This window comes from Haliotis cracherodii, unplaced genomic scaffold (assembly GCF_022045235.1).
Source record: "Haliotis cracherodii isolate W230 unplaced genomic scaffold, xgHalCrac1.p SCAF_5, whole genome shotgun sequence".
NCBI lineage: Eukaryota > Metazoa > Mollusca > Gastropoda > Lepetellida > Haliotidae > Haliotis > Haliotis cracherodii.
In genome coordinates, this window is record NW_027266308.1 from 15,540,783 (window position 1) to 15,684,961 (window position 144,179).

The 144,179-nt window shown below is 39.2% G+C and overlaps 10 protein-coding genes across 15 annotated transcripts; 5 read left to right on the forward strand and 5 right to left on the reverse strand.

Moving 5' to 3' along the window:
• Positions 1–230: 230 nt before the first annotated feature.
• LOC139443215 (RNA-binding protein lark-like) lies at positions 231–11,625 on the reverse strand. 2 transcript variants are annotated; one of them, XM_071224187.1, is made up of 8 exons: positions 11,557–11,625; positions 6,049–6,183; positions 4,960–5,043; positions 4,242–4,321; positions 3,835–3,858; positions 3,002–3,280; positions 2,590–2,625; positions 231–315 (listed from the first exon to the last, which is right to left on the reverse strand). In XM_071224187.1, exons 2-8 carry the CDS (start codon positions 6,181–6,183, stop codon positions 303–305), a joined length of 651 nt encoding a protein of 216 aa, XP_071080288.1. In that variant the 5' UTR covers positions 11,557–11,625; the 3' UTR covers positions 231–302. The 2 variants fall into 2 exon arrangements, with proteins under 2 accessions (XP_071080288.1, XP_071080287.1); XM_071224186.1 differs by lacking the exon at positions 231–315 and adding an exon at positions 324–1,924.
• A 262-nt stretch (positions 11,626–11,887) lies between these two features.
• Positions 11,888–29,190, forward strand: LOC139443066 (RNA-binding protein lark-like). Of its 3 annotated transcripts, XR_011651718.1 has the most exons (10): positions 11,888–11,971; positions 14,551–14,684; positions 16,156–16,239; positions 17,317–17,396; positions 19,908–19,931; positions 20,646–20,909; positions 21,444–21,479; positions 27,386–27,442; positions 27,862–27,986; positions 29,006–29,190. XR_011651718.1 is itself a non-coding variant. In XM_071223994.1 (9 exons), exons 2-9 carry the CDS (start codon positions 14,562–14,564, stop codon positions 24,087–24,089), a joined length of 717 nt encoding a protein of 238 aa, XP_071080095.1. In that variant the 5' UTR covers positions 11,888–11,971; positions 14,551–14,561; the 3' UTR covers positions 24,090–27,371. The 3 variants fall into 3 exon arrangements, 2 of the variants coding, with proteins under 2 accessions (XP_071080095.1, XP_071080096.1); XM_071223994.1 differs by lacking the exons at positions 27,386–27,442; positions 27,862–27,986; positions 29,006–29,190 and adding exons at positions 21,652–21,681; positions 24,014–27,371; XM_071223995.1 differs by lacking the exons at positions 27,386–27,442; positions 27,862–27,986; positions 29,006–29,190 and adding an exon at positions 24,014–27,371.
• A 3,427-nt stretch (positions 29,191–32,617) lies between these two features.
• Positions 32,618–42,743, reverse strand: LOC139442729 (small ribosomal subunit protein uS10m-like). The gene is made up of 7 exons (XM_071223609.1): positions 42,677–42,743; positions 42,470–42,540; positions 40,849–40,921; positions 36,267–36,406; positions 35,647–35,755; positions 33,728–33,817; positions 32,618–33,036 (listed from the first exon to the last, which is right to left on the reverse strand). The coding sequence occupies exons 1-7, from the start codon at positions 42,731–42,733 to the stop codon at positions 32,941–32,943; spliced, it is 636 nt and encodes a 211-aa protein (XP_071079710.1). The 5' UTR covers positions 42,734–42,743; the 3' UTR covers positions 32,618–32,940.
• On the forward strand, positions 37,605–59,068 carry LOC139442730 (dynein axonemal light chain 1-like). Of its 3 annotated transcripts, none has more exons than XM_071223611.1 (10): positions 37,605–37,619; positions 43,329–43,367; positions 50,410–50,519; positions 52,730–52,785; positions 52,989–53,044; positions 53,594–53,683; positions 54,586–54,639; positions 56,275–56,311; positions 57,177–57,263; positions 58,356–59,068. In XM_071223611.1, the coding sequence occupies exons 3-10, from the start codon at positions 50,485–50,487 to the stop codon at positions 58,397–58,399; spliced, it is 459 nt and encodes a 152-aa protein (XP_071079712.1). In that variant the 5' UTR covers positions 37,605–37,619; positions 43,329–43,367; positions 50,410–50,484; the 3' UTR covers positions 58,400–59,068. The 3 variants fall into 3 exon arrangements, with proteins under 3 accessions (XP_071079712.1, XP_071079711.1, XP_071079713.1); XM_071223610.1 differs by lacking the exon at positions 37,605–37,619 and adding an exon at positions 42,939–42,945; XM_071223612.1 differs by lacking the exon at positions 37,605–37,619 and adding an exon at positions 43,037–43,040.
• A 12,647-nt stretch (positions 59,069–71,715) lies between these two features.
• Positions 71,716–72,945, reverse strand: LOC139443549 (cell division control protein 42 homolog). The gene is made up of 2 exons (XM_071224527.1): positions 72,745–72,945; positions 71,716–72,111 (listed from the first exon to the last, which is right to left on the reverse strand). Exons 1-2 carry the CDS (start codon positions 72,943–72,945, stop codon positions 71,716–71,718), a joined length of 597 nt encoding a protein of 198 aa, XP_071080628.1.
• Positions 72,946–92,389: 19,444 nt separating this feature from the next.
• Positions 92,390–93,332, reverse strand: LOC139443550 (cell division control protein 42 homolog). Its single transcript, XM_071224528.1, has 2 exons — positions 93,117–93,332; positions 92,390–92,797 (listed from the first exon to the last, which is right to left on the reverse strand). The coding sequence occupies exons 1-2, from the start codon at positions 93,330–93,332 to the stop codon at positions 92,390–92,392; spliced, it is 624 nt and encodes a 207-aa protein (XP_071080629.1).
• Positions 93,333–96,579: 3,247 nt separating this feature from the next.
• LOC139443551 (cell division control protein 42 homolog) lies at positions 96,580–97,375 on the reverse strand. Its single transcript, XM_071224529.1, has 2 exons — positions 97,160–97,375; positions 96,580–96,987 (listed from the first exon to the last, which is right to left on the reverse strand). The coding sequence occupies exons 1-2, from the start codon at positions 97,373–97,375 to the stop codon at positions 96,580–96,582; spliced, it is 624 nt and encodes a 207-aa protein (XP_071080630.1).
• A 14,256-nt stretch (positions 97,376–111,631) lies between these two features.
• Positions 111,632–112,531, forward strand: LOC139443552 (cell division control protein 42 homolog). Its single transcript, XM_071224530.1, has 2 exons — positions 111,632–111,850; positions 112,124–112,531. The coding sequence occupies exons 1-2, from the start codon at positions 111,632–111,634 to the stop codon at positions 112,529–112,531; spliced, it is 627 nt and encodes a 208-aa protein (XP_071080631.1).
• Positions 112,532–116,580: 4,049 nt separating this feature from the next.
• LOC139443554 (cell division control protein 42 homolog) lies at positions 116,581–117,480 on the forward strand. Its single transcript, XM_071224531.1, has 2 exons — positions 116,581–116,799; positions 117,073–117,480. Exons 1-2 carry the CDS (start codon positions 116,581–116,583, stop codon positions 117,478–117,480), a joined length of 627 nt encoding a protein of 208 aa, XP_071080632.1.
• Positions 117,481–140,481: 23,001 nt separating this feature from the next.
• LOC139444222 (rho-related GTP-binding protein RhoJ-like) lies at positions 140,482–141,354 on the forward strand. The gene is made up of 2 exons (XM_071225143.1): positions 140,482–140,694; positions 140,971–141,354. The coding sequence occupies exons 1-2, from the start codon at positions 140,482–140,484 to the stop codon at positions 141,352–141,354; spliced, it is 597 nt and encodes a 198-aa protein (XP_071081244.1).
• The last annotated feature ends 2,825 nt before the right edge of the window (positions 141,355–144,179 follow it).

The window sequence follows — 144,179 nt, forward strand, 5'->3', positions numbered from 1 at the left end:
CCATATCATTCATAGGCCTTTTGTCGGGTAATTGTAAGGTGTACAATTTACTGCTATGATTAGTAGAGCAACTGGTATCTCAATTCAAAAGCTAAATATAGTATAGATGACCACAAAATACTCAAGCAGAATACTTGCCTGAAGACAATTGAACCTTTTGATTCTGAAATTAATAATCAACTGAGAATGACTGAGCAATGGATCTTTCCTAAATTTACTTACACAGCTTGGATCGGTTTCATCCTGTAAGGAGATATGCAACGCTGTATGAAAGGGCATGTGAGTTTGTTACACATGCTATTTCAGTCCCAAGAACTGAAGAAAGAGAAAACAAATATTTATAACTGCATGATGAAGAACATGATGTAGAATATTCACATGTGATCTTAACTTGGCACTCCTAACCAACAGAAAATCAAACTGTGAAAAAAAGGCATCTTATTTTAGTGCCTCTCACAATGCACATGGTTGAGCAGGTTTTTTTTGCTAGTGCAATTGTTAAAAAGAACAGTTATGTGCAAAATAAAAAAAAAGATTGATGAACTATTTATACCAACCTTCAATACATCTTCTTAAGCATGTTACTAACCTTTTATCCTTCCATTGTTCACAAGGATATTTAGCTTTTAAACTCTTTAGTCACTTAACGAGCTAACCTGATCCTATTCGCAAACGAGCTGAAACACTGCTGATGCGAAATTGAGAATCTTTCATTCCCCTCTTTACTTAATATGTATTATATGTTTGTAGCAAATAAAAGCCCTTCTCCAAAATGTTCAAGAAACAGTTAGTATTAAGATTTCAGTCAGTGGTGGGTTAGTTTGTCTTAAGTGTATTCTAGTTTTGGTTGAATAATATTTCAAACCTTGATACTGTACCAAATTCAGAACATTTGCAACCTTGTACTCTTATGATCAAGGTTACCCAGTCACAATACAAAATGAACAAAGTCTCCAACTTCATTCTTCCTGCCCTCCCAATCGAAAGTTCTGGGAATAGATGCAGAATACTACCAATTGTTGCAAGGTTAACCGTGAAATAAAAAAGGAGCAAATAAAGCAACACCAGGGTGCAATGATGATACGCAACACGACGCATCGCGTTTCCGTTCTCACGATAGGAAACATATTGCTACAACAGTGGTCAAAATAATGGAAAATTTGGAAAACGGATTGAAGTGTTAGGAGAAGTTGACAAAACAAATCCTAAGTTTGGTTTTATTTTCTTCCAAAGTAGCAATGTTACTGTTATCGTGGAAATTAACCATTGCAATCCCCATTGGATACTCAGCGAAAACTGCGGTAAATACTCCAAGAAGCTTAAAGCGGAGGAAAGTCATAAAGATGCCGTTCGCGATTCTATACACAAATGTGTGTCAAATCTACACGGCAATAACATCAAGAAGGAAACAGAATGCTGAATAAATAACAATTATGAACAGTTTTTTAGGCCAAAAGGATTGCCACCAAATTTTCTAACAATCATCATCCTGTTTCCTTTAAAACTTACACTGTCTTCCGTCCTCTAGGAAAGTATTCTACAAAGATGCAATTGTTGTGACGCAACCGATTTATTTATAACAATAATATACTGAGACAATAAAATATGAGAATACAAAGTACATGAATGTAACTTAAAAGACAATGAAGACTGATGACACACTAAAAATCTCTGACACACGAGAATGCTGCAACGCTTCAGGGGTAGACGACGTCAGCGAATTATTTCATAATTTGTAGGACCATGTAGAAACAAAAAGTCTTTAAACTCTTGTATGACAACAAAAAAGCTGTGTTAAGCTCGATTCCATGACGAAACCATCCCCCTCGCACGTCATTTATCCTCGCACTCGATTCAGTAGGGCGCAGGCACGCGGGCAACCGCTGGCGAAGCACGATTTGCCTTTGGGGGCGGCGGCGGGTAGCTGTATATGCAAATAAAAACATGACTTATACTTCCATTGTATATTACAGCACACCCATAAAGCTCTAAAAGCAATATGGCTTTTGGACAATATTTTTGGACAGCGAGAATTTCGTAACCGGTCATAAACTTCCAAATTGCTGAACAATTTGCCTCTTCAACAACTTCTATACAAGCTGAAGTGGTTGATTTCAGTAACACGATGCCCCATGTTTCTCTTGCTGTTAATGTCACAGTAACCGAAAATTGTTTGATGCAGTTCATAAAAATAGTTTTCAAAATCTCAAACATATTTTACAGTATATTGTACAATTCTCTACATTATATTGAATAACATCAAAAATGTATTATATGCAGTTGCCAAAAAAAATACTACTTGTTTTATCTTTCACATTAACACAAATGGGAAGCAAGCTGAGACTAGTCACATTAGTCGCTAACAATAACAAGTGAAAATGCTTCGTATCATCTGCAATAGCTATCAGGATCTTGTTAAAATAATTTTCTACTTCTTGCTGTATATCATCTACCCATGGACACATATTTGTTTAGTAAACACTTATACAATACTGTCATTCATTCAATTGGTGTAGTTGTTAAATGTAAGATTCCTTTAAAAGTTGCATTAGTTGCATTAGGAACATTAAAGACTAGAAATCTTCTCACGGTCTCTCTCTTGCATAGTAGTCATAGTAAGGATCTCTGAAAAAGAAATTTCACATTCATAGTCTAAACACACAAAACTAAACAAACATATATTTGATTTGACTTGAGCAAAGACAATGTGTGATTTGGCAGTTAACATGTTTAAAAAGATAATGGGTCATTGTCACCAGAGGATAATCATGTGACCATAACTGAATGACGCTTCTGTTTTTAAAAACATGACAACAAAAGAGATATGATCATAAAGGCAATACTGGAACAGACAATAAAAAAGTACCTTTAAAGCCATGACCTTTCTTTGTTTCTGAAAGTCTCGATCTTTTGTTTAACTGACGAATATGACCTCATTAAGTCCCTACCCACATGAAACAGTTTCTTGCAGTTTTGACCAGCAATATGTATAGAGGCTTACCTTGGGGGTGGTGACCTTCTGCCATAGTACTCCGGTGGGGGCCTGGCATAGGGGTCTCTCTCTCTGTAGTATGGATCCCTTGGGGGTGGGGGAAGGGGGCGTCGATCATAGGGGTCAGCATATGGCCTGTATCTGTCCATAGGGGGAGGAGGAAGGTAACGGTCTCTGTAGTAGGGATCATCATATGGGTCTCTGTAGTAAGGATCTCTAAGATCTCTGGGATCCCTGTATGGAGACTTGTACAGATCATCGCGACCAGGTTTGCGAGGAGGTCGGGACCTGAAAAGACATCCAGAAAATGATGCCAGTAATATTATCAAAAGAGACATGACAGTTACTGAATATTATCTAGGTTTTATTCACTATGTTTACCAAGTTTCGTTTACTGCTCCATTGAACAATGCTTTGATATGTTGAGTCAGCATACTCTAGGAGGAAAGCCTGTCTTGATGCATATCAGTCATATCAGTTTGGTGGGACTCATGATGACGGGGTTAGTCCCAACAAACTGAGAATCATAATCAGGATGATTGTAGGATATAAACCTACGATCATAGGATTGAGGCACATCCAAGAAACTTGATTCTGCACAGCTAATTGTAGCGTTATCAATTTATCATAAACAAAGTTCAATTGAATCACATGAAGGGAGTAAGCAAGTGAATGTTGTTTTACATTCCAGTCAGCTATATTACAACTATATCTGTAAATTACAGAATGTTTGTTCCGAATGCAAATAATAGTATAGTTGGTTCCTGAGTAAATGAATATACATCTTCCCGCAAAGGACAAATTTACGTCAACAATTAGCTGTAACAAAACATTCTACTTACGGTCCTTTGGGGCAATCTTTTGACCTGAAACAAATATGAACAGGATTTTTAATACATTATCAATATGACAGATGGATGGATGGATGGATGGATGGATGGATGGATAAAATACAAAAGTCCAATGATGAGCTGTATAATTTACTCAACATGTTTCACGCATGTGATTTTCAAGAGGACAGTTATACCGTTACGCTGTTTTTCTTCAGATAATTCATGATTATATATATATATATATATATTAGTCTGAATCAAACAGACAAATAGCTGAGAGCACAAAAGTATGAGAAATAGCGACAGGACGATTCTGAAACATTGATGCATCATGATATAGAATAACTAGGTGCAACACAATTAAGTGAAGCTACTGTTACACATGGAAATCATGAATACTGAAATAATTCACACACCAGTGTCCTTCCTTCCCACATCTGTAGCAGTCTCCTTTCCTGCCCATCCCTGGCTTCTGTCTGACCTTGCTATGTGACAGCTGAAATATGTACAGTCATTGTCTGTGTTTATACATACTTAATCAAACAACTAATATGACAAAAAGTAAGAACACATGGTAACTCTTTTACACATAAACATATTTAAGTATTCTGATGGCAGTCTGAAACGTTTGCCACTGGTCCAAAACCTGAGTCAGGTATGGTCAACACATCAACACCAAAATTTACTAAATATGATGCCAAGTGACAAGATCATGCTACCTGACACAAACTTGTTTCGCATAGTGAGTGAGTGAGTATGGTTTTACGCCGCTTTTAGCATTATTCCAGCAATATCACGGCGGGGGACACCACAAATGGGCTTCATGTTTCGCATAGACTCTGATGGGCTAATTATTGTATAAATTCATCTAAAAAACTTTGAACTTGGTGTCAAACTTGTGTCACGTGTCAGTTTGCAATATCCCAACCCAATCATCACAGTCATGGTGGATCACAAAAAGCTGTTCGGACATGACACTCAGCATGCTCAGGTTGTGATATGTCATACATTGTAACCACCTGATCTCAACTCTTTTGACAAGCAGCAGATAGTGGAGTACCTTTCTGCCTCAGACATTCCAGCAGGATGGAAGAATATGGTAGTCAAATTACTTTTCAAGAACAATGAACTTACCTCAACCTTAATGTTAGATCCTTCAAAGTTTGATCCATCTAGGTTGTCAACAGCAGTTTTAGCTTCATCTGCATCAGCAAAGTGCTACAAAAGACACACAAGTGCTACATACAAGGAACACTTACAAAACGTATCCTAATCAGAAAGTGTTTACATGGAAGTGCTCAACCACATGGCCAGGGAGCAGCAGAAATTAATTCATATTTGTAGGTAATTGGTAGTCCCTTAAGATATACCGTATTCAACGTAATAAGCGCCCACAGCGATATTTGCTAATATATTGGCAAGTGAAGAATCCGAATTAGCACCCCTTCCAATTGCACACAAGACTTAACAGGGGTAGAAACCAACCTTTTTGGTCCAATGGTCCTTATAACGCAAACATATAGCAAAACCCTTAAAAATAGCAAATTTCTCCTAGTCCTTATGTTACCTTAACAATTGGGCAGTTTGGCAAGGACTACAGGACTAGTGCCAATTTCAATAGGCACTCTTGTGTTATATGCACACTTATATGGGAAAATATAGCTGTCGTATATAAACATTTCAGTCTGTCAGCATCAACACCGAAATTAACGATTTTTCAACTTTTTTTTTTTTCACCAAAATAATATCCTAATAAGAGCCCCCTATTTCTAATTTTGAGAGCACCCTGGGCTTATTAGGTAGAATATGGTATGTGTACAGCAATATACACTGTACAAATTGTCAAATGTACATAATACAGTAAAACCACAGGAAAGCTGGCATATTGTATCATCAGTTGTAAATCTGTGGTGCATTGATGAATCAAGACACTATTGACTTAAGAAATTTCTACTAATCCTATGGATACCTACAAACAAGGGATGAAACTATAGCAGTAGCACCAGTTCCTGATTTAGCAAGTTTAATTGTTTCAGAATTGACTTCAATATTGTTGAGTTAATGGAGGTAAATAAACATACAAACCTGTGTGTACACTGAGTAAAACTGCAGATAAATCAGTTAACAATAATAACTCTTCAAACTGTAACTTTAATCATTAGACAAAAGTATGATATCAGTTATTCAAGTGATTCTGTAAATGCTGTGAATCAAAATACTTACAATAAATGCATAATTTCTGATGATATCACACTCCACAATACTTCCATATGCCTCGAACATTCTCTGTAAATGGATTTTGGAGCATGATTCTGTAAGGTTACCCACAAACACTTTTGTGGGTACTTTGCTCGACATCTGAAATAAAATTAAAATTAACAACTTAAATCTTAATTTATGTGTTTTGTTTGTTTGTGTTAATGCCACATTCAAAAAGATTCCAGCTGTATGACAGCAGCATGTTAACAATCGAGTCTGGACTAAATAATCCGGTTATTGATATTCACGTATTATTGGGAACGATTTAGGCTGTAGGGCTATGATGACATGCTATCAACAAGTAACCACCATATCCATTTGATCACCCCTTGCATCCAGCATAAGTTGCTGGAGACCCTACCTAACCAGGAATCCCCATGGGGTACCTAAAATATGAATGACATTAATAATATATAGGATATAGCAATGAACATAATGAAGAGACTGTAGAGTGCTCATTTCTACTGATCATGTAATGTTTTTTAAGTTTCCTTATGCTTATAGTAAAGAACAGTAGCCAGACCTAAAGGATAAAAGAACATTTTTCTTTGGGATCAACACTCCACTTAACATGCTTAAAATTCAGCACTTTAGTCATTGTTGACAAACAAATATTTTAAAATTTCTCGCATCATATGAAACAGACTATGTAATATATGCTTGACAACAGACATGTATTAAAGACACAAGTTCAATATGTGCCCACTTGCGTTTGTTGGCATTCTTGATTGGGAAAACATAAAGAGTGTTCCTCCCTTATTTAGTTTTTTATAATAACAAGAACAAAACTGAGCGTGGCTCACTAATACCCACGACCCGCCTAGTGTGTCAGTAGTTTCAAATTAACATAGCTACGATAGGGTTAGGATTTGAAAAATTCATTAAAAATTGGAAAATTGATAGAAACAATTTTTACTTTTGACTGCACACCTCAATATAACACAGATTATATGTAGTAAGTTTGAGATGAATCCACTGAATAGTTTAAGAGAAATCACGAGGACAAAGTTTTCCGACGGACAGACGGACAGAGCCTTGGTATAACTATATAACCCTGACCTTTTAGGTCGGGGGTACAATAATCTTTCAGAAAAATGCACCTGAGAAACATGTTTTATACAGTCTTAAACATGTTAAGTAATATTAATAAGAAACAAGGAAGGTCCAGTGATCATAAGGCATACACCCAAGGTATAACAAGTCAACTGGCCAAAAATTCAAATGCAAATGTAACCCAAAAGATCTACAGGTATCGGCTACTGGTAATTAGTCAGCGATAAAAACTAACAGTTTTAGTCCACTAGTCCAGATAATGATAACATATAGCAAAACCTTTAAAAAGGGTAAATTACTACTACAGTCCGTTTGGCTCCAAATGAGAACGATGAATTGCAAAATAACTCGAAATCCAGAAAAGTGTATGAAACATCAATACGGTACTTGACCATGAATACCCTTTACCCAACAAAATCTGAATTTTGTTTATTTTAAGACCCATGACGGATGAAGTTCTTTAAGAAACTATCATGTAATTTTGTATAGAAATGTGTACATGACACGTAGGGGGACAAACCGTGGACGGAACAGCGCAAGCACAGTCTGCACAGTGACCATGTTCATTCAATGACAAGATGCGCTACTCAGCAGATGTTAAACAGTTGATGTTGAATGTGTATGATTTCTTTAGAAGTGAAGCAGAAAGAGCAAAGCCTTTTTAGGCAATTAATACATTCTTGAAATGAGCTTCAAAAGCTCTTGGTATGTCCCCTCAGAAACTTAAAAATGTTGTTTGTCGACGAGATACAAATAGTCAGGCCAAGGAGGTAGGGAACATGTCAAAACCATGCAAGGTTGATAAAATTGTTAAACTGCACTCAGAAAATAAGTACCTGTCCCTAAGAATTTTGAAGAAACACATTGAAACTGACCATGATTTACGTGTTACAAAGTACAAACTATGGCAGCTGTTGCATACATTTGGTTACAAATACAAAAAGATAACTGGAGAAAATAGGGCTGTTTTGTGTGAACGGTCTGACATTAATCGTTCCCAAAAATCATTACCTTCGTACCATCAAGCAGAAACGTGAAGAAGGATATGAGCCTGTCTACTTAGATGAGACATGGGTAAATGCGTCACACACAGCCAGCAGTCAGTGGGTACCCAGTGGTGTCTGTAAGGAGTCTGGTAGAAAGTTACCAATGGGAAAGGGTGAAAGACTCATAGTTCTCCACGCTGGTTCTGCTAGTCAGGGTTTTCTCCCAGACTGTGACCTCGTCTTTGGAGCCAAGGCCAAAGACAACAGGGACTACCACACAGAAATGAACGGCAATATATTTCTGGAGTGGGTGAAAGATAAATTAGTCCCTGCTTTGCCTACCAAGTCTCTCATTGTCATGGACAATGCACCGTATCATAGTGTGCAGGATCCAGAAAGCAAGACTCCAACCTCTTATAACCGTAAAGGAGACATGGTTACTTGGCTGTAAAGGGGGAACACATTACCTTTCCTTCTCGAGCGACGAAACCACAGCTCTATGAAATTATCAAAACTATGAAACCTGGCCCCGTGTATAAAGTTGACAGTTACATCAAGGGTCAGGGTCACGCTGTCTTACGACTGCCACCTTATCACTGCGACCTGAATCCAATCGAGTTGGTATGGGGCATCGTCAAGGGTGACGTTGGGCGATCATACACAACGTTCAAATTACAAGACGTTGAACAACGCATAAAGGAATCCCTTGGTCGGGTAACAGTAGAAACATGGAGGCGTTGTGTGGCCACAGTCGTTGACGAGATAGAGACATGTTATTGGTCACGAGATGGAGATGGACGGCCAGCAACAGTCCAACCTATAATAGTGGCAGTCGGTTTGGGCACCAGCAGTTCCGACGACGAGATCTATGGCATCAGCAAGTCAGATTGCGACTGAAATTATCATGAGACGGCCCCTCTGTCATTTCCCCTGTGCCTTCCACGGTTTGTCCCCCTACGTGTCATGTACACATTTCGATACAAAATTACATGATAGTTTCTTAAAGAACTTCATCCATCATGGGTCTTAAAATAAACAAAATTCAGATTTTGTTGGGTACAGGGTATTCATGGTCAAGTACCGTATTGATGTTTCATACACTTTTCTGGATTTCGAGTTATTTTGCAATTCATCGTTCTCATTTAGAGTCAAACGGACTGTAATGAAGGATGAAAAAAGCTGTATTGAACAGATTAATGGTGCTGATTAAGGGTGAAACAATACACCGATATTCCGATGCATCGCGATACTTGACCCACGATAGGATATACGATACACGTGGGTCCATTTATCGATACGCCACGATACGGAACGCAAATCTCAAGTAAAGCGTTTCCTCGCTATTGTGCCTTTCAATAAACCGCTAACTTGGTTATAGCGAGCGGTAACGCATGGCTCCCCAAAACGTACTTACATTTTTAATAAGCTCAGGTTTTACACCAACATGTTTTTCCCCATCTCAAAAAACATTATTAGCTGATCCCCGCAAGCACATAACACCGGAAATACCTGTCAGCAAATCCGAACTGAAGTACGCAATTAAATACCATTACTATACTATCTTGTTATTAAAACGTGTTCATTATATTTCTGGACTTGTGTTTGTAATATATTTTATTAATTTTATTCAAAATTTCATTTAATATTGTTTTCATTAAGTTATGTGAAATCATGTGTGAAGAGATACTGCAACCTCGGTCAGATTACCGCTTTTGACGTATTGAAAAGAACTTTAGTTGCTAGAGAATGGATACATATATTGAAAATGCCATACTTTGACTCCTTAAAAGTCATGTGTGTGGCAATTTGGCGAATATATGTCAACATAAGGTTTTCGCAATCGAAATACATGTAGCACGGGAAGTCCCTAGGGTGACTGATCAAATTGTTCCATACGTAAAAATATCCTGCAACAGCAATCACCAGTACCAATATGCTACACTTGTGGTTCTTATAATTTGAAATATTATATATATTTAATATATATATATAGTAAAAGCTGCAACTAAGCTAAGGTAACACGATATTGGAATATATTATTCCTGATAAAATTCTTTGAAGTTGTATCACCGGTGGAGTACATTAATTATTTTCTGGTGTTTGAACTTTGAATTGCTTTTAAGGAAAGTTGGAGAAAGTTCCAACTTCAGTAGTCTGGTTATTATAAAATAATTTTGACTGTTACAAAATCATGAAAGGTTCAATCTTGACATGCTTTAAGTCTTGTTTTATTTATCATTGCGTATCGAGATACGTATCGTATCGTGACCTTCCTGTATCGTTGCAGCCCTAATGCTGATGCACTCTAGAATCAGTGAGCCTGGCCCATATCTGCATGTACAATCTTCTACTCAGTTTCAGCTTCTCTTTGCGAAATAACAAGGGTTCCTTGAATTCTTTTTCCTTATTTACGTCTAAAATAACGTGTACATATACGGTCTGTATACAGAAAGGTATCCTAGCCAAAATCAAAATACAGAAAGGTACCCTTGAACAAGTCCATTCCGCCACAGGGTGCAATGAGCATAACCGGTTCTATTTGTCACTTCCTGTATGCCAAACTGGGGTCAAATTCAACATGGCAGTATGTGTTCGTCTGGAGGAACTTTTGGATTATCTTCTAAAGTAAAATACCTTGTGATGTATGTATATTAATCTTATATTCCGGCAATATTCTGGGATGCAAGCATGCACTCATAATCAGGCGAACTGGAACTACAACATGAACCGTTTTTGGGTTGGGCATATGGACTCATCTGCTGTTTAGGGTAAGTTTCTGTATCCTGATTTCGGCTAGGGTACATTTCTGTACATAGAAACATACCTGGGGGTAGTACCTGTGCTGACAACAACCGCTTTGGCCTCATTTACTGGTTTTGTTCCATGACTCCTTAAATATTTCTCCTTACATAGAGATCATGAATAAAGACCACTTGACTACCATCCCTTATGGATCATGAGTATTGCTTGATGCACTCTTTGAGGAGGATTTCTACATTTCCTGAATATTATTGGACAGCTGGATGAAAAATAAAGCACCGTTGGTGGCTTTCTTCATTGGAGTTCTGCAACGCTTTGGGCGCAAAATTTACCAGTTCTGCATATATGCGTGCTCTTCCGTGTTTACAAGCCATGTTATTACCACAAGTCGAGGTTTGGAACTTTCATCGACATGCGTTCTTTTCCTAGTTGTCCCTCAACATTCGCTAGTATTGATAATATTATTTCGCTCCGCAGACTCCTGCTTCCGCAACACATTGAACAAGCCACCATTTTGAAATCTGAATGTGGCCAACTTCTGATAGTTCATAGATTAACGAGCATTTACCCTTTCATATGTATTGTCGAACCGCTCAAATAAGTACCGTGCATGTTACAATAAAACAAATAAAGCATTTGTTAATGAAAGGAGTTGAAAAACCACAATATTTACATTAGGTCTTGGTTTTCACGATGTACTGACGCTTTGTTTCTGTTTCGTAGCGCCCACTGTTGGCAGCAGATGCTCGCAAGGGAGCTAACTAATGTAACGAAATTTAACACATAACCTTACTAAATGTTATGAAAATATTGTTTGGTTTGCCGATTTTATTTTTGAAAAGTCATATGATTACAGTAGACAATCGGGGCGACAATCTCGTGTACACATGTTGCTATTGCTAGCAAATCGTCTGCCCGCTGAACATTGCCGAACGATAGTTGTAAATCGACGCTACCCACAAAGCTGGAGTTCTTTCCCTTGAAGACGATAGGTGGCGCTAAAAGTTAATTTCAGCGTGGTTTCAGTATGAAAGAAGAATAAAGGAAAGAGGCCGAAAACCGAATACGCAGCAACAGACGTTTTTCATGTAGGTTTGGTATGATAGAGGCTGAACAAATCATATTTCGAATATTTTCGATGCAATGTTGTCTCAATGTTAATTAGAAGACCATGTAACTTACAAACTCGCAGACAATGCAGAAGGCGAACGAGACTCGCAGATGAATCCAAACAAAAATATCACAAGCCAGTGTGAATGATCATTCTTACTTTTTCTGACCTTTCATGAAAATTGTGAGATGACCAGGGACAACTTCAGTTTTTTTAGAATTGGTCTTGTGCATGAGAGCAAATCCTAGAACAAATAAAGATACTGTACAGGCTTTACAATAGGGCAAGGGTCTCTATGATTTTGGTAAAAAGTAAGGAACAGTCTACCAACAAACCCTATCTGTGACGAAACGTTTGATTCTTCTTGCTCGAAATTTGGCTCTTAGCATTAGGCCTATTTGCAGTAGATTTTAGTGTTGTTATATGGACTGAGCTCACAAGACTAAACATAATCTTATTAGATTCGGGTTTGGAGTTGTGGATTAAAGGGGCACTGATCAAACGCAATTCCCCGGGACTGGTTATTGCCTTTGTTATTGTTTTTTCCCAGTGAGTACTCGGATGTATAGCAGAAATCTAGACTAGTTCGCGACCTTTGCTGCGCCATTCTTAAGCGCATTAGTCACTTTTATGGGTAGTAATAAGGGTGTATGGTCACATTGACGAAGTTTTGATAAGTCACTTGCTTGGTTATTTTGCAATTTTCATTTACACTATTTCGTCTTGTAACTCAAAGTAAATATTTCACCTGAGCATTGCTTTTTATATAGTGTGTATATTTTATTACTGTCAAAAAGTGTATCAAATTTATTAAACGTCTAAATATTCAGTTATTTTACAAAGTGACTGAAAAAAATTTCCATCTGTATTATTATGATAACGAATTCCAAACATTTTGATGTTTAATGTCATCACCAAGAGACTGAAAATGATACGTTGAAAAGTACATTTCTATGTTGTTTGGCTTCTAATCCTACATAATAATCTTTTGTGATGTTTGTAGGCCCTTTTGATCGTCTTAATCAATCTGGACAGATTATTTAGTCAAAATGACTGAAATATATACACATTTTATAAATTGCCTCTGAGAATCACATTTTACAAATTGACGGTGATATATACACCCTTACAAAGGAAAAGACTTGTGAAAACAAAGTCTATCCCGCATTGAAGAATTTCCCAACCAAGACGTAGAGAAACAAGAACAAATCGGTTCAAATGAAGGAAAACAAAATGCAAATACCATAATTACAACCTACGAAATTTATGTGTATAAAGTTATGGCAGCTTCCTTGTTCGAGGAATGTATCCGTGAATATCCACACAAAGGAACAATATCCCACTCGTCTGCAGCTGTACAAAGAAACATATTTGATGTCACATGTCTCTGTAACAATCAAATATTTTAAAAGATATATATCGTTTCGGGATATTATAACCCGTGTTCGTTTCTCAACTGATCACTTGGATTGTTTCAGGTGTTTCACATAGGTGTCAAGTCTCAAGGGTCGGCTGAGAAAGCCCATGTGACAACTATTTTCATAACGTCCCACGGTTCCTAAAAAATCCATTGAGTGATTGATAAAAACGATCAACCAATCAACGTATTATCAGTTAACCCTTTGAACACTTCACGCCATGATATGAGTGTATTCCCTTTGTTTTAGTAAACCTAGACATGTAAACACTCACTTTTGACATATCCACTGTGCAAGATAACAGTGATTCATCAATCAACATATTTTCTGTTAATCCTCTGATGATTAGGAACGATCCGTTGATTTACAAAAACAAGTAAATCAACTGATCATTCATCTCTTGGGCTGCCACGTACATATTACATAACACACATTTCACCTCACTTCAAACCTGGATTTAGATCGAATAATTACCACAGACACAATAAATGCCAAATTGGAACCTTTGTCAGGTAATCTAACTGGTGCTACTACTAATTGTACCTGTAATAAATTCATTAACTGAGCATCAAGTGAATGACGACAAATACACAAGTGTAGGGTTATACGAGAAAACGTGAATGACAACAAGGGAGTAGTAATCGTATTATCGACGCAATCCAAAAATGCTTTCACTGCATGGATACCTTTTTAGTATTAAACTATAACCATCTGGGGTATTTCCAAATGACGCTTCCGATGAGCTCCGATGTTCTTTCTGTCTGTTTGTTTAGGCTGAAGAAATTAATTAACATGCGCCCTTTGTCGAAATCTTTATAGATCACAGTTAACCAATCAGTGTTTATGCAAAAATGCGTCAAACACATATTGCCTCCAGCCTCCAAGTTTATTTAGCTGTCCTTGCAGACGGTAGCCCAGTCTCTGGTCACGCTCAGTTGCGTTGCGTATTATCCGGGTACTCATGGGGAAAAACAATAACAAAGGCAACAACCAGTCCGGGGAATTGCGTTAGATCAGTGCCCCTTTAAGTTGCAGATTAAGAGTAACTGGAACATTATTTTTTTTAAGCAAAAATATAAATTTATGTTCCTTCATCATGTTCATGAATCTGAATTTTGCCTTTTAAACTTTTTTCCAGACCTGTTGAAAATGAGTACAAAGCTGTATGTTGGCAATCTGCCAGAGACCTGTCGTAAGATAGATCTGGAGACTGTGTTTGCAAAGTATGGAACCGTTGTGGAGTGTGACATTGTACAGAACTTTGCCTTTGTGGTAAGATCTTCTATTTTCAAAGTGGTAGACATTATCCCAAAATGTTGACTGTTTACCAGCCCAAATACTGATAAGATACAACGGACCTGTGACTTGTAATTTTCTCAGGATAAATTTAGCATTAGACGAACTGACTTGATCTAGTGAAAATTTCTGTCCCTACCTTTAGAACACGACAAAGTACATCTAGGTCGTAGTATCCCATGCTTGTTGTAAAGGCAGATTAAAGAGGACTGCATGGTCAACTTTAGGTTATTTGCATGTCATCATGGTCATGCCAGGTCCAGAGTCATTATTACATGATGCAGGCTGCCATGACAAAGCTGGAATTAAACAGAATTTACAGTCACTTCTACTTTTATCAGTTAGTGGCCTCCTCTGTGGTCAAGCGGATAGATTGTCTCCCCGGAGAGCAGAATATAAAAAAATATATAACAAAGATGGTACTTGTGATTACTAGGGCTGTTACGATTCACTCGGGTATTCGGTGAATTGAACTGTATCCATTCATGAATTGAATACATTATTCATGGCCACTAGAATCGAATATTTATGATCATGCAATCATGCAATCATGCTCATTTACATAAAAAATATCCATAAGAACATATATGCATAGATTTCTTCAAAAGACAACACTCTTATACTATTTAATTTGACAGTATTGTGGTCACTGGTCATTGTCGCATTTGAGCAGATACTAGCACCTGAATAAGTGCAGTATAGAAATTTATAATATATTAATGATCAAATATATTGTTGTTATTGCTTCACTGAACATAACAAACAATACATCAACTGCTGACTTGTTATTATATTCGTGAATTAATATTCGTATTCGGTTCCCAATATTAGTGATACGATTTGTATTTGCCTCATAGTGTATTCGTTGCAGCCCTACTAATCACTCTGCTTGTATATTTTTCTATGGGTAGGGTTCCTTTGTTGACCCTGCTTATTTGTTGGAACTTGTACTGTACCAGCCAAACAGGGGTGTTGGGCACGACATAGAATCTGTACTGCAAATACAAAAATCGAAGACATCTAACAACAAAAATCTGGAACAATCGGTAATTAGCAGGCCCACTCCCTTCTTCCAAGACGAATCCTTCCACATGAAACATCTAGGTCATCTTGGGGTTTATTGTAGAACATGGATGTTTAATTCATTACCAACACTTATATTTGTACAATCCTAAAACTAGGGTAAATGATCATGTTGATGGATCTTACCCTAAGTTAAACATGTTAAGAAGTTGTCCTTGGGGTTAAGGGATCTGGATGTAAGGTATTTGGACTGTGAGTTCACAACATGTTCAGATTTTGGAAGCTTTCAGGATATGTTGGATATGTTGGATATGTTGGATTGCTTCATTTTGGCAGTGCAAACACCTCTAGTTTAGAATTAAGAAGATTAAGTCTAAAGGCTTTGTATTTGACATGCTACAAGTAGTATGTGCATTGGTTTCAGCATTATGAAAAGGCAGATGATGCAAAAGTGGCCGTGGAGATGACCAATGGTATTGATTTAAGTGGCAGTGCCCTAAAAGTTGAGGTAGGTTATATATTCTTCCTGCCACAGATTGTGGAACATTTGAAATGCTCCCCATCACACATTCCTTTGTGTCATCTGGCATAATTTAGTTGTGACCTCTTTGTCATCAAAATTCCATTCTTGTCGTAACCATCTCTCATAAGGCAAGGGAAATAACTGACTATAAAAGTCCAGTTTCAACCCTTGCCGAACAACATTGAAATTATATATTGTTTGTTTGTTGTTTAACACTGCATTCAGCAATATTCCAGCTAAATGATGACAGTCTTTAAATAATTGAGTCTTGACCAGACAAATGACCAGTGATTGACATCATAAGCATTGATCCATGCAAATCTGGATACAATGACATGCATCAACCAAGTCAGTGAACCTGACCTTACGATCCCATTATTTGCCTTTTACGGTAAGTATGGGTTGCTTTAGACCTATTCTACCCCGGATCTTCATGGGTCGTTATGTTTTGGAACGACTAACAAGTCTATGCACAGTCCAATCAAAATCGCTTAATGAAATCGACATCCAGTGCTGAAACTGTCGTCCAGATTTCAGTCGATTGCAGGATTTGCAAGGCATGTGTGCCACCAACTCGGTGTCAACAGATATTTTTCAAATCTTTTCTTGTTTTTTTATGAATCTGCTCGCAGGATTTGATGCACTTTGCAAAGTAAGACCTGTATCATGTCAATAATAGATTATCAATCAGATCTCCTTGACAGGGCCCAGCCATTTGCTTGAAGCAAGTACAAGAGATATGAGAGTGGAATCTGATTGCTCAATAGGCGGGACATAGAAAGGACATAACTCGTAATAGCCACTGGTGGCGCTACGATCAAGCCAAGAAATTCCATCCTAGTTCGGCAGTTGTTGAAACTGGACCATACTGTCAGTTAACTCCCTTCCTTTGGGAAGATGTGTCATAACTAGCTATATGTTGAGTTCTTTGTACCGAGGACACAATGGGTTTTTTTATGTATTCTACCACAGGGATATTTGTTCATGCAATCCACCTGTAATCCAGGATAATTTGAGCACCCCATAAACTTAAAGTGACGGATTCATTCCTCCTTGTTTCAGCTGTCACATAGCAAGGTCCGACAGAGACCTGGGATGGGAGGGAAAGGAGACTGCTACAGATGTGGGAAGGAAGGACACTGGTGAGGACATTTCTCATGTTTTGGACAATGTATGATGAAACCTTGTTACCGTACGGCAAACTGTTTCCTTGTCATGTGCATTAAGACAAGGCAACAATATTGTCCTGCACAATGGGCTCTCTCTTTGTGCCAAAGGTAATAGCTCTCCTTTTCAAAGAAATAAGTGATGGTCCAACTTGTCGCTTCCTGTCTGGTTCCCAGGTCAATATGTGCTGTGACAACTAGAGGCATGTAAAGATGGAGGCAAACTGAAACGTTATCCTATTGCACATTCATTCAAAAACAGTCATTTACTACTGTATATTTTAAGCAAATATTATGTAGTAATTATTAGTTTACAAAATTAAAATTTGTGCAGTCTTTAAAGCACAAATTGACACAGCAGCATAATTCCACGTCATTTTCCATGTCAGGAAACAGCAATGGATTCTGTCAGGGTAAGATTGCATCAATGAAAAATTCAAATATTGCACACAAAAATTATATCAGCCTTTGTGTTATTTCCCACGAGAAGTTCTTAACCATCGCTGCATTAAGGTTTTAACAAATAATTTTCATATTAACATGGGCTTCAATGTAATCACTCAACAGCTCACAGACATCTTTGACAGACCTTTACAGACCTTTACCTATGATCTATGATTATTATACCACTGTGACTTTACTTGTAATTAAAGAAGAAATAATGTTCAAAATTAGCAACTGATTTTAAATGCCACTTCATGCAAACATTTCCTCTACCATCTGATTTCTTCTTTTTTGACAATATTGTTGAGAAATATACCAAAAGAAAATCTACCATGCATCTATCAATCAGTAGAACACGGATATAACGAACACAGATATAGCAAACAAACGGATACAACGAACTGTTAAAAAGTCCCGGACTTATCTCCTATATAATATCATTTAAATTTACGTATATAACAAACTCTCTACAGCAAACTGATATCTGATCACCAACAAGCCCATCTACCACTTATTAGTGACGTGTAAAGCAAACTAAGACATCTCACTCAATGTCAAGTGTCACTGACAATTGCCTGTCAGGCCTCAAAGTTGCGACTGAAATGGTTGCCAATGCAGACTTAATATCAATTTGTCTACTGACTAAAATGCAGAGGTTGCCAAATGGCTACCTTGAAAAATATCTAAATTATATTGCTTCACATACATAGACACAAACATAAATATTCTCTTTCAGATTAAATCCTCCTTGGGGCACTTATTGCATTTTCCTTGCTCAAGAAAATCTACATGACATAGTTGTAACCATTTTTCCTTAATAAAAAATGTTACCACACAAAAAACTTTGCTTTTGTGTGATGTATGACCACCTTTACAGTGCCTCACCCTCCACGACGCCCCGCACCAAGGGGAGTAACTCTAACCCAAATCACTTTCCTTGTGTAATTCGACTACACAAGACGTCTGATTTTTCAAGAAAGTTTTCAAAGAACCCAATCGTTCACTAAGAATTCAACCATTTGCACAGCGTATACGCTTAAAGGCAGGGACCCCCCTACCAGGTTGAAGGCCCATTCGGTTAGAGCAGTGGCTACGTCACAAGCGTACGTCGCAGCTCTGCCCATTGAGGAGATCTGCTCCGCGGCTATTTGGAGCCAGTCGAGCATGTTTATCAAACAAACTCGACAAACACTTCACATTTAGCGCACCTCGTCACCAAGCCGCTGTACTGAAATGCATCCATCTAAAACATTATTTCATTGTTTTTTAAATCTTAAAATGTTCACTAATTTGGAGAAAAACTCAATAGATTGTTGAATGGATGAGTGAAAAGATTTTGGTTACACAATGAAAAATCTGATAACCCAATTAAAATAGAAACCCTAGAGTAAAAACTCAATTGCTCAAAAAGTTATCTGGAGCAGTATACAATTACAATATTCTTTATATATAAAAATGTGACATTCAAACATCAAGGACAATACTTTTAGTACTGATTGCAAAACGTCAACAAAGCTACCTGGAATGAACGATCAGCTGATCGCACCACCCTGCTTCAAACGTCTATCAAGGAGTTATCTATACAATATAAGCAGTCATGGTCATTCCTGTTGTATCATTGAATCACGGAACATATAAGTCAGGACATGACAATAGACAGTCCATTGTTTAGGCGAAAAAAAGATATACTGTCCATACACCAGTGTGAAGGCTTGTATGTCACATAACACATGCACTGTCAGCTTAAGGTTGGGCTGTCCGGGTCACCCCACCTTGTGGGTGAGTGAAGAAGAGAAAATTGAGAAAGATTGTCCATGAAGGGGTCAGAGGTCTTGGTGCCATAGTTTGCTGTGCAGAGTTTCCTCCCATGGTCCTGCCAGAATAATTGGATGGTGATGGTGATCATGATAATCATAATCATAATCATATAACCTGGTTATTAATTTTCAGTTTCTATGGGATATATGTGTAGTTTTAATATTCCATTGGTCAAAGTGGTAAATCTAACATCAAATTATGCCTCTGAATTCTTTTGCTTCTCAGGTCCAAAGACTGTCCAAGGGGACCGTAAGTACTAACAGATACTTTTATTGATATTGTTTGGAAATTATAGTCTTCTAAATGTCCAAACACGAAATTGTAAATATTTTTTGTTATTTGATATTCTATCCATTGATAAAGTCCCTGTTCTGTTTAGTTCTGCAACAAAGACCATTAATAGTCTTTAAATGATCTTGCCTCCATGGGCTCTGTTATTCCAAGTTACTTCACCTCAGCTATCTTAGGATCAGCAGGTTGAGGGTAGAATTCCAGAAGTTGTTACCCTGCTTATGGGTTTCACCAAAGTAGTATCTAGTTAAAACAATCTGTTACCATTCGGGATGTCATTGTTTCTCGCGATATTGATGTATTGATAAATGTTTGTTTTCGATACTGTATCAATACAAATTATGAATATTGATACTAAATTCATACTTCACTTCCACCAAAGTTTAAGATTACCATGGTTAAGATGGGTAATTAGAAGGCAAAAAATTACTTTTGAAACATTTAGCGAATCAACCTAGATCCTTTTTAACACTAAGGCGATCAATTGCAGGTCAAGATAGGAATTTTATCTACACACGTACAAAATAACTAATTTTGTTATTAATCGATATATATTGTTATATCAGTGATATATCATAATACTTCAGAGTCAGTATATCAATACTAATCTTTCCAATCAATGACAGCCCTAATTACCAGCTGTGTGGCCATTCCCCTCTGAACTGGTTTCAGTGTTCGAGGTCGTGGAAGAAGTCCTGGTGGACCAAGGAGAGGATATGACCCCTATGACAGGCCCTACAGGGATCCCTATGCTGATCCTTACTATCGTGACCGTTACCTACCGCCACCTCCACCCATAGACAGATACAGGCCTTATGCTGACCCCTACGATCGACGCCCCCTTCCCCCACCACCAAGGGATCCATACTACAGAGAGAGGGACCCGTACGAGAGACCGCCTCCGGAGTACTATGGCAGAAGGTCACCACCCCCAAGGTAAGCCTCGATACATCTTGGTGATAAAGATGGCAGAATCAATGATGTTGTTAAGTTCTGCCTTATGCATGTTAAAGAGGTTATCTTGGCAGTTTAGAACATCAAGCTTGGGCCTTGCCCCACGCTGAAGCACATGTGGTGTTGCCTCAGGCAAGTGACTGTTCAAAATATGCCTCTGTTCACCCAGCAGTTAATGGTTAGCTCAGTAGGAGGAGATGATGAAGAGACACACATGCAGGTACAAGGCATGCAGGCATGCATGCACATTGCTATGTATATAAGTGCAACGCGACATTAAACCCCATTTCACCTCACTCCTTTTGCCACCTTAGCTTTGTGGGATATGATTATGTTCAACAACAAAGATGATGCATCATTTTTCTTGTATATTTTAGTTGAGTATATATCAACATAGGTGAGAGAGGCTTCCCACATCATTGTTTTTAGTGTAAAACTGTTTCTATCTCTCTCCCTCCCCTACCTCCTTCACTCCTGTTCACCAAAGTTCTGTATGTCATCATTGTTATGTTTCAGGGATGCTTATTACGACAGCTACTATGCCCGTAGTCGGTAAGTCCTTACTGGATTGTTCCTGGAGCCGTTAAGTTCCTTTGTGTTAATTGGAGCAGATGTGTACCAACATTCAAAGTATTGCCTGTCCAGCCAGAATCGGATGCTGACTCGCAACAAATTAATTATTCCTGTGTCGTATCCTCAATAATGTGTTTTGATATTTTGGTAGGAATGTTTCCAAAATTGGTAAATCTCGTAAGTAAGTGTGACTTTTTCAAGGTGTTTGTTATGCTTGAGACATTTTTGTTGAGTTGTTGCTTCAGTTTGAGTCTTCTGAAGTCTTGCTTCACCTGCTCTGGTAGTCGTGGAATTGCTGTTCATGGTTTCCAAGTCAGGGAATTAGGAAGGATGAAATTAGGGAAGTTCTGGTTTCTGCCGAAACTGTCCTGCAAACGTATGAGTAGGTTGTGTCACCTGGAGAATATAAGAAATAGAATAGGGCATTTGCCCAGGCAATGTGGGAAAATAAGCACTCTCTTATGAATTTTGGCAGCTGAAAAGTTGCCTTGGCTCTGGTTAATGTGAATTTTCATAAATGATAAAGAAATATCAATATTTGAAGTTTCTGTAAAATGCTGGAATTATGTATCATAGAGATAGAAATTAGAGCTAGTCTGAGTTAGTAAGTCATATGTTTAACGGTATCCTGAGATATATTTTAATGTCCGGCTTGGACCTGGGGATGTCACTACACAGGCTAGTTAACATGTTAGGTAAATGTCCAAGGCTACTTGTATGTGACTTTATAACAGGAACAAAAATGAGAAAAAAGGCTTTCTCTTCGGTTTGACATTAGTGCGATGTTATCATACCCCTGAATTCAAGAAAAATTGGACTTTTTTTAAACAACTAAAAGACTACAATAGAATATTATGACATGATGAAAACATGATATGCATTTGTTACTTTCTGGTTTGTTAATTTCATTTTTTATATTTTATTTTATTTTGCCTTGAATTATTTTATGACAGTTACAATTTCTGAAATTTCTTCAAAGTGTGCTTTTTTCATGTTATTTTATGCAAGCAATTGTTTGCCAAAGTAAATGAACCTTGAACCTTTGGCAGAGCTGCCAACCTTTCTGAATTTGCCAAGAGGTCTTCCAAAGATAGACACTAACACTTTCAAGTTTCTGGACCTTAGAAATAAATATTGCGATAGGTCCAAAGATCACTGATTCTAAATCGATAGTAAACTTGGTCAAATTTTGTCAATGTGAACCAATCTTGTATATTATTAATAAAAACAGTCTAAAACTTCACAATACACATGCTTATCGGGTATGTTGGACTTTTGGGGGCACAATGGTTTAAGATGCTGCAGTTTGCTGTTCAGGGTTGTGTCCCTTAGCCTTGCCAGAATCTGCTGATTCAAAATCCAGATCCCCCAATTTATTTTACATAGTCTGGCAGCCAACCTGTGCTGGGGTTCTGCCAAGTTGCATATGTGTCTAGAACCTGTATCACTCTTTCCCTAACATCAAGCTGACATGTCGCGATATACCTGAGATACTGTTCAAAGCTGCGTTAAGCCAGACTGACTTAATCTTTGATTTGGCTTAGGCTGCCATATTTAATAGTTTCTTTATTCACTGAATTGTTGAAATGACAAACTTGCTTTGGTTAAAAATTGAAGGTAGGCATCTCTAGACTGTTTGTTCGGTATGCATGCAAGTTCTTCAAATGCTTACTATTTGTTGATGATTGATTTGCAAATTTGTTTCTAAGTTGGCATCCTAACCAGTGTGTCAATGAACCCAGATTATCTGAGTCATTACCAGCATACTGTTCACTGAAACATAGGTAAGGACAAATCCAAAGATAGAATATAAAGGTAAGAAATCATAAGATGACATTTGATGGCTTACAAAGATTTATAAAATTCAAATCCGAAAGTCTCTATATTGTCGAAAAATATATTCACATCATATGAAATCACACCTGTGCAAGGTATGTCAAGTGTGTATAAATTTCGGAATATCTACTACTGATGGTGATAGATTTGCCTACGATTTTGCATTAAGATAAATGAAACAGGGTGCACACAGGGCTTGAAAACACCCTTCAGTTTTACTGGGGATATTTAAGTGTCAAGTTTAGGCTTGGACATACAAAAAATGGTCCTTGAATTTTTAATTTGAAAAGATGCTTGAAAGTCATGCTTAGAAATACAAAAAATGGCCCTTGACTTTTACTTTGAAGAACATTTAAATGTCACATTTAGGCTTGGAAATAAAAAAAACCTCCGTGTTGCAAAGTTGAGTGGTCATTGATGATTAATTGTCTTCAACATTGAAGATGTTTGGTAAATTTGTGGCACTGGTCCAATTTCAAGTTTTATAATTCTACTTACCTTGAGGAATAGAATGAAAACAACTGAGCAGTTAACCAATGTAGAAGTTGTGTTAATATTGTTGTTAAAAGAAAATTTGCTTTAAAAGGTCCTTGAAATTCTTGGGCCCATATCTGTATGAAGCCTTTGATACTATCATACGAGCGTTCCAATTGTCTTTTCTTGGTTTGCACGAACAGTTACCCTCCACCACATCATCTGTCAGAAGCGAGTCGGTCGTCTCCTCCGAGAAGTCGCGTGCCTGGTCCATACTGACATAATCGGGCGCAAAGATTTAACGTGAGGAAGAATTTGCGATGAATACACCAGGAGTTTGCGGAAAGGAGCACCGAGTGTTTAAATACATGAACTCTTCATAACGGACTTATTGCGTCTCGCACAGCTAGCCCATCTCACCAGTATCCATGAACAATTATTATTATTCATGCTTTTTACAGTGGCGGCCGTGGTAACAATTTCGATGGATTCCTTAACTCGCCTTTCATTACTGAATTTAAATGTGAATCATGTTGTTACAAATCGCCAGTCTTTTCCTCATTATAATTATATATTTCATATCAATCGTGTTAATTTCTGTTAATAGTTATGTGTTAATCACGCTGCGTTTTTTCTGTAATAAATCGGTCATCAGTGATGTTTAATAATATTGCGATTGTTGTGTGTGTGATCTGTAATATTTAAGCATACGTTTGCTTCTTGCACGGACCTATTTCAAGGGCACGTTTCAAATCGCTATGCAATGCCGTCCGAATTAGTAGTAAATGTGTACATATTCCTTTCGAGTCAAATGTGGTACTTCATTACATTCTAAAAGACAGAAATAATCGTCATCATTCAACACTGTCTATGTCTAGATTGATGAGAGGAGAAAAGATTGCATCATTTTGCTGACGAAAGAATAAAATCTGTTTAAAAAATTGCTGCCATGCTTTACTTTGATTCCGAGTCAGCCTCATTAAAATTTTCTGTGGCTTGATAAAGTAAATGTGGTTATTACTTTTTGACAATCTTGTTCAAGTTTCTATCAGCTTCTATATACTCAAACTTATTTACTAATTAAAACTCCTTTTTTCGGGATAGAAGTAGCCTTGATGTTTTGGGGGCTTTTTTTGTAGTAGATGTAAGATTGCCAACGTAAAATAGTCAAATCTGTTTAAACTATTGCTTAAAGGGCAACAGAAGGCTAGTAGTAGGACATTTTCTTTGTCAAACCAAGTGTCTAAATGACCAAAAGTCTTTGTTTAGCGATATAGATTTTTCTCTCACCTGGACCAAAGGTCCAAATGAGTTTCCATGTTGGTGTGTTTCCAGACAAGTCATCCATTACAATGTTTGTCTGTCACTAGATTAACTCCTCCCTACAGGTGTGAGTTCGAAATAATGCAGAGAATGTTATCAAGGGGACTCTGTCTAAACAGGCATCTGAGTACACCGGCAGTCTCTATACACCAGCATCTATTCCCAGTCCCGGCCTAGCTTAGTCAAAACATCTTTACTTAAAGTCTTGAGTTTCCCACCATCTGTCTGTTTCAGATGTCAGATTTCAATCTCCAAATTCCTCTCTATATACAGGCATTGTTTTCTGACGGATCATCTTGGCCCAGAGGATTACTGTAACAAGCTCTAAACAGTGTTTGTGTTTACCTAGCAAGTCCATTAGCACTGTTAATTTGGAAACAAGTTAACAACAACATGTACAACTTTATGGATAACAACATCTAATTTATTGCATATAGCAACTTTTCAATGTAGATTCTTACACCATTATCAAGCTAGAGTGAATCTCTTCACTTGGTTGTCGCCCTAATTTGATGACATTGTAAAAGTCCACATCAAAACATTGCTCTATGCAAAAAAACAGAAGTTGTTATCCATAAAGTTGTACGTTAGGTTATTTACTCTCCAACTTCTAGAATGCCAATCAAACAGGAAACAAGTTATTTGGTGTGTCAATCTGAAATAATCTGTTGGAAGAGTTGAACCGTCAAATAAACTGACAGTTTTATCTCTTTAGTTGTTTTCTTTGGAAACTGATAAACTCTGAGTAATTTTGGTCATGGTTCAGATAGTCTACTGTAGTGTAAATGAAATTTATCAATGAAGTAAAAATTAGAATTGTAGTTTTATTTGAGAAAATTAAGAAAATCAAGTCATAAAAATGGGTAGGAATATAGGTCCCCAGCAACCTGTGCTTGTCTCCACGTGGGGATTTTGGCTAGGAATATAGGTCCCCAGTGACCTGTGCTTTTCTCCATGTGGGGATTTTGACTAGGAATATAGGTCCTCAGTAACCTGTGCTTGTCACAAGAAGCGACTACAAGGATTGGTTAGTGTTGATTGATGCTCATGATGTCAATCACTGGATTATCTGGTCCTGACACAGTTATTTACAGACTACCGTCATTTAGCTGGAATATTGCTGAGTTTGGCGTTAAACAGCAAACAAAGCACATCGGACTAGAAGATAGATTTCAGCAACATTGGTAAGTCCTATTGACCTAAGGAGATGTTATTGTTCGAAGATGACAAGCTTTACATTCCTAGGTGGGTACCAATTTTTACTGTGAAGGACTAGCAAGTGATCCATTGGCACTTCTTTGTTGTTTCTTATTGTTTCCATGCTTTGAAAGGGTTTCTAACAGTGATGAGAAATGCAGGTTGTACAGAAAACTGTTCAGGGCAATCTTTGAAGATTTTGGCATCATTTTTTAATTGGGTATTTAATGGTTTTCAGAGTTTGAGATCACCTTGACCTTGTCATGGTATCGGTCAGATGTTGCCAGCTGACAAGCATAACATTTCTCTCAGATATGAGCATTGAAACAGGAGGCGATTCAGATATAGTTGAATAGTTGCTTATGGTCTTTTGATCTTGTGTTGATCTATACCTGTTTGAAATATTACCACTCAAGCTTCAGTGGGAAAGTTGTTTGACCAACCCAGTTTTTCAACAAACTCACCTTTGTCAAAATTAGACAAAAGAGGAGGATAAGGGTCCTTTTTGGCCCAATGGAAATGTGACATTTTCAAGTTATGAAAATCAGTGCCATATTGGTGTGACACTTATCAGTAATGTGTAAATGTTTGATAACTAGCCTTTTTTCTCTGTCTTGACGATATGATTGAACCATAAGAAAGCCTGTGATCCATTTATATATTTCCTTATGATTGTGCTGTATTTATGTACATTTCAATAGAAAATCAACTTGGGTCAAATATTAGCAAAATGTACCACCTGAAAACCTAAACAATCATTTGAATCATCTGAAAACTTGCACAACAATTTCTGAAGATTTTTATCTATTATTAAATGGTGCTCATTCTGTAGACCAAAAAGGACATTTTCATACTTTGTCCTTCGACTGATATTACTGGAAATAGAACCACCCTGAGTAAGATGGTTTCACTGTACCAGTTTAATTTTCCTAAACAATAACATAGATGTATAAATGAATGTAAATTTGTTTTAGATCACTAAATTATATTTGCATAATGGAAAGTGGGGAGTCAGAAATGCTTAATTGTTACAAAACTATGACTTTGTTTTGTAGCTGAAAACAACTGAATTCCTGAAGAATAAAACGGACTTTACACATAGAAGATGAATGGTATGGCAAGTTTAAGTTATTTTGTTTTGAGATTCTTTTCTTCCACACACTTTATTGTTTGTTGATGTACAGCAACATTCCAGCTGTCACAGCTGCCTGTAGATACTGGTAAGCAAGTTCAGGACAGACATACAGTGATCTGTGTGAGTAACGTTCCATGCTGTTGGTCTAGAAAGACAGACAAGTCAGACTACATGATCCAATTTAATGCTTCACTGCTGGCAACTTTTTTAGTTGATGGTTTCCTCTTGTTGAAAGTGAAAACACATTGGATTTTCCTCCAAAATTAATTTGCTCACTAATTATAACTCTACAGATAGCGAAAATGGCCAAGAAACTTTGTGCTTTTAATTCAAGGCTGACTCAGATTGGTCCACAATGCATGAAGCCTAACAATGTGTTGTTGAATTGTGCTTCAGCTGTTGAGGATGCCGTGGAATAAATGAACACGAACACAGAAGATGATGAACCGGACATTCCATGAAGTTCCCGACAGGAGGCAATCCTGTGACTCCAGTTTAGTTCCATACATTGTCCTGAGATGGTAATTTCCCCTTAATACAGAATATTTTACACTGTCATCAGTGAGAATCATTGAAAACTTCTGATTGTACAATGCAAATGTTTAAAACTTGTTCTTTCTATGCAGTACTGTAATATAGGAAGTCCCCATCACTCAATAAAATGAAACATATGGAATATCCTATTTATTATACACTTTTTCTGTAGATATCTACCGGAAAATGAATTACTTCATTACAAATGTAAAAGCTTGAAACGTAGATTCTTCCTACCTAACACACACGGACTGTTCACCACCAGTTGTATTTGCAACTTAAAAAGTAATTTCGTGTTTGCAAAAGCATCCAAAAATATTTAGGGTCCCAAAATCTATTTATCATACATTAAGATATGATAATATACAAAAACAACTTTAACAAAAACTCGAAAACTAGGAGACCGCTGTTGGAATCGAAAGAATCCACGCTGGTCAAGTAACAAAAATGGCAAATAGTCTTGATTGACGAGTTAAATGAGAACTTTACAGTTTATAACGAAACATTATCGAGAGAATTACAAACATCAAGAAGTGATATTAACTCCATAAATGCTCATTTGTCATTATTTTGCCTTGTCAATGTGGAACTAATTTAAAATGGACGTTAACAGTCATATAGGGTACGGGCTAGACACTTCGATAAAGGGAGACAATTTAAGGGTAGGTAACTCTTGTATGTGATATGTCCATCAAAGTTAAGTTCACTTATATCATTATACACCAGATTCTTTAATGTGACTAGTTAATCTTACATGACAATTTCTTCTGAAAAGTATATATGCATCTTTGGTCAATAGTTACACTTTCCGAAGTTGTTTCATATTTACCGCGGTAGACACCAACTGGAGAACAGCTCATTTCAGACTTCTGGCTTATGTACAGTAACTAGATTTTAAGATACAGCAACTAGTCCCTCTAGATTGTCAGTAGTCTCGGACTACTAAACCAGTGGCTGTGTCTATCCTAGGTGACGAATCTTCATTACCGATACTTGTACATTGCAGACGGATCAGTTAGGAGCATCACAGACACTCATCCAGGCCACAGAACGATGAACCAGTCTTCTATTTGAATACCTTCTTGAATGAAGAATTGGAAACTACTGGACATTTGATGCCACTGAATTTCCAGTGTAAATAATAAATTTATCAATTACATTATGCAAACGAAACTCTCTCTGAATTAAAGTTGCTGGTATAAGAAATAGAAATATTCTTGGTTTTTAATATCCGACAGATGCAAGTCTCTTTGGGACCCCAAGCCTCAACAAAGTCAGTCTACACTTGTTGAAAAATTGAAACTAAATGGTCATGTCCAACAGCTGAGTGCGAGAGAGAGTGCGAGTGAGTGAGGTTTACACAGCTTTTAGCAATACGGGCTTCACTCAATGTACTCATGCATGGAATGGAACCTGGGCCTTCAGCCTGACAAGCATACCCTTTGACCACTAGGATACTCCACCACCATAGCGTTGAATTATCAAGTATGTGACATGGGGAGTGTATGTTAAGTATGTCCAGATAATTTGAGAATTTTACAAATGAAGATACATACTTAAAACAATTCTGCTTAATCTGTTCATGTGCAGCCCCAAGTGTGTCACCCATCACAAAGCGCAACAGCAATAGAGTTTATTAATAGGTGATGCCTGCATTCATTCAGTTAATAAAGTTGTGCCAAGATATTATAGGTATGCAATTTGAGGCCATTTTGGGAAAGTGTTGTACCGGTACTATTTGGGTTTTGACGTTTTTTCATGTGTATTTGTACGCAAGCAACTTATCATAGCTCAGCCAATAAGAATGATGAGATCTAGATCTGTCCTACATCTGGAGGTCCACACCATTACATTTGTAAAGTCAAGGAGGAACCTTCGGATTTATCTAGGATTCCAAACTAAGTGTTCTTGACTGGCAATTTCTGTATTTTCTTCATTGGAATTTAGCTTAAAAAGATATAAACAATTCATTGTATGCTATATTATCGTGGGAGTTAATTACCGTATATGACCACACATAAGCCGACCCGTTAGATAAACCGAGGTATTAACTTGGCCACTGAAATATGACAGAACATGATATGACCCGTAGATAAGCCGAACCAGGAAGTGAACAGGTAGTCGTGGCAACTTCCAAACTTTCGGGAAGTTGTAATCTATTGGACCGTCATTTGGGTGATGTTTCTGACAGATCAAGATCTGAAAATTCTATCATGAAAGTGTATCTTGGAATAGCCGACCCCTTTCTACAGACTCTTTTTTCTGGTATCCCCCGTCACGAAGTGGGCTGAGTTTCTGTCCATCCTTCCGTCTTTCTGTCCGCTTCTCAAAAGGGACGGGGTGGTCAGGTAGTCTAGTGGTTAAAGCGTTAGCTCGTCACGCCGAAGACCCGGGTTCGATTCCCAACTTGGGTACAATGTGTGAAGCCCATTTCTGGTGTCCCCCCAACGTGATATCGCTGGAATATTGCTAAAAGCGGCGTAAAACCTCACTCACTCACTCTCAAAGGGGACAAACTTTAACAGAAAGTACTTAAGTTCGAGAAATGATATTACTGGTCATGATCTTAAATGAGTTCAAAAATTGGTGTCTTAAATTAATTCACTTTTACCCTTGCTCCATGCAATAAAATATGGTGAGATTTGCTTACCGGGTAAGCAAAGAGCTGCCAGTGGGTGTGGATAATGAGATTTTCTGGTACAACGATTGTGTATGTGGGTGCGTGCGTGCATGTGAACAGCCGCCAGTGGGTGTGGATAACGAAATTGTCTGGTACCACTATAATGTAGTGTGAGATGTGTGTGTGTCTCACACTACATTATCTGACACAAGAAATGCCAAGATTAACAGCAGAGGAACGTGAACGTGCCTTGGGCATGCTTCAAGTTGGTACGTCAAGTAGCGTTGTTGCACAACGGTTTCAATGCCATCATTCAACAGTTCTCAGGCTACTGAGCAGATACCAGCAGACAAGAACCACCAGAGATTGTGTCATGAGGGAGTGTCATGGTGTGGGGCGGCAGTCATAACCATTGAACAGAGCTCCATGTTTGTCGTGGAAGAGTTAATGCCCTTTGCTACAGGAATAACATATTGGCAAATCGCGTCATCCCATTCTTTCATCAGCACCAGGATATGCACACCTTCCAGCAAGATAATGCAAGAGCCCACACAGCACATGTTTCAACACAGTACCTAGTGAACAATAATGTGCCTCTGCTTCCATGGCCAGCCCTGTCACCCGATCTATCGCCAATTGAACATCTTATGGGATCACCTTGGTCAACACCTTGGTCAACACCTCTCACGTCATCCGCAAGTACAGAACCTGAGAGAACTTGAAGATACACTACGTCAAGAGTGGAATGCCCCAGAACACTATTCGCAGACTTAATCGATCAATGAGAAGACGTTGCATGGCCTGTGTTGCTGTCAATGGCGGACATACCAGATATTGACTATTTATTTTAACCCTATGTGTCTTCCTTACACCGATGACGTAATTGTAATTACTGAGTGGTATTCCTGTTTCCTTTGTCGTCTTTCTTAATAATCCGCCTATGTCTGTTCTAATCGGTCATTGCTGTGGTTGTTTTTGTAATATTTCAAGATTTATTGCTGGTGCGTTTTCAATGCTGTTCAGTATATAAATATTTTTGGTCGATCAGAGGCTATTAAATCACAATAAACCCCCTCTGACTGAAACAGACGGTTTGACGGCTGCATCACCGCTGAAGCTAATATTCATAGTACTATTTTCAGTCATTGTCGGTAGGCATATTTCAATATTTTTATCTACAATTACAGGTTACAAAATGCACATGTGGATACTACAATATTCAAACGATTTGTGGCAATACATTTCCTGCAGAAAACACGATAGAAATCTACAAAGGGAAAGTATTTACATTTTGGAGACAGATCTTGGAATTTTGGCGCTTTTCTATATACGACTGTGACATCATATGTTTTGCGTCACAATGGGCGATATGACGTCATAATGGTGACATGCGATGTGGAGCGAAAGCCTTGCAGTACTTATTTTCGAGAAATAAATGAAAGGCGAAAGCCTTGCAAAGCTTGCTTTGTTTTTTCTTTAGGGATGCCCACCTCATGTTAGCTTACCAAGTTGCCGTGCTTATATGCTATGAATGCCTGTCATATGTTCGGTGTAAACAAACTGCTTGAGTATATACAGCACCATATTTTGTTCGGCAATTCCGTAGTTCTGATCGATAACCCACTCAAAACACTGAACTCAACCCATGCCGCTTCACTCAGTATATTTGCTAACACCAAAGAGTTCAGGTTTATTTAGTCATGGCAGAATGGAGGTAAATGTACTGTGTTTTCAATGTAAAGCTAGGTTACTTGTAGATTTAAACGCGCTAAATTTAACATTTGCGCGTTCAGTTCCAAATTCAATTTAGCCGGGTTAAATCTACAGGTAACCTTCTTCATTGAAAACACAGTATGTTTATCTCCTAAATAACACCCACGTACATGCACAAACACACAGTAATCATACCATGATCCAACAGGTGAAAATGTGAGGAAATCCAGCTGCTGTATTGTACCACTTGGGTGAAACCCACAAGCATTTTATTTGCCAACAAGCAGTGAAATTGTGTCACATGGTAACTCACTCAGATAACACAAACATGTTTCTCATCAAACCTTCTGCCTATCAAAAGCATCACACTTTATTTCCTTTTCTCACTTGCTCAAAGCACAGGACATTTACAAATTACAGCTTCAGTTGTCTGGTGTACAATGGGAACATTGCGATGATATCAGTGCTTCTAGCTGTTTGCTCCAGGATTTCCTTCCTTTCTAGACAGCCCATCATTCATTGTGGGCACTGTCTACGGCTCTATCCTAAAGAACAAGACTGAATAATAAATGCATTTTATTCCCTAGTTTATCACACACTATCACACATCAACTTGCTTCTGGTGGTAAGTCTGTACTTTCTGTTGATGATGTGGAACCTTCTATTGGGCGTTGAAGATGATCAGGCAACCTCTCAAGGCGTTCCTGCAAACCAAGGACAAATGTATGCAGACATTGTAACTGCAGCTGATGACAGTGATGTTCACCACTTTGAACTGTCACATGGGGAGTGGGAGGATGGCCAAAGTGATGGCTTGATTCCTGACAACCAGGTACAGGCACGGTGCTGACAGAGCAAGGTTCTTAATCAGGAAAATCATAATACGGGAGTCAAATGGCCAGATCCTTTGACAAGGGAGGCAACTTTTAAAGATCTATTCTGCACTGACTAACTCGCGATCAACACGATAGTTTGCCATATAATGACAGGCCTGTTCCCGACTATATGTAACATATGACTATTCTTCATCACCTCCAGTGTATTTAAATTAAATGATGGTGTTTACTACAAAGCAAGAGCCTCATAAATGAAAGTTTGAGGGGGAAGGTGGGGAGAGTCTTTGTTTTACTGTGTTCCAAGTTGTAACCATGGTTACAAGACATGTCCAATACCAGCGACAGTATAGCTTGTTTCCTCAAAGATGGAACTGTAATCATGATTAAATTGATGGAACAGCTATTTTAGGCACTAAATCATTCACATCAAATATAACATGAAGCAGGAGCAGCGATGTTTTACAATGGAGGCATAATGCACTGGATGATGAAGTACAGATTAAACCAAGAATTGATGTGAACTTGAAATTGGAACACGGCCAAAGTATGCGATGCTTACTTTGGTGACTTTCATGGCCATTCCTTCTGGAAGGTTCCTCTGAGTGTATTCCAGGAGAGTGTCAGCAGTGGAACCAGTCAGCTTCAGAAGCTGTTTAGTAAAGAATAGGACATCTTTATTAAAACCCTGTGGCCTGACAATGGTCTTTAAGGGCAACCACATGGATCAGGTGATCAGGCACTGTGACTTGGTTGTGTTAAACAACAATGAAACAAATAAAAAAACAAGTGCAATTCACAGTGAAATCGTCCTAAATTGACAAGAAAAGATTAAAACCACAATTCTGTGAAAAGAGGGATTTCAAGATTACTGTTTGCTTGTTTGTTGATTAAAGCCGGCCCCATGGGTTGCTGAAGACCTATATTAACCCAGACTAATTTGGTTTCACTGTAGAATAATTATTTTTGTTTTGTTCAAAGTTTACAACTCACTCAGTAGAAATGCCTGATTCAAAATAACCAAGTGTGAGCCAGACAATCCATTGATTTATATTATGAGCAACATTCCACACCATCAGGCTACAATGAGTCTGACCACCGATTTAGTCACCTCTTACAGCCAGCATAGGTTGCTGGGGATCTATTCCATCCTAGAATATCACTAAATCATACATAAACATATTATCTTCATCTGCCAACAATGATTTTCATGGTTCATATCATTACACACCTTGCTGACACAATTATATCACTCAATACAGTATACTGAAATGGTAAAAATTAACATTACTGCAGAGCTCCAGATAAGCTTTGGGTGTTGTGGGTAGTTTACTCATGCATTTTAAAATCAATGGGTATCAGTAATTCTATCTGGGTATTCAAATTTCTGTTACCCACTAGTTTTTACATGTAGTTTTTACACATGTGGGTATTTAAGTTAAATATTTAAAAACACTATTCATCTAGTCCCTGCAAACTGGTTTCGTGTGAGTTCGAGAGCTTTATAGGACTCAAAAATACCACAATACTTCCACAAGAAAGTGTGATGGCAAATGATCATGATGTAAGTGTCATCGTGGAGTTTGGCAAGGTTGACGGAATGCCTGTTTATAATTTCAAAATAAGTTGCTGATTTGCTAATCGAATACACAGGGTTAATTCACAATATTTTAATGCTATGTACAAGTTTTATTTTTGTAGCGTATCTGTAATGTTCGTTGCATATTTGATACGCTTGGATTTTTATTTTCCTGCGTTTCCAGGAATATAGCCAAACAACAGCAGGACGCAAAGAGAGACCGAGCCAGGCAAACTGGTGTAACGAACCACACACCATCAGTGTACAAGGAAGCAATAAGCCAGTTCACACATTGGAACCCTCAAAACTCAAAACTCTTTGACAAATAGATCTTTAATGAACTTAATAAACTTGCAGTTACATCATTACAGCCTGTATAGTTAAGAGTGCAACTGGCCAACCAGTGATTGGGAGCAGTCGCATGGCCTTGAGGCACAACAACATGCAATCAGTCTTGTCACAGAGACTGACTACCTGATCAAGTTTATCTTTTCAGTCTTGCCATAAAGCCAGAAGTGTGGACCTCTTCTAACCTTGTACCCCACTTGGGCCGACTGTTTCAAGTGTTGAACTGAATCTACTTGTATATTGTGATTGATTACCCGGTACTAGGTTTTGGAAAGTAATTTCAGATGATTTTGGCATTAAACAACGTTCACTCACTCAGACCAGATTATTTTGGTTCTTTTCTTTTCACAGGTTTCTTTTGTGAAAATTCTGGTCAGTAAGTGGGAAACTTTTGTTTGTTCTTTCAAAAATGATATGAATATGTTGACATGTGTACAGTGTTAAGCTGTCTCTTTGTACACTTATCTTGATGTTCAGTCAATTGTAACGGACACAATTTTATATTGTTTCCTAAGAAGATGTTGAACCCAGTGACCTGCACACTGAGCACTTACCTCAAACTGTTTGTAGTGTGTTCTTGCTTCATACTGTACTCGGTGTTTCTTGTAAATATGGACCGACTTGAGTAGAGTTAGCCTCTCAATGTCTTTATCAGGTGTGTGTCTGAAGACGAACAGTCTACATATGATCTCCAATGTCACGAGCCTTATGGCAATATATTTAGGCTCCATCCTTAAGACGCCAAATGTGGAACGGAACTAGTTTAATGATAAATGCATTAACATGATGAATACCTCAGGAGAAAATGTAACCACAATGTTTCTGCAACTGTTTTCCATCTTGTGACCTTGACCTTTGATCTTTTAACAACATCTACCAAAAGAATTCCCATTTGGAAGAAGTTCAGAGAAAAGAACTTATGGGCATTGATCTAATGTCAATAATCTTTGCGTTGTAGGAATTTGAAAAATCACCAGCATTGGTCACATAAAAAAACACACTTAAAACAGTTCCATTTTACATGCCTCACAATGAGCACACAACATTCACGTTTTTCCACTTGAATATGATCATGATAATTAGTAAATTGATTTTTAACTTCACTTCTTGGTTGGAAACAAATAATCCTACCTCAACAAAACAGTATGATCAGACCATCACTGTGTATACTCACACATTGTGAATGGGTATATCGAGTTCCCTTGCAGTCATCGCAAAAAAATTGGTGTAACTTTTGATGATCTCAGGATCGTGGCCTTTGACCTCAATGATGATTCGCTTGTATAGATCATCAATCTCATCTGCATCCTCAGCCTTGTAAAATAAACATGTCTCAGGTTAGTTTCAGTATTTGACATTTTTTGCACCAATTGGCAAACATATATATGTAAATGAGTCGTGCAGAAATATAACCATGTTTTCTTCTGCCGTCAGTAATTAGGAATGTTTGTCTATAAGCTATAACTGACAATAATATTTTATATATGCATTTTCCCTGAATCCTAATAAATCACTTGCTTCGGATCTTTAATCAATTTATATGAAAATTTAAGTAAAATCCTAGATATCTTTTATACTTGGATACTTATCCTGCATTACTCCTTAATGCATTTACTGCTTTTTCTTGACAGAGAGAAAGAGCTGTGTGAGGTCTTGCTGAAGAAGAAGTTGTTTCAACAAGATGACACAGCTCCTATGTGACCACAGAAGGGGTGACATCACAGACCAGCATATTTCTGCTAAACCGGAACATCTGAAGGCATCGTGGGGTGGCAGCTCTGCAACAGGTGGGCCACTTTAAATGCAGGATAAGTATACAAATATAAAAAATATCTAGGATTTTACTAGATTTTTCAACTTATCCTGCATTACTTATAATGCATCTTTATCATCTTCAGAAGTGACCTTCAATAATATTCTCCAAAACTTCAGCCAATCAGCAAAGGCGATGTCCAGCATCAAGCGACCATTCCTGCTAACAAGGAGGGAGAAAGTTAGGTGTGCAGGTAAATAAGAAAGTAAGAAAGTCCAGGTATGGATACAGTCATAGAAGTTAAATGAAATTAAAGTCTAGAACTGATGTACCGAGCCTCATGCAACTAGCATGTAGCCTCTTAGTCTGGGGTGACACGCAGCAGCGAGGAAGCATCAATGGCATCTAGGCGCAGTGACCCACTATGCAACCAACAAAGGGCCAAAGCTGTGTACGCCTTCTACATCTTCTAAGGTGACATCTCACAGGTAGTGGCTGACAAAGACGTTGTCTGAAAGCCAGAAACAGCCGAATGGAGCAGTTGCCATGGTGGAGTGGACTGCCCGGATCTCGGAGAATCCAGTCCTGCAGCCTCGTTGGCCTGAAGAATGATGGCTGACTTCAACCTGTGATGTCGTCGATACCAGTGTGAAGAGGCAGTGGTGTTGTCCACAGTGATCCTTGGCCCCCACTATCAAAGATAGATGCAGAAGTAGGAAGGGCTGTCTTGGAGTTGATTCTTTGCTGTGAAGTCCCAGCACAGTCCGAAGTGAGGTGAGGTGAAATTGGGTTTATCGTCGTGTCCAAAATTATTGCACTTATATAGCGATGTGCATGCATGTGTGTGTGTGTGTGTGTGTGTGTGTGTGTGTGTGTGGCTGCTTGTACTAGACCGAACTGATGCCGATTTATAGTGCTAGGCCACTGAGATACCATGTTGCAGTTTAACATGAATATCCCAATCAGACAGAGTATACTGACTCCGAGCCGACCAGTCCTTGCTTTATCCCCTTAATGCCGAGCGCCAGACAGGGTAACAACAAGTACCATCTTTTAATGTCTTTTGGTATGACGCGGCCGGGAATTGAACCCCGGACCTTCCGCTCTCCAGGTGGACGGTTCTACCACTAGACCACTGAGGTGGTCCTAGCACAGTCCGAGATGAACAGATCCATGCATTCCTTGCCCAAACCTAACACGCGTAACGCCTAGTACGGGTGGCTCACTTACATGTGCAGCTGTAAGCCAGTAGGAAGACCGCCTTTTAAGTGAGGTTATAATATGATGCCGAACGGAGTAGGACAAAAGGCGTGTCTCTTAGTAGTGTAAGGACCACATTCAGGTCACATTCTGGGTGTTGAAACTTGGTCTTCTGGTCTTCTAGCCGGAACAAGCGAAGTAAAGCTTGGAGTTCCGGGACCTTCATCATTTTCCGATCTTCCGAAACATCCAAAACAGAGTTGAGGGACACAAGGTAGGTCGTGATTGTGCTGCCCTTCAGACGATGCTTGTGGTGCAAGAATAGTAGAAATTCAGCCAAGAATTGGGGAGACGCAGAGACACAGAGGTGAGGTCTTGGTGTTTCGCCTTGCAAAAACCTTTGAAGGAGCGCCACTTGTCGTCATACAGACCCCTGGTAGATGATCTATGTGTGAGGGTAATGGCCCTTGCCGCACTAATCGAATGGCCCTTGGCACTTTGTAAATGAGCCAGATGTGCAGATGTAACCTGTCTGGAGCCTGATTTGGCCTTTTGCCAGATTCAGCCAGTCAGGGAGTTCAAGAGGGTCGGTGGCAGATATCTCCCTTAGACTGACAAACCAACCTCTCGCTAGCCATCAGGGGGCAATCAAAGTCAGATTGAGGCTCTGTGTTGATCTGATCTTCTGAAGAACCCTGGGAAAGAGTACTGGCAGCAGAAAAGTATACGCTTTTAGTCATTTTCATGGGACGCTGACAGCGTTGACTGCCTAAGCCTATGGGTCCGGTATTGGCGATATGACAGTTCAGACCTGGTAGTTCTGGCTGGTGGCAAACAAGTCTTTGTTGAGGAGGCCGAAGGTGTCTGTATGGAGTTTCCAATCCGTGGGAGCTACCATGTCCAGTCTGGAAAGGGCGTCTGCAAGGACAGCGCGGGATGTGTTGGACCCAAAACTGGAGTTCAAATTGATCGACTAGGTGGAAGAATAAAAATGTTTGTTTTAGGAGTGAGTTGTTTCCTGATTGCGGAGGCACCATACAAACAGTAATGTTGTCCCTCGATATGGTGATCCAAGTGTGCGCTGGAGTGTCTGTTTCCAGTGAGAGAGAGCCAGTATGAGTCCATCTAGTTCTAGGTTGTTGAGGTGCCACTGTTGAGCGGCGGACCACAGCCCCGAGGCGACTTGACCCCATCCGTGACTAATAGGTGTAACATAAGCTCTGTCAAGGAGACACTGCCTAAGTGAACGATTCCACCATCCACCATCAGAGGTGGATCTTGGCACCTGGTGTAGGGAGCAAGAAACATCTTTATGGGGTGCAGTTGGAGCCTGCCTCTGGAGGTCAGGTCCTGAGCTGGTGTGAGGAGCCCTGAGAGCACCTGCCACTGGTGCAGGGTTGGTAGAGTGCAGGAAGTCTTGGAAGAAGGAGAGGAGGTCTTGGTTGGTTTGAAATAGGCCTCTGATGAAAGAGCACTCTGACTTCCACATTTGGAGGATACATCCTAGTTGATGAAGTCGAGTGAAGTCCCTGTGACGAAGGAGCGTGGGCGTGTCTTGATGGTTCAGAAGGCAGTCGTCTATATACGCCTCGAAATGGACACCCCTCGGGTGGAGGAAGGTGGATATCGATGATGCGTGTTAAAAGCCACAAGGCAAAGGAAATTCCAAATGGGAGCACCACCCATTGATAGTGGATTCCATCGAAGATGAAACGGAGAAATTTCCTGTTGCTTAGATGGATCGGCACATGTAAATATTAGTCCTGGATATCCAGGCTGATCAGAGAGTCATGGACCTGTAACATGAAAATGAGTAGCTTGAGCCAGAAGTATGGTGGATGTGCCAGGAAGCGACAAAGGTGACACTGGCTACAACATGTCATGTAAACACTAGAGTTTATCAACATGTGAAGGATTCTATGAAAAACATTAAAAATTCAACACAAAGGTCTTCCTTCTTTGGGTGACAACAGTAATGTGCTGATCTGTGACATCACCCCTTCCGTGGTCACATGGGAGCTGTGTCAAAGGGTTGGTTAGCCACTCAGCTAGTTGAAACAACTTCTTCTTCATCAAGACCTCACACAGATCTTTCTCTCTTTCAAGAACAAGCAGTAGATGCATTAAGGAGTAATGCAGGATAAGTATACAAGTATAAAAGATGTCTAAGATTTTACTTAAATTTTCATATAATTATAGATCCGAAGCAAGTGATTTATTAGGTAATGCAGGATAATGCATGATTATGCAGGATAAGTTAAAATATTTAATAAATGTACGCCATGCTAACTTATATCATCACTTGCTGTTACACTACAAAACTGTTATGATGTAATGAGATAATTATTGATATGGGGAAGAATGTAACATTCATTATTTGTAATTAAAAGCGTTCAACATTTAAAAAAAAAGATTAAAGCAAAATTTAAAAAAATAATAAACTAATACCCTACTGACAATAATCATGATATTGGTCACATTTTGTATTATATTTTCAGAATAGACCCCATGGTTATGAAACACTGCAATATAATATCATTATACAATACATTATTATTATTAATTATCAATTATTATTATTAGTATTATCATTATTTACTGTACACTAGGTGAAGTGACAACACTGTAAAGACCTGTAAAATATTGTTGGTCCCAAGGCTGAATAACAACCCAGTCACTAGCGGAATACGATCTCAGCACCTGGTACTCACTAGCCTGTCGCTTTTGACCCCTTGTCCACTCCGCCCCCAAATCCTGGCACCATAAAAAAAAATAGTGAAATATATTGCAATAAATATGTCACCTCTGTTATTTTGGTCTTGAAGTTGTTCACCTCTGAGCTGAAGTGTTTCACTGATAATGATACATGAGGCATTCTGAAAGTGAAAAAAAAAACATTACATAAGGGTAAAGGCATTTCTTATTACCAGGAATGTACCCGAGTCTATCTAGTCTAGAGCTACATCTACATGGGGACCTCAGGCTGGAAACATGTGCCACATTCCGCACATTTTACTGATGCTTTATCATTGCACTTGCTTGAAAAAGCCCTAGCGGAGCCCAGGTGGCCCAGTCAACTAATGTTCCGCACTGCAGAAACGTATGACTGTTGGATCGAATCCTGTTTAACATGCTTGAAGATAAATGGTTTGGGAAAAAGGGGACATAAACATTTCCACAATATTCTGCAATGTGCATTCTGACAGACCTTGTGAGAACTGTTGCATCAGAATCATACCTATGTCATAGGGACCAGCAATCTAATTAAAATCAGATCTTCGATCTTGCTATTGCTTAACAAATATCTGATAATATCTGCTCGTCCCTGTCCCACTTTATTTTAGATTTAAACCTGTATGATTTTGCTCTTCAACTTGTATTTATTTGTAGATTAATTTAATGATAACCGAAAGACAAAATAAGTTAACTGACACAAATGTGACCCAAAAGAAATATAGTGGCAGTTCAGCGATTCTATAACATTAATACACTGGGTAAGGTAGATTGTACTCTACGGGCTTATACAAACATGACAAAAGGAAACCACTCCCATCTTGAGTATAAACCAAGGTTAGCTGCCCTTGATTTATCCAAAAGGGCACGAACGTTACAAATCTCTTTTAATCCTTCCCTTGATTAGCGAAAAGGTATGTTGTTTTACACTTCTTTCAGCATTGAGTCGGTAGGGAATGGTACTATCGACTCAATAGTTATGTGGTTAACTATCGCAATTAACAATATTTCTGACGTTAAATCTGTGGTGCGTTCTTCATGTTGTTGAAGTCTTGATTCGAATCATAAAGTTTAACAAAATAAAGAGGCAATGTTTGAACCTTGTGAAAAAGAACAAGTCTTGCATGCTATTTTGTCATGTTTTCAGGGAATACAATGATCTTAGCTACATAACAGTGGTCCGGACCAATTGTAAGTTTTAATTGTAGCTTACACTGAGCTTAGTCTACAATCATCTTGTGCAAGTGGATGGCGATTGTAGTAGCGCTAACATTGTTCTGTGCAAGTGGATCCTGGATCACTCATACGTGTCCACAAACTAAAGTCATGAGATACCGTGCCCACTCGTAATCTTTGTAAGTGTCCATGACCTAATCAACCCTTTTGTTCAGTTCCATAACCAACTGGTAAAGTCATAGGCATGACTAGGTAAATTTCCACTTAGTTTTACAGTGTGGACGTAGCTCAGTGGAGAACTCAGTAATGATGCATTCAGCAATATTTCAGTATGTCAAGTAGTGTGTCAATAATCCACTCTGGACCAGAAACCGTGCCGACAACACTCCGAGTATTTTCAAATTCAATGAGTCGAGGGCGCTCTTTTGCGATCAAAAACAACTTATTAGTATGGTAGCTGGTAGAACATTACTCATCAGAGTGTTTTTTCTCTTTACAAACAATACTGACTGTACCTTATAACACGAAGTAGAGTGTTGAACTGTGTGACTCTCTGTGCACATCGAATACAGAAACTTGGTAACATCTGAAACCAGAATACAGTCAATGACACCTGTGTCAAGACATGATTACCAAATCATCTACTTGACATCATACAACTATGCCCGTATAAAAATGCGTCGACGATATACTAATTGTTACAGCATTAACGATGTGCTTACATGATTATTTAAAAGTTGGGCCATCACATTCACACTTCCTATGACTTTGGCAGCCATTTTGTTGAATGTTGAGTTGCTGCGAATGTGTTTTCTGAATAGAAATGAAGATTTAAATTTTTTGGCGGCAGGACTTCCCAAATTACGGAATTATCAACCGCAAAATATGCTGCAGACACATATAATAGTCAAATATTAAGTTTGTCGCCCCATCTTCTAAAATATAGTCTCGCAGACATTGTTGCTTAGCAACTTGACTCGCAGCAATGGCGGTAGGTGGATGTGTATACATTTGGCTCTCAATTTTATCCTTAAATATAGGGTCACTTATGAATATTTGTCTTTCATTTATATCAAAGCAATGGCGGTAGGTGGACGTGTGGATCTCAGCTCCCACTTTTATCCTTAAATATGTAGTCACTTTAGAATATTTGTCCTTTTATATCACAGTTGCGCAAAGAGTATTTTTCGTTTTTAATCACATTTGATTTACTTATTTCTAAATATATGTCCCAAACAAGTGACTTGATGTTACATAAAGAGTTTGAAACTAATTGTAAGGGGATGCAATTCATGCAGTGATTATCAACCTTGCGATCTCCCTAACGATGTAAACATTATACATATCTGTATGGATGTGTATTTCATTATTCAGGCTAAAGGCACAACAATCAAGGAGGCTCTTGGTAAATGGGTGAGTGAAACTTTTTCATTTCATTGGTTAAACTTTCAAACCAACAGCTGTATACATTTGATGTTGCAGTGTGATTATTATTATATCAAGGTACGCCTTCAGAATATTGAATACCTCTACACCACGTTTGTTTGATGCTACACAAATAATAGCACTTGACATCAGGCCTCAAAGTTGCCACTAAAACGGTAGCCAATGCGACCTAAACTTCAGATTGTCTACTGTCTAAAATTCAGAGGTAGCCAAATGACAACCTTGACAAATATCTTGTGGTGACTAAATTCTATTTGCTGATATTGGAAAACACGTCTGCTAATAATTGTACTCATAATTAATTCCTTCTAAAGTCGACAATGAACCAACATACATAAAAATCAATGCAATTAGTACTTTATTTTAGCTGACAATGCTCATTGGATAAGCGAGGATATACCTATATAATCTAGTAACATAAATTGCATCATTGTTTCAAGTCACAGGTAACCAAATTTAAGTACAATTTCCATTAAGATACAAATTCAAGACTAGTGCTGTAACTTGTACATACATGTATTATAATAGTTATTTGATAAAGATAATTTCAAATGCTTTTGGCTACCTACAATATTGGCTTGACGTCTTGATTTTACCACTGGCTACCTGGAAAAAAATACTCGTAGCCATATGGCTACTTGGTGAAAAATTTAAACTTTGAGACCTGAGCATGACTCTTTGTGAAATAGGGCAATTAGAATTAAGCTCAGAATATGCATTTGTAATGTTTAATGTGATTAAACATAGAAATTGGACGCCAACATCCAAATACTACTTACTAACAATGCCTAAAGCAGTTGTTCCAGAATGGTGTGTAGCAACTTCATCAGAGACATCCTTTAGCGACACATTTGAATGAACACCTTTTCTTAGTTATTAATTTTGGGCACTGAAACAACATTTAATTACAATAGCATTTGTTTTAAGTCATTGTGTAGGGACTAGGCCCTCTAATCAGTGTCAGAAATTGGCACTAGTCCTGTAGTCCTTGCCAAACTGCCCAATAGTTAAGGTATCATAAGGGCTATCAGAAATTGGCCATTTTTGAGAGTTTTGCTATATGTTATCATTATAAGGACTAGTAGAGTAAAACCGTTAATTTCTACCTCTGCTAATTCTCCTGTTACTTTTGCGTGACAGCTGAAAAGCTTGGAGCTTTTACTGAGTAAGGAGCAGCCTACCTCTAAAATACAGTACCACAAACTTCTCAAACACATCACAATACCCTATGCCGTAATTTGTAGTATCTCGTTTCCAGTCACACCGGCGAAACAAAGCCCTGTGATGTCAGGGGTCATCCACAGTGCATAAGCTCCTCTCAGTGATCTACACCTCCACATGCAATGTCGTTGAATAAACCAAGCGATTCTGAGTGTTTGAATATTTGTTTACTAAATATAGCCTGCGGCGGCGCATTTTACAGCAAGTGCTAGTTTATGAATGCACTTATAGCTTAGATATATTTTATATTTCGTTTTTTTTCTAAATTCAAATGGCTAAAATGATTGTGAAAAGGAACTAATATACATAATTTTTTACTTATCCTGCATTACTCTTTAATGCATTCACTGCCTACCTTGCGACAAAAAACAGGACAGCTTAACGGCAATGGTCCTGGGTGAAGAAATATAATTGCTGTAGTTCGTAGTCCCACTTTTCAAGACCATCGCTGCTGTCCTGTGACCTTGATGGCCTGTGGTTACCTCCGCACATCACTGCCTGTCGCGCTACAGCACGGCTCGTGTACCAGCTGAGCTCTCGTTTTGGATTACTGTTTGTTTGTTTGTTCACCGCCATTTTGAATTGCATTACAATTGTTTGCCTACCAGGGTAGTCAATTTGTTTACAATTCTAAGCTATGTATGTATAACATATTTATATGTTCTTAAACACTACTAGCTTTGGCGTTACATTGAGTTGTGTGTATACAAATTATTGAATACACTTTCAAATTGCTACAATATTTTTGCCAATAGATTAATTTAATTGTACGGCACCCTTCCAGTCCCGCATCATCAAAAAAGTTTTTATTTGCGTAAATTTGTGCACCAAACTCTAAATGTGTGAGTAAATCTCTCTCAAACGATCTTTACAACTAATAGGCCGGTCACTCACAAACGTATTTTGGAGCAATCCCATCGTAAGACCAGGAAGATGTCACAATCGCTGATTAGCGAGGGGCATGGTTCTGTCATTACTAAGAAGCCATTATCTTCAGCGGGTAATATATCGGCCGTTACGGTCGCTGCTGAAGTGTTCACTTCCCCGAAAACATCAAATCCAGAGGACTGTGTGAGTATTATAACTGACCCTAATTTGCAGCCATCTGAGACATCTACATTTGTGATGCCTGCCCCAGCGTCTCAAGATGCTTTGATGGGGGCAGCGCAAACCCAAGCTACATTCCAGCCAACACCATTGAGCATTGCATCTCAGTTACCTGCGTTGAGCGCAGCTCTTGCCTACTACCAAAGCGCATCTACAATGATATCAGCACCAGGGCTATCAGCGTACAATGCCATGCAGGCAGCACATCATCAGCTTAGCGCTGTACCAACATATCCAGCGCAGCAGATACACGCTCAGGCGTCAACACCGTTACAGAACACTAATTGGAATCAAAATTTCTGCAGTCCATGACTCAGTTGTATCAGATGCCTGCGTCAGTTACTTCTATGGCACAGGTCTTAACACCTACATCGGTACCTAACGTATATAATGCACCTATTGTACATCATAATACAGTGCATTCATCTTTGGGTAGTGCCTGAGCGTAGTTGGACATCAACGCATGATTTCTATTCACCAGGCGGAACATCTAAGCCCTTGGTCAGAGGTTGCACTACACATAGGAGTACAAGTCGTTCACCATCTAGACGTTCACGTCAACATTGTTCTGATTTGTCAGACTATTCTATTAGTGAAGTGAGAGATTCTTCCACAGAACGGAATACACATGTACCTGATTGGGTAGTGGATCGGCTCATTTCAGTGTCTTGCCCGGGATGGATAAAAAGGACACAATATGGACACATCCAACGTTGATTCCGTTCGACCCGATGATGACAGTAATGATTAGATCTTTGGATGAGGACTTTTCCACTCTGATGCTTACGCCTTCGTTTAAGCCACCCAAGTTTAGGCAAATAGTTTGGATGAGGATATACAGGAATGACTGACTCGTCAAGGCTACTACTCTTAAAGTTCAGGATACCAGTGTTGCGTTTATTGAAAAAGAAATTCGATGGGTATTAAAACCTTTATCAGCACTAGCATCATCTACACGAGCGGTAGAGCAGGATCTGTCTGAGGAGAACCCTAACAGACTAGATTATCTCCAAACTAAAGTCGTTTTCAACAGCATGAGATTGGCCATATGAGAAATCACCTTAATGCTACGTTGTCAGAAATAACTGTCACACGGAGGCTTGGGTATTTAGCCCTATCCACCTGGGACTCACTGTCTAAGCGCAGACTGCTACATCAACCTTGGTCTTCCACGTCTCTGTTTAATGAACAGATTACAGACATAGACTTCAAAGTTTCCAGTTACACTAGGGATGAGACGGCACTCAAAGCTTTGGAGCACGTTTCTCACAGTTTATTCCAGCGCTCAGGCAATTAAATACAGCGTTAGAAATTGGCGCTAGTCCTGTAGTTCTTGCCAAACTGCCGAATAGTAAAGGTATCATAAGGACTAGTAGAAATTTGCCATTTTAGGGGTTTTGCTATATGTTATCATAATAAGGACTAGTGGACTGAAACTGTTAGTTTCTACCACTGAATTATAAGCCTAGACGCGAGTCTCTCAAGGAAGGCCAGGTGCAGGAATCCTTTTGTGGAAAAGGGTGTGGCAGAGGGAAACCTCAAGGTTCTTATCAGTCCCAGCATGGAAAATACCACAGTAAGGGAGGCGATAAGAAGGGTAAACACTGAGATGTTGGACTAGGATCACGACTGGGATCTCCCACCCCCAGTCGTCGCAATTGTCGATACCCCCGTAGGCGGGAGACTGAATCGATTTTGGAAGAGCTGGAGCATCCTTAAGGACGATTACCTTGGTGGTTCCACTGTTGACCATGGCTCCACTTCCTTGAAGTTATCCAAGAAAGCAACATCTGCTATTAAAGGCCAACATAGACATTCTTTTGGTAATGAGAGCCGTAGAGATTGTACACACACCAGCTCTAACACCAGGCTTTTATTCTCACATCTACCTGGTACCCAAGAAGGACAGGATGAGAATGATGCACAATCTCTCTGTATTCAACGAACGTTACCTGAAGCATCCACCCTACTTCCGCCTCACCACATTGAGACTACTCGGAACCAGCATAAAGGTGTTAGATTCCTTGATCAGTCTTGATCTGCGGGATGCCCACCTGCATATACCTATCCATCCCTCCGACTGCAGGTTCCTCAGATTCCAGTTCAATGGGGTTCAGTACCAGTGGGCAGTGCTCCCATTTGGCATTTCAGTGGCCCTGTGGCTATTTACATGAGTGATAAAGCCCATAACTGCATTTCTACACTTGAGGAGCATTTGGAGCATATCACATTGACAGAATCAACTACAGTCAGCCCAACTCGCAATATCCACAGACAACAGCACTTTGGTGTGGTGTCTGCACAATTAGGGAACAACGCACTCCCACTCCCTGCTTCAACAGACATTCAGGTTTTTCCATCTAGTGGAAAGGTTGCAACTACAGTTCATAGTTCAACACATCCCCAGATGTCGAAACATTCTGGCCAATGCATTATCACCTCCGGGCAGGGTGGCCCCCACTGAGTGGAAACTCCACTCAGAAGCATTCCAATTACCAGTTCAGAAGTTCAGGCAACCAATCATCGACCTGTTTTCAACTTGGCAAAATTACCAACTCATGACGTATGTCTCCCCGTTACCAGATCCACAGTCTTCAGCATTTCTTGGGAAGGGCTTAAGGCGTATGTTTTTCCACCACCACTCTAACTTCCCAGGGTAATACAGAAGATCAAGGAGACAAGGAGCCTGGCTCTTACTTTGGTCGTGCCCTTGTGGCCGGAGAGAGGGTGGTTCGTCGAGCTCAGAAATCTAACAGTAGACAATCCACTACCCCTCCCACAGTGGTCCAACCTACTTATTCACCCTCACAGCAAATTGCCTCATCCAACGCCAGACAGGTTTCGTCGTAAAAGGGCGTTAAGTGCAAAGGGCTATTCGGCACGGGCAGCAAAAGCTTTAAAGTTAGCTCATCGTCCCTCTACTAAAGGTTTATACTCTCACAAGTGGAGATCCTTTGAAACTTTTTGCAAGGCGAAAAGTCAAGACCCTGCAACTGCGTCACCACAATTCCTAGCTGAATACCTCCTACATCTGCGTACCCAAAGACACTTGAAAGGTTGCACCATTACTACGTACTTGGCTGCAATTAACTCAGTGTTGGCCGTTCCGGAAAATCGCAAGATGACTAAGGTCCCGAAACTACAGTCCCTATTAGGCACTTTCAGGCTTGAGGCTCAGAAATCCTTGCCAAACTGCCCAATAGTTAAGGTATCATAAGAACTAGTAGAAATTTGCCATTATATAGGGTTTTGCTGTTATCATTATAAAGACTAGTGGACTAAAACAGTAAGTTTCTTCCACTGCTATTTAGTAGGTAGGTTTGCTCTCCACATTTTTTGCTGTTGATTAATTAAGTAAATACAGGCATTTCAAAGGATAATTAATTTCAAATGCAATAACTATGCAGCTGATACGTATTACTTTCCATCAACAGTTAAGATTATATAAATGAAATGTTTTCTAAGCTCTGTTAAACCCTAGCAGTACTTACTTACTTAAATTAGGAATTTAACGTGCGCTTTCCGACATATGCGTTTTTCGCGCACAGGCCCGCCAGGTCATTTAGTGTTTGGTTGAAAAGGGTACGTCCGAAAAGGTTAGACAACCTAGGCTTTTAGGGTTGCTTTCTTAATTTGGAGAACAAATTTGGAATTTGGAATTATACCAAAATTCCAAATTTGTTCTCCAGTGACACACCCTAGCAGTGACTCGTCTTGCTTTATGTACTGTAAATCTTGAAATTAAGGCGAGTGTGAATTAAATGCGAATAATGCAAGTGGTCTTTGCTCGCATTATTAAACATCACATTTATATCAACACATTTTGACATTTTGGATAGCAGAAATACCAACTGAGACGTACACTGAAAACATACAACTATGTATTCCACACCACTGTTTATTGAGTGAGTGAGTTTGGTTTTACACCGCTTTTAGCAATATTCCAGCAATATCACGGCGGGGGACACCAGAAATGGGCTTTACACATTGTACCCGTGTCAGGATTCGAATCCGTGTCTTCGGCGTGACAAGCGAACGCTTTAACCACTAGGCTACCAGACCGCCCCTCCACTGTTTATTGAGCAGCACTTGTTACAAGTATATAAACAATGTCATTCAAACACTAATTACATCCTGTGAATTGTCACTGCTAGGGTCAAGACATGCATTCTACTCACTTATGTCATCACTGATCACACCTGCAAATCCAGACAGACGCCACCCACGCAACACAGTGTCTTTGTTCTTTGCGACTGCGTCAAAGGCAGACACGAGCCAGCACGCATGTATTGTTTTAGCGGAAGTACTCTACTCAGTGCTTATAAGCGGGGCTATTTGGTGTGTGATTGGATTAATGTAAGGTTGGATTAAGGTGAGGATTCCCCTGTAAATCCTGACGGAGGACATTTTCTGTAGATAAAAATCCACTTATGCTTGAGAGGAGGGGATGTCACATTCATATTGAGTTACATTTTTTGGGCTAGGAGCCAGTGGTCGCATTCTTTTGGAGATGCATTAATTTCATGATTTACAGTCTATATTCTACAATATATGCATGATCTCTTTTCAGTTTTGTCATAATGCTGAAATATTTTTTTTCAAATATTTTAATGGTCATTTTAGGTTTTCAATATCAGTACACATCCTTGTGGTTATCAAAGTTTGCTTTTGGTTCTTTTAGGAGGAGAAGACTGAGAGCAAGGCTTCAGAGTCAAAGGAGGTGAAGCTGTATGGACAGCTACCTCCCATTGAGAAGATGGATGCCTCCCTGTCAACTCTTTCCTGTTGCGAGTAAGTAGCAAACAGTGTTCACAATAGCTGCCTGTCCGTTATGCTGTGCCCTGGTATATTAAAGGTTATGGGCCGGAAGAGCGAAACCTAGCCATAATCAACTCTAAAATCTAATCGCTTACGTGAAGCTACAGTAAGACTGGTCATGCTACAGTAAACATGGGATATTGCTGTACCGGGACTCTCAAATTACAAGAAAAATACAGAAATGTGTATACCGTAATTACAGTAGTAATTTATTAGATGCTGAAGTATAGTATAGTTGCACAAAAGTACTTTACATTTAACAAATTTAATAACTCTAATACTTTAATATTTCATAGATGTACATTATAATTTCTACAAAAACAACAATAACTTATATCTTAAAATATAATGGTAAATACATAAATACATGCTATAATAAATTTGCGGTTGCACTGGCATACACGTTGTGTTCAAGTCATTCACTCCAAGTGGATAAGGTCACCAATGTGATCTGTGTACTCAACGTCACCGATGACGTTGTTGACGAGATTGTCTTTCAGAGCCTGAAGACAGTTGTCAATCAGCCGGTATCTTCTCTTTCTGGGTGGTGCTGACCAGTGGGCTCCATTTCGTTGAATGGCGACCTCTACGTTGGATTGTTCTCTTTGAAATAGTGTAACAACTTCAAAAAATACCTGTGGTATCTAAAATAAGTAATAATAATAAGTAAAATATATAACTGAATAGTTTGTTAAGCAAAGTCTTTTGAGTCTATGTCTTTAAGATTATTATCATCATTATAATGTGCATTATTTTCTTACCTGCAAAGCCGCTTGAAGAATGCCGTTTTCAGTGATCACCGCCCCCCTGCAGGCAGCAAAAACGCAGTTCCAATACTTCTTCTCACGGACCGTTTTCTTACAACAACGAAACTTGAATCCCTCATAAAACAAGTGCTGACCACCTCGCACGGTATCAACCATGGTCACTCGAACTTGTGCATTAGCCATTTTGGACATAGATAAATAAGTTGCACTCTTTGTATATACCATCAAATACATACTGTATGTATTCTTAAGAAACGAACTCTCCTCTAAACCCATCGGTATCATAACCCATATCAACTAAGAAACTAATTGTTTGTTCAATTAAGAAACTGATCATCTCTTCATCCAACTGTATTATTTTTTTACGAAACGACTCTCTAGTAAATCTCCGCTCCTCTCCTCTCCTATCCTATCGTCTGTTTGTAACAGCAATGGCGCTAATCTGAACTACGGTAATCCGGTGTTTTTTATAGCAATTACCCATTTTCGCCTTCGCAGGACAAATACCCCAACTTGGGTTTTCGCTTTACTGATACTAGGGAAAATTGGATTTTCGCTAACCCGGCACGACACCATATTAAAGGTGGCAAGGAATGTCTTGTGTGTTGTTAAACAGCCTCACTCAGCTTTATGACGGCAGAATATCTACAATCGAGCCTGGACCAGACAGTCCAGTGATTGACACCCTGAGCATCCGATCCTGTCAGTTGCCTTCATAGCAAGCGTGTGCAAGCGTGTGCAAGCGTGTGTGTGTGACAGAATAGAGTTTTACTTATGAATCCGGGCAGATGCACTGATCTGACCGTCCTGATAGGTGTCAGATGAGCCTTGTCGTCCCACTGGTTATATATATGAAAAGGTGGCAGAGGATAATCTAAGACTTATATTATACCCCAGTGATGATTCCCGGTTTGAATAGGTCACAGATCCAATGTTATTTGTACAGCATCATGATGTCAGTACATTATGATGTAACTCAAAAAGTTTACTTTTTCCCAGGTGTCAGAAGCATATTAGAATAATCCTTTTACCACTGGTGTACTAAACCCAGCTATGTACATAGTGTAGATAAAGGCTGCTGGAAGAGTGAAAAATTGAAAAACCTAAGGACTGACTTCTTGGTTTAGTTGATAGAGCGTCTGCCCAGAGAGTGCATGGTGTGGATGGTTGGTGGTTCCATCCCCGGCCTCGTTAAACCAAAAGATGGCACCTGTTGCTACCCTCTCAAGCACTCAGCATTAAGAGAATAAAAGAGCTCTGTATGCTGTGTCTGAGTGGGGTATCCATGGGAAACTGCGACATGGTATCTCAGTGGATTAGCACCATAAATCCAACATCAGTCCAGAATAATTCATGTTTTTTAGTTCAGTTGAAGATGAACATGTTTTTTTTACAATGACATTTCATGTTTTGCAGGAAACTCAGCCTGTCGACGAATTGCATTGAGAAGATTGCAAATCTTAATGGACTGAGTAAGTTGACAATGCCTATGAGATATACAATGTCACTGCAGTGTAAAATAACAAATGAATAACACGAAAAGCCTTGAAAAACATTGCATTCTGTGACATTGTTGTCAGAGGAGCTGGTATGCTGTGTATGGGATAGTACGTTAGACTTTGTTGGCACAGATTGCTCTTACATATTTTCAACAATTTTCTTCTTTTTCTTTTAGAACACCTGAGGATTTTATCACTTGGGAGAAATAATATCAAAAGCTTGACAGGTTTGGTATGTGTATGATTGATGGCTTTCAATCTCATCAAATTGTTAACATGTCTACTCTCCCTAACTTGTATTGTGACAGTATTTTCAGTAGATTTTATGCGTAGTATATGGAAAATGGTAAGCTGATCTTACTGGACTAGTTTAGTAGACACAGGCTTCTGAGAAGTGGCTGAAGTCACAGATTTTATGTCATTTCACATAAAGGGGTGTGTGTGGGAGGGGGGATTTTTGGGTCAGTCAGAATATGAGTTGTCTCTGAAATGTTTAATTTAGTGTTGTATAATGAATAGGTGTGCATCCTTCAATCAGAATAACATTAAATGTGATTGGATTTGGATCCCCTGGAAATCTTCTGGACTTTTCACTGCATTTTTTTCTCAATCCAAAATTTGAATAAATGTCGTATTTGGTTTGACGGAATTGATTCTGCATCATTTTTCAATATTTAATTTTGCATTTCACAATGTCATATGAAGTCATCAAACCCTGGGTTTCTGGGATACCATCAGCTGCTACTATGTCAGTAAAGTGATGCTTATTTCCCACCAACAGGAGGCTGTGGGAGACACGCTTGAAGAGCTCTGGATATCTTACAACCTCATTGAGAAACTCAAGGGCATCAATGTTTTGAAAAAATTGAAGGTTTGTAAAGCACTCTATCCACCCGTTATGAGAAATACATCTCGACATGATTAATGACTGTTGGTGCTGTATGTTAGTTTGTTTTTATAGGATTTTTTTATGCTGCATGCAACTTTTTCATGTCATTTAACTTGGTCTAACAGATTATGTGGTTAAATATATTGAAGCCCCACCTTCCAAACAATTAGTTCTTCTTGATTTAAATATAGGATTGAAGTCAAGGGCCAACTGAAGGTAGCCCTTTAGGTACTGGGGGTAGACAGAAATTAACCAAGAAAATGTTCCAGCCCTAGTAGTGATAACTTAACATTAACAAACCTGGCCAGGGCTAGCTGGCTAGTGCTAATTTCTATCCCTGTATTCCCTATAAATAAATAACAAGATTCCCTTAGCTAAAAATGTTAATATGAGTCAATGTAATCACCACCAAAATTGAAGGTAGCTGTTAACCTAAGGGACAATGAATTTATCTGTTGTGTCCTTAAAATACTTGTTGGGGGCACGGGTGGCCCATTCGTTTAAGGCGAGGCGATTTGCTGTGCAGAGTTGCGTCCCGTAGAATAAGGACTCTTATGACTGGAACCAAGTTATGTCTCTTGAATAAAATGGGGAATAGGTGGTCCAGGTGGTATAAGGGAACTGCAAATCACTGTGTAGAGTTGTGTCCCTTTGGCATGCCAGAAAGTTATGATTGTGGGTTCGATTCCTGTTTCTCCCCTAATGTTTCTAGGTTTGTCTGCACCATACCTGTGCTCGTAAATGTCTGAGACCTGCATCACTTCGGGGTTTCGTCCCACATTAAGCTGACACGCCAAGATATAACTGTAATACTGTTAAAAGAGTCCTTAAACCCAACTCACTCACTCACTATAATGCTGGTTATTGTTTTCTTTCGATTTCAGGTTTTGTATCTTTCCAACAATTATGTGAAAGATTGGGGTGAATTTGGAAAATTGGTAAGTATGAATAATGTTTGAGTGCTTACAGAGGCAATCAGGAGAATTAAACTTGTTCATTAATCATCTGTTTTCAGTCAGTTGTGATCTTGATTATTTTTTAGATAAACATACTGTTTTCAATGTTACGCTAAGTTACCTGTAGATTGAAAAACACTCTATTGGTATTATTTGGAACTGACTTTATAAAACACAGACTCTTTGGTAAATATATTGATTGAAGTGGCATGGGTTGAGTCCATTGTTTTCAGTACCTAGGTTGTCGATTTCGGAATCACTGACTACAGCCTTTGAACAAAATATGGTGTTATAAAATGTAAAGCCTTTTCTTTACACTGTAATACTTAACTTGAACATACGACAGGCATTGAAACCACTTAGCATAGTAACTTGGGCACCCTTTAAGAAAACTAAGCAAGCCTTGCAAGGTTTCATTCTTCATCGCACTTCACCATGATAATGCCACACTGCTTATTATGATGCAAAATATATGATGTCAACATTAAAAAATTGCCAAATTTTAAAGCTGACTATTGACACCAAAACTAGAAATACCTTCTCTTTGGGGATTTCTCTCATGTTTTCTGCACAAAATGTGTTGCATCTCATACTTGGTATATAATTGTAACCACTACACTGCATTTTTGGACCTATATTTGTACATATAATTATTTAGAAATACCTATCAACAATGACTGAGAATGAAGTACTTTTTCATAAACATTAGCTTCAGCGGTGATGCGTCTATCAAATCAGCTGTTATAGAGGTGGATGTTGTGATTTGATGTCTCTGATTGACAAATCAACATCGAGTAATTTCCAAATTCAGGATAAAATATATTTGCTTGTCTTACACCTGAGACTGCCAGAATTGACAGAATTCATATTGACAGAAAGTTATGGCCTATGGCTGAGTCATCTCAGTATTGATCTGTATTGATTGTGACTATGCTTGTTGTGGGAGGCGACTAACAGGATCGGGTGGTCAGGCTCGCTGACTTGGTTTGATGCATGTCATCGATCCCAATAGCTTGGATCGATGCGCATGATATCAATCACTGTATTGTCTGGTCCAGACTCATTTATTTACAGACCACCGTCATATAGCTGGAATATTGCTGAGTGTGGCGTTAAACAACAAACCAACCAACCAACTGTATTGATTGTTTGCGTCAATACAACACCACCACATGAAAACATCATATTACATACAATGGTTGAAAGGCCGAGTGTCAGAACTGGTACTTGCTTATGGGCATGATAATGATTTTCAAAGTTGAAGATGAATCTGAAAAGATCATAGGACGTCACCAAAACTTTTAAGAGATCATCTTCCCCTTATCAACACATGTAGTTACAGTAATAGATAATTGACGATGCTTTAAAGCTTGTAGCTGGTTAATCTTTATGATGATGATGATGATGATGATGTTGGAGATTTATGAACACGTCCTATGAAGGAGTGTTTATTTAAGAAATAACCTGGGAACTTTGGAATAGTTGGGGTCTGAGGAGTTCCAGCTGTTGTGATATGTGAGCAGTGGGTTGTTGGAGTTAAAAAGACTAGGTGTTTCTAAGTCCTGCTGTTTATTTTTGTTTGATTATGTAATTGCAGAGTGATTATATTTATTTCAGGGTGACCTCCCTTGTCTCGAGGATCTCTTGATGGTTGGTGAGTAAAACATTTTATATGCCCAGGGGTCATCACATACGCTGGACAACTAGACCAATGCTGGTACAATTTGATCCTTGCTACAATATATTTCTAATGTCCCACAAGACTGGGGACTTTACATATATCTGATACCTAATTTAATACATTTACTGGATAGAATAAGTTGATAAGTAGTCAAGATGTTAACTGGTTACTTCTTTGTAAATCTTTTGAAATATCTGAACATGATAAATAGTTCTTCAATAGTGCTAGGGGCGGTAGGGTAGCTAAGTGGTTAGAGCATTCAGTCGTCAAAAGCCTGGGTTCTAGTCTCATGTGGGTACAATGTGTGAAGCCATTTCTAGTATCCCCTGCTGTGATATTGCTGGAATATTGCTAAAAGCGGCATTGTACCATACTCACTCAAGAATGCCAAGTAGAGCTTACCATGCCATGTACGACAACGTTGATGCTTAGTGCGCTGGGCTTGTGGTTCTCAATCTTGGCTGATTTGTATGAATGTTAAGCCTTTAAATTGCCTCTCAGAATTGGGGTATTATTTGAATTACATATGAAATTGTTAAAACTGTTGTGTTGGTCATATCTATATTAATGTAAAAAATTCTCTTTTCTTTTTTTTTATTGAATTTCTTTCTATATATGCAAAGGTGTGGGAAGCAAACTGAACAAAAAATGTCATAGGTGTTTCATCTCTTTAGATGCGCTTTTGTAATAAACATTTGACCAATCCTACATTTTCTTAAACAGAAATCTGTATAAAGGGTCAGTCATCCATTTACTGAATAAATCTCTCCATCTCTCCATCTTAGAGGGCTAGCATACTTACTGTCAAGTTCTAACTTGAGAATCTTTACCATTTTAGGGAATCCACTGGAAGAGAAACATACTGCTGAGGGAGACTGGAGAGACCAAGCATCAAAGAGACTGCCCAAGCTGAGGAAACTGGATGGTTAGTAGTCCTTGCTTTTTAGGGGCAACGGAATTTACTGTGCAGAGTTGCATCCTAATATGTGCCATGATGATCATAACTCCCATACTTTGGTATTGACTTTTGACAGTCGTGGTGCTGAGATCACTTTGTGGAACACGTTCAAGGATCACTTACCTCCCACACTAACTGAAACACTGATAACAATGGCGTTGACGCCAACTCACGCACAAAGTGCGGATACAGATGCTGGGAAAGAGTATTTTGCAGAGTTGGGCTGCACTTAGAATATAACAGAAATAGCTCATCAAACAATTTGCAAACATGTCACTAAATATTAAGATGTATGTTTTTTAAGTATATATCAACATTAATGTGTATCAAATAGCATCACACTGCCATGCATGCTCACTCTCTCTTCGGACCCAGCGGGGAGGGCGGGTTAGAATTTGTTGGTTACAACCTATGCTGGTCACAAGAGGTGACTTAATGGGTTGGGTGGTCTGACTCAGTGACAATATCAATCACTCGATTGTCTAGGCCAGACTTGATTATTTACAGCTCACCATCATATGGCCAGAATATTGCTGAGTGTGGCGTTAAACAACAAACAAACAAAATAATAGTTGACGCACTTAAGTTCCAAAGGACACAAGTTTGTTTCTTTTGTTTGTTGTTTAACGCTGCACTCAGCGATATTCCAGCTATATGATGGCGGTCTGTAAATAATCGAGTCTGGACCAGACAATCCAGGGATACATATCATGAGCATCGATCCACACAATTGGGATCGATGACATGCATCAACCAAGTCAGCGAGTCTGACTACCCGATCCCTTTAGTCGCTTCTTACGGCAAGCATTGGTTGCTGAAGACCTTTTCTACCCAGGATCTTCATGAGTACAAAGGACACAAGTGGACATCCTTGTGAGTGCACTGTGACACACTTGACAAAAACTATGTTTGGACAAAAACAAATGTCATGATTTGCTGTCAAAGTCAGATGATGTTTGAGTTATTTTCCTTGCACCATAACATGATGGCCCTGCCCTAATATGTAGTTAATCTTGGATGTGGGGTAATCAAAACTATATTTGGAACCATCTGTTGTAGGTGTTCCTGTGATCCGGAACGAGGAGGGAGGAGAGGAGGATTGATGAACACAACCTGGATCATGACGCCTCTCCAACACCCCTACAACAGACTGTGATAGATGCTCAGTATTTTGTCCAAGCTATCCATTGTGTCAGCAACTTCTGCAAATTGTTTAAATGCACAGCCTAAAGTATTGTTCCTCGATGCATTGTTTGCAAATTCCATATTTATGAATTATCAGTCTTTTCCTGTATTCTACATTAAGTCACCAGTTTCATTCTTCAGAAATACATACTTGATGCCTTACAGCTGGGTAATATACACCCTGATATTACATACAGCTGAGGACCAGCACTGTGAGGAGAAAATTGAGTGACGTTTTAACCCGAGGTTTCCATTTGCTTTAGTTTGTATTCTGTACAAAACATTTGTAAATATCAACAATTCATATGGATATTTGTTCGTTTAAGACCAATGTTGTGTTACAATAAGTTAGTACAAATCTGTCCATTAAATAGTTACTGATACTTTGTAAATTTCACATCTAAGTTACAAATGTTGTGAAAAAAGAAAATGTAATTGTTGGGTATTTCTACCTGCACTGAAAAACATTGGTATTAACAGTAGGGTGCCAGTATAACTTGTCAACCCTGATTATTCATTTGAGAATGTTTGAATCTATGTGTAACTGGAACATGTATTTTTGAACCCAAGTCATGTTCTTCATTGATGTCGCTATTTCATTCTAATAAATCATATTATGTTCTTTGGTCATTCAGTTATTGATTAGATGTCGGAGACCTGCATCACTTTGGGCTTTCCTCCTACATGAAGCTGATACGCCGTCTTATTGCTGGAATTCTGTTCAAAGTAGCACTAACCCCACTTGCTTGCTGTCGTGTGTTGTATATTGTTACCTTGGCAGTGAAAGTACTATTTCAGCTGCAAAATTTCTGTTTAGTACTGATAGATATATTTATTGAAATTGTCGATGTTTTTCTCAAATACCTTTTGCCTCAAAGTTCGTTCTTGATGACAATCCAGATGGTTCTGTAGACTGTTTGTTTACCTTATATCACATAGATGTATATAGATGTATTGTTATGAAATAGGAATCGGGTGGCCAGGGTAGTGTGAATATGACTGAAATAGGAATCGGGTTGGCAGGGTAGGGTGAATATGACTGAAATAGGAATCGGGTGGTCAGGGTAGGCTGAATATGACTGAAATAGGAATCATGTGGTCAGGGTTGCCTGACTAACTGAAATAGGAATCAGGTGGCCAGGGTAGGCTGAATATGACTGAAATAGGAATCGGGTGGTCAGGGTAGGGTGAATGTGACTGAAATAGGAATCGAGTGGCCAGGGTAGACTGAATATAACTGAAATAGGAATCGTGTGGTCAGGGTAGGCTGAATATAACTGAAATAGGAATCGGGTGGTCAGGGTAGGCTGAATATGACTGAAATAGGAATCGGGTGGTCAGGGTAGGGTGAATGTGACTGAAATAGGAATCGGGTGGTCAGGGTTGCCTGACTGTAACTGAAATAGGAATCAGGTGGTCAGGGTAGTGTGAATATGATTGAAATAGGAATTGGGTGGCGAGGGTAGGGTGAATGTGACTGAAATAGGAATCGGGTGGTCAGGGTTGCCTGACTAACTGAAATGGGAATCGGGTGGCCAGGGTAGGCTGAATATAACTGAAATAGGAATTGTGTGGTCAGGGTAGGCTGAATATGACTGAATTAGGAATCGGGTGGTCAGGGTAGGCTGAAATGACTGAAATAGGAATCGGGTGGCCAGCGTAGGCTGAATATGACTGAAATAGGAATCAGGTGGCCAGGGTAGTGTGAATATGACTGAAATAGGAATCGGGTGGTCAGGGTAGTGTGAATATGACTGAAATAGGAATCAGGTGGTCAGGGTAGGCTGAATATGACTGAAATAGGAATCGGGTGGTCAGGGTAGGGTGAATGTGACTGAAATAGGAATCGGGTGGTCAGGGTTGCCTGACTGTAACTGAAATAGGAATCAGGTGGTCAGGGTAGTGTGAATATGATTGAAATAGGAATTGGGTGGCGAGGGTAGGGTGAATGTGACTGAAATAGGAATCGGGTGGTCAGGGTTGCCTGACTAACTGAAATGGGAATCGGGTGGCCAGGGTAGGCTGAATATAACTGAAATAGGAATTGTGTGGTCAGGGTAGGGTGAATATGACTGAAAAAGGAATCGGGTGGTCAGGGTAGGCTGAAATGACTGAAATAGGAATCGGGTGGCCAGCGTAGGCTGAATATGACTGAAATAGGAATCAGGTGGCCAGGGTAGTGTGAATATGACTGAAATAGGAATCGGGTGGTCAGGGTAGTGTGAATATGACTGAAATAGGAATCGGGTGGTCAGCGTAGGCTGAATATGACTGAAATAGGAATCGGGTGGTCAGGGTAGTGTGAATATGACTGAAATAGGAATCGGGTGGTGCGCAGGTTTAACACCAAAAGCCATCAATGAAGATACAGTAGTGCAATGCGAATCTGTGATTCCAGTGATCTGTGATCTGGCTTACAGAAGAAGAGTTAAATCTTAAATCACAACAGTGATACAGAGAAAGGTGTACACTAGTTGCAGGCTTCTGGCGGAGCATGCGCATACCCTTTTTAACATAGTTTGTCTGTTTAATTAACTAGTATGGGTTTGAAATCACATGACATTAAAAAAGAAACCTAACCAGTGATAGGACATTTACAGTAGTTATCTTAATTGGGGCATTCCAATCAAAAATGCATCTCATTACCGATTCCATTTCCACTAAGACAGAGAGCCTGACCACCCGATCCCGTTGGCAACGGGACAGGCAAAGTCGTTGAGAAGTTCTAAAGCGAGTAAAACAACTACGAAGGCTGGCTCCAGGGAAGGTAATTCTTACATATTATACATTATAATATCATATATTATAATATTGATGAATTTGCTTTGGAATATCTCCAATGAGGAACAATACTGAGCCAGGACTTTTAACCTTTCAACCAAGTCAAATTCAATAACATTAATGAGATTGTGAAATTAAACAACCTGGACCACAACAAAAGGAACTTAAGCTCGTATCTGGCAGATCAGTTTGGATTTCATTCAGAAGTGGAAACTTGTGGTCTTGATTTACATTGGTTGGTTGGTTTCGTGTTTAACGCCGCACTCAGCAATATTCCAGCTAAATGACGGCGGTCTGTAAATAATCGAGTCTGGACCAGTCCAGTGATTGATATCATGATAATGGATCCACGCAGTTGGGATCGATGACATGCATCAACCAAGTCAGCGAGCCTGACTACCCGATCCCGTTAGTCGCCTCTTACGACTGACTGACTGACTGATATAGAAGAGTTAACGTGCGCTTTCCGACTGTAGCGTATTTCGCACACGGGCCTGGCCGGACCATTTAGTGTATTCCGAAAAGGGTGAAAGTGGCGTGTGCAACCCATACCAAGCATAGTCGCCTTTTATGGCAAGCATGGGTTGCTGAAGACCTATTCTACCACAGATCTTCACAGGTCTGATTTACATTGAATAAATGAATCAGTTTGTAAGCAATACTCGAGAGTATTCTCAGACAATTAATAATATTCACACCAATATAATAGATATGTTCAAAGTTGCCAATGGTAAAGCAACTAGAAACCCATTCAGTCAGGATTTGGCAAACGTATGACGTGACCCAGTTATGCGATTAAAAGGCAGCGATCGTAACAGGTTACTGCATCTCATATAGCCCCATGACTTGCCCAAGTTTTATTCAACTTCTTTATTTACTAATTAGAAACGGCATCTCTGCTAATTGCGCCCCAACCCCCTCAAAGCCCGTATCCCTCTCCATCCCCCCTTTACCACCACCACCACCCCCCCCCCCCCCCCCCCCCCCCCCCCATCCATAACTGTTAAAACATCAACATGACTGAACATATATGGACATACATTAGTTAAATAAATGTTGAAAGTCTTTTGTCAATTGCATGTTAGTGGCCGAATTGAACAAAGCCTACTAGTCACTGCTTACAACGTGGTACCTTGGCAACTCCAGGCACTGGCAAAATTACTCCAGACAAACCCAGGGGCAGACGCTGTACCTGGTTACGAGAACCCAACAGACAATACGTTATTTTGTAGGCTGGATACACCCATGGAAGACCGTGTGTGATAGACAGACAGTTTTATTCAGCAAATGGCCACTGGCTCAAAATACACACACACACACACACACACACACACACACACACACACACACACACACCCATGAGCATGCATGCATGCATATTTTACATCAGATTTACAATTTGGTGTTTCTTTTTTCTTGTTCTCTTTAGATGATGTAGAAATACAGAGACATTTCTGATTATATCAGTTCTCTGCGTGATAGAAATATAATTATTCATTGTGGGATATTTACTAAAATATGTTCCTCGATTCAGAGTAAGAGTCACATACATAGAAGATGCGCAATTCATCCTTAACGGAAAACTAGCTTCAGCCTGCATCACACACAATATATTTCATTATAAATATTTCATATCTGCCAGTGCCAACAGCAAGCTATCTAATTACCTCCGTGTGTAGTGTAATAAAGTCTAGTTTTGCCTGAACTACTATTGTTAAAGCACGAGGACGCTTGCTTATAAACGTCTAGTGCTTTGACGGACTGACAGACAGCAGACAGGCGCTCTACCCATTAAACCACCAAGGCGGTTTATGGAACTTCAAGCTGCCTTTGAGTCCGGTAGAAATAAAAACCCACCAAGCAAGCTAATTCCCTGACGAATGTGAAATCCTTAATTGCAAAATCGATATTATTCTGTGTTAATAAAAGACCCAATATTATCAACTTTAATAAAAAAAAAACACTTGACGAGAATCGCAAAAACCTCAGTCACGATTTGGCTAACGCATGACGTGACCCATTTACACAATTTATGGTAGTTGCCTAATAGCTTACAGAATCTCATATAGCCCCATGCCTTGCCCAAGTTCTTTCTTTACTAATTATTAACGACATCTCTGCTCTTGTAAACAGTAAGCGTAATTCAAAATTAAAAAACAGAATGGTTTTCATAATAATGATATGAAAAACTTCTACATATTATCTCCAATCAAACTTTATCTTTTAGTTGATACACACACAAGAAGAACAACACACTATACATATAATACATCAAAGCATAGCATAAATACAAATAACATCATCCGGTCTTTGTTCAATATGAAACACGATCCACACATATATAATGTACTGCTCCAAATGTTCATAAACCATCATTGTTCATGTTCAAGGTACACATTTATAAGTTGTTTATGAATTAAAACCTCTGGAAAGGGCGTCGGCGATGACGTTTTGTGCCCCCTTGATAAGTTTGATGTTCAAGTTGAATTCTTCCAAAAATTCTACCCTATGAAGAGGAACGTTAATCACACCACACTCAATACCTTGCATGAGGACAATTGTACCAGTGTAAGTTTTCTCTGACAGAGGGACTATGCCTTCCAATATAAGTGTCTGCAAAGCACCTGTATCTCTAAGAATAGTAATTGGATTTTGCTCATCATAGCTCAATGAAACCTCGCCCTTAGATATGAAAGGATCATAAGATGCTTTATGCCTGTCTAGTTCAACATCACACTTCGACTCAATAACAGGGCTTTCTTTAGCAAGAAAACTGCTTGGTGACTTTTCAAACAATGCAGCACAACCACTACCCTGGACACTTCTTTCTTGAGTTGGATTTCTACCACCCCCTGTATAAGTGTTTGTTCTGCCTTGTTGATTGCCTGGATGATTATCTGCCCCTTGACCTCCACGATTGCCTTGAGGATCACGACCCTGACCACCATTAACATTGGAATAGCCATAAGGTTGACCACGACCCTGACCACCATCACCATTGGAATAGTAATTCGACTGACCACGACCTTGACCACCATTACCATTGGAATAGTAGTTAGACTGACCACGCCCCTGACCAACATTACTATTTGAGTAGTAATAAGACTGACCCTGGGATGGATTGCCCTGGAATGACTGACTTTGGGATGAATTACTACTGCCACGACCATAATACCTAGATGACTGAGAATTGTGACCTAAGGTATGGTTGGCACTACTACGTCCTTGACCTCCGCTAGATTGAAAATTTCGTGTAAACGAACTCTTATGAGTAAGTGCATACTCATCTGCCAATCTAGCTGCTTCACTCAAAGTGTTTACACTGTGTTCATCCAAATATACTTTAATCTCAGTAGAACTACACCTTTTAAACTCTTCAACCAGGATTAACTGTTTCAAATTAACATACAGTCTATCAACCTTCTCAGATGTACACCATCTTTCAAATGCAGTCTGTTTGACCCTGGCCAAATCAACATACGTTTGGTTATCATATTTTTTGTAGATCCTGAACTTTTGTCTGTACGCTTCTGGCACCAACTCATATGTCTTCAAAATAGTGTCCTTGACCAACTCATAACTTGCACTATCACTCAAAGATAAAGCTGCATAAGCCTCACGAGTCTTACCCACTAGCACACTTGGTAACAAAGTAGTCCAACACTCTATAGGCAAAATATGTATCTATTTCACTTTCACGAAAAACGAGGCACAAACCTAATGAATTTAGAAACATCCACATGCTGATGAGCAGCTCCGATCTTGTCTAACTCATTCCGTCTCTCACGATCTAACTGAAATTGTCTCTCACGCTCTCTCTCCTCCCAATCCAATCTCTGCTTCTCTAATTCAAACTCCCGTTCTCGTTCTTTCTCTAAACTTTGAAATTTTAACAACTCAATTTCTCGGTCAAATTGTGTCTGATGAGTTCTCCCATCATCATACCCCTCCGAAGTACTATCCATTCTAATCAATTCCTTGTTGGCTAAATCACCCAATATCACATTTTGAATAATACCTTTCTTAGCTGCCTTATCAACATCAATGCTGAAATAATCAGCTAATACAAACAAATCTGCTTTTGGGAGGTTGAGAATTTTAGCTCTGGTCATAGATTTCACAAACTCAATAATTACAAAACTCATGTTGCACTATCATACACATGTGATATTGAAGTACCTATGATATACAAAACAACATTGTTGTGCTCTCCCAAAGATGTTTGCCAATATATAGCAAATACTTTACCTTTCTTTTTTGTATTGCTTTTAACACACAAATGCAAATTTGCTTCCCGCTTAATTATAGTTCCCTTTAAAGAAATGGACGAGCCCCCAATTTGTGACGAGTGGAAGTGGAACGAAGGGATACACTCCAAATCCATTCGCATAATTAAAGGATCGCACAACAATTAAGACAGATATTTATTAACAATGCATGATAGATTACCAATACAGCTAAGTTTACTGTACAATAATATCACCATCAAAGGGCTACAGCAAATTGTATACTTATATAGTCACCCTGTTTTCCATGTTTGATTGTTCACTCCACTCCTTGGTCCACGAAAACACATATATCCATAGTTCCACATAAGCTCACAATGTAAGTTTTCCAAGGCACACATTTGCAAATATCAGCATGATTTCTAGTTCAGTTTCACAAGCCCCGACATGGGATACAATCTATCACACAGTGTTCTGAACTTTAACATTAAAAATGAGGCGGTTAAAATACAGGTCTTGCCAACACCCAAGAAGCAGAAAAAAACTAACTGTTTTTGAATCACCCCAACCTTATACTATGATGCTGATTAGCTACGAGCTTCACTTGTGACATAATTACTTAACCCGCTCAGGCAGCCAGCTCCCCAGATGTACTATTCAAGCAAAATTACGCAACCCAAGCCTTCTTCTTTCAATTCAAATCTAAATGCATCTGATATACTAACAAACATATAAAAGCATACATCCATACACATAACAAGAGGTGTATTGTAAATGTTTTGGTCCCCTGCACCACGTGCTTGTCTTAAAAACCTAATGATGAGGATCATGTGATCACACTGTGTTGATAGGCTGGAGGTGTGCCCCGACCAGATGTTGACGTTGATGTTGAGGTTTGGCCTATACTATACGACATGCCCATACGTTTTGAAAATATATCTTTTCCTCAAAGCATCTTCTCTCAAACAACTAGACTTATGAAACTGAGATATTACATGCTTGGTTTTTTTTAAAATGATAAAATCATATTCGGGCTGTCGAACGAGTAATGTTTTTTTTCTAACACTTATCTCTTTGTATAATTAGCGCTTCTAATTTTACAGCATAAAGCAAATAACAAATAGCATGTTGATTGCATCGAGTGACATGACCTGGTATCATTACTTTTAATAGTGATTCATAAACACCTGCTTGTGATAGAAGAGGATTCGTATAATCGATTGTGCTTACAGCAGATAACTATTTTGAAAATGGAAAGTGTTTTTTTGTTTTTTATTACAGAGAAGGCCCATTAAATCAGGACGGAAACGTGCTCGTGTTGTGCCGCCCTTGACAAATCGTTCTACTGGGATGTCAACTGGGGTAATCGGGGTAGTCAAGGTATTGATGTTTTTAAGGGGATGAAAGTAAGGACTAAACGGGTTGAGTAATAAATAAAACTATAGATGTAGACTTTCACCACCAAGAAACAAAGAGAATTTCGACCGTCGGCGTTTACTGGTACTTCAGTTCAAGTACAAAGCGTACACTACGCACCAAAACTAACTCCCCCTCGATCACAATGCTAACGGAACACATGACAATGCCAGGTCGCAATGCTAAACGCAGACAAATAACAGTGCTAACGCTAACTGATCGCACAGGTAATCGGAATGCGGTTTGGATCCAAACGAAACACGAACCCCATTACTCGATAGTTGGTTATGGGACGTTAGTTTTGAATAATGAGGTGAGGGGAAATGAAGTTTACTGTCGCGTTCAAGATTATTGCACTTACACATGTATGTGGCGACGTGCATGCCCGTGCCTCTTATTGTGGCTGCTTGTCAGACCTAATGTCGGTTGTATAGTGCTTGCCCACTGAGACAACCATGCCCCATGTTTGACACAGACAGCTCACTCTGATACAGTATACTGACCCGGCTAGATATTGTCTTAGCCCCTTAATGTCGAACGTTAGGCATTGTAACAACAAGTACCATCTTTTAACGTATTTGCTATGACGCGGCTGGGGTTGGAACCGCCGACCTGCCGTCCTACGGGAAGACTTTCCATCGACTAGACCACGGAGGCAGGTGGTCAGTTCTGAATAGTAGTGTACCCTCTGTTGTAAGAAAGGTTACCTCCAGCCTCGGGGAACTGTGCCCACGGAGAAAAGCGGCGAGTGCAGTACCGAAAACATCATACATGAATGTCGGTCTTAATGTCAAACATGGTAAACTAAATGATAATCGACTTGTCGAAACACGTTTATCGCGCTGTCTTTTATATTTTCAATTTTAACTCATTTCTTTCCTGGATATTTCATGCAGAATCGAGAGTAGATAAAAGTTCTTTTCGACAGTAAGCCAACAAAATGCCTCGTTAACCACACTGAAGCGCAAGGTATATGAAACATTTACATTGTCTTTGTATTCTAAAGGCTACTACTTGGGAATATCTTTTCGTAAAATATTAAATGTGTGCATCCTACATTGATAAAATTGACAACACGTGTCTGCTAGAAATGCCACTCCGCTTGGTGGTTTCTCCTTGGTTTGGCTACTTACATTTTCAAACTTGGACTATTACGGTTGAGAAATAATGAAGGTGGATGACAAAGAGGCGAAGCATATGCGATATACTGTCCTTTACATGACCGAAAATAGAAAACGGCTAATAACACCGATAAACATTCTCATGTTCAAAATATGATTTATTAAACATTGAAATCCCAAATACCATTTCTATGTCAAGTATTTGGTCCTCCTTCCTCCGTGGATAGCCTGGCAGTGAAGAGTCCTCGAGAACCAGTAGAGCTCCCTGGAATCCCTGCGGCAGTGTCTGTGATGCCAGCTCAAGGGTCTGCGAAGACCTACATCTCAGTGCTCGTGTGACCTCTTTTCTCCGTGGTCTTGGGTCATCGCCATTCAGTGCAATGCTATGGATGCTGCACCTTAATTATTGTAAAACTATTCATTGAGGAACATTACAACTACCGATACAATTACTACGGAAAATCAGCTGACAATTTCATTAGCGACACAACATAATTGTGTGAGAGGCATTTGATTGAAGGGGTCTAGGTGTACCGAGATTTCTACTTTGTTTATGTAGGTCATGGAGGCTTTTTTAAGGACTGTAATTTAGAACAGTAAACACAGCATTCTTTTATGACTTCCCTACTTTCTGTGTACTGATCAGAAGCAGACGGGCAGAGGATGTATTTGTTGTGATATATTTGGCCCCAAATACAACTGTTTTTATATTTTATTATCGTGAAATAAAAAAAGGATGAAATAGTTTCCCTCTATTCAGTGTGGTCGCGACTGGCATTCATGTCGACTAATGCTCGAGGTAACAGCGTGACTATGCAATAGTTGTAATAAACATGTTGCAAAACTATTGGAATTATTATACAACTATTGCGATGATCATAAACAAACAATTGCAGTGGTATTTCCACCGTGTGCTGAAGTACCGTAAAATTCAAATGATAGTTTAATCATCCGGTTGCCACGGAGTGTCTCTAGGGGATAGCTATGATATACAAGTATATACAATGGAATGCATGCCCCTACGCCTATTCAAATGACATGATAAAAGTAAATGATGTCATTACCATTATTTATTTCTCGAACGCCTGGTGTCATAACCGATTTTCCGTGATCCATATTTTTGGAATAATTTGCATCAGTGTTTTGCCTTGTACGCCCAGTGGAATGTTCCACCAGTCGTAGGTGATTACCATCTGTCGGATCTGTCGACAGTGTAGTGTGATAACTTGTGCTGATTGTACTTGTCATAACTGTGTTGCTATGGGAACATGGACAGATGAGATGCATCCACAGATCTGTGTACATCTAACTGAAATGACAGAAAGCAAATTGTAGACTCGAATACTTGTCACCCCAGAGAATGTTTGTTTTGACAAGCTAGTCTCTAAATATATTTTAATGAGAAATGTCATATATATATTGTCTACAATCCTTGTATGTGCCATATACAGTTTATCATAAAATCAAGAGACTGCACCTTCTGTTACACCTGATCCAGAGCGTGGTACTGTCCAGGCAGCGTGGCGCCAGCGGCGGAATGGCACGTGCTTCTGAGGCACAGTTGGATGAAATGCCTCAAACAATTTGTGACGCCACAAGCTGTCGAATGACGTCATTGTAAATTGTGACTGTGCCCAAGGGGACATATGGACATACTGTCGGTGGGTCACGGACTTCTCCAAGGACGACTGTTTGTCATTAATGGTTGTTGTCGTCCCGTGCACGGGCTTTGACATTAGAACACAAGAGGCGAGCCAAAATTAAACTTTATTTGTTTGTTCCTAACGGGTCATAAATAGAAACTGTGAAAATGCCAGTGTGACATCTACGTCACATAATCAGCTGTAAAGCGAGGAATGAACTTTGTTTCCTTGACTGTGTACCTTAAGAAGTCATACAGATTGAAATAGCAGGGCCTGTTATTGCAAACAAATATGCTTAAGATCGATTGTTCCCCTCATTCTATTTTTATCCGGAAGCAAATTAAGTTGGCTGAAAGAAACAGAACAGTTCACGAAAGCTATTGCCCTTGTTATGCGAACAAATTAAAGCGTATTTATTTCTTCTCAAATCATTACAAGGAATCACTAGATTACTCTTTGTTGGTTTCCGGGAAAGCAGTTTGATTTATTTAAGTATTGCGCTACTTGTGGCAAAAAGTAGCACGGAAACGTCGTTACATAAGTTGTCCATAAACATTCCATGCCTTCAAGCCCCTCCAACTCCCAGAGAGAGGCCACGGTTGGCCGCTGAAATTCGCTGTGCAGAGTTGCGAACCTTGGATGCGCAAGAAACCTATGATCGTGGGTTTGAATCCCGGATCGCACCGATTCTTCTTGTTTGTCAGCACCATACCCCTGTTCGTGCTACCAAAGTGGTAGACGTAAGACATGCATCACTTTGGGCTTTTCTAACATTTAAGCTGACATAACTGGACTACTGTGAAAAGCGGTGTTCAACCCAACTCACTCACTCGAAGACGTATGCGCAAAGGTTTTCGTCATGGTTGAGAGAAATGTCAGTTACTCGTCAAATGCAATATTTTGAAATAAGCTCTTGCTCTGTCGGAGTCAATTTTACTCATACACAATGAAACGTAGGGTTAATCACGCCACACACCAGGGGTCGAACCCCTCCTTCATATGACGGTACAGTACCCAACCTTTTTAACAAATACTTCTCAATGCAAACGTGAACTAGCCATCGAAACGTACGCAAAATAAAAAAGTTTAGTGGGAATTTCTATGGCAGTGCTGTGGTTTGCATGTGTCGCAATTCGATATAAGCACTGAAGGGCATTCGTGATTCAACAAGTGTATCCGGCGGATGCGACAAATGTACCAGCCAAGACGTTTGCACACTTCAACCCCTTAAAAACGGTCACAGGGCAACTCGGTTAAAACATTCGTCTTAGACTGATTTCACAAGGTATAGTGTCGCTATGAATGTTGTAACTAGTTTAACATAGACAGTCCTGGGATTAAGTCCAGGGCCCGATCCACATAGGGATCAATGTTAAAGTATGGGAGTTACGATTAACTTAACGCTAAGATCATAAAGATATGCTCTAGTACAGTTAAATATTTCTGTGTCTTTTTCATGTCCCATATAGAAACACCGTGATCATCGCATACGGCATCCAGCCACAGTTGTTACTCACACTTGCCCCAAAATAACTATTTTGAATTCCATTTTTTATTCAACAATGTAAATAAACTCTTATTGCACACAACTGTAAAACTTCACATAAAAATCTCAACAGTGATTGGCCTCGCTGAGCAAGCATTTTGAAGCACTTATTACATGTGACAGTAATACGCCAATATTACTTGAGTCGTATTTCCAAAACGGTCTGGAGCGTTTTACATCAATGAAATGTTCTTGGCCAGTGAGACGCGGTGCGGACGGTGTCGAGTAAAATAGTCTACTATGATTAACAAATCATCTGTAAGGAAAATGTCACTATGAATCTGTATGAATACTTTCCTAAAAGTAACTTTCAAGAAGACGCGTATCCAGTTTAGCGGAATCCTGGTACTCTGGATACAAACAAGTCATCACGCACGCTACGGTAGCACTTATCTCAAAACCAGTCCTTCGACGATTTTCTTTGCATGCATATATTCACAACAAAGCTGAATATTGTGACAAACAGTTCCTACGTATTCTGGAGATAAGCTAGTGGTACATTTAAATCGTGCTTCTGCGTCTGAAGATCTTCTTGATAATGTTGGTTTTCTTTTTCCTGAACTTGAGAGCGGAGAAGACGACATGCTGAAAGACCTCCTTCAAACCCTTGTGGTCGCGAGCCGAGCACTCCACATAGCAGTCAGCACCAATGTCCTTGGCCATCTGGACACCCTCGTCCGTGGAGACCTCGCTGTCTTCATTCCCAACTCGGAGGTCTATCTTGGTGCCCACGAGGATGACCGGTCTCTTCTGTTTGGTGTGTTTGGAGTGTCTCTTCAGTTCAGGCATCCACACGTCATTGATGCTGGCCAACGTTTCCCGGTCACAGGTGGAGAAACACAGAAGCAGGACTTCACTCTCACGGTATGTGAAGGAACGGAGATTCTCAAAGTTTTTCTGAAAAATAAACATTAATGTCAGCGATGCCTTCAAATCGTTAACGTGTCACGGAAATAGTTGACATTGAGATGATATCGACGTTCTAGTTCTAGTTCTAGTTAAGTTTCCAAAGAAAGTGTACATGGAACATTTATCGAAATATTACTTGGTCGCCGCAACACTGCAAATCTAAGGTCCAAAACTAGCATTTCGTGTCGAATACATCATTTCTGAATGTTTAACGTCCATCACACGTGGGTGTACCCTTCCTTTTGCCCGTCAGTTTAGCGTGTTAGGGGAAATAGGGTTTAATCTCCACATGGATACACAGTGGAACAGTGGATACGGTGCCGTATAAATGAATATTTTCCCTGCAGTTCATTTTTATCAGGTTTTTATCGTTTTAATCATGTGTAATAGTTATCGTGTACATAAAATTCACCATGATAATAATAATAATGGCCAAGCGCTGATCGTGGGTTAGAATGTGAGATTGTCCCTCAGTTTGTCTTGTCGGCACTATATTCGTACTTATGCGTTTTCTAGAAGTGATAGACATATACAACATGCTTACACATATAAAATATGACCGACACATTCTTTGAAGTGTCTCCTTCTCTCACTCATGAAACAATTCAAACTGTTAGTTACCTGCGCGGCAGTGTCAAACATGCTGATGAGGAATTCCCTCTCAACCATGTTATGGCGTACAACGTAATTCTCAAACAATGTCGACTGATGCTGAGCATCAATGGATCCTCTTTCGTAACTGCGAGATATGCTACTCTTTCCGATGTGACTGTCCCCCATAACGGCACAATAAACATGTTTGTCAATTACATCATGCTTCATGCTTGTTTTCTGATCCAGTGAGATTCAACTGCAAAGATTGGTGTTGGAAGATGTATTGTAGGTACTAACGTTGATTTGCGCCCCTCCTTATAAAGAGGTAAGCGGAGACAGACCAATCAGCTGTGAGCTGGTGGGGTCAAGGTTGGGTGATAGCTGTCATGGTCAGTTGATTGTGACACGGTGTGAGTTGTTTGTTTTTCTCACTCTATCATAGCAATTACCCACAGATTAAGTAGTCATGAGATCTAATTATAATGTTATAACACGCGATGTCGCTGCCAGGACGAAATCAAATTAATGTTTATTATTCTTGCGCGTTTACACAGACAATTGAATCAACTTCTTTGGATAGTCATGTGTGTCAGACACCCTGGTCACGGCGTCGGCTCTAGGGAAAGCGCTTGTTAAAATTGAAACTTAAGACGAAGAAATAACAGTATTTTCAATTTGGTGCTATTATCTTTGCCAAAACATGACTATAGCAGATAATACAGCACCTCGGCTGTCACATAACGGCAACAAAAGAAGTAAGAAGCAATAACATAGATAGCCGCTTTCTCGTTTAAGCTTTAGCTATGTTTGCGATACTGAAATTGATGAAGAGCAAAACCAGGTTAGATAGTAACCAAACTTTCCTGACGTTTACTTTACGAAACGTGTATATGTATCATATATGATTCATTATTGTGGAATACCAATGTTAATCGTTAATCATGTTAATCAGGACGATATCAATGTTACTGTCCGGTTTGCAAGGAGAGGAAAGATTGTTATTTGATCCTTTTGGATTTTACTTTATATACTGTATATATGTCTAAAATGTCTATATATATATGACTAATGCGGGTTTCATAGTGCTAGCCCACCGACCTACCGGTATTTAGACACAGTATATTGCCTCCGAACCGACCAGTCCTTATTTTATCACCATCGAGCCGAGGGCCAACAATACGTACCATATTTGAACGTCTAAAAGCATATAACAATAGCATATTACTGTTCCCATATGTACAGGAATCATTTTTCATTAACGCTTATTTCGAGTTTGTAGTCTGAGGCAGGGTATCGCCCCCGATCACATTATTTTCAAAGTATTATGAACAATAATGCGTGTTGTTGATCGGATCAATATTGAATGTAAAGGGGATGTGACCTTATAACTAAATCTTTAGTTTATATATTTCCACATCACAACCAAACAAAAACTGCCTCGATGGTTATTTCATTTCATCCAGCATTTGGTTATCAGTTTGTGGTCATAAAATGATGTACCTCTCCTTTTGGATAAAATGCCCCAAGACAACAAATAAGACGGCACGGAGAGGTTTGTGCTCCACACGTACCAAGCCGGTCAGAAATTGACACTGTATAGCGTAATTAGCTTGAATTGCCCGCCTATCACGTAGATTATGTTCCTTAACAAAGCGACAATCACCGATCAGTGAGACAGATGATCTGTACATAGCTGTCAATCAACTGACAGATACTGAAATACACATCTGTCTCCTGTTGTTACCCGTATTTGTCTGAATTTCGGGTTCGAAATAGAAAATATCGGCGGTTTATTTTGTTATGTCACGAAGTTTATGGCCATCTATGGGTAAAGTCCGAGATATTCCTTTTAAATTCCTCTTTCCTTGCATGTGCATTGTGTTTATAGCCGAAATGTATATAAATAAACAGTGCACCATGTCCACATGTCCACATAGTTGCAGATCCCCACATCCGTTCAACGTCTATCACTTCCTGTGGGTCAGTGGACTACGGGAACTACGAATCAGCCTGTAATACAAGCGGGTTGAATTGTTTGGTAGACATTAATTAGAAGTTGACGGATGACAAAGTAGACACAATGTGTGGATAACAACTTCTGTAATACTGTAGAGGCGGCGTTTTGGTAGAGATCCTTATACCGTTGTCAAGACAAAGAAAAAGATGGAAAAAAAAGATATAGTGTCGTAAAAGACGTATGTGAAAGTAGACATTCCTATAAGGAATTATGGAAGAAAGAGTTTAGTTAAAGCATCCACTTATACACCTAACATGATGTAAACATATTTATTTCCATAAAGTGAGGGGATTGGCAAACAAGCAAATTTTGCTTATCTGAATGCCTCTCCCAAATATGATACATACGAGTCCAAATTACAATGTATTGAAAGTGACATGAGAAATAGCAGACATTATATAATTTATATTCAAGTAACTTGATAATTATTGTTACTTTCGTAACTACAGTCACGTTATTATTTACATCCAGCACAACAACTTCCTAGTATCACATGGCTGGGCCAACATTGTTTTTGAAAAAAATCTCAGACAAAATATCTAAATCGGCAAGAAGACAGAATATAACTAAGCACTGATTTTTAAAATTTGTTATAGTCGTTAAATGTGAATTACCATTAAAGTATGAATTTAAATCGTAGCCTTTTACGAAATAATACATATTTTGCCCTGATATACTGTTTATGGGACAGGTAAGATAGAAATGAACTGAATCTTCCGTGTGATAGCCACAACAATATCTCCGGCTGTCGGATATAAATCTGGCAAATTTGTCGGCGTTAATATGGCTGCAGCCAAGTCTGAGACGGGAGTGTATAATCTGACAGAATCTTGATCCATAATTTACATCAAAGTATATATATATATATATATATATTCTTATCATAGCTTTTTATAAAACATTTAAAACTCCATAAACTACTTGCAGTAGTGTAATCAGTAGGTAGTGAGTTCCAAATATTAGCTGTATCTGAAATAAATGATTTCACATCATTATTTGTTTTACATCTTTTGTTTTGCAGCTGTGAGCAGTTTCTCAAATTATGATCACTTGCATCCGACACTCTGTTTAGAACTAAGGATGGGAGATAATCCGGTACCAGATTGTTAACCATTTTATAAAAGATATTTAACTCTTGAAAATGCCTTCTTTCTTCTCATGAGGTAAGATTTGTTTCTTTATAAAGTTTGCCGTGCCACGTACAAACCCACAAATAGTTCTGAGTGTATCTAGACTCAGTGTTTCAAGTAGTAACGCCCGTTCTTTTGCTGCACTTGTCCCATGTATGGCAACAATCATCAAATGTCGGTAGTATGAAAGATTTATGCATAAGTTCCCATGTTTTTCTATTTAACCATGCTTAAAACTCCCGAGACAGTGAATCATTGGACTGACTTTCTTAACTGGGCTACCAATGTGATCGTTTTGACAATCGTGCTGGAGAAGAAGAATAACATACAATCAGTGACACGGGTTTAACATTTGCAGGAAATATCAGTTAGCAGCCAACAAGACCTAGATGAAGATATTCAAAGATTTGTAAAACATGAAATAGAGGAGCAGGATATGGCAAATGTGGAGGAACTTGATTCAGTGGTCACTAAAGAAGAGATCCTATCAGCACTTCTAGATTTCAAGATCCAGAAAGCACCAGGACCTGATGGGATTGTTAGTGAAATACTGAAACACTCCATGAAGAATTTATCCTTTGTTTTACAGCAAATTACCTGAAGAACAAGAAGGTTGCAGAAGTGGGTATTCCAAGGCCGATAATATATTTATGCTACAGTCAGTTATCCAGAAATATTTATCGAAGCGTAACGGAAGAATGTATGCAGTATTAATATATTTTGCCGAAACGTTTGACTCTGTCTAGCATTTTCTTGAATTGTATGTGCTTACGAAGAATGCGTTAACAGAAAGAACGTTTAATGTACTTATATCTATGTATTCCAAACTTAGATCGGTGGTGGATACATACAGTTGGCTATGCGAGTACTTTAATTGTACAGTTGGTGCCAGACATGGCTGCACGATCAGCGCAACATCATTTGTTTTATTTTGGAATGAATATATTGACATGATGAAGAAATCTGAGTGCAGTTGAATCTTTGATGGGGAATTATTGGAAACCTTTACAACTTTGCTATTTGCCGATAATATGGTTAATGCGGTCTCACCCCATTTGTCAGACACCTTATAATCACAAATGCTACAGCTGAGTTCACCCACTATCCAATGCTTGTTGCAGGAGCGGTGGGGTAGCCTCGTGGCTCGTCACGCCGAAGACCCGGGTTCGATTCGTCACATAGGTGAAGCCCATTTCTGGTGTCCCTCGCCGTAATATTGCTGGAACATTGCTAATAGCGACGTAAAACCCTACTTACTCAGTCAGTCCTGTGCTTGTCACCCAAGTGGTAATCTGGATTAGTCCCGATCATACCCCATTTGTCAGAACAAAACAGAACTTTTTTTCGCCAAGGCCGAAACCTTCGGCATACACACATATAGTTAGTGATGGCGGATATGAGTTAAGCCGGGAGATTGTACAACTTTCATTATTAGGCAACATAATTTACATAGATTCTTCATTACCGATGACTTTGTACATGACAAAAGGGGCTTGAAATTGTCAAATATTCGGTCTCAATAAATATGAATTTGGTATATACAATTTTTCTTTCTTATGTAAAATATGTACATTTAAAAATATAATGAAATTCATCCCCAATACCATCTGTACAACACAATTTATATTTTCTATCATATAAAGGGACATATTCATCTTCCCTTTTCAATAGGTAAACGATAGCTTACGGTAACGGAGTAATTGTATTGCTATCTTTAATGACAAGGACTTCAGATAGTTTTCAGGTTTAAACTTTGGTTTCATAAGGGAATAGGTTATACCCTTACTTGAATTTGCAACATCTAAACTTCAATTTTGTCAGCATTATCAGTTAGGGTGCGACGAGCATTGTTGTAAGGTTAAGCCAGGAAGATGTTGTAGGAGACTGCGTAAGCCATTAAAAGCTTTACATAGATGATTCAACACGTTATGAATAAAGGAAAACCAGGATTTGTACAGTGAAGTCTATACACAATGCTATACATCATTGCAGACGTGCATGAACATTTTGAATTTGTTGTAAATGAACAAACTCCCGGATTTCCCACCAATGTGACAAGGTAGGCTTCACCATTGCTTCAAACAAGATATAATGTAAATGTATGGAAACATTACAACTACGGGTTTTCAGTAAGACAAAAAACATACATTATACGAGATTATCAAATAACAAAATATACCACGATATTTATATCTTACATATTGTAGGGGATGTTATTCGGGACTACTCTCTTCAAAAACAAGATACGCACAGGTAGACGTTTAGCAAATTAATTGTACCTAATAAAGTCGATATATTTGATGTAATATCATTGATACAAATATGAAAGTTTGGAGCTCGATAGTCACATATTGTCGCTGTACAAGGCATTGAAAACTGTTCATTGTCATGTCACATAAGGCCACAAGGTGGCGCTGAACTCTCGTGTGACCGCCCCGGGCAGAATCACGGCTCTGCATCTCCTCGGCACTGACTGGATAAGTGTACGAATTCTGTCCTGCGGAATTCTGCGCCAGTCTGCTTGTAAGGCGTTGGCCAGTTGTTTGAGTGTCTGCGGCGTGTTCTGACGTTGGCGTAAACGTCGATCGAGTTCATCCCAGAGGTGTTCGATTGGGTTGAGATCTGGAGATCTCGACGGTCAGGGCAAGCCGTTGATGTTGGCATTATGAAGGTAGTCTACCGTGCATCGAGTTGTGTGCGGCGGAGCGTTATCCTGTTGAAACAGCTCCCTCTGGCGGTCAATGATTGGAAGAAGGTGAGGTTGAAGAATTTCCTTCATGTAGCGATTTGCAATCAAATTTCCTTGAACCACAACCAAGTCAGATCTCGTGGTGTAGGATATGGCCCCCCCACACCATGACACTACTGCCACCATTCATTTCGACAACGATAAACACGTTGTCCTCCCGCCGGTGAAGAAGAAATCGTGATTCATCGCTTAACCACACTCGTCTTCAGTTTCTCAAATTTCAAGGCTGTAAGGTATGGCACCAACCCCAGCGTTGCTGTCGATGGATCTGTTGCAAAACAGGGACGATAACTGGTCTTCAGGGTTTGATTCAAGCCTCGCGAAAATGGTTCCTAACAGTCTGGCCCGATATCCTCCTCAAACCAGGGATGCGTCCTGCAGTCTCCGTAGCTGTGGCATTACGATGACGTAGGTGGAATAGTCGAATGTAGCGATCCTGTATGTATGGAAACTCTTGGTCGGACGGTCTGCAGTGGAATTGAACTGTGTGTATCGGTCACAAAGGCGGCAAATGGTGCTGTGGTGGACGTTGAGGTGGCGTGCAACAGAAGATTGGCAATGTTGCGATCGGCAGCGCTGAGTCTCGGCATTTTCGAACTTGAAAATGTTGACAATTGAATGACAAATTATTGGCCTATGCTTGCCTCTTTATAGCCACTACCACGAGTAACGAATGTCATAACCTGCACTTGCATATTGCATTACTGTTTTCCTCCATGACATTTTTGAACAAGTGTGAAAACTATGCTGTTTTGGACATTGCAAATCGACAACGACTGCGTTTTGACGCACCGTTTGTCGAATAATGGCCGCCAACATTTTCAAATAACATATATCCATTTGATATACCGGATGTTTTGTATAGTCTGCTTCAATGAACAACATACTACCTGTGCGTTTCTTTTTTTTGAAGAGTGTATATCTTTTCTCCTATCATTTTTATTACCACCAAATACAAGTACATGTCCTATTTTTTTGTAGTTTATAGATACCAACAGATTTGTTATTGCTTTTTGGAGATTTAAACTTGATTTGGCTAATAAGACAGTGTCATCGGTATGCAAGAGACCAAACCGTGATATTGAAAGTTCTGGCATAGAGTCGAGTGTATTGGAATTAATTGATAGTCTTGGACAATCTTTAGATATTAAGAAGCTTTCAAATCATTTTTAAATAGAGAAAATAAAACTGGTGATACATTCTCTACTTGACGGACACCGACAAGGCATGGGAAGAATTCTGAGTCAATTCCCCGTACAGTGAAACTCAAATTTTATATCTGTATACATTAATGTGTTTGAAAGGCATTTAGAAGTGATACACGTGAAGAAGAGAATATATGGATGTCAACTTCTTTATTATAAGGAACACAACATTTCGGAGGACATGCTTTCTCCTTCATCAGGTGAATGAATGCCATGAGTCAGGGAGCATATATATGTTCATGTTAGGGCAACAAAATAATGACATAACAAAAGGTGGAAAATAGCAAAGGGTAGAAACTAACAAAGGACGCCAACAGATGATTGGCGCTGATAGGTGATTAACAAAAGACAATGGAAGCCAACATGTGCTAAAAAAACTTTGAATTCTGTTGCTAAGAATTTTGGTAAATCACTTTCAAAAACAGCTCATCAAACGTATTGTCCTAAAATATTCTGGATTGTGTTAATCCCCTTTATCCTTGTATATAGGACGAATAATACCATTAAGCCACTACTCTGGGTATATACCATCATCTAAAATTTGGTTAAATAACTTAACATAATGTCCCTAGTGGTTGTGATGTATTCATTAATTATAAGATCAGGGCCGCGAGCCTTACAGTTTTTCAGATTTAGAAATACATGTTTTTCCCCTAGTGTAATTACACTGTTAAAAATGTCTATGTCGGACTGATCAGTGAGATCATAACGGTCTTCATAAAGAGCAGTATTATTTAAGGACGTGAAGTGTGAAAATAGTTCTTCAAGTGAGGGAACATCCAAATCTTTGGTATCTTTTATAACAATGTCCAAAATGATTTTGCATCACCAATCCGTAATTTAGATAGCTTGTTTTGTAGAGTATATAGTCATACGTCATGAAAAAATAGGACTTATAATTATTGTCAGTGACTAAAACATGATGTCAATATGATATATTTAACCACAAAAACACATTTTTCTTCATGTTAACCCTGCTTCTAATTTTGGATGTTATCAGTTCGATGTTCATTTTTGGATTAAACACATTTTAAATTATATTTTATATAAAACAAAACACTTTAGATATCTGTACTTAACACATTTTGTAACGTAATCACCTTGGTGTGCCCTTTGGCATTAAATATATACACAATAACAAAAGTTTCTGTGATCCAATATTTTAGTGTATTTTTCAAACAAGTAAAGTTTGGTTTTCAATATTGTAGTACATGTATTGAATCAAGTCACAAAAACGCAACTGCTACAGTAAAGTATGCATTCCATGCAAAAGTTGACTTTTATGCAAGCCCCATGCATTTCACTACCCAGTAATGGTTATAAAAACATGTGCGTTAACGGGATTCCATATGCATTGTTTAGCATCGTGCCGACAACAACTACTCAGGAAAACAAAAAAATTACGCAATTAGTCAACATTACGAAATGCCACGCCTGTCCGAAATTGTGCGTCTGCGAGCCATTGGTATGCTTGAAGCAGGATCGAGTCAACGTGATGTTACAAGACAATTTAACGTCCACAGAAACACCATTTGTTGTTTATTGGCAACGTTGGCAACAGACGAATGCAGTCAGAGACCATCCTCGGAGTGGCAGGCCACGCGTAACCAATAATCGACAAGAAAACTGGATTCGAACAACACACCTACGAAATCGATTCCAGCCAGCAACAGTGACTGCAAGAAGCATCCCTGGCCTTCGACGAATATCTTCACAAACTGTACTTCGTCGCCTCAGATGTGCGGGGATTGTCGCCAGAAGACCCGCCAGACGTCCCATTTTGACAGGAAACCACCGCCGACCACGTCTACAGTGGTGCAGACGGCCATGCAGTGGGGACAAGTTCTATTCACTGACGAGTCTCGTTTTCACCTCAGCCACAGCGATGGACGGATTCATTGTGTCATGGAAGAAGATCGGTTCGGGGGCGGCAGCGTTATGGTATGGGGTGGGATTACAGCAAGACAATGGACCCGTTTGATAGTGGTAGAGGGAAATCTCAATGGACATCGCTACCTCGACGAGATCATCGGCTCTGCTGTTCTACCGTTTGGCCCAGGCAATACCTTTCAACATGACAACGCCCGGCTTCATATTGCTCGACTTGTTCAGGATTTTCTTCAACAAAACAACGTGAATGTCATCCCTTCGCCAGCTCGCACCCCAGACCTCTCACCAATCGAGCACATGTGGGATGAGATGGATCGGCGCCTTCGACGTCAACCACGTGTTACACGTGACACTCCATGAACTTCGAAACATGCTCCAGCAAATATGGACAGATATACCACAGGACTTTGTGCGACGCCTGGTCCATTCCATGAGACGAAGATGTGTTGCTTGCATCGCAGCCAGAGGTGGACACACACGCTATTGATTTGTAAACTGACATTTTGGCATATTCATGTTTTTTTTTATGAAAACACGCATTTTCTGAAGCCAGTATGGCAAATTCAACAATTTGAACACTTACAGGAGTCTTTATCTGTTGCAAACCGAAATTGTTTCAGATTTGGTAAAAAAACATAACTTTGCATTAAACCTTATTCAATGTCACAGGAACTTTTGTTGTTCAGTATATAATCAAACTCTAAATCAGCAAATGTTAAATAACCAGACTGCAACTTACAGGTGAACTAATTATGAGATTAATTGTAACTAATTAAGATAATGTATGTGCTGATGACAATTGATGTGGGTTTTTCTAAGTTTTTCACACTTTTTTATTCATTAATATCGTGCAAACTTCGTGGCTGAGCATTTTTTTAAATATACGTTAAGAAAGGTAGGTTACAACAACTATGCCAAAAGAAATAAATATATTTACTCGCTTTGTGATGTAAGCATGTGTCAATATTGCCACTTTTGTTGGCGCCACCAATCGTGTTCCTGCTATAGAGGTGATGTTGAACGTGTACTGGGGCGTACGTCTCTCTGTAACAAAGTCAAATCTCTGCAAACCGGCCATGTTTTGGACAAATCCAGATATCACAATATTGTTAAAACAAATCTGAACTGAGAAGAAGCTAGGCGAGAACGTAATTTAAGTTGTTTTCATGACGGTTCGTTGGTCAAAGGGACAGTACGTGACGGTAAGGGACGGTTCTGTGTGTTTTTAAAACATGCATGAAATAATTTCCGAGTGTGACGTCACACCTTTGGTTCATGCACGATTCAATTCTGAAACCAAAACGGGGGCACGGGTGGCCCAGTCGTCTAAGGCGCAGAGATTCGATGTGCAGAATTGTGTCACTTGGGCACGCCAGAAACCTATTATTGTGGGTTCGAATCCATGGTCGCCTCGATTATGTTTCTAGGTTTGTCAGCACCATACCCGTGCTCGTGGGTTTCACCGAAGTGGTACACGTCTCAGACCTGCATCACTTCAGGCTTTCCTTCCACATTAAGCTGACACGCCGCGATATAAATGTAATACAGTTATAAGCGGCGTTACACCCAACTCAATCACTCACTGAAACCAAAACAATAGAGCTCCGCACAGCAAGTTCGACAACCCAAGCCCTGCGCATATCTCGCTTCGGTTATGTTTTCATTTGAGGCAAACTGAAAAAAGCCGTGATTTTTTCATACGGAAGGGTTACAAAATGCTAATTGCCAGCTTTATTGGATTGGAAGGCAGTGTTTATCAAAGCAAGGATTACAATATAAATGCCTCGGTCGTATGTAGCCATGGAATCATTCAGCTACCCAGAGTTCCTTTTGGTCAGCCGTGTACCTCTCTGCCACATTTTTTTTACACAGTCCATTCAAGATAATGCATGTTTGTCATCTACATATTTAGATAAACATATGTCATGAAATGTATAACTTTCATTGAAAATATTTGCACTGGCGTACTTATCCTTTGTTTTCATTGGGTGTACTGCTCCACGTGCTGTGTAGCGCTGTATTGTCATGCGCGTAACTGTCGCCGTGGTAGGAGAAAATCTACATGATTAAGCTAAACAGTATGAATAGTGCACCGAGAGGCTTAAATTGGATTCGTATCTTCTTATTTCAGAATAGGTGCGTTTGTTTACAAAAGTGACATGAGGTGCAATGGGGTTTAAATTCGCGTTCAAGATTATTGCATGCACGTGAGTGTGTGGCAGCGTATACTACTCGCTTACTATTGGGGATTTAGCGTGCGCTTACCGACATAATGCGTATTTCTCACACGGTTTTACTACTCGGGACTAATGACGATTTTATAGTTTTATAGGCCACTGAGATACCATGTCACAGTTTAACATGAATACCCCACTCAGACACAGTATACTGACTACGAGCCGACCAGTCCTTGTTTTAGTCCCTTAATACCAAGCGCCAGGCAGGGTAACAATCGCCAGGCAGGGAAACAATACATATCATCTCTTAAAATCTTTTGCGTATGACGCGGGCGGGGATCGAACCACCGACATTTCGCTCTCCGGGCAGACGCTCGAGCCACTAGGCCACGAAGATGGACCCCTTGGATCAAGGATCCAGGCCATCTGGTCTGGACCCTTAAAGATCCAGCGTAGAATAGGTCTTCAGCAACTCATACTTGCCGTAAAGGGCGACTATGCTTGTCGTAAGAGGTGACAAACGGAATCAGGTGGTCAGGCTCGCTAACTTGGTTGATGCATGACATCGATCCCAATTGCGTGGATTTATGCTCATGAAATCAATCAGTGGATTTTCTGGTCCAGACTCGATTATTTACAGGCCGTCGTCATATATCTGGAATATCGCTGAGTGCGGCGTTAAACAACAAACCAACTAACCAACCATCTGGTCTGATAATACTTCTATCCTCGTCATATAAACCGAGGAGCTTATACCTCTCAGTTGATTTTATCATATGTTTGATTTTGTTAAAAATATCTTAACCCAACGATATTATATCCTAAAACTTAACTGTACTGTCTCTGAGACAGCACTCAAAGTATGAAAATTAATAAAGTTGCTTTTTTCGGTGCAGAGTTTCATTTCAAACATGGTAGGATTCATGTGTAAGCAAATTCAATTTTTATCCCAGTCTTCATTGAACCAGTTTAATTTTACATCAACTTACCCAGCCACAGATTAATTTTCACTAACTGTTGCAGGAATGAGGGAAGGTTAAATTACACTAAATTATTTAGTTTAAAATCGGCTCCAAACTCCAACCAGAGTATTAGAATGTAAGATAAAAGGTTCCTCACCAACGCGGGCTAGTAGTCGCATGTATACTCACACGCAAAAGAAACGCAAGTCGAGTATGCAGTGTACATGTTATTTATTTTCAACAGTAAAGACAAGAAATACTAATAGGGCAAGATTGACAAAAAATTGATTGAAGACAGTTTAATGGATTAAAAGGCAGATGACATAATTGTTTTTTTTTCAAATGTTACACAGTTTCGGGTCAATACCCAAAATGTCAGTCAATACCTGGTGTGACCACCATTAGCATTGATCACTGCCCCACATCTCATGTACATTGAGTGGGTCAGACGATTTGTGAAGGCCCTAGGGATCCTCCTGCACACATCCAGAGCAGCTGTGCGTAGTTCATCGGCAGTTGTAGGGACTGGGCGCACATTGTGCAGACGCCTTTTAACCTCATCCCACAAGTGTTCGATGGGGTTCAGATCAGGGCCGAGGGCTGGCCACGGTAGAACACGGATGTTGTGTTGTTGCAGAAAGGCCATGGTAGTTCTGGCAACATGGGAACGAGCGTTGTCCTGTTGGAAAATGTGTTGTTGATGTTGTACAATAAATGGAACAACGTTGGGGTATGATCACTTGGTCGATATACCGCTTAGCAGTGACGCCATGTCCCCGACCTTGACCAACATTAGAGAGCACATGGGTCCAAGTCTCGCATTAAGTCCAATCCCTGCCCATATCATGACGCTAGGTCCACCCCATGGATCCCTTTCCACAACGTTTTTGTCAGTGAAACGATCACCTCGACGCCGCCAAATTCTGACTCTTCCGTCAGCATGGGAGACACAAGAGCGACTTTCATCAGAGAAGATGACACGCCTCCACTCACGATGACGCCAATTGTGATGACCCTGTGCCCACTGAAGTCGTGCTTGTCGATGCCGTGGTTGAAGAACAGGACGACGTGCTGGTCGGCGACATCTGAGGTTGTTGGAACGGAGACGTCGGATCACAGTGTCCCTGCCAATGTGTCGATTATGTGTTCCTATGGTCTGTCGAGCACTTTCACTTCCAGTTAGGAACGGATGTCGCTGGTGTTGACGGGTAATCAGCCGATCTTGTCGAGGTGTGGTGACCCTAGGACGACCGCTTCGAGGAAGGTCATCTGTGGTCTGTGTAGCATTCTATCGATGCAGGAGACGGTAAATTGTGGTTATGTTAACGTTGAAATGACGGGCGACATCTTGGACAGACTCTCCAGTTTCCAAACGTCCGATAGCCTGGTTTCTCTGAATTTGAGTTAGGCGTGGCATTGTTGACGAATGAATGGTAGGTCCAAGAATCGGCCACAGTTTTATACCCACTACAGTTCGTGACAGAAATGGGTGCATGATACCCACATAGTCATTGAAATGGTGCGTTTTGGCGATTCGTTTTTTATGTTGCGTTTTTACTCGGGGCTTCTAAAATGCAACCAAAAATATTGATAACACCATCAGGCTTCACAACATGCTAAAACTCGTATCAATTTATGGTTCCGTGTTTGTGACATATTCATTGAAATGGTGCGTTTTGGCGATTCGTTTTTTATGTTGCGTTTTTACTCGGGGCTTCTAAAATGCAAACAAAAATACTGATAACACCATCAGGCTTCACAACATGCTAAAACTCGTATCAATTTATGGTTCCGTGTTTTTTACCTATTTGCTTAAAAACACTTGCGTTTCTTTTGCGTGTGAGTATATTTACTAGGGGTGACTATTGGTCTGGAAATCACTATTGCGATAACTATTGATATTGAAAGCCACTGTTGCGATAAATTTAGATAGTTTTCAGTGTATCGTTTTAGATTTTTTAGTTGAATTAAACCTTGGAACTGAAGTTTCCTTTGAATGTGATAACCAACACAACAAATACAAAGTAAAGTTGAGGTATTACTATTCTGTTTTTTCTTTACCCTAATAATTTAAGAATTTAGTTTTTCTGCTGTGAGCGTGACTCAATCGTATGATATGGTAAATACAATCGAAACTATCGATATTTCTAACTGAAATCGATACTATTGATCAGAAACTCATTTAACAATCGATTTATTGACTTTAAGTGCTTACTAATAGCAATATATCAATATTTCGACACCCCTAGTATTTACTGTCGCTAATGAAGGGGACTTTGACTTTATAACACTCTTCCGTAAGTGATGTTGTTTGCGTCTCCATGTGTATATATGAAGAGAGCCTTTAACAGTATTTCTGTTATATCACGGCCTGTCAGCTTCATGTGGGAGTTAATCCCAAAGTGATGCAGGTCTGAGAGGTTTACCCCTTTTGATGAAACCTTGAAACATAATCAGGGCGAACTGGATCCTGACGCGTCCGAGGGACGCAACTCTGCACAACGGGCTAGCGGAAATTTTACTGCAGTCACTCACCCGCTCATCCACTGACCGACTCACACCCAGGCAATGCTGACATGTATAACGACGAGGCATCATCGCCTGGGGTTCGTCTGACCAGACGCACTCGTTCTAGTCGTGGCCGCATAATTGGATGTCCGTTTCAAAAGGTTATATTTGCACAATATCAACATTTCCACATTACACGTATTATGTTTTTGTCATGTATAATGTTAGATATTTTAAAAGAGAAATGAGTGTAATCAATGGAATACATCAATCCGATACACTTCGTCCCACGATCCGATATGCAAATATGGCCACCAAGCAAAACTATGTTTTATCTCCATATATCGAAGACATCGTAAGAATATAGTAAGAATAACATATTATGATACAGAGATTATTACCGTCGTGTGTTTCCGAATGGTACATAAGAAATAGTAGAATACAAGTATATAGGTTCGAGTTAGCCAGATATTACTATGTTTTACCAAGATGTCTGTATTGAAATCTGATTGAAACTGTTTACCCGTTCATGAGTAATACCGTACACAGTCACCTGGTGAATGCACCGTGTTCGTGATGTATGTGTCATGTACAGTATAACCTTAAAATATCAAGTCCCGGGGATCATCAGAAATAGGTGACGTTAATTTCAGACGATGACATATGGTTTTATGTGTCAGACATGTAACACTTGAGAGGGAAGACAATACAAACTGTTAGAAATATGTGAGTCAGATTCATTGTGCGTGAAATTTTGGAAACAGTTTTCAGTAAGGCGATAACAGGTGAATTAAGCGAGAAGATGACACACACTGCACAGGCAATACAAATTGTACTCAGTTGTACTCCGACGACCAGTATCAAGCAAGTGATATACATAGTACTTACTTACTTACTTACTTTGGAGATTTAACGTGCGCTTTCCGACTGATGCGTATTTCGCACACGGGCCCGGTCAGGCCATTTAATGGTTTCCGAAAGGGGCGAAATTGGTGTGCGCAACCCAAGAGGGGGCTTTAGAGGTTGCTTATATAGAATTTGGGAATTTTCAGATTTGGAATAGACGCCGATGGGGTTGGGGAGGTATATATAGTGTGGTTGACTTATAAACACTACCCTTGTGTATACATAACAAGCTTCTCTTCTCTACTCCAGTATAACAATATCTACTCTACTGTATAAACATTACCTCCTACTTGTATATATACTTGTCAACCACACTATGTATATCACTTGCTTGATATCGGTGTCAGAGCCTACACCGAAACGTCGCTCTTAATTGTAAAATAGAAGTTGTTCATCCATAAATTCGTATCCTTTCTTAGTACTCCAACTAATCAAAGAAGTTAGGGCTAGAGTACCTTTCCTTTGACAAAGGGCAGTTACTCTAGCGGACAGACCGATGGATTGCCGCGAGAGGCATGTAAAAACGATTGTTGTTTTGCGTATATATTGCTTCGCCACTGTATTAGAAACAGATTTCAATTGGAACTATATTGACCACTGTCCGACTGACACATCACTTACCCTGTGACATAATAAATATTTATCTTACATATTGTAAAAACAAAGGTCATAGGTCACTTTTCTCGAAACTTCGTTTAAGTTATCACAAACTAAAAATTGAAAATTGATAGATATACAAAAACACCAATCCCATTGGAACAACGTCTCTATGAAACGTGATGTCTCAGAAGATGAACAACATCACGCCCTGTCTTACGTTATACAACCGAGAAAGAGAATCACAAATAATCCTCAATCATGGTAAAAGAAATTGGTAGACTCTGTTAATCGGAACAGTTCTTAATAAGTTTACCAACAGTTATCCAGAAACAACTTCCAAGATCTCTTATCATATCAATAATTACAAACAAATTCCTTTATGTACAACATTACCATAGTTTTGCTCTATTCTCATATTGTTTCAGTATCATTATAATACACTTGTCTTGAAAAAAATTGTTATAATGTACCTCCTTTGTATGTTGAAAGTTCCTGTGTTTTTTAATTTTCGTTTATTGTGCATGTATTTTGTCGTTTGTGATCGTGTAATATTGCCACTGTTTCTTCATGGAATGTTCCGCAATACATATCTCATCTAAAACATCTTTGTTGGATTATAGTTTCTTACAGTTGTGTACGGGGGTACGGTTGGCCCAGTCGTCTAAGGTGCCGCAATTCGCTATGCAGAGTTGTGTCTCTTGGGCACGCCAGAAACCTATGACAGTGTGTTTGAATCTCGGTTTTGTTGTCAGCAAAAAACCCGTGCTCGTTGGTTTCACCAAAGTGGTGAACGTCTAAGACCTGCATTACTTCGGGCTTTCCTCCCACATCAAGCTGCTAACACGGAATGCTATTCAAAACGGCGTTAAACCCAACTCACTCACTCACTCTTGAGTACGGTTTCGTTTGGTTAACTGGGTTTGTGTTATGATTGCTTCCGGTTCAGATTTGAAGTATGTTTAGAAGAATGTTACTTTGTTCAACCCAAACATCGTTAAGATATCATGCAACCGTATTATCTTTTTGGAAAATAATTGCCAACTACAGACCAACCTGTTGATTTCCTATGTATCCAGAAGCAAAGAACATATACGGGTGTATAATCTCTGCCGGAAATTAAAAAAACCCTGTCAAGACAAAAAAACCCATGCAGAACCGTAAACTGCCACATGAAACTGTATGAATCATACATTACATACAGTGGACTATTTGAAACAATACTGTGCACAGCAAGCGCCATACATGTGATTATGAAGACAATTCATTACAAATTTCTGAAATCAAACCCGCTGTTTTACATATGTTATTTATTGAACATACTTTATAGAAGCCCGGTATTTAATCGTGTTGAATAAAATGTTGCAATAGCAGTGTGCAAGTCGAAAGATTGAGAGCGCGTGACAGGCTTGACCTGAATTCCTGGAACCTTTCTCGATGGCTGCCTGAATAACATACGATACATTGCAATGGTAGTGTGCAATAGAGCTGTTCGGGTAATCACTCACTCTCAGTGATACAGCTTGGATAAGATACGATGTACAGCATTGCAGGTCAGTGCGTGATAAAGGTATATACAACGCCTATAGCTAAAGGAGATAATCGCTCAATGCGCAATAATTTATTCTGACAAAAATATAGACCGGTTAATATATACCGGATATATATTTCCCCTATATTTTCCTTAAAGATCCAGGGTAGAATAGGTCTTCAGCAACTCATTCGTGCCGTAAAGGGCGACTATGCTTGTCGTAAGAGGTGACAAACGGAATCAAACGGAATCGGGTGGTCAGGCTCGCTAACTTGGTTGATGCATGTCATCGTAACCCAATTGCGTGGATCGATGCTCATGATATTAATCACTGGATTGTCTGGTCCAGACTCGATTATTTACAGACCGCCGTCAAACAACAAACAAACAAACAAACAAACAGAAAAGCAAGACAATTTTGAAGTATCTCTTATTGGTGGAAAAGTTTATCATCAACATTTCACGCACATGATTTGCAAATTTTGTTTTGGTAACCGTGTGGCTTGAAATTTCAAAGAAACAAACATGTCGACATACGTGCTATAAAATTAACCTCTCCCGTATAACAAAGTAAACTTGTTAATGTAGTACATTGCTGCCCCCCACCCCCCGACACACACACACACCCCATCGTATATTCCGTGTCGTCTGCTCACTGATACAATCTGCTCTGCTATAACTAGTTACAATAAGCAGCATCAATAAGTATGAGATTCTAAGTATCTAAACATATTAGACATTATGATGAGCTGAAGTGAGGGAGTTGGTTTAACGCCGCTTTATTACATTATTTCCAGTATATCCTCCTGTGGGAGGAAAGCCCGGACATATGGTGCTGACAAACCTAGAAAACATCATCAGGGCGAATCTGGGATTCAAACTCACGATCATAGGTTTCTGGTGCACCCAGGGGATGTAACTCTGCACAGCGAATTGTGGCGCCTTAGCCGACTAATGAGAATCAGGATGTTACTATGTGTGACCGGGCTGATTGCGTGTCATTGCACCCTGACAACGTGGATGGTTGTTAATGCTATCGACCACCTTTGTCTAACGACTTTAGAGACGGTAAAAGAGGCGTTATCCATACAAATGTCATGCCCTTATCATTTACTAGTTTCTAAGTACCTATGTAGAATTCGGAGTCATAGTCATCCCATATATAAATGTTAGCTCTCCAATACCGGGAACAACCTCACAATACCTATGTGAATTATAGAATGGATAAATGCTATATTCATATATGGTCGTCATGTGTTGGGGTCATCTTCAAGGATCCCTTGCAACGCTTAAACTCTGCTGCTTGCCTCGTTACGCTGACATAAGAAGAGGGCATCCTTCCCAAATGTTGCACTCAAATCTTCATCGGTGTTGTTTTGTTTTACGCCATTTTTCTCCAAGTTCTTGGTCTAGTTCTATGTGTGTCCCAGAACTTAATCAACCCTCGTATGTGTTGATGCATGTGTTTATGAATCACTATCAAATAGTGATGATACCAGATGTTCGCGAAAAGGTGGGCATATATTGCCCCACCGGCAGCACACGTCACAAACACCTGTAAAGGCAAATCAGTTGTTCTCCTACAGAAACACGGGAACATATTGTACAAGCCAAAAACTCATGACAAACGTTAAAATGACAGTCACCATATTTATTCAAACCTCAACAAGAACAAAATCACAATAGAAAACACATAACAAATAAGGAACTTTTGCCACAGAAGTATGTTCCGTAAAGACAGATCGAAGCATACATTCGATGCATAGGGATACATGAGGTAAACCAAAGTCATTTCTCGGTTTATCTCAGCTGAAATAAATCATAGATAAAATTTATAAAGGCACGAGCTCGGAAGTTAAACACTTCTTATAGCACTAAGGGTAACAGCTGCAAGCAGTATCACAGTTTGGGGAATTGCAATTCATGCAATTTCAATTTTGTCCCTTTGTCACTTTGCATTGAATGGAAATTGAATTCATCTAGTGTTGACTCATGAACAGTTAATAATTTGAAAATGAGCCACTTCTGCGTCTGAAAATCTTCTTGATAATGTTTGTGTTCTTTTTCCTGAACTTGAGAGCGGAGAAGACGACATGCTGAAAGACCTCCTTCAAACCCTTGTGGTCGCGAGCGGAGCACTCCACATAGCAGTCAGCACCAATGTCCTTGGCCAACTGGAAACCCTCGTCCGTGGAGACCTCGCTGTCTTCATTCCCGACTCGGAGGTCTATCTTGGTGCCCACGAGGATGACCGGTCTCTTCTGTTTGGTGTGTTTGGAGTGTCTCTTCAGTTCAGGCATCCACACGTCATTGATGCTGGCCAACGTTTCCCGGTCACAGGTGGAGAAACAGAGGACCAGGACTTCACTTTCCTGATAGGAGAATGCTCTTAGACTCTCAAAACGTTTCTGGAAAGGGAAAGAAGGAACCATAAGTACTTTGTAATGTAGAACAATGCAGAAAAAATGTAAATCTTAAAATTGTTCATAAACAATGCAGAAAATATAGACAATCAAAATGATTAATAGAAACTGTTAGAGATCTAACTATGGATATAGAAAGAGGAAAATATCAGTTCTATGAAAGGGTAGTTAATCACAAGCCTATTTTTGCATTAAGAAAAAGTATAATTCAAACAGGAAATAGATGGAAATCTATAAAAATTAATAAACATTTTGTAAATCGGGTGTCTCATCCCGTTACGCTAAAATCTAACTTGCTACATACCTCGGCTGAGTTGTCGAACATGCTGATGACAAACTCCTCTCCAGCGACATTCAGAGGAACGACATAGTTGTCAAACACTGTGGCTTCATAATTATCCTTGAAGGACTTCTCAGCATAGCTCTCGGAGATGCTGGTCTTTCCGACCATCCCATCTCCCATGATGGCACAGTACAGGAATTTCTTATCGAGGTTCTTCATAGTAATTCCTCCCTTCATCGTGAGTTGTTAGTTTGCAAAGCTCGGATCGATTGTACTGTCGCGAAGTGATGTCTTGTTATATACTCTGATTCTACCAATCAGAAGCTAGAACAAGATGACTCGTGGCTAGACGGCCACGTGATGGATGGCACACACTGAGTGGCATGTCTTGAGTTGTGTGTACAGAAAAATATGCAGGACAGCCTTAGAAAATTAGTAGATTTGTCCAGATGTTGTTTTAAAGTTAGTCTAATTAAGGAATGATGGATAAACATTGTTGATTGGCTTAATCACGTTGTTTATTCAGTGATGGTTATGACCCTGAACGCTGCACATTAAAACACCTTCCTGTCTGCGGGCCGAGCTTGGATTGAGTAACTTCATGGGTTTTGCGTCCGGGTGTTAAACTGCGGGGCAAAAGACAGCATACCGAATATATTTTTTTTATAATTGAAAATTGAAAGAACTGTTAAATTTGATTATATCTATTTAACCGCCCTCCTTCTTGCAAAAGTTTGTAAAAATGTAATCTGCGGCTGGGTAATTTTGTATAAAAATAAATTGGTTCAATGAAGACTGGGTAAGAAATGAATTTGCAATCACATGACCCCTTCCATGTTTGAAATGTTATAAGTTAGTGCAAATAGCAAATTGGTTGATTTTCATAGATAAAATGTATAAAATACACACCAGCAGTTGTATATTATGCAAATTGTTTTTGTTTGTTTGTTTTTAAAAAAGTTTTAAATCAAATTATATTTTTAAAAATAGTACCATGCAAAAGTATGATTTGAGTGCTGCCTCAGCGCCGGTGCAGTTAAGTCTTTGGACATAATACTGCTGAAGTAAGATATTTTCCATTGAAAATCAACTGTATAATAAAATCAATTTAGAAGAATTGTTTCTTTTGCTCCTCACTTTAGTTTATTGCAAATACAACTTGGTAATATTCAATGAATGTGGACCTTGGCACAGACAGCAGGCGTTTAGTTTGTTGTCAATACAATGAAACACATCTGTAACGTCACTTCAATGTTTAATCGATCCATTATTTTCCACAAAAGAACTACGTCGTTGTCAGTTATTAACGCCTACATTATGTTGAAACCATATTTCAATGAGGTAAACTTGGAATAGACGGAACTGTTTTTTTTATTTTGACACTCAAGTGACGGATTTCACAATTTGTCGGAAGACAAGTATCACCCGTTGGGCTTTAACCCACATCATATATGATTTGTAGACGTGTAATAGTCAATCACGGCTACAGCGACACAATTGCGAACGGTTGTTAAAAAAATGAAATGTATTAAAATAGCTATTATAATCCTGTAAAGCTTAGAAAATACATATTATATGTATAATGTTCTTACATTATTTTGCCTATAACGATACTCATTTTAAAGTAATTATATAAACCTTTGACGAGAAAAACTAAGAAACATACAAACAAATATATCCTTGTTAAGGGCTCTCGAAATTCTGTTTTCAAAACGTGCATTAATAAATACCCGGTTATGACCCCACGAATTTGTAAAGAGCCTTGCACCAAGCATTGTAAAGATCAACTTTCGATGGAGCTTGGTGTACGTTCAAAAGCTGCTTCACGCACATACGATTCACGCAGTATGAGTACAAAACTATTTTCCACTAAAGAAGGTTTAGTAATAGTTAAAAATTAAGGATGTATTTCAAGTTTGAGAATGTAGGAATCTGTTTCAATACTTGTGGTGTAAACCTGACTTGCCTTTGTATGTGTTTGTGATGGGTGCAACTTGTGAGGCAGGATACTCTCACTATTTTGAACACCTGGTGTCATACGTTATTGATAGTGATTCATAGACACATGCGTGTGATATAGTCGGAATTTTACAATGGACTCTGCTTGAAGAAGATATTTGTTATGGTAATGAAAAAGAGTTTGTCGCTTATATCATCATATTGAAATGATATGCGTGAGTCCGAAAAACAATTCGACAGTTTCATTCTTGTCTATGAACTTGACATCAAGCCGATACCATGTGAGGATTACAGAAATATCCCTTCCATTGTTACACATTCACCGCCAACACTCTGCCCAAAATCCGATATACTGATTGAAATTCAATATATTTGTTATTCGCCCTTCCATCCTAAATCAAATATGTTTTTCTTCTACTATTAAGCCAATAATAGCACTGTCCTTTAGCAGAGCTTTCTTATGATCATGGAAAGAGTGTTATCGCTTTTAACTAATTCTAAACATATTATATTATACTCCGTAATTCAAGAAGACGGTGTTTCCGGACTAGCGACGTTCACTATGTGTCTAGTGTATTTATATTGTATAAGGTGAGACTAAGATCTGCAACTTATCTGTCAGTAAATGTAATATAGTAACTAATGCATATAGTCAGTACAGAGTCGTTACAGTGGCCAACTGGCACATGACTACAGTACACGATGTATTTGAAATCCATTATGTGACGGGTGCCACCGGTAGGTCAGGATACGCTCACTTATTCGCAAACCCCTGTGTCATCACCATTGGATATTGATGCATAAGCACATGCTTCTAGTCCGAATCCCACAATTGACTCTGTTTTCAGTAGAGATCGCTGGTGATTATGGCGATGTTTTTTTTTAATCGGAACAGCGTGAAACTAACTCTCCAGTTGATAATCTACAGCGAAACCTTGTTACTTCGAGAACTATCGAACATTCATCGTGTTGCCGTAGTTCCTGACAAACATGTGACGATGTAAGACGATGTTTTCAATAAAGAATGATTTTGACGGGATCGTCTTAAACGATATATGGGTCAAAATTATTTGTAATAAACAAGGTTTCACTGTGCATTAAAATTCGTCATCACTAAAAAGTCATAAGATGACAAAAGTAAATTTGAAACTCATAATATTTATTAAAATTCAACAAGAACAAATGACAATAACAAAACATACAAAACAATGCACTTTTGTGATTAAAATCTGTTTGGGATGCATCTTTATATTATATTCGACATGAATAAGTTATCACGAATATCACAGTTCCTTCTCAGGCTATCACAGCTGAAATATATCACAGATAAAATCGATAAAGGCACGAGCTCAGAAGTAAAACACTTCTTATAGCACTGAGGATATCAGCTGCAAGCAGTATCACAGTTTGCACAGGCATCCACACAGAAAATGTCATTTGCCGCTCATGTGTTTTCCATTTGTCCCTTTGTCACTTTGCATTGAATGGAAACTGAATTCACCTATAATTGTTGACTCGCGAACAGTTAATAATTTGAAAATGAGCCACTTTTGCGTCTGAATATCTTCTTGATAATGTTTGTGTTCTTTTTCCTGAACTTGAGAGCGGAGAAGACGACATGCTGAAAGACCTCCTTCAAACCCTTGTGGTCGCGAGCGGAGCACTCCACATAGCAGTCAGCACCAATGTCCTTGGCCAACTGGAAACCCTCGTCCGTGGAGACCTCGCTGTCTGCAGTCCCGACTCGGAGGTCTATCTTGGTGCCCACGAGGATGACCGGTCTCTTCTGTTTGGTGTGTTTGGAGTGTCTCTTCAGTTCAGGCATCCACACGTCATTGATGCTGGCCAACGTTTCCCGGTCACAGGTGGAGAAACAGAGGACCAGGACTTCACTTTCCCGATAGGAGAATGCTCTTAGACTCTCAAAACGTTTCTGGAAAGGGAAAGAAGGAACCATAAGTACTTTGTAATGTAGAACAATGCAGAAAAAATGTAAGTCTTAATCAAAACAAGAAAATATCCAAATTAGTAGATATCGGTAACCATTGATTAAATGTGATGTCTCATCCCGTTACATGTACACTGATATGGATCTTGCTACATACCTCGGCTGAGTTGTCGAACATGCTGATAACAAACTCCTCTCCGGCAACTTGCAGTGGAACGACATAGTTGTCAAACACTGTGGCTTCATAATTCTCCTTGAAGGACTTCTCAGCATAGCTCTCGGAGATGCTGGTCTTTCCGACCATCCCATCTCCCATGATGGCACAGTACACGAATTTCTTATCGAGATTCTTCATAGTATTTCCTCCCTTCATCGTGAGTTGTTAGTTTGCAAAGCTCGGATCGATTGTACTGTCGCGAAGTGATGTCTTGTTATATACTCTGATTCTACCAATCAGAAGCTAGAACCAGATGCTCCCGGGCTAGACGGCATATGTTGAGTGGCATGTCTTGAGTTGTTGATAGAGAGAGAAATGCGGGACAGCCTTAGAAAATTAGTGGATTGTCCCTCCTTCACGCTCAGTTAATCTTGTTGTTTTAAGGTCAGTCTTATTAGAGGAGTGGTAGATAAACATTAGTGATTGTCTAAATCACGTTGTGTACTCAGCGATACGTTTGTTGACGGGCCATTGTTAATTCCTAATATATCTGACCACTAACCTTCCTTCACATATGGACGCCCTTGTAAAACGGAACCATGAGACATTATGACATTATGTGATACAGACATATTTATTCAGCACCATCAAGAAGAAAAATAAAAATAGAAAAAAGGTAACCCTCGTGTATCCGCACCCATACTCACATGCATACATCCGCACCCTTCGACTCATTCCCCACCATACCCCAATATCCGTCTCACTATATCCAAGCCAGCCCTCATGTATCCATACTTTTGCTCACATGCAAACACTCCCCTCCCACCACTCCCGCAATAGAAAGAGCGGCGGCTAGAGATTTTACAAGCGCGCCGGAACGAATTAAGCTCAACTGGTCAACAGGTGATGATTGCATAAAATTACAATAAACTTCAGTCACAGATTTCCATATGGACCATACAATCCAGTGACTGACATCATGAGCATCAATCTATGCAATTGGGACACGACGACGTGCATCAACCAAGTCGAGTCTGACCACTTGATCCCGTTAGTCGCCTCTTACGACAAGCATAGTCACTTCTTACGACAACCATAGGTTGCTGAAGACCTCTTTTAACCCGGATCTTCACGGGTACATACATGTATAGCCCATATGGGCCTATGGGACCTAGATGTCTCTGTAGTTGTGTCTGTGAATGTGAATGTGTATAGTGCGTACTTAAGGCTCCACACAGCGAGTAGTTTTAAACTCTTATTTCCAAAGCATATTTACTAAGCCTCTTTCATCCCACATTTCGTCGATAGTCGTAATTAATTTATCAATTTTAAGTTTATTTCTAACAATTTGATAACAATATTCTCTCAAGATTTACAATAGAACATAGAAACTATTATGTGTTACAGCCCATTTTACCGACTAACTTTATTTGGTTCAGCAACTTAATAATGGCAACATTATAGACTTATATGGCTTTACACATTGTACCCATTGTACCAATTGAGGAGCAGCATACTACAAGGCTACCCCACCAGCCCATTCAATGCATAACTCTACAATAAAACATGTATTTCTATGCCATCTTTTATGTGTCGCCAATAATCTGTAAAAGTAAGAAAGGTTCAGAGTTTGTGCTTTTGTCTGTCACTGAAACAACGGAAGTTGGCCTACCTTCCATACAAGAACATAGTCAACTTCCTCACATTAAAAGAGACATCGCATCAACTTTTTCGAGGATGTGGTTCCAGGCTACAAAGGTTATATGCAAATACAAACAGTCATCTTCTGAGAACCACCAGTCTCGACCATGCGCCGAATCAGACCCCGTTTGTCGCTATAGCCAAAATAGCGGGGAAAACTGCCTGAATGAATAATTGAAAACCAGACATGACACCATGGGTCCGCGAACAGGGTAAACGTGTCCTGCCCTACCCATTTAGCTCCCGCCACTCACACAATTTGCAAAATAAATAAGTGTTTGTTTCCTGACGCCGGACAGCTGTACCCCTGTCATGTGAATGCAGCCTGTGAACAAACAAGACAATCAAATGGTAGACTAGAAAATCCTGCTTTACGAAAGCATACTCAGAGCACTCAAGTTATATCACGAATTTGAGTTGTTTGAAAGGCATTACTTAAAGGTTGACGGATTTGCATATGATTGTAAGATTGGACACGTTTTGAACGACCCTCATCCTCATCATACAACACATATCAAGTATATGACCATGTTTATGATATGCCATTTCCATAAATATAAAAGCGACAAAACGCTTTCAATTAACACAAGAGTCCATTGTACGATTCCGACTATATCCTAAGCATGTATTTATATTTACGAATCACCATCAAATACTGATGAAACCAGGTGTTATCAAAATGGTGAGTGTATCCTGTGAAGAACGGCATTTGAATTGGTAGATTAACTTTAAAACTACATTATTTCAAGCGTTCGAAAATGAACAGTTGTTGTTTTCTAGGATACAGACAAATCGGAATAGCAAATTATTTTTGATAGTATCTTTCTGATCAAATGACCTATTTTGTCTGGCATTATATGTCAGTATTAACAGTTGTAACAGGAAACACTAATTAACAGACGCCATGCGATAAGAGCTCACGTTTTGCGAAGCAATGTGTCTTTGACAATGAATCATTAATCATTTTTTTGTATTACGTGTTACCACAAAAAACTGCAATAAACAATAGTTTATGGGAATGATAATTGATAACGACAGAAAACAAATTATCCCGACACGTGAGGATGCGAGAGTCGATGTACCCTTGTCTGAGGTGAGGTGAAATTGCGTTTAACGTCGCGTCCAAGATTATTACACTTATATAGCGACGTGCATGTACGTGTATGCGTTTGTGTGGCTGCTTGTACTAGTCCGGACTGATGCCGATTTATAGTGCTAGCTCACTGAGATACCATGCCGCAGTTTAACATGGATACCCAACTCAGACACAGTATACTGACTCCGAGCCGACCAGTCCTTGTTTTAGCCACTTAATGCCGAGCGCCAGACAGGATAACAACAAGTACCATCTTTTAACGTCTTTTGGTAAGACGCGGCAGGGGATCGAACCCCGGACCTTCCGCTCTCCGGGCGGACGCTCTACCACTAAACCACGGAGGCGGTCCCTTGTCTGAGCAAAGACTGAGATCTCGTGTCATTATCCGGTGTAAGTGGAGCAGGATATCAGACGGGTGTACGTATGTCATCCGCACACTTTCGCGATGTTTTATCTTATTTCCAAATTTTTGATTTAAACATAAGTTATTCACAAAAAATGAATGGGATTTGGTACAAGTTATCCAACTTAGGACACCTTCTCCCAAATGTATAGACAATTGGTTTACAATTTGTACTAAATATGAACGGAACAGAACGAAAGAAAGGAATAGGAAAGATAAGTGAACAGTGGGAAAAATATAGTTTACATAAATCTCTTAATATAACGTATATAACTCTCTAATAATTGAAAATGTCTATGTTATCTTGCTCTGGTAAATCCCCCATGTCCATTGAATATCAAATTGAGATCAGTTGGTGTATCTTCGGCTATGCTGCTTATGTTTCTATGTAAAATGGCTCTTTCTTCATTAAACAAGTCACATTCAAAGAAAATGTAAAAGCATTTTCAAATTTACTACCACATAAACATTCTGCTGTGTCTTAAGTTCCTAGTCTACGTAAATCATTATTTAACTGACTAACCTTATGTCTTAGCTTTGTGTGTATAATATTATGTTTCTATGTCCAAAGGAGAAGTGCGGTGGGGCCTTGGGCTGATTTTGACTTATAAGTGTCTGAAAATGTTGAGTTGAACTACAAGTTCTTCCATTTAATGGAATGTCATTCCACAGATAGTAGATGTGGAAAAATCATGTGAGGGTTTTAGTCTCGTGAGGGGAATTTGGATATTTTCCGAATCACATAGGGAATATGTATTTTGGGAAGAGACCGAATTGGGTAAACTATTCTTCAAGTAACGTCGTTACATATGTTCTGATTTTGAGTTTTAGTAAAAAGTAGGTTTTATACTGCCCAGCCCAGGATTGATTTTTACTACTGCCAAGACCTGCAAGAATATACTCTTCAAAAATGACACGCAATACGGATATGTTTGGCCATAAAAGCAAAATAAGCGGACCAAGAGGTGCAAAAAGAAGAGGCTTAATGTGTTATAGTGTCAGTGACAAATTTCCCGGATCAAAATGATCACAACAAGGACATGCAAACCATTCGTCGGGAAACACGTACGATTCGGAAAAAAACGCATCCAGTGCATTAAGAAAAGGGCCATGGAGCTGCACGTACTGCACGTGCAGCAGCACTATGAACGGTATTAAAGATCAGGGTTTTTGATTGCCTGGCATCTGCGTCAATCGAACAGTGACAGTTCAACAACATGCCAATATTTACAGAAGTGCAAAGAAACATCGTTATAGGCCGCTTGCAGGCAGGGTAATCCCGATCGGCTGTAGCCAGGGTTTTCAGTGACAGCGCCCAGCACTATTACAGGGCTATGGGATCGGTTTCAACCGCATTGGTCAACGCGTGATCGGCCAAGGTCGGGACGACCATGTGTAACCACTCCCGTCTAAGATCGCAACATCCGACTGCGCTACCTACGTGAAAGGACGACCACAGCCACCTCAACCGCATCCAATACTCGGATTTCGGACTTCGCAGAATCTCCGACCAGACAGCACGTAACCGTTTAAGAGCAGCAGTTCTACGACCAACACGTCCTGTTCGACGCGTCATATTGAGTCGACAACATCCAACAACGACTGTATTGGTCAACACAGGGTATGGCCTCAACTGCGATGGAAGGGATATCAATGTGGCAATATGGCGGACCGAGCAAGTCGGGTGTTGCAATAGCTCCGTGTGTTGTTTAAAATAGCTGAATAATCTGGACAGTGACTAGACTATATATACAATGTAGCACAATGGGAATATGTACGGAACAGTTTCGGGTGAAAATCGGGTGATTTGTACCTGTTCAGTGGTGGATTTTGAACAAAATGTGTAGCAGGGCATTGGCGTCCCGAATACCTCGTAAACATGCAATGACGAACATGGTGTTGAACTTGTGATGTTATTGTTTGTGCTGGTGTCGAATTAAATCCAGGACCAATTGATAAGCCATGTGAGGATCAACGTATGCTTCGGAGCTGCAGTGGTGTCAGCAAACAAATCCTTTTGACTGATCCAAAACAAAGCAAAAGTGACCCAGTTTTCGAGGCCATTCAAGGACTGACTGCTAAAATGGACTACATCATGGAATCCAACAAGGCCCTTCACAGTAAGTTGGACAATGTTAATGCATCTATTGAGAGCCTTACAGATCAGTTGTGTATTGTGGAAGAGAGATGTGAACTTTTGGAGTCGGAAAATAAGGGTATAGAGTACTTAGACAAAAGCTTGTCTGCTGTGTTATATGAACATCCAGACTGCTAAATTATTCTTCCTGATGACTATAATGCACGGTGTGGTAATTTGAAAGATTTTATTATCGACGACAACATCAGATTTATTACATGTTTAGAAGACATGGAGTATGTATCGGACGTATTTGACGTGCACCGCAGTACCAGAGATGATGTGTGTGATGAATACGGGAGGATCTAGTAGACTTTTGTTGTACGTTTTCTGTCCATATTGTAAATGGACGATTTGCTGGGGATAAGGAAGGATCATATACTTGTTTTAAGGAGGGTGTCGCTAGTTTGGTTGATTATGTACTTGTTTATTTGACAACATTTCCGACTTAATCATACATACTCGCTGTGAATCAGATCATTTTTGCTATCTTACTTACCCTACATGGATGTGATAGACAGGTCGACAATGTTGTTGAAATGCATGTAAATAATATTCCTAGATATACATGGAGAAATGGAATATGTGATGCCTATAATCATATGTTTCTGAGTCATTGTCTGCACTTCACATGGATGAGTTTATGCATTTATTGTCTTTAATGTTGATTTAGCTGTTGAAGCTTTGACCAATGCAGTACATAATGGTTCTATTTCATGCGGATTACTTTCTAGAGCTAGAAAGTCGAAACGTAAATCTGGAGAAAAATGGTACGATAAAGACTGTGAGGATATGAAGGCTAAAAAGATTAGATAAGTTTAGAGTTACTGTTGATAAAGATGATTCTTTCTAAATATTCTACATTAAGAAATAGTTACAGGTCTTTATGCAGGAAGAAAAGATTAGAATACGAAGAGACTTCTGTTCTTGAACGTTTAGACAGTAGTGGAGATAGTAAAACATTCTGGAAAAAAGATAATTGCATTGACAAAGAAGACAAGTTGTAGTCAAGATTTGCCAAGAAGGTTGGTTTGATTATTTTAAGAATATTTTAAACCATACTGATATACTCGTGGACTCGGATATTATTGAGCATGTAGATGATGTTATAAATAATCATAATGAACAATTGTGTGATTTCTGTTCTGATGATGATGTAAATAATATTCTTAATGGTGATATTACACAGGAAGAGATCGAATCATCCATAAGAGATCTGAAGCAGGGTAAGGCTGCGGGACCAGATGGTATTAAGGCTGAGATGATCAAATGTTGCAGTACTGTTTTAATTCCATATTTGTTAGTTATGTATAATAATATTTTGTCAACGGGTAATTTTCCATCCGAATGGGCTAAGAGTGTTATTGTACCACTCCATAAAAAAAGAAGCTTTGACTGTGTCAACAATTATAGAGGCATATCTTTGATGGATATATTTGGGAAGTTATTCTCCTCTATTCAAAATGCGCGTTTTAAACGGTTTGTTTCTGATCACTCTAACGGTATACCTGATCCCCAGGCAGGATTTAGGAAAGGTTATTGCACAACGGATAATATTTTCACTCTGCAATGTCTTGTACAAAAGTATTTATCTAAAAGTGGCGGACGTCTTTACTGTATTTATGTTGACTTTAAGAAAGCATTTGATTCTGTTAATAGGAAATTACTATGGTATTCAGTAATGAATAAAGGCGTTCATGGTAAATTAATCTCTGTACTGAGAAATATGTATTCGAATATAAAAGCAGCTGTAAGAGTATCCAACACTACTATTACTGATTATTTTGAAAGTTTTAGTGGAGTCAGACAAAGTTGTGTTATCAGCCCGTTTTTATTTGCAATGTTTATTTCAGAATTTCAATCCATGATGAAAGATGCAGATGTAAGAAGTATATTTATAGGTGTAGAATATTTGGAACTACAATTATTATTGTATGCTGATGATTTATGTATTTTTGATGACAGTGTTATTGGTTTGCAAAGAAAGATTGACATTTTATGTAAATATTGTAAATCATGGGGCTTACAGATAAATATGGATAAGACAGAAATATTAGTTTTTCGAATTGGTGGTTATTTACGACATTATGAGAAGTGGTATTTTGATGGCGAGCTGGTAAAGACAGCAACTTATCATAATCATTTAGGTATTATGTTTTCTACCAGGTTGTCATGGACAGTGTGTAAAAATACTCTTGTTTCAAAAGCCAGTAAAGCTCTATTTGTTATTAAACAATTACAGCATAAATACCCAAATATTCCTGTAAATATCTTATTTAAGTTGTTTGATTGTAAAATAAAACCTATATTTGTATATGGGGCGGAGGTGTGAGGCTTCCATGAAAGAGCTGTTATTGAAAGATTTCATAATAAATTTTGTAAATATGTATAGGGTGTTGGTAAACATGTACCGAGTAGTGCAGCTTTAGCCGACTGCGGTAGACACGGACTTTATATAGATTACTACCAAAAATGTGTAAAGTACCAGTGTAAATTGTTAAGAATGTCAGATGTTCGTTATCTCAAACAATGTTACCTACTTATTAAGAAGTTAGATTCAGCAGGAAGGAAGACATGGGCATCCTGTGTAAGATTGTTGTTATACTCTATGGTTTTTTATATGCATGGGTTAGTCAAGATATTGGAGATATTCCATATTTTCTGTCGATGTTCAGACAGAGATTAGAAGATTGTGGAAAACAAAACATTTTTTAGTATTATCAGTGATTCAAATCCACTTGCACATTATAAGAATATTGAGTCTTTGCTGACTGTTGAATATTATGTTATAAACATCAATGTCAGGGAATTAAGAAGATATATGTGTTAGTTGAGATTGCATGAACTGCCGTTGCGTTGTAATATCAGATGTAAAGAAGCTATAACTGTTAACCGAATTTGTAGGATGTCTAATACTAATAGCATTGAAGGTGAACTCCATTTCATATTTGATTGCGAGGCATATGTATTGTTGAGAAATAAGTACATACTGATGTGGCATATTTCATCAAACATTTGTAAATTTCGTAAATTACTGACTTCTAATGATGTGTCAATCCTTAACAAATGTGCTGAGTTCGTTAAAGAAGCTCTGAAATGTAAATATGCACTTGATAATAGGTATTTTGTGTCATCTACCACCTAATTGCCATATATGTATTATTGTTGTATCAACTGTGTACATGGGCCGATGGCCTACAAAACAGAACATGAACTTCTATCTATGAAGGGATATCCGTCGAAGGGATATGATATGATCTGGTTTTATACTAAGATATTTGTAAAGAGTTTATTCCCCATGTATTAAATATGTAACGAAGTTACACTTAAATACATTATCTGCCTGTCTGTTGGCCGCGACATATCACGAAGTTAAACTCGTGTGATTAGCTCGCTATATACTCATTCTTAGCTGCTTATGTGTTCGTGATACATCGTGAGAGATCGTGGTTTGTTTTACGATGTCGGAGATATTATGGATATGTTCTCCAGTAATCGTGTTACACCCTGGCCTGCTCGTGTTACACCCTGGCCTACTCGTGTTACAACCTGGCCTACTCGTGTTACACCCTGGCCTACTCGTGTTACAACCTGGCCTACTCGTGTTACAACCTGGCCTACTCGTGTTACACCCTGGCCTGCTCGTGTTACACCCTGGCCTCTCGTGTTATACCCGTGTTGTGCTCGGTATTGTTCGTAGTACGTGTTGAAGACGAGCTTGTCGCGAGTGCACTACGATATGGTCACGCGCGGGAGACGCAAGATTATCACGAGTGTAAATGTTGGTCGCGCCCCCCGCCAGCAATAAGTTTACAGCGAGTTGAATATCAGTTTGCATCAAGTTTCCTATTTTCAGTGTTTTCAGTATGCCAGGCTTGAAGTAGCCTCGGGACAGGACAGCGGCTGCGGAGGAATCCCAGGACGGTTGAGGAGGAGAGAGAGTGGTCACCGTCACCAATACAGAGCCAGGTCCAGGCCAAGGATAAGCCCCAACCCCAGTTCGGAGAGATCACCCACAATCACAACCACAAGGCCGAGGACCAGCCACAGTCCCAGCCACCCCTGGTTGCGGATTTTTGGCGTGTTAACATCATGACATGATCATGATTAGAGATCGTATTAATGTCGCTGTAACATAGGAATTAACTCGTGCTCAACACGTACGAAACTAGTCTATATTGTGCCAACATCGGTATTTCGTTGTGACAGCGCACTGACATCTTACTAAACTCGTGTTATATTCGCTGTAAGCTCGTGATGTGCACGTACTACATTGTGGGATTGTATACCCAGTACGATTTCAAACATCGTCATATATCGTGGTCAACATCGCGGAAGTGGGCGGATAGCCTATTTAGTCGGTGGTACAAGTACACAAGGTCTCGATCACGACACATGAAGGCCGCTGCGATTAACTACAAGAAATAACCGATTAATCACAATCACATCTCTTGCAACTCACGTTTCAAGCCATACACACCTCTGGAGGACCTGCTGGGTAAACATGTCACTTGTAAAAGAGGTTAACCTTGGCGATATTCACTGCCACAAAAATGTGACCTATAAAAAGCGCATAGAAATGCGTCTGTTCTTTTTAAATCAATAGTAGAGAAGCATGTCATGGTTGCGTTTGACGCACGGGTCTTGTTTTTCATGCCAGGTGATATATCAGAGAAGTGAATAGTTCCTCTGTGTCTTATATCACATTGCCTCGAAGAGAAAATAAAAACGTAAATTTTCACTCCATAAAACGCAGGGACGCTTCACCACCCCTTGAAATTGCGACTTAATAAGTAGTTTCGAGTTACCAAAAGTAATACAAAATATTTGAGGTCACTAAAATTCTTATTACACATTTGGATATGACTATATACAAAATATACTTAAACCAAAAATATTCTTCAAGGCTACGAGACCGCTGTTGGAAGCATGCAGCGAAACACGCATGGATACATGCTGGTCACGTAACTGATATGTCGCTTTGCGAAACGATTGACGAGTTAAATGAGAAACTTAGATTTTTCGGATCAATCATAACGAAACGACAAGAAGGGAGAGAATTTGCGGGGAGGTAACTCGTATATGACAATAGTTTCGTCGAAGTATTATGTTCACTGCAGTGAAATATCAAGTGTTATGTTTGCGGCAATGAAAATATCCCTTTTCTCAAATTCAGAAAACTCAGTCGTTCACACTGAAGTATATAATAAATGTCTTAGTTACATTCGCCGGTGATAGTGTAGAATATAATTGAACGTAACACGAATGTATAAATAAAAAAGCCAATTGCCTTTTTTGGCAGCTTGCATGCTTTACGTAGTACATAGTTATAAGTAACAAAACAGTTTCATATTGACAGGCAACTCTAAATAGTGGATAATGTACATTCTACTCCTGGGGCGCATTTTATGTTACTGAGATGAGTCCAAGGTATCCAAGGTAATTGAAAATAATAGTTAGAATAGATTTTAAAATATTTGAGAACTATATATTTTAATATTCAACACGCTTTCCGTTTATGTTGAACCGTCAAAACACATAAACAGAGTTCAAAAAAATATACAAATATGTTATCAGTTTGAACGAAGCAAGCAGCTGTCGATGACTCAAGTCGCGTGTGCACCAGCAGACAATTCTTTGAAGGGAATCTGATTAAACTGCTGTATTTTCACCACTACATCGCGACGAGAGAGGTTATACTCTACATTGATCCTTGGTCGGCTTCTCTTCCCAAATCCTAGATTCGGATTCTAATTCTACTTGAGTTTCGCTTGCTAGTGAAAGCAGAAAAGAATCAAGAGAACGGTGAAAACAATATATCTCCTCAATTTGTTACTGCGGTGTGTCAGTTCTATCTGAAGTATTTTTGAACTATGATTCATATCTAGATGGCAGATGTACAGAATACTCAAAATGTTGTATTTGATGTTTTTAAATTTTACTTAACAGGTTAACAATAAATCTGGCCAAATTTCTTTTGTCCATAACTGCGTTGAGTCATTTATATATTTTAAACAGATTTGTCCAGATGACAAAATAAATTCGGAATTAAATCGATTCTTTGAAAAAGAACTTCGCATCAAAAGCTATAAGTAAGTAAGTGAGATAGGTTTAACGCCGCTTTTAACAGTATTACAGTTATATCACGCCGTGTCAGCTTAATGTGGGAGGAAAGCCCGAAGTGATGCAGGTCTCAGACGTTTACCACTTCGGTGAAAACCACGAGCACGGGTATGGTGCTGACAAACCTAGAAACATAATAGCGGCGAACCAGGATTCGAACCCACAATCATAGGTTTCTGGCGTGCCCAGCGAATCGCGGCGCCTCAGACGACTGTATGGTTTATGGTGTATGTTGAATGAAATATCTGTAAATCCCGAAAGTCGAAAATTCTATTTTTCAGGAGCCTATCATCCAGAGGAACAGAGTCTATGTTTCTGATGTGGAGACATGAGTCTTGAAGTGGTTGAAAGCTACACTTATACGGGCCTACTGTTGTCGGATTATCTGGACTACAACCCATTGAACAGTTGTAGAGCTAGTTGAGCTCTAGGAATTCTTATATCCAAAAGCAATATTCCAGGAGGAATGCAGTGTAGGACCTTCACAAAGCTCTGCTATTCTTTGGTGTGGGTAACTATCAATTACGTTGCTGCAATATGGGGAGCATTTTCACTTTAAAGAGTCCAACGGCGTGGAGCCGTATACGCAGAGTTCCCTACCCTCTGGTGTGCTCTGACGTGTTGTGGCATATTTCGGTGTGGAGACGATCCACAATGTGTTGAGGATGAATGTCAAGTTATGTTGCACTGTCCACTCTACCATAATCTTACACATATTCTTTTAAAAAAAGTGCAATTCAATCTGTGGTAATTTTAGGGCTTTAAGTGAATGAAAATTTTCTTTAATTTTGTCCAGCGTTTAAATGATGTATGTATCGGCCAAAACATGCAAACTCTTATTAGAAAAATGAAACAACTTTTATAATTTGTAGCTTAATGTTATGAATATATGTATGTATTTTTATTACGTATTTTATTTCTGGAAATGTAATTGCTGTAAATATAGTCTTTCATAACCAATCCTTTAATTCATTTTTATATTGCTTTTATTGTACGAGGTGAGACTTTAATAAAAAATCTGACTGTGTGTCGGAAGAAGAAGATATCGTTCGAAGTGTGGGCTTGCTGTTGATAATACTGTCCCGAAGGACTCAAGGTGATACTACTTCTCCAGTTTTGTAGGAATTTGTCTTTTAGTTTTCGTTCAACATATGAGACTAACCAGGGCGGGGTGCACAAGGAATGGTCATAAAATAGCTGTGTAACGCCAACATTATTTAAAATTTGTTTTACATTTTACAAACTGTAACCATGGGTACATATTCGCGTTAACGTCACTGTCTAATTACGTAAGGCCATTTTCATAAGTAGGCTTATGCCGGAAAGACATAACCTGTTTACAAACTCTAATATTTAAAGGTTCTCGACCTATTCATCATCGACATGAAGTTTGGTGTTGAATTTCTGAGATCAGATGTCCTCTCTTTATGACATCTATATTTTCAAAACCCCATACTTCCTAGCCGTTTGGCACAAACACATTGTCAAAACAAGTATACGTTCTACTTCTAAATTAACCTGCCGAAAAGGACCGTTCCCTAACTGTCAAAAAAGGGCGATAATACATCTTTATCACACGGTTGAATTAGCAGTTTGAAAAGACGTGAACAGCTGTCGATGAATTAAGTCAAATGGGCACCTGTTCGCCTTTTCGCTAACACCTAGTATCATCAAAGTATTTCATAGTGATTCATAGACACTTGGTTATAGTCGACTCTATGGATATGAAAAGAATTTTGTCGCTTTTATTTTTATTCCGAAGGGAAACGAATTAATCTACTGTATATTCATAACCTCAATCATAGCGACGAGATGTATAATAATTAGTAACCACATATGACCATGATGAGCCAGACATTAGAAATAGCTGTATTAAAGAAATATGTCCAATACATGAAAGATACGCAAAATAAGCACGCACTTCGTACTCATGTCTCGATAATTAGGGACACTAAAATTTCCAATCCGAGACAATGTAATGTTTTCGAAAATAATGCTGGAGTAAATGATATAACAAATAGAATATTTATACAGGTGACGTCAGACATAACGTCCGATAACTCACACATACTTTATTTAATTTGAGATGTCATGACATATCAGGCTATAAGTATAAAAAAACCGAAACCATGCACTCTCGAGGGTGTGTGTGAATGTGTGTGTGTGTGTGTGTGGGGGGGGGGGGGGGGGGGGGGGGGGGATAGTGCATAAACGCATTTAAAAAATTGAAATTCACTTGTAGATTCTTACCAAATGAATGAATCATAAAGGCGATATATAGGTTTCATAGGGCAGCTGTTGATATAACTGAATTACTTTCAGCTGAACAGTTTTCTTTTTCTTTTTAAAAACATCGTACATTTATCCTAAAAATGACATAGAGGGCAGACATAAAGCCGAGGATGACATATGAGATACCGACAAATTCACTGAAGAGCCTTGCAAATAATATACATGAGATGTTTTAATTTATTTTCTTCCAGATGTGTCAGTCTCACATAATCAAATCCCTAGGATTAAAAAGAAAATTCTGATCGTTATACAAAAAAAGTAACTGTGAACATATATCCAACTCTTGATCTAACTGCCTGTGAAATTGTCACTTAGAAGAAAGAGACAGACGAATACTTTCCTTTCTAATAAAGTACAGGATTTAAGTTGCAATTAGCTCAGCTTTTAGACTGAAATTCATTTCGTGCTTCTACCATCCATATCGTTTCAGACAATCAAAATAATCCAGCCAAGCTAATCCATTTATTTGATTAATCCAATCCGACGTATTTGCCTAAATACAAATACTCTAATTAGACAACTACTGATCATTGTCTGTTGATTTACAAACGAGACAGCTCAAGACGGTCATCTCAGACTTTGACACCGGGGAGAGCGCATGATACTTGCCTAATTACAGGTTTAGTCTTCTGATTGGCCGGTGATATCTTTATATTCAGACGCCCACAATGTACCAACAGAAAACGATTTGCATGTTTGAAACGATACATTTGCATAAACATGAAGGGATGGAACAAACATATGAAGAATCTTGATGAGAAGGTCGTGTACTGTGCCATCATGGGAGATGAGATGGTCGAAAAGACCAGCATCTCCGAGAGCTATGCTGAGAAGTCTTTCAAGGAGAATTATGAAGCCACAGTGTTTGACAACTATGTCGTTCCCCTGCACGTAGCCGGAAAGGAGTTTGTCATCAGCATGTTTGACACAGCAGGAAAGGTATGTTTATTTAGATGTTACATTCAGTAATACTACTTTGTGAATTTCGTGTTAACACTGAGAATAGAACCAGTTGCAATATTGACGAAAATTGTTTATAAGATGTGTATGGATAAGCGTGGATTATGTTTAGCTTCAGAAAAGTATCGCATCAAACATTACATTCTGAATTTAATTGAAGTGTTTCTATCACTATTTAGGTGGCATATATGCGTTTTTGTTGGTTCTATTTACTATACATCGTGTACTGATCTATCCTTCTTACGTTTACAGAAACGTTTTGAGAGCCTAAGAATGTTCTCCTACAAGGAAAGTGAAGTCCTGCTTTTGTGTTTTTCTACCTTTGACCGGAAGACATTTCACACCGTCAATGACCTGTGGATGCCTGAACTAAAGAGACACTCCAAACAACACAAACAGAAGAGACCTGTCATCCTCGTGGGCACGAAGATAGACCTCCGAGTCGGAAATGAAAGAATTGGGGTCAGCACGGACGAGGGTGTCCAGTTGGCCAAGGACATCGGTGCTGACTGCTATGTGGAGTGCTCGGCTAACGACCACAAGGGCTTGAAGGAGGTCTTTCAGCATGTTGTCTTCTCTGCTCTCAAATTCAGAAATAAGAGAACCAACATTATCCAGAAGATGTTCAGACGCAGAAGTGCCTCTTTTGTAAATTACTAGATTCAACAGGCTTTCATGTGATGATGGAAAATTACAAAGTGCAAGCATTATGAGATATCTGAATATTGTTGCAATATGAATGTCAAATGAAAATTACATCAACAATGGAGGGAGGGAGATGTTCCACTTTACTTATACATGACATTCATACAAAGGCTTTTCATACATACATTTTATTGAATGACCGATTAGTGCTATTTACAACCACGTCCTATGTCTGTTATAAGTGACAATCGTTCTTTCATATATGTTACTGTTTACTGTTATTCGTATTTGCCTTCAATAAACTATGTATGTGATATATGATCATCAGAGTCTTGTCGATATGTCTCCTCAATACGATACGTGTTTTGAGCTAAGTCAGCTCTCAATAAACACGAGAAAACGTTTTCCATAATCATAACAAATATCCATTGTACAGCGTGTATCAAAAGTATGTGTTTATGAATCATTATCAAAAGTGATGATACGAAAAGGCAAGCGTATCATGTCCCAACCGGAGATACTCGTCAAATACACAGTTGAAAGAGCATGCTCGAGTATACCTCGAAGGATGTGGAATGTAGACAACAAAGACTGCAGCTGCTGGAATATTGCTCGACATATGTGGAAATTTGACTCTTGCACAGTCATCCCTCTTGTCGTATGGTCTTGTGGGTTGTTTGTTTTTTCACTCTGAATCTTTATGCATAAATCTCTATTTTAAGTTCAGGTGGGTAAATAAGAGGAGGGGATTTAGCTATTAGATCACGAATATGCCTAAAGCTTAAGTTAAACTTCTGGTCCTAATTCCCACGCAAATGAAACGCAGTTTCGTTTCTACGAGAATACGTTTAAAAGGACTAAACAGTTTTACACGAATGTCTCTTTCGACTGATTTACGTGTATGAAAATATATGTCCACACATCATTGACTCTTTTATGTACACTAAAACAGACTGGGAAGATTTAAAAATAAAGCCAAAATAGTATGTTACCGATTTGGATTCAATACAGATTTGTCACGGTCAGTTTTGTTAAGGATTTGGAGGCTGGTAGTGTTTATTCGAGGACCAAGTGAACAGTGACCTCGACTTTAATTCTCGCTATGTATTTTGATTAGTTCCGTAAGACAAATACCTTAACTGCCCTTTATTGTGCTAAATGTTAGCCTTGAAACAAGAATTCGATTTCCTATACGTGCTGGGGCATGAGTTCATGTCTCAGCAATTCTGCTGCTTGAAGAAACGTTTCACGTTATATGTTTCTGTCTCTTAAATATAATCTGAAACTCGCGATATTGTGATAATGTTTGGATTGAATGAATGAGTGGCTCTTTGAGTACATGTAAATCATCGAAGTTCGGGAAGCATGCACCTATGTATAAAACTTCACTGTCAATGGCTACGACGTAGGTGTACAGTAATGAAGGTGCGTGTCAAGGTGAGTTATTTTAGCAATTACCTATAGACTGTCACGCACGTTGTGACATCTATTAGATCACTGGCCATCTACCACAAATTGCCAAAAGGATATACATGCAATCTATCCAAGGGAGTCGGCAACGAATATTAATACAGGCTCTGCACAATGTATGTTGTGATGTTTTGCTATTCAAACTATTTTGAATTAATATCTTCAAACAACATACGTTTCACCAACAGTAAAGCAAATGTGTTACACAACAAGAAGAGCAATACCTCTTTTCTGTTTGAAACAACACAAAGATGAATCCTACGGTCAGACAGCCCATTTATAAAAGTTTTATTGGCCAACTGTATAGTGACCTGAAACCCACTATGTCGCACTCGCTGTTCCTGCCGAACAGCTTACAACCATACTAACTCAATCACAGAGCTATATTTACTGGTATTGTCTCACTTTGATAGACATTTCTCGTCTTCCATTTTTACCAACTTTTGAAAGTCCATCAACGACTTCAATGAACATGTCTCGTCTACCTAAACGGAAAGGAGATGGTAATAATAATGACAATATTCTGTTACACCGCAGAAAACAACCAGTGCATTGCAACGACAACGAGGCTATTTGACGGGATGTGATTGGCTTCTGTCCATTGCCGCCTTATCCTTTCATTGTAAAACAACAACGAATCCATTCACTTCTATTAATCCAATCAGACGTGTTTCCTTAGCCACTCTGAATCAGACAGCTACAAAATCAACAACGCTAATTCGAAGTGTTTATTTGCATACATTTCCACTAATGAGCATGACACAACTAATATGTAAACATATACCAGGATTAAATTAGACATAGCTGCTTTAAAGATAAGTGTGCAAATGCATGAAGAGACACAATATCAGCAACCATTTCCCTTAACCTACATATGTCTGGAAAGAAAGCCTCTAAAACTTCTAATCCGTGACTATGTAATGTTTTCGAAAATACATAATTGCTGGGGTAAATAATATAACAAATAGATGGTGTGTAGAGGTAGAGTCAGACAATAATTTCAATAATTCGAACTCAAACAAACTTCATTTCACTTGAGGTCATGTCATGGCAACCGAAGGTATAAGTATAAATTAATATAAGAAATCTTTGCAAACTCGATGGTAAAACACTGTGCATAAACGCATGTAGTACATTATACATTTTTACTCATCATTCACGAGTACATTCTTACCAAATCCTACAGGAGATAAAATAATTAAGTTAGATTTACATCAGCAAGTGTTGATAATATTTACATACTTTCAACTTTACAACTTTCTTATTATTTAAAACATCCTACATATATACTAAAACTAATACACAGATCAAACATAATGCCAAATATGGTACATGCGATAGCGACAAATTCGCTGAAGCGCTGGCAAATAAGGTGCGGGAAATGCTTTTTACTTTCTTCCAGATTTTGTTCGTTCCAGACCAACACAATTAATGCTTTACGTTTGAGTAGACAATATAATTGGATCTTTTTTAAATAAATAAGCGTGAGCATACATACGAAACCATCTTTAAATCTCTATGAAATTACTTTGTAGAAAAAGAAGCTTACCAACACGTTTCTTTCAAATAAATTACAGGAGTTGAGTTGCAATTAGCTTACTGTTACTTCTATTTTGACATTTTTAATTTTTGGTGTATTAATTTTTTATTCAAAGAAATCCATTTAGTTCAGCTTGGTATTTTAAATATTTAACTTTTGTTCGTTTTACAACATTTTTGGTATTTTTGTTTCTTTCCTGGTTAAAAAATCCGTGTCACAATGCTCAGGGTATCTTCCTGATTTTAAATTTACTTCCTGTCATTCAATACCGCATGTTCTCTCAAGACAGACATGTTGAATGGGGTACAAAATTTTGTCATTTATTTATTTCAAAATTTAATATTTTATCATAAAATTTCAGCATTTATAAAATGTAAACAAAGTATGTTTGTTTGTTTAAATGTACAAGGTATAATATTTTGGTGTAAATTTAAGTCTAATTTAAAGGTGCATTCTCACTATTACATTGATAATTTAAAGGTAAATTTATTGTTTGTTAATTTGATTTATTTTTTATTGTTTTGTTTGTTTGTTTACATTTTTACTTATGAGTATTATTGTTTATTTATTTTAGCTTGTACCGGCTTAACTGTGTACAGAAATAAATTCTTTATCCCCCACACGTACTTCTAAGATTATAACTGATTTCGTGTCTCCACAATCCATATCGTTTCAGACAATCTAAATTACTAGTATTTCTACAAAGCTGATCAATTCATTTGATTAATCCAGTCTGACGTATTTGACTAACCACTCAGAATTAGACGACTAAAAACACAAGAAAAAATATTGGCAGTAGTGCCAGGTATGAGTAGTCATGCGTTTAGCACCAAACAAATACTCTAATTAGACAGCTACTGATCATTGTCTGTTGATTTACAAACGAGACAGCTCAAGACGGTCATCTCAGACTTTGACACCGGGGAGAGCGCATGATACTTGCCTAATTACAGGTTTAGTCTTCTGATTGGCCGGTGATATCTTTATATTCAGACGCCCACAAAGTACCAACAGAAAACGCGTTGCACGTTTGAAACGATACATTTGCATAAACATGAAGGGATGGAACAAACATATGAAGAACCTTGATGAGAAGGTCGTGTACTGTGCCATCATGGGAGATGAGATGGTCGGAAAGACCAGCATCTCCGAGAGCTATGCTAAGAAATCTTTCAAGGAGAATTATGAAGCCACAGTGTTCGACAACTATGTCGTTCCCCTGCACGTAGCCGGAAAGGAGTTTGTCATCAGCATGTTTGACACAGCAGGAAAGGTATGTTTATTTAGATGTTACATTCAGTAATACTACTTTGTGAATTTCGTGTTAACACTGAGAATAGAACCAGTTGCAATATTGACGAAAATTGTTTATAAGATGTGTATGGATAAGCGTGGATTATGTTTAGCTTCAGAAAAGTATCGCATCAAACATTACATTCTGAATTTAATTGAAGTGTTTCTATCACTATTTAGGTGGCATATATGCGTTTTTGTTGGTTCTATTTACTATACATCGTGTACTGATCTATCCTTGTTACGTTTACAGAAACATTTTGAGAGCCTAAGAATGTTCTCCTACAAGGAAAGTGAAGTCCTGCTTTTGTGTTTTTCTACCTGTGACCGGAAGACATTTCACACCGTCAATGACCTATGGATGCCTGAACTAAAGAGACACTCCAAACAACACAAACAGAAGAGACCTGTCATCCTCGTGGGCACGAAGATAGACCTCCGAGTCGGAAATGAAAGAATTGGGGTCAGCACGGACGAGGGTGTCCAGTTGGCCAAGGACATCGGTGCTGACTGCTATGTGGAGTGCTCGGCTAACGACCACAAGGGCTTGAAGGAGGTCTTTCAGCATGTTGTCTTCTCTGCTCTCAAATTCAGAAATAAGAGAACCAACATTATCCAGAAGATGTTCAGACGCAGAAGTGCCTCTTTTGTAAATTACTAGATTCAACAGGCTTTCATGTGATGATGGAAAATTACAAAGTGCAAGCATTATGAGATATCTGAATATATTGTTGCAATATGAATGTCAAATGAAAATTACATCAACAATGAAGGGAGGGAGATGTTCCACTTTACTTATACATGACATTTATACAAAGGCTTTTCATACATACATTTTATTGAATGACCGATTAGTGCTATTTACAACCACGTCCTATGTCTGTTATTAGTGACAATCGTTCTTTCATATATGTTACTGTTTACTGTTATTCGTAATTGCCTTCAATAAACTATGTATGTGATATATGATCATCAGAGTCTTGTCGATATGTCTCCTCAATACGATACGTGTTTTGAGCTAAGTCAGCTCTCAATAAACACGAGAAAACGTTTTCCATAATCATAACAAATATCTGCTAAAAGCAGAGTCCATTGTACAGCGTGTATCAAAAGTATGTGTTTATGAATCATTATCAAAAGTGATGATACGAAAAGACAAGCGTATCATGCCCCAACCGGAGATACTCGTCAAATACACAGTTGAAAGAGCGTGCTCGAGTATACCTCGAAGGATGTGGAATGTAGACAACAAAGACTGCAGCTGCTGGAATATTGCTCGACATATGTGGAAATTTGACTCTTGCACAGTCATCCCTCTTGTCGTATGGTCTTGTGGGTTGTTTGTTTTTTCACTCTGAATCTTTATGCATAAATCTCTATTTTAAGTTCAGGTGGGTAAATAAGAGGAGGGGATTTAGCTATTAGATCACGAATATGCCTAAAGCTTAAGTTAAACTTCTGGTCCTAATTCCCACGCAAATGAAACGCAGTTTCGTTTCTACGAGAATACGTTTAAAAGGACTAAACAGTTTTACACGAATGTCTCTTTCGACTGATTTACGAGTATGAAAATATATGTCCACACATCATTGACTCTTTTATGTACACTAAAACAGACTGGGAAGATTTAAAAATAAAGCCAAAATAGTATGTTACCGATTTGGATTCAACACAGATTTGTCACGGTCAGTTTTGTTAAGGATTTGGAGGCTGGTAGTGTTTATTCGAGGACCAAGTGAACAGTGACCTCGACTTTAATTCTCGCTATGTATTTTGATTAGTTCCGTAAGACAAATACCTTAACTGCCCTTTATTGTGCTAAATGTTAGCCTTGAAACAAGAATTCGATTTCCTATACGTGCTGGGGCATGAGTTCATGTCTCAGCAATTCTGCTGCTTGAAGAAACGTTTCACGTTATATGTTTCTGTCTCTTAAATATAATCTGAAACTCGCGATGTTGTGATAATGTTTGGATTGAATGAATGAGTGGCTCTTTGAGTACATGTAAATCATCGAAGTTCGGGAAGCATGCACCTATGTATAAAACTTCACTGTCAATGGCTACGACGTAGGTGTACAGTAATGAAGGTGCGTGTCAAGGTGAGTTATTTTAGCAATTACCTATAGACTGTCACGCACGTTGTGACATCTATTAGATCACTGGCCGTCTACCACAAATTGCCAACAGGATATACATGCAATCTATCCAAGGGAGTCGGCAACGAATATTAATACAGGCTCTGCACAATATATGTTGTGATGTTTTGCTATTCAAACTATTTTGAATTAATATCTTCAAACAACATACGTTTCACCAACAGTAAAGCAAATGTGTTACACAACAAGAAGAGCAATACCTCTTTTCTGTTTGAAACAACACAAAGATGAATCCTACGGTCAGACAGCCCATTTATAAAAGTTTTATTGGCCAACTGTATAGTGACCTGAAACCCACTATGTCGCACTCGCTGTTCCTGCCGAACAGCTTACAACCATACTAACTCAATCACAGAGCTATATTTACTGGTATTGTCTCACTTTGATAGACATTTCTCGTCTTCCATTTTTACCAACTTTTGAAAGTCCACCAACGACTTCAATGAACATGTCTCGTCTACCTAAACGGAAAGGAGATGGTAATAATAATGACAATATTCTGTTACACCGCAGAAAACAACCAGTGCATTGCAACGACAACGAGGCTATTTGACGGGATGTGATTGGCTTCTGTCCATTGCCGCCTTATCCTTTCATTGTAAAACAACAACAAATCCATTCACTTCTATTAATCCAACCAGACGTGTTTCCTTAGCCACTCTGAATCAGACAGCTACAAAATCAACAACGCTAATTCGAAGTGTTTATTTGCATACATTTCCACTAATGAGCATGATACAACTAATATGTAAACATATACCAGGATTAAATTAGACATAGCTGCTTTAAAGATAAGTGTGCAAATACATGAAGAGACACAATATCAGCAACCATTTCCCTTAACCTACATATGTCTGGAAAGAAAGCCTCTAAAACTTCTAATCCGTGACTATGTAATGTTTTCGAAAATACATAATTGCTGGGGTAAATAATATAACAAATAGATGGTGTGTAGAGGTAGAGTCAGACAATAATTTCAATAATTCGAACTCAAACACTAACGAAACCAAAAATTCTCCATCCATCGAAAAAAAATCGACAGAGTATTCACTAAACTCCAAACAGGACACACCAACCTAAATAACCACCTAAAAAAATATAAAAAACACACTACAGGTAACTGCCCACACTGCGAACAACCAGAAACTCCAGAACACGCACTCATCCACTGCACACACTACATAACACATCGAACCGCATTACAAACCACCCTCAATCTAAACAAGGCTCTCACTCTAGAAGCAATACTAAACCCATAAAATAAACTAGAAAACTTCTAGGCCTTAGGCGTATTCTTAATAAAAACGGAACTAATAAAACGCTTCTAAAAAAACACAATAACCTACCAAATCAAAATCACATAAACAAACAAACATCCACCATACCCAGCTCCCTTAGATCTCCTCCCCAACCCCATCGGCATCTATTCCAAATCTCAAAATTCCCAAATTCTATATAAGCAACCCCTAAACACCCCTCTTGGGTTGCACAGACCACTTTCGCTCCTTTCGGGAACACATTAATTTGCCTGGCCGGGCCCGTGTGCGAAATACGCATCAGTCGGAAAGCGCACGTTAAATCTCCAAAGTAAGTAAGTAAGTAAGTAAGTAAGTAAGTAAGTAAGTCACACTCTGCGCCAAAATGGCAAATCTTCAGAGAGCTGAGTTTGTTACTTCACAGAGAGGCGGTCAACAAGTGCTTCATGCTGGATACCGATACAGACTGAATGTCAAGCATCAACTTGCAGTTCACTTCAAGTGTGTAATTCCTGGCTGCAATGGAAGATGTAGCACTATCTGCGACCACATCGCATCCACTCTGCACACTCATCCTCCTGTTGAGAATGCAGATCACATCAGAATGATAGCCAGAATGAAGGAACATGTCAAGACTGACATCAAGTCGGTTCTGCCAGTTCCTGAATCCAGAGCCAACGTCAACCTGGAAGATCCATGGACCAAGACAGAAGATGGCAGAGACGTCCTGTGCGTAGATGTGCGTAGATGACAGACTACTGGCGTTTGCAACCACTGAGATGTTGGAAATACTGAGTGAAGCTGACATCATGTTTATGGATGGTACTTTCTTTGGTTGCCCTAGCTTGTGGTTGCAGGTGGTCATTATTCATTGTCTGGTGGATGGCAAAATGTATCCTGTGGCATTTTCACTGCTCCCAAACAAGACCAAGCAGACTTATGTTAGATTATTTAGATTGTTGAGGGACATTGTTGGTGTAAGGTCTGGTGTAGAACTCTCCCCAGATGTGACCCAGATAGACTTTGAATCGGCTGTCATCAGTGCTGGCAGTGAGATCGTCCCTGACAGCTCAGTTGGGGGCTGTTTTTCCCACTATGCCCAAGCTTCGTGGCGTCAAGTTGCTGACAGAGATCTTTGGCGAGAGTAGATGAACAATCCTGCAGTACAGAGCCACGACCGACGAGCTGCAGCTTTGCCACAACTGTAACTGGATCAAGTCCAAGATGCTTGGATTGAAGTTATAGAGCAGGGCCCAGATGGTCAACAGATTTCCACCTTCAATGACTTTGTAACAAGTACCTGGGTAGAAGACGACGCTAGATTTCCCTTTAATATCTGGAACCATCACGAGAACACTCGCTCCAACAAACACCTGGAGGGGTTTCACACTGGACTAAAGAAGAGAATGCCCCGGTCACATCCCAACATCTACCAGTTCATAAAAGAAATCAAGAAGTTTGAGACAGCAGATAAACGTTCTAGATGACAGACAGGTCTTGGTGGTGCTGTTAAACGCCGTGCACGTATTGACAAAAACAGAGATGCCCGACTTGAGAGACTGAAGCTACACCTCGCAACTGGGCGAAAAACTGTGATGCAGTTTCTAGATGCAGTTGGACACTTGGTGAAATTACAGTAATTGTTATGTGACTGATGAATTAGTGTATCACACATGTACTTGATTAACTTATGTGACTGATGATGATGGTGATGATGATGATGATGTATGTTGAATATATGACCTGATTAAAGTATACATCATCATAAACCCTATATTTGTTTTGATAAGGGCGTAGGCGAAATGGGGTGTAGGCGATATGAGGTCAGGCCACACAAAATACATAATGGCAGTATTGATAGTTATGAATAGTCAAGCGTTTATCCCCAAACAAATATTTTAATTAGACAGCTACTGACCATTATCTGTTGATTACAAACGAGACAGCTCAAGACGGTCATCTCAGACTTTGACACCGGTGAGAGCACGTGAAACGTACCTAATTACAGATTTACCCTTCTGATTAGCTCACAATATCTTTATATTCAGACGCCCACAATGTCCCAACAGAAAGACCTGTTAAGATCCCGTTAGGGAATAGGTGTTCAGTAACCCATGCTTGCCTATGGCGACTATGCTTGTCGTAAGAGGCGACTAACGGGATCGGGTGGTCAGGCACGCTGACTTGGTACATGTCATCGTATCCCACTTGCGTGGATCGATGCTCATGATATCCATCAGTGGACTGTCTGGTCCGGACTCGATTATTTACAGAACGTCGTCATATTGCTGGAATATTGTGCGGCGTTAAACAACAAACATCGCATACGATGCCTAATTGACTCTTCCATCCTCATCTAATACTTTGAGCATAACATTACTTTGGAAGTGGGATCGACTTGCATTCATTCGCAAAAACTTAATTCAGTTATTCAGTACTTAACTGCCCTTATTTGCGTATTTATGACCATACAATGACGCCTTGTTTCCCCGAGAATAGCTTTAATTGCTGCAAATCTTCCCACACCAAGAAAACATTTGAAATAGCACGCTTGTATATATTTGTGTCTTGATATTAATATTTTATATTTCAGAATCATACATCAATATTGGATCGATTTCACCGTCAAATATGTTACAAGCAGTCGAGAAATCTATAAATCTGGTTATTAATGAACAAATGAAAAACTGGCCCCATTGCCTGGCGTACTTGCATGGCAAGAGGTTTATGTATATAATTATCGTACTGATCGATCCTTTTTACAAGGAAACAAACAATCCAAAGAGAAGAAACCGGTCATCCCCGTTGGCACCAAGATAAACCTCCGAGATGGGAATCAAGGAAGCGAGGTCATCATGAACGCGGGTTACTAACTGGCTAAGGATATTGGTGCTGACTGCTATGTTGAGTGCTCGGTTCGCGACCACACGGGTTTAGAGAAGAGTTTTAGGCATGTCGTCTTCTCCACTCTGAGAGAACCAACATTATCAAGAAGATGTTCAGACGCAGAAGTGCCTCTTTTGCAAATATTTAGATTCAACAGTCTGTTATGTGGACAAGGAAGAGGATACACTGCAAGCGTCATGAAATATCTGATTATTGTAGCTATGTGAATGTCAAATTAAAATCACATCAACATGGAAGATATATGTTCGAAGAGGTTTAAACCCGATTGCACAGTTACGTTGACTTGCATCATGGCTGTCACCAAGTTGAGCAAAGAACTTTCAGACGAACCATCACTGTACAAATTCGTGCAAAAGGAAGAAGATGTAACACTTAATTGATACATGACATTTATAGCAAGGCTTTTAACATGTACAAGTCCGCCCTGGTTAAAATTGGTCCGCCCTGGTTACACCGTCACTCTAGTTCTAATGCAATATGTTTCTCAGAACGGATTTCCTCAGTGCAAAAATCCTTGGTTTTAATGCCACCCATATTATAATGCCAATGCCAATGGGCTTTTTTAGAACAAACGTTCCATTTCACTGATTATAATGCGAATTTGTTTTAAATTTTGAGATAACATTGGCAATGTATTTCTCCTTTCTAAATAATAAAAAAAATAATGGCATTGACTTCAGTTGTTTTCAAGTTTATCCTCACACACATTGAATTATTGATTAGTGCTGTTTATATAAACAGACAAAAACCCTTTCCGTATTCATAAGAAATCTCAGCGTGTCGATTGTACTATTGCCCTCCAATAACGTTGCGCTGTTATTAATGACAATATGAATTTCATATGATACTGCTTATACTGGCCCGGAGAGAGGAAGGCCCGGGGTTCGATCACCGGCCGCGTCATACCAAAAGACGTAAAAAATGGTACTTGTTGTTACTTGTTGCTCGGCATTAAGGGGCTAAAACAAGGACTGGTCGACTCAGGGTCAGTATACTGTGTCTGAGTGGGGTATTCATGTTAAACTGCTATCTCAGTGAGCTAGCACTATAAATCGGCATCAATCCGGACTAGTACAAGCACACACACACACACACACACACACACACACACACACACACACACACACACACACTATATATATATATATATATATATATATATGTGTGTGTGTGTGTGTGTGTGTGTGTGTGTGTGTGTGTGTGTGACATTTATATCAATCAGTGGCTTGTCTGCATGTCTCCTCATGCGAAATATCTGCTGAAAGTAGAGTCCACCGGCAAAGAATACCATAAACATATGTTTATGAATCTTTATGGAAAAGTTATAAGTTTTTATAGTTGAGCAATTGACTTGCCCTTGCGTGTATTTGTGACAGGTGCGACGGACATGAACCGCTTACCTTTTCGCGAACAACTAGTATCATCACTATTTGACAATGGTCATGATAATAGCTGGAAGCGTGCAATGGACGCTGCTTTAAGCATATATTTCGTATTTCTTATTCTTATGGAAGTCTCTATATGGCTGAAATAATGCCGATGCGACATTAAATTTTAACTCACTCACTAACTATTGTTATGGAAAGGATTTTGTCGATATTTATTTCAAATGAATGAGATGACCCGTTGTTAAATTCCCGATAGACACGTTTTCGGGTCGGAGGGAGAGCACTAAGGTCAAGTTGGACACGCTTGGCCTTGTTGTTAGCTTCCAATTTGTTCACGCGGGTCACAAACACAGATGTGTTCTTATGGGCCTTGCTTATCCTGTTCTTTAGCGATTAATGTCACCGCATCGGATGGTTGTTTGTCCGCAGTCCTACGTTCCATTGTTGCATCGTAATCCATCCACGTTGTACTCACATCGTCATAAAAACGCTTCACTATCTTTTCATCAGGACCTTCTTCCATGGCATTTTCCAAGTGTCTTGGACTTGATCCAGTGGTTATTGGCATGGGGATGCGGCTCCTCTCTCATGTACTTGGGCATGGGGATTATAGGCCCGCGTTAGAAGCCTGTGTGAAGTGGAAGAAGCAGCCTGCCATGTCAGTGTCTGGACACACTACCTCATCTGCCCAGGGTGACCTGAGGTAACAGCTCTGTCCCAAGTCTAGTCTATGTGACGTTGTTCAGTAAGGTGGACAGCCGTGCGTAACTGTATCTTGAGCTGTCTTGTAATAGAGCCATCATAGCTGTGAACTGCATACACTTTATCTAAAGGTTTCGGAAAGACATATTATGTAACATTCATGTACCATGTTTCAGCCTCCTGAAACGTGTTGAGTATGTCTTCAGTAGCAGGCACAAGAAATGTGTCATTGTCGTCCTCATTCAAACATAGAAATGGATGTACAGCCTGTGTTTCTCATCGTCATGCAACTGCTGGATCGGAGTAACATTTTCTTAATCCTTCCCTTACAAAAGCACTGTTTAATTTGATAGACTAACATAAATGTTAAGCGTTTTTAACTCAAATTGCAGAACCCATTTTCTTTACTCATTACACAAGTTACGTAGCATCCTTGTTCCCTAAAATATACACTGTTCAGCTTGATATGTTAACAGAAAACATTATGTGTTAACAGATAGTATTCAGTGGAAATGCTACAACTGGAGAAGTCAATTTCTTTAGTCAGTAAACAAATAGATTCTATTCCAGTTAGCCTCTACTCTTCAATACAAAGTAAACTGTCCCACCCAAGAGAAGAATGCAGGACTTTATGTTTGCTTTCCATTTTTAAAGGAAGGAAGATGCTAATGATAATGGCAATATTTTGTGACGCTGTAGATTTATTATTTTCAAATTTAAGGAAATCAGGTTATTTAAGAGTATTTGTTTCTCTGCCCTTTTCTGGCATAGCCTTATCCAAAACATTTGAAAAGGAACACACATTCATTTTGATTAATTTAATGAGAGTATTTCTTTAACCTTTCTGAATTTGCAAATAACATAACAACAACCCAACACCTCTGTTGTGTGGCAGTATGTAGTTGAAGCTAATTTCTTGTGATTGTTAGTGGAAGAAATTATGAACCGCTCATAAAATCTCGCGCCTTGGTAGTGGTTTGCGACACACAGAAGAGTTACTAGCCTTTGTAAAAACTGATCTGATTGTTTAAAGATGTCCCGTGATGCATCAGTTTCTAGGTTGGCTGAACCTATATAACAGAGAGACTTGTGTAATTCCTGGCCTTCTACGACATAGCGTGCGTCTTATCTGCTTACCCAACGGAAAACCTATCTGATTCTCATACAAGACATTCGACTGGAACAAATTAAAGATATTCGTGTATGTAATTGTTGCTGCTTCCAATATTTTACCCATTTCATTGTCTTTTGTGATTGTAAACCTAATCATATGTGAATAAACTTGTTAATTATTCATAAATCTTGTATCGTTATTTACTGATTTCACAACTTAGTTCTGTACATGCCGATTTCTGGGTTAAGCTTCGCGTTTCAACTTTGGAATCAACACGTATCACAACACGTATCCCTGAATGACACTCTACACTTACTTTACACTTTTCTTCGGAGTCCATGTAATGTTTTCGAAAATAGATTTAGTATTTGCGTAAATAATAGAATAAGTAGGTATTCTGTATGGATAATGTCAGACAGTGATTTTAATGGGAGATGTTATTTATTTACTTGCAGTTATGTTAGCTTAACATAATGAATGCGCAAGAGAAAAACAGGCTCCACTGCCCGTAAATGGTTAAATTGTAGTCAACATTACTTGAATTCTTCACTGAAAATCACAATGACACCAGGTGTTCGCGAAAATTGTACGCATGCCACCGGTTGGGCAGGATACTTTCACCTTTTCGCGAACACCTGGTATCATCACTATTTAATAGTGATTCCTAAACATATGAAATCGTACAATCGAGTCGCCTTTTAGCATAGATTTCTTACAAATATGGAACATGTTTTTGTCGCTTTATTGCTCTACATGTAGCACGTGCCACTTGCACGAAGAAACCTATTATCATGCCTATTTATCTTTGTATAAAGCCAGGCGTTTTAAAGAAGAGTTAAATGAAGGGGGTTTTTTTTAGACGAAAACTCAATTAATGTCGTACACTTTTTGCGAATACCTGGTTGTCATCACTGATTTTCACAGTGATCCATTCACATCATTTTCACCGCTATTTTGACTTTTACATTAAATGGAATCGTCGGATAATCGAAAATAGTTAATCTCTGTCAGTTGACGTTTAATATATACCATCCACTAATTTCACACAATCCAAATCCAACAAAGCTAACCCATTCGTTTGATTCTACCAATCAGACGTATATACCTAACTACTGAATTAGCCAAGTGCAAAAACAATATGCAGATTCCCATTTGTGATTAGTCATGCCATCGTCAGACAACTATTTTAATTAGACAGCTACTGATCCTTGTCTGTTGATTCCAAACGAGGCGGTAATCTCTGATTCTGACACCGATGAGGTCATGTCATGCTCGCTGAATTAAAAGTAACGGGAACATATTCATATATAAAGGCGCCCATATTGTTCCAACAGAAACGAGTCACAGATTTAGAACTGAGACCGCTCGTTATTAGTTTTAAACCTCATTTCACGTCTTGTCTTTTCAATAATCGTGTGAAAAGCTAAAGATGCAAATACTGTGAAACATTTTTCTGCGATGGGGACCTCCTACAATGACTTATGTTCACGTAACCTTGTTTACGTTCTGTTCGGTACAGACAAACCGCAATTGACAATCTAAATCAGTTTAAATCAAAGGCAACAAAACAAATCATTTCACATGTATCTGTGCTAAACACTCACACAAAATTTGTGCCGTCACCAAGTTTCATTGTAAAATCGTTTTTATCACTTGTGTATGCCTGGCAAGGTTCTATCGATGGTTGACGTGTCTGGCGGATCAAAGGTTGAGACGTCAGTAGCAGTGGAACTAGTCACATTAGGGTCTTGATTTTCTCTGAACGATTGAGTCCACTGTCACCGACATTTCCATTAAAGTACTCTGATAAAAGAAAAGACTGTTTTGCTTGAATTCTATATCTATAACACATTCTTCTTTTTTTCTGCTCGTCAATTTAGTGTGAGTACAAGGATCGCCAGTCTGCTTGCACACCACCTATCTTCACTGCATATAGAAGTAGTATCGACTATGAAACTTGGGGCTTCGAACCCAGGGATTGTTGGTCCAAACTCAGACGATATTCAACATGCCAGACGCCACACTAACAAAGATGTGGGAAATAAAACAATAATCATCGTTTATAGCTTGAAATTTCGAACGGAAGCCGATTTATGCGTTTATGCCTCTTCGACAATTAGCTGTTTATCTACTCCGCAGTCGCAACCCTGAGTAGCTCTCAGTGAGGAATTTGTGCAAAATCAGCCAAACCCAGCGGTCTTACAGTGACGGGTAACAGTTGACCGGAATGGATAGATCCCAAAGGCTGCATGAGCATATCAAACCTTGCCGGTGTGACATTGAAATGGACCCGCGTTGAAAAGTGACCCAGAAGTCAGTATTCAACGTTGAAAACATACCCGGTCTCACTTTTCAACAGAGCAGGGTGAAATTTCAACAGTTGAAAAGTGACCCTGTCAGCTTACCAAGTCGTTAAATAGTGACCCGGGCCTCGCGTTGAAAAGTGACTCCGTTGAATTATGACTTGTGGTTTATTCTGCTGACCAGAAGACTCTTTATAGCATGTCTAAATTGGTGCAAATATTTATCAGTGTGTTCGGGATGAGGGTTGGAGGTGACACGCATTTATAGGCATGTGTTAACGTATACATATACAAATTGCCATGGTTCCTGGCTTTAGAAATGGTCGTCACGATATGCCTGAAATATTGCCGATGTGACGTAAAGCATTAACTCACTCACTCAATCACTTTAGAAATGTCCAAAAATGTGTGTGCATGTACAGCTGTCCAGTTACTGCCTGTGCGTACGCTTGCACGTGTGTTATGTTTGTTTGATTGGGTTTTACGTGGCTTTGGGTAGTATTTCAACCCTAACGCCACGCTGGTTACAATGGGGCACCAGTCTTCGGGCTGAACGAAAGTGGCCCGGTGGGTGCATGTGTGTTAGAGCAAGTATGTGGGTGCAGGGTAGTATTATATATGTATGTATGTATGTGTGTGGGAGAGAGAGAGACACCTACAATCTGGAAGCCGTAAATAGAAAGAGGCACACCGAAAGCGTTCTCAACCTAAAACGTCCCCATGTTCATGGTGGTGTTAGGAATATCGTTTAATGATTATATTTTCGAAGTGTTAACATGATGTCAAGTATATTTCAGTACACGAATATATAAATGTTGTAATTTGAGGTCATTCTGATATAATTATATTGATGCAAATACATATTGCGTTGGCACGCAAGTTGGTATATTTATATACAATCTTCATCCCCGTTATATTTCAAAATATAAAATCCCACTTCACAAACGAATAAACAATTCTGTGAGAAGTTAGTATCAATGAGATTAGTTAAAAAACACTAACATTAAAAGCACCATTCGCATTCGATGCATGGGGACGTTTTCGGTCGAACTCAAAAGAAACCATTAAACTAATGCATGACAAAGGTCTGAAAGGACAGACTGCAAGTGTTACCAGCTACCAAAAGGACGTGCCCACAACGTTGTAAGAACATTACTTTGTTTAAGCAAAGTGGCATCCAACGTTACCCTCAACGTGACGTTGTCGTAATATTGCTACAACGTATTAAAGCAGCCAACAAGTCGAACGTTGCACAGACGTTGCATGGTTCCACGGAAACGTTCTCGTGACATTACTGGGAGTCTACATAGTAACCAAATAGTAACCTACGAATGCAACGTTGCCAGGGGGTGTTAACTGGGTAATTAGCATCTCTGTTGGAAGGGTGGATCACATCATCATCAGGATTAGGAATAACAACGGTTTATGCAAGGCGGGTGAAGCAAATCAGAAATGCATAGTTTTGTATTATAAACCCTAGAAGTTTCTGATCACATATGTTACATTGACCACTACCATCATTTGCAACTTGAAACAAAAGTGCAGATCGAGCGATGGCGGCACCAGACTCGCCAACAGCAAAATTCCAAGTTTGGTTTCAAAAGATTAAACTTTTTTACTATTTCTGAAAAGGTCAAACACTTAATAGATCACACAAAGGTAAAGATCAAAGACACATCTGCATACTATAAGCATTTCAAGATAAGAAAGCTGAAAACCTGACCAAAAGGGCAATGTTCTATTAAGTCAGTGAACTGTTTCCGTATGGGTGTGGCAATGAAGGCAACTCTTCGAAAAAACACAAAATCAAAGCGATTGAACTCGTTTAAAAAATTGACAATGATGTTACACTTTACACAATTCCTATAAAATACTATTTTAATTGTGGAAAGTGATGTGCGCAATTAAATGAAAAGAAACAAAACCAGCACTATTTCAAAAACTTCAGTAAATTGTAGTAACATCCATGCACAGTGAATTTTAGAAATGTGGACATTATCAAATGCTTTGAGCCTAAAACACTTGTAATAAGTAGATAACGACGAGCATTCTCTACCACATTCTCTACCCAAATGCTAGTACTTGTTCTAGATTGTCTAACAAGAAAACGCACCAGTACACGCCAGCTGGATTGTGATGGATGCTTTTCTTGAACGTGGGTTCGACCTGTGACCTACAGATCTAGCCCCCAGTGATTTCCACTTGTCCCCTCAATTGAAAAAGCACCTGCGGGGTTGAAGATTTGAGTACGGCAACAATTGACTGCTGGACTTCTCTATATCGGACATTAATGATTGGAAAACCATATGGAACATGTGTGTGAAACTGGAAGGGGACTATGTTGAAATATAATTGTAAGTTTAACAAGAATTTCAACATTAAGTGAGTGAGGCTCAAAACGTTTTGATATCCGCTCGTAAAAGTACTTTGTTTATTACTTAAATCTTAACAAAAATGAAGATTGAAATGTAGCTTGGTTTTTGATTGTATAGTTTTGGCCAGTATATCTTGAATCTTTTTTTTTCCCGTTTTAATAAAACATTAAACGCCCCCACCCTTCCCTCTACCGCACTCAAAAAGACATACATATACGTAAAACAACTGATGCAAGCTGGCAGATACGCATTCAGAAACACCCGGATAAAGACACTAAAAAGATTTCATCGATTGTAACATTAAATCTTTTTATTTACACTAGAAGTCACAATTCATCGGAGTCACTTTTCAACGCGAGGCCCGGGTCACTATTCAACGACTTGGTAAGCTGACAGGGTCAATTTTCAATTGTTGAAAACTGACCCTGCTCTGTTGAAAACTGAAACCGGGTATGTTTTCAATGTTGAATACTGACTTCTGGGTCACTTTTCAACGCGGGTCCATTTTCAATGTCACACCGGCATTATATCGTAATGAGAATCTCCCACGTGTATATCACAATTCATAGAGACAATGGTAAGATTCATTACTGAAATATTATATATTATTCACAATTTTAGTTGTTAGACAATCAAATTTACCCCCAATGACATGTACTTCCCATACAGTTTGACGAGATATTTTTCAAGGCGATCCTCATTACTGGAGACGACCCGCGTGTTTCCTTTTAATCTTTCAACTGCTTTTCGCAATTTTGACGTCGACAGCTGTAACTTTGATTTGGAACCACTGTGTAGATATCTGTGTTGATCCCCTGACCTAAGAGCAAAGTTCAACCCGATAAAGTAGATGAGGGTATCCCAGAGCGTATGTGGTGTATCTTATCCAAGTTCTCATCCGAGTTTACCTGTCTCCCAATGTACATCTTCCTCCTGTTCAGTGACGACATCCGCTCGTCTCTATCTGCTCCTATCCCCTTCCAAGTTTATAAGTACATCTTAACATCAAGAACCGATCGCACACCGTGTAACAAGATGACTCAAAGAAATTGATGACAACCCCTTCGTGAGAAATACTGAAGAGAAGACAGCATTTGATAAAGAGTATTACCACGGTACTCTTCACGCGTTTGGTTTCGAACCCCAGTCAGAAATAACATCAATGGTCTGTTCATGTTTGTTGTCAGCTAACGACTCTATGTCATTGGAATTACTGCGATTTGTGCCTCTCAACATACCAAGTGTGCCACATCGGATTCGGGAAGGTTCAATTGTTTGTTTGTTGTTTAACGCCGCACTCAGCAATATTCCAGCTATATGACGGCGGTCTGTAAATAATCGAGTCTGGACCAGACAATCCAGTGATTGACATCATGACCATCTATCCAATCAGTTGGAATACGATGACACCAGACAATCCAGTGATTAATATCATGTGCATCGATCCACGCAACTGGGATCGATGACATGCATCAACCAAGTCAGCGAGCCTGACCACCCCATCCCGTTAGTCTCCTTTTACGGCAAGCTTGGTTTGCTGAAGATCTATTCTAATCCGGATCTTCACGGGTTGGTTCGGGAAGGGGATTACTACCAGGCAGAGACGTTTTACTTTCTAGATATGTTGCTAACTACGTTACCAATACAGCTTTCTGAACACTTTCAGTGTTACCTTTATACGAATAAAGTATCTAGGAATTACGTGAATATAACATTCTCTCAGATACATGTGTGTCAATACTTCCTCTTTTTACTATCCCCTGAGATCATCAAATACATCCTGACGTGCATTACACACTTCGGTGTCAGTGTTCTCATCAGACAATAATATGCTTAGTTAAACATTCTGACATTAATCGTCTTCAGAGTTATCCGTGTAAAGTAAAATTTCGAAATCTGAGTTGACAACCAATCAATCTGTATTCTGAGTCCTAAATAATTCATCACCTGTCCACATTCCGACATGTTGGTTCCGATACGGGCGGGCGGGTAGCCTAGTGGTTAAATCGTTCGCTTGTCACGTCGAAGACCCGGGTTCGATTCCCGACATGGGTACAATGTGTGAAGCCCATTTCTGGTGTCCCCCGCCGTGATATTGCTGTAATATTGCTAAAAGCGGCGGAAAACCATACTCACTCACTCACTGGTTCCGATACGGTCGTCACAGAAAGACTTGACCTAATTTCCATGACCCGTGCACATGTTGCCCTCCAGTAGTTAGCACGTGCGATGCTCCGTTTCAGCGGATCGATCAGCTCAACACATTTGCTCGAAGATGTGGTGATAAACGTGACCTCCATAGGCTGGCTCAGTAATTGTGTGAGTACATAAGACTGATAGACAATTTTGGAGAGTGTTTTGTTTTCATTGGGATAATGCCCTCACCTCGCCAACAATCTGCCCCATGTGGGGAACTTATCGCGAGTTTGTATACATTCCCCTTCACACAAGTGTTTTACAATCAAGATGACGCAATCTAACCTTTTAATTGAAAGAATAAAGAGGTACGTGTGTTTTCTACTGCGCTAGGCGTACTTCTCAACAACAGCAGTAGATTGACGTTGCTATAGAGACCTATAGATACACCACTTAAAGCATTTACAGGTTTGCATAAGTAATAGTATTTAACTTTGTAAATTATTTAACCACAGGATATAACGTTCATCTATAAGAAAGCATAATAAGTTCTGTATGTGAGTGCATCGCTATGTGTTGCATACGATAGATAGCTTGGGAATATATTCTGGTCCTGTCCCTGGCCATGCCGTACCATGTAGGTTAAAAGATAACACTTGTTGCTATCCTGCATGACGCTCCGTATTAAAGGGATAAAACAACACACACCCGCGCGCGCACACACACACACACACACACACACACACACATGAATGCATTTTGCTATATAAGTGCAACTCGACGATAAACCCAATTTCACCTCACAACATATGTTTAGAAACCCTTTCAGAAGTCATCGTACGTTGACGAGTGATACAATGTGGAACTTGGAAAATAACTCATAATTCGTTTTTAATTTTTATTAATTGTATTAATTGTCTTGAAAGGTATAAAACCATATTTGAATTTTAACATCTAACATCCCATATCTGTAAACGCAAATTTGTTATCAACAAATCACTATTTCATTTTCAAACCCAATCTGAGTTGTGACTGGCCGTGAGTCATGTGGGACTACTTGTGATCTCATGGCACAAACAACACTCGAGGACATGAGAGAGTTGGTGGCCATGAGTCCACGGAACACGTTTACTTGAATCGATTGTGCTCAAGGACGACAGTCACTGCCAACGGATTATGTGTTAATTTGGGAATAAATCTTGGCTTTTTTCATCATATGATCTAAAAAAGCCCCAAATAGATAAAAAAAAACCGTTCATTTATCAATACGAGCAAGCATATTTCAGTTATATAACGGCGTGTCAGTTTAATGGCCTAGGCGAGACTAAAATTAAGCAGGTCGTAGATGTATACTTCCTCGGCGGCAGCACGTGGCACTGGCAGATCAAGGATCATAATCAAAACGAGTATTGGATTTGAACTGACAATATACGGATCCTGTCACGCGGCAACACGACCAACGTCTTAGACCTCTGCGTCACTGACAAATAAATGTATCATATGTCATGAGCAGGATAGAGACAGCCAACAAAACATGTGTACCTGGATTCAAGTGTCATAAACACCGTATACCTCTATACTCTCCTGCCATTTTTTCAATGTATCTGTTTTGCCTCAGTAAGAAGTTACAGGGGTAAATTGAGAAACTGGCGCTCCTTATGTGCTCCTTAAATAACTGTCAGTGATAGCATTAAGAGGATCAAAGAAGTGGGAATTGTTTCGATTTAACCCATGAACACTTGTAGACATTCGCTAGTGATAGGAGTCGTTTGCAAAATATGTGACCAATTCATCATGGAAATATCCCGAGACCATACGGTGAATGTGCTTATGTACTCTCGAGAAAAGATTAACTAGTTCTCATCGCGATATTGCCGATGCGAAGTAAAAGTTTAACTCACGCACTCATTATGTACTCGTGGTGATAACAGTTTGATGGGGTTTTGTAATTGAGCGAGTGAGCTATATCAGCACCGTTCCCGTGCTCTTATACGTTTCAACACAGGACTTGAAAGATGGTCAGACATGTAGTGTTATGTTTGGAGCACGAATGATTATTATTCGATTGGACATAGAAATCTCGCACAAACACTTCTTATATTCATTACCATCATTAGCATTTATTTCGTCAGGACCATTGGCGACCCATGATGACCAGTATAGTTTGCTTTCTGCTGATCCTAGGGGCTGGTAACAAGTTCTGGACAATGTCGGAATCATTTGGTATTTCACTGAATCTTTCGCAGATGCAAGGTACAACAATTGATAATTTATTGCTGAATACCTGTATATGATGCACCTCGCGGACTTCATGCCTGGGATAGTTGGTCTGTTCCTGATCACAACCCGTAAATAGAAACTCCAAATCTGGAAGCGCGCCATCGTGTCATTGGATTATCTGGTCAAGACTCAATTGTTTACAAGCAGATAGTACGACACGAGTGGCTATGCGCTACTCGTAAGGTCACTGGAGAGGCTATGCGCTACTCGTAAGATCACTGGTGTGGCTATGCGCTACTCGTAAGGTCACTGGTGTGGCTATGCGCTATTCGTAAGGTCACTGGTGTGGCTATGCACTACTCGTAAGGTCACTGGAGAGGCTGTGCGCTATTCGTAAGGTCAGTGGTGTGGCTATGCGCTACTCGTAAGGTCACTGGAGAGGCTGTGCGCTACTCGTAAGGTCACTGGTGTGGCTAGACGTTAGTCGTAAGGTCACTGGTTTTCGCGCTACCCGTAAGGTCACATGAGTGGTAGTGCGCTTAAGGCCGTGCGCAGATTGTACGACACGGTGTGTGTGTGGCGGGGTGGTGGGGTGTGGGTGTGTGGGTGGGTGTGAGGGAGGGGGGTGGGGGTGGGGGTGGGGGGGGGGGGGGGGGTGGTGTGTGTGTGTGTGTGTGTGTGTGTGTGTGTGCTGTGAGCTACTCGTAAGGTCACAGGAGTGGATACGTTTACGATGTTACACCCCTTGTCTTTGTTTCCCAATGTTGCTTGGTGAAATATTAACCAGATGAGGAAGCCCACGCTCAAAGGAAAAGGCCTAAAAAATGATGAAAACCTGCACAAGGCTAAAAGTGAATACATTCAGTCACGCCTGTTGGGAGGTTTGGGAGTTATAGACATAATATTTCACTTTCATATCTTTCAGAAGCAAAAAAATAAATTCATTTCACGAGAACTGCTGATCGTTTATGTTTCCACACAAGAACTGTAAAACACAAGATGAAAAAATAAAATAAATAATACCTTGGCGGTAGAAACACCAGTGAAACGCCAGTGAAATTTACTTGTAAATACACTGTTTGTACCAAGACTAGCTGCAATAAATCTTATTTGCGGATGTAATTATGTCTCTTGAAATAGTTCAGGACACTCCATCAATACCTGCTTTCCGCGACGGGCAACAGAACCTAGATGATCAAAGATGATTTACCTTTCTAAACGGACGAGCTCTTATTGGCATGGGGTCTAGACTGGGGCTGTAAATCCTCCATTGTATCTGTTCTGTGTGTGGGTTCGATACTTTCTGGTGACAAGATTAGCTCAGAAACAAAAGTTATCTTTGGATGTTTTGAAACGAGGCTGATAAAACAGCAGCGACTAATCGTCAGCTGATACACACGAACGAACTATTAGTCCTTTCGCCTTGAGTACATAAACTTAGTTTGCCATAGATATCGATCTTCTCCTTTAATAGATTACAGTGAAACTTCCTTTTTCCGGATCCTGTAAATAAAAAGCGAAAGCAACCCTTTCCATAATCATAAGATATCTTCACCAAAAGCCATTGTACGATTCCGAATATATCATGCGGATGTGTTTATGAATCACTCTGAAAAAGTGATCATACCAAATGTTCAAAAAGGTCCGGAAACTTCAGGCAATTGCTATTAGGGAGGTTTATGTTATTCAGCTGGTATCATACGTACCTGAGATTGGTTAATCCGCAATGCGTTACTCCGCACCATACTCCACACCACCGTGCATGGCACTAGCGTGATTACGACGTTAGCGTTATACAGTATAGTGTCTTACAATCATGACAGACAATAGCAGCCTCTTACTAGAGTGAATGGGGCAACGGTGGTCCAGCAGCAGCAGTAGTCGTAGTAGTAGTAGTAGTAGTAGTAGTAGTAGTAGTAGTAGTAGTAGCGACTTCCTCATTATTAGTAGAAGAAACAGAAACCAGTAATTGAGATTTGAGTTGTTAAATGTTTAATTAATTTTATATGGTCAACGGTATGGAAAGAAATGCTGATAGCAAGTAAGAGCATCATCTTTACTGATTATTATTAATATCATTATTATTACATCTGCCGAAATGAACATGTTTTAAAACAATGGATACCGTATCACGTGCAGACAAGCGACAATGATATCTGGTCAATAGAGAGGAGATTAGAACTGTATAATGCTGTGTTACCTGTGTTAGTGACATATTTGTAAATTGTCTTTTGAACGGACCCATTTGGTATATTTGGCCCTATTAGCATAGAAAGGGAAAAGATTTTATAACATACCCAAACTGTATTTCATAAGTCTCATTAGTGATTCCATTACAATTTGAACAATTTGTAAAACCATCCTTATCAATAATTGACTTGTACGTATAAAGTTCACAGTGGCAAATACGACGTCATACTTTCGTTTGCGCCTGCGAATCTTTCGGTAAGTCTGAAATGAAGGGCACAAAGATTGCATGCATCGAATTGTGCCATTATTCCACAACGCTTATCACACAGAGTGCAATGGTGCGGTTTGGTTCGTTGGTTTGTTGTTTAACGCCGCACTCTGCAATATTCCAGCTATATGACGGCGGTCTGTAAATAATCGAGTCTTGACCAGACAATCCAGTGATTAATATCATTACCATCGATCCACACAATTGGGATCGATGACATGCATCAACCAAGTCAGCGAGACTGACCACCCGATCCCGTTAGTCGTCCCTTACGACAAGCGTAGTCGCCTTTTACGGCAAGCATGGATTGCTGAAGACCTATTCTACCCCGGATCTTCACGGGTCGCAAGGGTGCGGAAAAGTAATTGTCAAAACTCTTGGACATGACTTAAACTGTGTGATATCAATATTAGTTCTGTCATGAGCAAACAAACTCAGACCAATACGAGCGGGGACCCATACATTATCACAACGTATATACTTTGAAATAGAAGAGCGTCTGATTTCAATATTGCATATACAATATCATATCTAGTTCCTGATACATCAGATTCAATCGTCTCAAAAACTGTCATGAAATCAGTGGATTATATTGCTTCATGATTGTTTTCATTGACCCATTTCAGACCTTGAAGTTTTGACACCAGACCGACTGAAAAGACTAATAAACAGCCATGACGTTGAAACATAGATGTCATCAGCTCCTGCTGCACGACCTCTTGTTATATCTTTAGATGCGTGAGTATTAATGCGAATGAAGCCAGAATAGCGCCCAGAAATATAATCTTCAGACAGAACATTAATAGCGGTTTGGTTTATGTACTTATTGGTCTCATTGTTTCATTCTGACACAAGTCCTGGTTGTAGGAAACTCTATGGATCTGTCTTAGGTTGCACAGATGAGTCAAGTGTGTCACACTCCTGGTGGTCATATTATCTTGTAACTTGTCAAACGCCCTATCCGAATGACGTTTTCAGCCCAATCACTATCAAATACACACATATGTGGCAGGTTGATATTTGGTCATTAATTATATTTTCAGGTGATATATCAATGACGGTTCTTCATTCAACCTGTAGAGCAGCTTTTGGGGTGTTTGAGAGGACACTGGTACAAAGTCGTAATGCCTTAGATTGCTTGTAATCGAGCTACATAAGATACTCTACGAAGATCACAACTATTTTCTGACCCAAATGGACTCGGAAATCAAATCGCGTCCGCTGCCAGGAAACAGCTTTTGTTGCTCATATTATGTAAAGTTGCGGACACATTTTCTGCGGAAGCCCTCACGGACCACCCGCGCTTAGCGTTATGTTCTTCCACATGGTGTAAGGTAATTATTACGTTCAGAAAGTTCGAATGGAAATCATCTATTCGTATCAGTTTCACAAATGAGACCCACTGTGTCAATACGTTATGTATACGTCTGCATTCATACCGAGACAGTTAATTCCGAAGTGCCAGCTTCACCTATTTGAACGCATCATATCGCATCACATTCAGGTGTAATGTGTTTGGCTGCATAGAAAACATAATTGGTGAAGAAATGTACAAGTAGGTCTGCGAGAATCGGTACACTAGAACGACCGCATTCGGTGAAGTGTCGTAAAATCAAACATTTATGGTTTTGTTGTCAGCACCGATGTGGAGGCAGTACAAGCCTCTGAACGCAATGAGTCACTCTTGCCGGGAGACATTTTCTGATGGAAAATCGATATCCGCTGATCAGCTCCTGGATGCTGCCTGTTTCTATAAAACTACATGTGGTGAGAGGCGTCTCGTGTTCAGTGGCCCAATCAACTATGGTTCAGCTTGTAAGTTGCCATTGGTAAACTCTTCATGCTTTCATATTTGTTATTGTAAAAGTACAGTGCACTAAGACACCAGAGGTGAAAAATAGACGCCGTCTTATCGACTAGTTTAAACTAGTGCCTGAACCTTATTAAAAGCCCCGTATCATGTCAGGAGTAGGGTTGGTCCCCAAACTTGTAACAGGTATTGAGTAATATATTCCTGGTGGTTTCAATGTGTTATCTGGCTGATATGGCAGCGAATATGGAACCCAAATGTGTTTAAGGTGACTGTTAAAGAAATAGGCTGAGTAAATATTGATATTGTTAGGTTTACAGCCACAGGTTGACTTTGGGATTGAAAAGTTGACTGTCAGAGATGTGGGTTGACTAGATATTGATGTTGTTAGGTTTACAGCCACAGGTTGACTTTGAGATTGAAAATTTGACTGTAAGAAGGAGTGGAAGATTGACTGTTACACTAGAAAATTGACTTTGTGAATGGAATCTTGACTGCGAAGACACCCTTGTACCCACAAATTAGATATTTTAAAAAAAATCTTCAGGATACGAGCTACATGTTTCATACTGACATATTTAAACTCAAGTAAAGAGGTCATCATTGAGATACCGCACACGCTAGAATATGTTCAATTTTGCTATTCCAGGGAATCAAACTAACGATTTCGGTTACATTTCAACATCAGCTTGTTAGATCTGAGTGACAGATAGCTCTGCACCACTCACGATCCAGCTATGCGCAAAGCTCTATTCTGATTGGATGAAATAATCTATATATGACCACCAACGTTTAAGACGGCATCAGGTGTTGATGCACAGACTACACCAGGAACATGAAAAACGTCAATATGAAGAACGATGAAGAAAAATACATATCCTGTGCCATCATGGGAGACGGGATGGTCGGAAAGACCAGCATCTCCGAGAGCTATGCCCAGAAATCCTTCAAGGAGAACTATGAAGCCACAGTGTTTGATAACTATGTCGTTCCACTGAATGTAGCTGAGGAGGAGTTTGTCATCAGCATGTTCGATACTGCAGGAAAGGTGAGCTGACAATAATGCCAGAAATATGTTCACTTTTTGTTTAAAAGAGACCAGTCTAGTTTTTTGCTGTACTAATGTATGTATTATGGATCATTGACTACCTATGAGTAGCTCACTGTTGCAATTACATGAGCTTGACAATGGCATTGTGCCACATGTATTATAGATATAATATACATTCTACTTAATTTATTACAGAACGTTTAAGCGCATACATGTATGTTCATGGATCTTGAAAAACAATAAATGTTTACCTTTTTTGTTTCATATTTCCAGAAAAACTTTGAGAATCTCCGTTCCTTCACATACCGTGAGAGTGAAGTCCTGCTTCTGTGTTTCTCCACCTGTGACCGGGAAACGTTGGCCAGCATCAATGACGTGTGGATGCCTGAACTGAAGAGACACTCCAAACACACCAAACAGAAGAGACCGGTCATCCTCGTGGGCACCCAAATTGATCTCCGTTTCGGGAATGAAGACAGCGAGGTCTCCACGGACGAGGGTGTCCAGTTGGCCAAGGACATTGGTGCTGACTGCTATGTGGAGTGCTCTGCTCGCGACCACAAGGGTTTGAAGGAGGTCTTTCAGCATGTCGTCTTCTCCGCTCTCAAGTTCAGGAAAAAGAACACAAACATTATCAAGAAGATCTTCAGACGTTGAAGTGGGCAGTCGCGAACAATGTTCCTTTAAAATGACTGTATTGTCTGCGCCACTAAAGCCAATAGTGACTTTGAAATCTCAAACTGTGATATTTTGCAGATTTAGTAAACCATTGAGTGCCTTCATCAGTATGATGCCCATATGGGCAGACCAATTTGTGCTTGCGTTTTGTACTTGATGTAACTTCCTTTGATCCTATTTGTTCGACATTTTCAATCACCTTGGCAAGTTGTGATGCTGTTTATCGAATTTTGATATTAGATATCAAAACACACTGTATTATCAAAGTTTAAGTTGCAATCAGAGACAACTTTCAGAGAAGACACCACTTATCGAAGTTTTCTGTGGTATCCATGGGAACAGGCGAGTGACGTTATTCCGTTTTCACAACGTGACTACATTTACAAGGGTCACGTGGGTATGAATTATGTTCAAGTTTATATCTCGGCATTCCAGTGCCCAGTACCGTTTTTGTAAACAATATGCAATTTCCATTTTATACGCATTAATGTTTTATACATGAAATAAAATTGAAAGTGAAAGTAAAAGCTTCTGTCTTTATTTTAATTTGGAAGTAAGGGACAAACTGTGGTGTCTTGGTGTTGTTTCCAGGTGCATATATCCATCACCAGGTCTTAAGAGCAAAGGCAAGAGTTCCTAAATTAAAATAGTTCTTCCTTATTATTAATGATGAGGAAAATGTTTAAATATAATGCGCATTTAGTTTCTAGATAAATCACTGAGGCATTTAATATAATATATGATTATAGATTTGGTATAGTGTATATTAATATCAATATGAACAGTTGTTTGAAATGGAAACCTAAGTGGGAACAGTTTAAAATACACTTAAATCAAATGTTTATAGGTTGTTGGTAATTGGCAAAAGCTAACAAATCTATTGCCCAATGTAGTCATCGTTCGCTACATCGTGGTTCACTGCGGTGCTTCTTACACATAGGAATGTGGAGGCGGTCGGGTAGCCTAGTGGTTAAAGCGTTCGCTCGTCGAGCCGAAGACCCGGGTTCGAATCCCGACATGGGTACAATGTGTGAAGCCCATTTCTGGTGTCCCCCGCCGTGATATTGCTTGAATATTGCTTAAAGCGGCGTAAAACCAAACTCACTCACTCACTCACTCACATAGGAATGAAACCATTAGTTATTTCTGGACAGCGTTCTGATTATAATACGCAACTTTGAAGCGTTAAGTTTTTAAATATGATATAAGAATTGTGAAGCTAAGCTACGTATTGGTAGCCAATTTCTAGTGGCGCCCGCCTTGATATTCCTTAAATATTTGGAAAGCAGCGTAAAACCCTACTCACTCATTCACTCAAATACGCATACACGATTCCTTGAGGCTATGTGATGCTCATTGCATTTCAAATGTCATCGTTTTGTTTTGACGGATGCAAATTTGCATATTTGAATGTTTTGACGATTTCTATTCAGTGTCGGTGGACGTGCGACGTAATAAGGCGATAACTGTAACAACGACTTCCGACGTCAATAAATGACCTTGACCTGAATTGTTGTGACTGTACTAATTGATATCCAATTCACGTCCTGGAGATGTCATTTTAAACCTGCAATTGAAATGTACTGTAAATCATAGCGATATGCGACTTCAGTCAGGAGTCAATTATGTCCGTTGTATTGACCAGCATTACAGGCAAGGATTCAAACAAGTATTAAAGGGAAAGGATTTCTTATCTACGTCTGGTCATCAACACGGAGGAGCGAATTAGCCTTCATTCGAATTAGCCTACTTTCGAGTTAGCCTACTTTCGAGTTAGCCTACGGTCGAGTTCGCCTACTAGATTATATAATGAGAAACTATTGTTGAGTGCGGCGTTAAATAACAAAAAAAAAAAAAAAAAGAATATAAAAATATGAAAGCAGGACTGAACCAAGTGCAGTTGAACTACATGTATGCAGGTTAACATCATTCTGACGGTTAGAACATGATGTATAAGTCAATGTCCAAAGTCACACTGACGATCTTATTATGATGTAGAGGTCAATGTCTAACATCACTCTGACGATCTTAATATGATGTAGAGGTCAATGTCTAACATCACTTTGGCGATCTTAATATGATGTAGAGGTCAATGTCTAACATCACTCTGACGATCTTAATATGATGTAGAGGTCAATGTCTAACATCACTCTGACGATCTTGATATGATGTAGACCCGTGAAGATCCGGAGTAGAATACGTCTTCAGCAACCCTTGCTTGCCGTAAAAGGCGGCTATGCTTGTCGTGAGAGGCGACTGACGGGATCGGGTGGTCAGTCTTACTGGCATGGTTGATGCATGTTATCATTTCCCAATTGCGTGGATGGATGCTCATGATGTCAATCACTGGATTGTTTGGTCCAGACTCGATTATTTACAAACCGCCGTCATATAGCTGGATTATTGAAGAGTGCGGCGTTAAACAACACACAAACAAACCAATAATATGATGTAGAAGTCAATGTCCAACATGTCAGCGTTCAGCGAATGTGGGGGCATGTTTCATGCTGCCATATGGCAGGCCTACTGTTGTGCGGTTTCAGGAAACAAACAAACGTTTTCATTTTTATGCAAACTGTGTGAGTGTCGAGTACTGCCGGTAGAGCAGGACTTGCTGAACCAGTTCGCGAATACCTTGCTTCATCACTAATTCCATCACTAGTCTGCCTGTCACGCCCAATGGAATCTGTTTCGGCTGAATATCATCACTAGTCTGCCTGTCACGCCCAATGGAATCTGTTTCGGCTGAATATCAAGACTGATTCTCTGTCGTTGACGTTTTATCAGTCCTGTTTGACTTTTCA

What these genes read in the sequence shown, in the direction of transcription:
- LOC139443215 (XM_071224186.1), bottom strand. Translation starts at nt 6,183, where the DNA reads ATGTCGAGCAAAGTACCCACAAAAGTGTTTGTGGGTAACCTTACAGAA. An exon ending in GATCTAACATTAAGGTTGAG is followed by an intron (nt 4,322 to 4,959) that starts GTAAGTTCATTG and finishes TACATATTTCAG; the next exon opens with CTGTCACATAGCAAGGTCAG. An exon ending in AGAAGGTCACCACCCCCAAG is followed by an intron (nt 2,626 to 3,001) that starts GTAAGCCTCTAT and finishes TTTCTTTTTCAG; the next exon opens with AGATCCTTACTATGACTACT.
- LOC139443066 (XM_071223994.1), top strand. Translation starts at nt 14,562, where the DNA reads ATGAGTACAAAGCTGTATGTTGGCAATCTGCCAGAGACCTGTCGTAAG. An exon ending in TACAGAACTTTGCCTTTGTG is followed by an intron (nt 14,685 to 16,155) that starts GTAAGATCTTCT and finishes CATTGGTTTCAG; the next exon opens with CATTATGAAAAGGCAGATGA. An exon ending in GCAGTGCCCTAAAAGTTGAG is followed by an intron (nt 16,240 to 17,316) that starts GTAGGTTATATA and finishes TCCTTGTTTCAG; the next exon opens with CTGTCACATAGCAAGGTCCG.
- LOC139442729 (XM_071223609.1), bottom strand. Translation starts at nt 42,733, where the DNA reads ATGGCTGCCAAAGTCATAGGAAGTGTGAATGTGATGGCCCAACTTTTA. An exon ending in CCCAACTTTTAAATAATCAT is followed by an intron (nt 42,541 to 42,676) that starts GTAAGCACATCG and finishes TTCTGGTTTCAG; the next exon opens with ATGTTACCAAGTTTCTGTAT. An exon ending in TCAAGACCAAAATAACAGAG is followed by an intron (nt 36,407 to 40,848) that starts GTGACATATTTA and finishes TTATTTTACAAG; the next exon opens with GCTGAGGATGCAGATGAGAT.
- LOC139442730 (XM_071223610.1), top strand. An exon ending in TCAAAAGCTTGACAGGTTTG is followed by an intron (nt 53,045 to 53,593) that starts GTATGTGTATGA and finishes TCCCACCAACAG; the next exon opens with GAGGCTGTGGGAGACACGCT. An exon ending in CAAGCTGAGGAAACTGGATG is followed by an intron (nt 57,264 to 58,355) that starts GTTAGTAGTCCT and finishes CATCTGTTGTAG; the next exon opens with GTGTTCCTGTGATCCGGAAC.
- LOC139443549 (XM_071224527.1), bottom strand. Translation starts at nt 72,945, where the DNA reads ATGAAGCATGATGTAATTGACAAACATGTTTATTGTGCCGTTATGGGG. An exon ending in TGTTTGACACTGCCGCGCAG is followed by an intron (nt 72,112 to 72,744) that starts GTAACTAACAGT and finishes TTTATTTTTCAG; the next exon opens with AAAAACTTTGAGAATCTCCG.
- LOC139443550 (XM_071224528.1), bottom strand. Translation starts at nt 93,332, where the DNA reads ATGAAGGGAGGAATTACTATGAAGAACCTCGATAAGAAATTCCTGTAC. An exon ending in TGTTCGACAACTCAGCCGAG is followed by an intron (nt 92,798 to 93,116) that starts GTATGTAGCAAG and finishes TTCCCTTTCCAG; the next exon opens with AAACGTTTTGAGAGTCTAAG.
- LOC139443551 (XM_071224529.1), bottom strand. Translation starts at nt 97,375, where the DNA reads ATGAAGGGAGGAAATACTATGAAGAATCTCGATAAGAAATTCGTGTAC. An exon ending in TGTTCGACAACTCAGCCGAG is followed by an intron (nt 96,988 to 97,159) that starts GTATGTAGCAAG and finishes TTCCCTTTCCAG; the next exon opens with AAACGTTTTGAGAGTCTAAG.
- LOC139443552 (XM_071224530.1), top strand. Translation starts at nt 111,632, where the DNA reads ATGAAGGGATGGAACAAACATATGAAGAATCTTGATGAGAAGGTCGTG. An exon ending in TGTTTGACACAGCAGGAAAG is followed by an intron (nt 111,851 to 112,123) that starts GTATGTTTATTT and finishes TTACGTTTACAG; the next exon opens with AAACGTTTTGAGAGCCTAAG.
- LOC139443554 (XM_071224531.1), top strand. Translation starts at nt 116,581, where the DNA reads ATGAAGGGATGGAACAAACATATGAAGAACCTTGATGAGAAGGTCGTG. An exon ending in TGTTTGACACAGCAGGAAAG is followed by an intron (nt 116,800 to 117,072) that starts GTATGTTTATTT and finishes TTACGTTTACAG; the next exon opens with AAACATTTTGAGAGCCTAAG.
- LOC139444222 (XM_071225143.1), top strand. Translation starts at nt 140,482, where the DNA reads ATGAAAAACGTCAATATGAAGAACGATGAAGAAAAATACATATCCTGT. An exon ending in TGTTCGATACTGCAGGAAAG is followed by an intron (nt 140,695 to 140,970) that starts GTGAGCTGACAA and finishes TCATATTTCCAG; the next exon opens with AAAAACTTTGAGAATCTCCG.